Source organism: Aotus nancymaae, unplaced genomic scaffold (genome assembly GCF_030222135.1).
Source record: "Aotus nancymaae isolate 86718 unplaced genomic scaffold, 86718_ANA_hifiasm-v0.15.2.pri h1tg000014l, whole genome shotgun sequence".
Classification (NCBI taxonomy): domain Eukaryota; kingdom Metazoa; phylum Chordata; class Mammalia; order Primates; family Aotidae; genus Aotus; species Aotus nancymaae.
The window spans coordinates 32,007,231-32,151,409 of NW_026988425.1; the positions used below are offsets into that span (position 1 = coordinate 32,007,231).

Below are 144,179 nucleotides of genomic sequence, written 5' to 3' on the forward strand. Positions count from 1 at the left end.
CTGATGAGAAGACAGAGTGAGTTCCTTGGAAAGGCCTCATATATTCACACGTAGGGGAGTGTTACAGGTTCAATAGAGGAGAAGAATTACATTCACTTGAGAGATAAATTCAATAGAGAATTTTGAAATCAGCGAACTATCCTTTTTATGATACATCATGCTTTGCAATTTACTAGTCAAATGCTTTTAAAATAAATAAATATATAATCCCATAGGTTTAGTCCTGTGTTGGAAAAGAAGCAGCTGTCTGATCCATGACACAGATGGATTTGCTGATGAAGTACAGACACTGAGTCTGAAAGGATGTCCACAAAGCAGCTGGAGCTTTTTGGGTGGTCCTGAGACAGGAATAATACAGGATGGTCACAGGAGAGCAAAAATTCCAGACAGCAGTTTCACATGACTAAAGGCTATGGGCTGATAAAACTTTGAAAAACCATGGTGTTGGCAGGCGCGGTGGCTCATGCCTGTAATCCTAGCACTTTCAGAGGCTGAGGTGGGTGAACCACGAGGTCAGGAGTTCAAGACCAGCCTGACCAACATAGTGAAACCCTGTCTCTACTAAAAATACAAAAATTAGCGGGGCATGGTGGCACATGCCTGTAGTCCCAGCTACTTGGAAGGCTGATGCAGGAGAGTTGCTTGAACCCAGGAGGTGGAGGTTGTAGTGAGCCGAGATCTCGCCACTGCACTCCAGGTTGGGCAATAGAATGAGACTTTGTCTCAGCAAAAAAAAAAAAAAAAAAAAAAGAAAAGAAAAGAAAAGGGGAGCCTCAGCTTAAAGTGCAGACATGGCCAAGTCCAAGAACCAAACCACGCACAACCAGTCCTGTAAAAATGGCACAGAAATGGTATCAAGAAACCCCGATTACAAAGATCCAAATCTCTTAAGGGGGTGGACCCCGAGTTCCTGAGGAACACGCTCTTTGCTAAGAAGCACAACAAGAAGGGCCTGAAGAAGATGCTGGCCAGCAAGGCCAAGGCCGTGAGTGCAGGTGCCGAGGCCGCCAAGGCCCTCGTAAAGCCCAGGGAGGTTAAGCCCAAGATCCCACAGGGTGTCAGCCGCAAGCTTGATCCACTTGCCTACATTGCCCACTCCAAGCTTGGGAAGCGTGCTCGTGCCCACATTGCCAAGGGGCTCAGGCTGTGCTGGCCAAAGGCCAAGTCTAAGGATCAAACCAAGGCCCAGGCTGCAGCTCCAGCTTCAGTTCCAGCTCAGGCTCCCAAAGGTGCCCAGACCCCTACAAAGCCTTCAGAGTAGAATCTCTGTCTGCCAACGTGAGGACAGAAGGACTGGTGCAACCCCCTCACCCCCTACTGCCCGGGCTGCCATCTGTGTGGGGCTAGGGTCCTCCTGTACTATTTGTACAAATAAACCAGAGGCAGGGAAACAAAAAAAAAAAAAAAGAAAAACCATGGTGTGGGCCAACCTGGCTAAGATAGGCTGGATCCAACATGGCGCTGGATCTGACCTAGGTTCCTCCTAGACCTCATTTATGCACTCATTAGCATACTCAACACCACCCCCACACAGTGCCACGACAGTTCCGGGAGCACCTGTATTTGGTGTAAAAATAGGTAGCACCACAGTTCTGAGAAATCACCACCTTTCCCAGCACTTTCGGAGGCGGAGGTGGGCGGATCACGAGGTATGCCCTTCATAAATGTTCCAATCCTTGGTTAAGAAATCCATAAATATAGAAACCCCAAATTCCACTGCACCACTGTCTCGAGGATCCATGCAGTCTTTCTTCTTGAGTGTGTACTTTTCCCTTTGCAATAAATCTCTGCACTTTCACAATTTTCTGACTTGTCCTTGAATTTGTTCTCACGATGCCATCAAGAGCCTGGACACCAGCTGGGGTTGAGGTCCCACCGGCATTTGGAGACCTTCCCTGGCCCATCAGTATCAGTCTCTCTGCCCTAGTTTATCAGCTTCCCTCTCGGTTTTTTCCTCTGGTGTGGAAAACCTCAGTTTAGAACTGTTTGAGCCAGATTGTCTCTTCTTCCTTTGCTATCCACCTTTTTTATTTTATTATTTCACAAACTGCTGGTAAAAGCTATGGGGAGGAAGGGACTAAGTTCTTGATTTGGTCACTGATTTTAAAGACTATCTCCCTATACAGCTGGCATCATCTTCTACTTACAGATGTAAAATACACAGGCCCCTTGAAAGATTGCAAGCAAACATCTTGCCTTCCCCTTCTCTCCCTCTTGGATTTCTGATCTCTACCTCTTTACATGGCTCTGCCTTCTCTTAACCCCTTGTCCTCTTCCTCAATTTAAATGGTCAGTCCCTCAGCTTCATCCTGTTCTTTCCTGGATAGATTCAGGCTTTGAGCCAGGAGAGTGCTGGAAAAAGAGGGCCTGCCCTCAGGGAGTCGCAGAGGGAGGGATCCAAACATTGGACACTTCCCAGCGTCACACATTTTTAGGTTATTATGTTAAGAAGCCTGTCTGCCTCATTTTGCTTTTCTAGTCTATTTCGCATTCAACCCCAGGAGGAAGAAGGGTAAAGGAGAAAAAAATCCTTCCTGCCACGAATAACATGTAGCAGATGTTGGCTGATGATTACAAAAAGGCAGTAAAGCAGGCCAAGAAACCATGGGAGGGAGGGGGTGGACCACAGCAGAGGGCGGGGGAGGGAGTGGGTGTTCATGGAGCTGAATGTTCAGGGCAGATGCTCTGGAGGATTAAATTACACGAGAGTGAGGCTGCTGGTGCCGTCCCTCAGCCCTGCTCTGTAGCACTGGGAGCTATTTCAAGCCTGTGAGAGAGTCTGCACTGTTCGTTCTTAGGAGGCACTTTATTTTCTTCCCTGTCTTGGAAAACGATACCTAGCTATGTATGAATGTGGGTGCCTTTTTTTAATGAAGTGCTACTTAAGGACCTGAAAGAAAGAACAGTGGTAGACGGGGCATCTGTGGGCTTTGCCTCTTCTGCGGCCATTCCCGCCTCCTCTGGTAACAACACTATGATTTGGCGGCGGTGGGGCTGGGGGATACACCTTTTTCACCATAAGTCCCTGTGGTTTAGGTGAGACTGATCCCATCCTACCCAATACCCCTGCTCCAAGCAGGGCACTTATGCCAGCCTAGGCCATTGATTACCCTGGAATGTTCATGTGACTTAAGTGAGGATGAGGAGAGTCAGCTCCAGAACTTTTGCTGACTCTGTTGTGAGAGGGACTTTCTGCTGCGAATGCCAAGTGGATGGTATGTAAGTCTGGAGCTGCTCCTGGCTTGTTTTGTGAAAGCTTATGGGAGAACGAAGCCATCTAGAAGAGATCCATTTGAGCAATGAAGAAGTTTCCTGAGGACGTTGAGCATCTGGATCCAGCTGCAGCTGAAACTGACACTACCCTAGGACTTTGCAGGTATACATGCCTGTAAGTCTTCCCCTATCTCTCTGTTCTCACCACTTTGCATTTGGGTTTCTGTCCTTCGCACCTAATACAAGTGCCTTCAGAAAGCCCAGGAGGCTTGTCCAGGTCACTGAGCTGGGGAGAACAAAATGAGGGCAGCTATCTGCCATTGTCTCGATGCTGCTCTTGCTGTGAATGAAGCCTGGAGGCTTATTTCCAGGTCGTGTTGACTCTGAGTACACAGCTGCCTCTGAGAAAGATTGCCAGTCGGGAATCAGCAGCCAGAACTCAGCTAACAATCGTGTTCAGCTCTGTGTTATTGTACAGCAGTGCTCTCCAAGGACACTCTTGAACAGAAATGAATGCACATAAAGGTCCAACATGCATTCAGAAAGCCAGAGTCTCCACTTGTGCCCATATGCAAATGAATAATTGTTCTCAGACCCCCTGGTAGAGACAGCTCTTGGCTCACTGACATGAACTGATGTGAAAATGTTCTTTAAGTGGAAAGCAGCAGGAAGCAGCTGTTAAGGGGGCGGGCAATTAGAAAGGAGAGCCCACTTTACCATTTATCCATTTGTCCAGCATACACTGATTGAGCGCCTTCTATTGTGCTAGAAACAGAAATGCTAATAAAAGACAAAGTTTGTGCTCTCAGGAAGCAAATAGTTGAGTCAGGGAGTCAGCAAGAAAATCAACTGGTAAAGAAATGTAATTGTCATTATTGAAATGGAAATAATAGGAGAGTGCCATCCACCCAACAGCATCACTCTCTTTTTCCTTAGTTTATAGACTCTGGATTTTTTCTAAAAGGCAGGATGCTCGGGTCCCTACCCCAGGCCCAGGGTTAACTATGATACAACTAAGCCAGTGATTCCAGATTTTGGCTTGCATGAGTCACCTGGAGGGCTTGTGAAAACCCAGAATCCTGGCTCCATCCCCAGAGTTTCTGATTCAGTAGGTCTAGGTGAAGCCTAAGAATTTTCTTTTTTTTCTTTTTTTTTTTTTTTGACGCAGAATCTTACTCTGTGATCTCAGCTCACTGCAACCCCTGCCTCCTGGGTTCAAGCAGTTCTCCTGCCTCAGCCTCCCAAGTAGCTGGGACTACAGGCATGCTTCACCATGCCCAGCCAACGTTTGTATTTTTAGTAGAGACGGGATTTCACCATGTTGGCTAGGGCTGGTCTTGAACTCCTGGCCTCAAATGATCTGCCTGCCTCAGCCTCCCACAGTGCTGGGATTACTGGTGAGCCACCGTGCCTGGCCCAAGAATTTGCATTTCTAACAAGTTCCCAAGTGCTGCTGCTGCTGCTGGCCTGAAGATCACTGATCACAATCAAGCATGTCATCTGGTTTACCGGTTCTAGTAATTGGTTTCGGGTTAGGCACATGACCAAATTCTGGCTGATTAAACGAAAGGAAAAGTCAATGGAGTTTTAGGATAGCTTTTTGCTTTGTGGCAAAATGTGAGATGGAAAGGAGGCCTATCTTTTCATCCCACCTGTGTTGCAGAACTTCATCCTTAGTTCAGCTAAAACGGGCTCTTGACAACTAGGAAAGATTAGGCTCCTGGACACATAGAAGGGTGAGGAAATGGAATTTATTGGGCAAAAAGGAAAAAGAAAGAAAAACTCTCAGCAAAGTGAGAGGGATCTTGCCAACAACCTCCCGCCTCACAGACTGAATCTCAGGTTACCACCCAGGCACTGAAGAGGCCAGATTCCTCCCTGCTACAAACGGTGTGAACTTCCCAAGGCTCCTCCTCATCCACCCAGTGCGCAGGTGGGCGTTATGCAGAATCAGTTGGGAAAGAGCAGGCTTCATCTGAGACCAGCAGACTGGTTTTTCAGCCTTCAGGCTGTTTTAGGCTTGAAGGCAGGGTTTCCCTCGGGACCCTTGGCTGTCTTCTGTCTCTATCACCTGAAATGAAGTTATGTGGGGAGCTGCTGTTTAGAGCTACTGATATCATGTGATGCATGTGATGATGTGCACTTGGCCAAGAGACTTGCAAAAGTCCTGATCCAGACCCCTGACATTGTCGAGGAGCTGAGCAAACCCTGGAACCACCCACCTCAGACTCTGTTGTGCAGAGAGTAAATGTGGTTTTTCCCGTTTTCCATCAGAGCTGGAAGTATCCCAACTGAGTCAGAGGGCTACCAATCTGAGGCTGAGTAGGATGGAGTATCAGGCAAGGCTTCCAAGAGGAAGCAGTCTCTCTCTTCTCCAGCTCTTTAGTGAGAACGATTCCCATTTGTGCTTTGGCAAAATGACAAATGATGACACCCCACAGACTCATTTTGTAGGGTAACTTTTGAATTGCCTAAGGTAGGAATTTTAAATTTATGAATGCCAAGGGTTTATTTCATGTGGAAATAACTGTGTTGGAACAAAGAATGAGAAAATCATTTATTTTATCTGTGGGGAAGTCCAGGAAAAAATTTGTGAAGAAGGACTGGGCACAGTGGCTCACACCTCTAATCCCAGCACTTTGGGAGGCCGAGGTGGGCAGATCACTTGAGTTCAGGAGCTTGAGACCAACCTGGCTGACATGGTGAAACTTCATCTCTATTAAAAGTACAAGAATTAGTGGTGTGTGGTGATGCCTGCCTGCAATCCCAGCTACTCGGGAGGCTGAAGCAGGGGAATTGCTTGAATCTGGGTGGAGGAGGTTGCAGTGAGCCAAGATCGTACCACTGTGCTCCAGCCTAAGTGAGAGAGCAAGACTTTGTCTCAAAAAAAAAAGTTTGTGAGGGAGACGACATTGGGCCAGGCTACTAAGAGCTGATGGCACAGGCTGGGGAGTAACGTATGTAGTGCTAGAATCTAGCAAAGTGTGTGGTGTATAAGAAATACTCATATGTTTCCAGGGCTTATCTAACCTTAAGAATATATCACCTAAGAAATTAGCCATGGTGGCATGCACCTGTAGTCCCAGCTACTCAGGAGGCTGAGTCAGAAGAATTGCTTGAACCTGGGAGGCAGAGGTTGCAGTGAGCCGAAGTCATGCCACTGCATTCCAGCCTGAGCAACAGAGTGAGACTCTGTCTCAAAAGAAAAAAGAAAAGTTTTGGCCAGGCGCAGTGGCTCATGCCTGTAATCCCAGCACTTTGGGAGGCCGAGGCAGGCGGATCACCTGAGGTTGGGAGTTTGAGACCAGCCTGACCAACATGGAGAAACCCCCTGTCTCTACTAAAAATACAAAAAATTAGCCAAGTGTGGTGGCACATGCCTGTAATCCCAGCTACTTGGGAGGCTGAGGCAGGAGAATCACTTGAACCTGGGAGGCAGAGGTTGCAGTGAGCTGAGATGGCGCCATTGCACTCCAGCCTGGGCAACAAGAGCAAAACTCTGTCTCAAAAAGAAAAAAAAAGAAGAAGAAGAAGAAGAAAAAAGAATATATCGTCCAGAGGAAATGGCATGGACAGGAGCCCAAAGGCATGACAGTTTGGTGTCTCTGGGTTTGAGTACACAGCTTGGTATCGTGACCTAGAGGTAGTATGGGTTAGGCTGAGCCATGCTATGAAGAAAGTGGGGAAACACTGGATTAGATTAAATTGGAAAGCAAAATCGGGGTCTCAGTTAGGTTAACAACAACAGCAGCAAATCCCAATCCTCAAAGACTTCTGAAACTCAAAAGTTGAGTTTCAAGAGGGTTGCCTCAAGAAGAACCCTTGCCCAGGCTGGGTGCGGTGGTCTGTAATCCCAGCACTTTGGGAGGCCAAGGAGGGCAGATCACTTGAGGTAAGGAGTTCAAGACCAGCCTTGCCGACATGGTGAAACCTGGTTTCTACTAAAAATATAAAAATTAGCTGGGCAAGGTGGCAGATGCCTGTAATCCCTGCTACTCGGGAGGCTGAGGCATGAGAATCACTTAAACCTGGGAGGTGGAAGTTGCAGTGAGCCAAGATCCCACAGCACTCCCACCTGGGCAACAGAGTGAGACTCAGTCTCAAAAAACAAAAAAACAAAAACAAAACAAAACAAAACAAAAATAACCCTTGCCCAACAAAGGGCCTCTTTGTTGGGCCTCTCCTCTGCCCAAAGAGGCAGTCCCTCCCTTGGAATAGGAATTGCTACATGACCTACTTCTCATTTTGCTATGCCAGTAACCCAAATCCAAATACCACATGGCCTGGGGTGGAGCACGGAGGGATTGAGCAGGATGGGAAATGAGCCAGGAAATGATAATAGAAAATGACTTTGTGCAGCACACTGGGTTAAAGATGAGACTGCTTAGAGTTGGGAGTGGCCAGCCCAAGGCTCCATTCACCCAGAACATAACCACAACAATGAGAACATATCGCTACATATCTGTAACCTGTTGCTTATTTGCATTTTCAAAAGCCCCGATGATATGTCTAAAAATGAATTTTGAGGAGATATAAACAAGACTCGTAGAGTATAATTTTAGTTTGGGCTAGATTTATTGATGTGGGTATAGTTACATGCTAGAGAAGACAGGAAGACCATTTCTCTTTGTAAAAAAGATTTCAAAATACTTTTTTTTTTTTTTGAGACAGAGTCTCACACTGTTGCCCAGGCTGTAGTGCAGTGGCGCAATCTCAGCTCACTGCAACCTCTGCCTCCTGGGTTCAAGCAATTCTCCTGCCTCAGCCTCCTGAGTAGCTGGGACTACAGGCATGCGCCACCACACTCAGCTAATTTTTTTGTGTTTTTAGTAGAGATGGGGTTTCACCTTGTTGGCCAGGATGGTCTTGATCTCCTGACCTTGTGATCCGCCTACCTTGGCCAAAATAATTTTAAACAATATTCATTAAAACAATTCAGAAAAGTATAAGAAAGAAAATTAAATCACCTGAAATCTCATTACATTGATAATAGCTTAATAATTGTTCTAAGTTTGCTGGAGTTGGCTGATGTAGCCCTGGATCCACTGGTGGCCCATTCAGGATCATAGGGAAAGGCCAGAAACAGCTTGGCATGACAGAGAGCAGTGGATCTCAGGCTGGGCTCAGTGGCTTATGCCTGTAATCCCAGCACTTTGGGAGGCTAAGTCAGGCAGATCACTTGCAGCCAGGAGTTCAAGACCAGCCTGGGCAATATGGTGAAACCCCCATCTCTTCAAAAAAATACAAAAAATTTCTCAGGTAACCTCTGTGAACAACAACAACAAAAAAAATTAGGATTACAGGCACAGTAATCCTAGCTACTCAGGAGGCTGAGGCAGGAGAATCGCTTGAGCCCAGGAGGTGGAGATTGCAGTGAGCCGTGATTGCACTGCTGCACTCCAGCCTGGTGACAGAGCAAGACACTGTCTCAGAGAAAATGTTTAAAAAGGGAGCAGTAGATCTCAAAGCTGGCTGCACATTGAAATCATCTGGGTGAGTTTAAAAAGCACTGGTGTCTGAGCAATTCAGTAATAATCTCTAGAAGTATAGGGCATATAGGCATAAGTGTGGTGTTTGTGTGTGTGTTAGAGAGACAGGGTCTCACTCTGTTCCCCAGACTGGAGTGCAGTGGTGTGATCTTGGCTCACTGCATCCTCTGGCCCCCTGTGCTCAAAGTGATCCTCACACCTTAGCCTCCTGAGTAGCAGGGACCACAGGTGCACACCACTACGCCAGCTATTTTTTTTTGTGTGTGTGTTTTTAGTAGAGATGAGGTCTTGCCATGTCACCATGTTGCCCAGGTTGGTCTTGAACTCCTGAGCTCAAGCAATCCTCCCACTTTGGCCTCCCAAAGGGCTGGGAATACAGGCGTGAGCCACTGTGCCTAGCTGGCATCAGTGTTTTTTAAGCTTCTAGGTGATTCTCATTGGCAGCCTGAGTTGTGAACCCAACTGATGTAAAGAGAGGAATTCAAAAATGTTAGGAGACAGTTCTGGATTGGCTCTTTCAAGCCTGTTGTGTCAATCAGGAGTCTAGTAAAAAAAAGCAACAACAAAAAAACCAGAAAACAAACAAAAAAAAAACCATAAACCATTCTAGATATTTCAAGCAGAAAGGGATTGAATGCAGGGGACTGGTTACAAAGGTTTTGTAAGAGCTGGAGTTGCAAAATGGAGACATGGGTTTATCTAGAGATCAGGGACCTGCTACCACTTGGGGCTGACACCTGTGAGTTCACACTCACTGCTAAGCTGCTCCAGAGGACAAGTGGCCTGAGTAGGATCTGTCACTGCTGCTGTGATTGGAACTGGCATTCTGCTGCAGCCCATTTGGTGTCTGCAATTGGCTGCTTCTGCCAGAGGCAGTGCAGGCTAGGGGTCATCGTCTTCCTACCTTCTATCTCCCTTCAGTGGCAGAACCTATCTATCCAATACCCAGCTGGTGAGGGAGTTTGGGACATATAATATTCCAATGGCTCCAAAAAATACACAGAAGGATATGGAAAGAGGGATATAAGGACTGAATGTCAATCAATCAATATCTGAATGCCATTCAATATCTGGCATGCATTTCTTGCCCACTTACTCCCAGGCTGCACTTCCTTCACAGAGCTTGGAAGACTCTTACGTCACTGGGCTTTGAAATTGAAGAACCCATCTTTACCAAATGCTGAAATATTTGGGTACCATGGCAGGAGATAAAGACGGGACATCCGGGCCACAGGTGGTTTGTTGAGGGCTGGCGTGTCTTAGGTGTTCTGTTTCATCACTATTACGTCACTGTATAAAATTGTCCTCATTTTTCAGATGAGGAAACTGGGGCTCAGATGGACAAAAGACAAGGTCCCATAGTTCAGAAGGGGCAGGGTGTAATTGGCACTGTTTGCCTGACTACAAATTTGGTTCTTACACCATTGCACCACACTGCCTGCCAGGGTCCCAACCCCAGAGGGTGAGGCCACCAGCACCAGACCTCCTCAGGGAGCAGCTTTATGGAATGGGTATGGGAAAGGAGGCCTGTGGGCAGGGACCCTGCCTGTCACTGCTCTCACAGTCTCCTAAGCTCTTCTTGCCTGTGGGTGCCAGGACTGACACCAGGAATCCTCTGTGGCCTTCCTGTCTCCTTTGCAGAGGGTCATAGGCATACATCCTGTCTCATCACCCCTACCCCTTCTGGCCTGGCCCACGTGCCCCCTGCTTCCTGGAGAGACATGGCAGTCTGGATGTCAATGTGGGCAGAGCTTGAGGACACTGTAGGTGCTGCTGATTTGGCCAGCTTGGCCGGCAGCCGAGGTGAGAGGGCTGGGAGGATGTCCCTGCTTCTCACAATTCCCGGGGAGAGAACAGAGCAGGAGGGCAGGCTTTGGGTGAGGTCCCACCATGGTGCACTTGGCTGAGCCAGCAGGCTGCTGCCTGCCTCTCCTCCCACAATGGCCTCATTGTTCCCAGCAGCCAGGCACTTTGGAGGAGGTCCCTTGGCCCCTCTTAACCCCCTAATAGGGGCCAGCTTATCAGAAACATATAAGAAGCCTGCAGGCTAGAATTGCTGGTAGGAAAATGCCGAAGTTGAAACTTGTTTTCTATTATCAGCAGATATCTGGGAGTGAGCTGCTGCAGAGTACAAGTGATGTCAATTATTTAACTACTGGAGGCAACGTGGGCGTGGTTGCATTAGGCTCTAGGGCAGGCTTGGGAAAAATGTTTGACAAGGGTCTGATCCTCCAAGATCTATACTATGGCATCCGTGGTAATGAGATCAACAGATGACCTGTGCAAGTTTTCTGTGATGTGAATAACCCAAACCAAACAAAGCTTCAGCTTTGAGCCCAGGAGTGGCCGCAATTGCGTCACTGCACTCCAGCCTGGTGACAGAGCAAGACGCCGTCTCAGAGAAAATGGAGGCCTGATTTGAAACACCGTGGTAGACAAAGCTCCTCTTCCAATTCATAGGCCTTAGATTGGTAACAGAACCAGATGCACAGAATGGAGAGAACATCAAATGCCTGCAAGGAAGGACCCATGTAACACCTCAATTGCCTACTTGAAACCTCCTGCTTGCCTTTCTCAAAGGAACTATTTACCTGGATAACTGTGTATAGGGGCAAGGGAGAGACGTAAACCTCTCAGGGAGTAGTGAATATTGGCTCTGAACTTACATGAAAGACATGAATCTGCTGTAGTTCCTGCCTGCAGTGGGTCTAATGGTCATGATGTGGTAAGTAGGATTTTAACCTGGGTCTATTTATAAAAACCCCAGTAATTATTTCTCCAGATCCGGAATTCAGCACCGAGTTGGACTGGTAGGTCCCCACAGTGGCTCTCCGACACATACAGTAAGAATGACTGTGGTTGGAAGAGCCAAGCGGGAACCATTGAGGTTTCTTCTCCCTACCAGAATAATAAATCAAAGCCAATACCACAGCTCTAGGGGAATCAATCAAAGCCAATACCACAACTCTAGGGGAGTCACAAACATCAGTCCCATAGTCAAAGATTTTGAAGCTACAGCTAAGTTCCTCAGAATGGCCACTATGAAGATGGATGGATTCTGGAAACAACAGTGGATTATGTAAGCCTAATTAGTTGATAACTGTTCCTGCAGTGACTGGCCAAGACATAGTCTCCCTTCTGGAGCATATGAACAAAGTCCCTGGCACCAGCAACTGATCTAACAAGTGTATTTTCTTCCCCATTCTGATAAAGGGTATTCCGGAAATAGTTAGCTTTCACCTTGTAGAAACATATACCTTTACCACGCTGCCTCAGGGATATGTTGAGTCCGATAGGGATCTTGACCATCTCGCCATCCCATAAGACATAAGGCTGGTCTGCATTGAATATAGCACACATATGATGAGGCCTGGGGAGTAGAAAGAACCGGTATCACAGATGTTAATCTAGATATCTTCTAAATAAATCCTATGGAAATACAAGGACATGCTACCTTAGTTAATCTTCCGGGGGAGGGTTGGGCTCCATGGCTCATGCCTGTAATCCCAGGGTTTGAGGAGGCCAAAGTGGGAGAGTCACTCGAAACTACAAATTTGAGACTAGCCTCGGCAACTTAGCGAGACCCCATCTCCACAAAAAATGTAAATATTGGCTGGGTGTGGTGATGCACACCTGTACTTCTAGCTCCTCAGGAGGACTGAGGTGGGAGGGTCACTAGATCCTGAGAATTCAAGCTTATAGTGAGCAGTGACTGCACCACTGCACTCCAGGCTGGGTGACAGAACAAGACCCTGTCTCTAAAAACAGAAAGAAAAATAAATTCTAGGAGAGCACCTAGTGGACTGAAACACTGATAGAGAATCCTCTCCAATTGATAGGGCTCCTTGCATGTTAGAGGTAACAGAGAGCCCATTTGGTTGCCCCGCTTCAACCCATTTACCTGGTGAACCCAGATCTGCCAGTCTTACTTGAGTACAGAACAAGAGAAGTCTCTCTAGCTCATCCAGACTGCAGAAGAAGAGGAGGTACCAATTGGTCTGTATGACCCAGCAGATACAATAATAGACCAAGTGTCTGAGGGAGATAAGTCTTCAGTTAAGGAACTCGCTTCAGAAAAAAAGTAGAAAGACAATGAGGTACCGTGCTAGCAGTTAACTAGTTTTATCGTGTACTTAGTAACTTGAAGCATCTGCTACCTAGAAGGAAATACAGGTAGAGGATTTGGCAGTGGTGCCTTTCAAAGTTTTACCTATTACTGAATTATAAAATATTTGCTTCCTGTGATGCAACTCTGGGCTTTCCTGTCTTGGTGGTCTTACTCTCTTATTTATTTATTTTATTTTATCTTTTATTTATTTATTTATTTATTTTTTCGATACGGAGTTTCACTCTTGTTACCCAGGCTGGAGTGCAATGGCACGATCTCGGCTCACCGCAACCTCTGCCTCCTGGGTTCAGGCAATTCTCCTGCCTCAGCCTCCTGAGTAGCTGGGATTACAGGCACACGCCACCACGCCCAGCTAATTTTTTGTATTTTTAGTAGAGACGGGGTTTCACCATGTTGACCAGGATGGTCTTGATCTCTTGACCTCGTGATCCACCCGCCTCGGCCTCCCAAAGTGCTGGGATTACAGGCTTGAGCCACCGCGCCCGGCCTTATCTTTTATTTTTTAAGATGGAGTCTCGCTCTGTCACCCAAGCTGGATTGCAGTGGCGCAATCTTGGCTCCTTGCAACCTCCACCTCCAAGGTTCAAGTGATTCTCCTGCTTTAGCCTCCTGAGTAGCTGGGATTACAGGCGTGTGCCACCATGCCTGGCCTATTTATTTATTTTTGATTTTTAAAAACTTTTGTTAGAAAATAAAGATGTAGTCTCACTGTGTTGCCCAGACTGCTCTCCAACTCCTGGGCTCAACAGATCCTCCCACCTTGGCCTCTCAAAGTGCTGGGATTACAGGGGTGAGCCACCATGCTCAGCTGGTGGTCTTACTCTCTAAGGGAGAAATACTTCTCATAGGGGACACAATAATGATTTCTTTCCTAGCCATGAACAGGCAAAAAAGGGTAATGGTGTCGGCTGGGGTGAATGACACTGTGAAAAGGGAAATGAGGTTGCTGCCACATGATGAGAGTAGGGATGCACACAAGAAACCCAGCAATTCTTCCGAGTGCAGTGGCTCACGCCTGTAATCCCAGCACTTTGGGAGGCTGAAGCAGGTGGATCACAAGGTCAGCAGTTCAAGACCAGCCTGGCCAAGATGGTGAAACCCTGTCTCTACTAAAAATACAAAAATTACCCGGGTGTGGTGGCAGGCGCCTGTAATCCCAGCTACTTGGGAGGCTGAGGCAGAGAATCGCTTGAATCCAGGAGGCAGAGGTTGTGGTGAACCGAGATCATGCCACTACACTCCTGTCTGGGTGCAGAGTGAGACTCTGTCTCAGGACAAAGAAAAAAGAAAAGAAAAGAAAAAAAGAAACCAAGAAATCCAGCAATTCATCAGGAATTGCTCCTTGTTTTGTTATTTATGTCCATGCCCAGCAGTTATGGTCAGTGGAAGACTATTTCAACCTTTCATTGGCCGGTGCGCCAAAACTGCGACCATTTAGAAACGCAGATTTGGGTAGAGAAATTGCCATTTAGGTCGGGCGCGGTGGCTCACGCTTGTAATCCCAGCACTTTGGGAGCCTGAGGTGGGTGGATCACCTGAGGTCAGCAGTTCCAGACCGACCTGGCCAACATGGTGAAACCCTGTCTCAATTTATTAAAAACAAGACAAAACAAAAAGAAATTGCCATCTATCTGAGGTGCTGGCCAGCATTCAGGGGGACGAGGAATTGGATAACGGAGGAGAGAACTCTTAAATATCAGTGGTGGTCTAGTGACCACATAGAGTGTTTCCTTCTAAGTGTCTACTCCTTCAATAAGTTGATGTATAAATATCACACACATACACACATGTGTATGTATATTCCTGAATAATAAAGTGGTGTTGTGTTTTTTTCTCCTTTGATCACCTTGTTCAGACCAGGGAACATGGGCATACCATGAGTCTCAGGAGAAAGCCAGAAATGGACGGAGTAGACTCAGCTTCCAACTCCAGAGCTGAGAGTTTCACCTAAGATGGAAAACTTGAAAGGATTTGCAAATGGCAGGAATTCTTTTTTCCTGAGTCTTTCTCTCCCCAACTACAAAAAAAAAATCCTTCAAGTCAAGAAGAATAAAGCAGTTAAAGAGTTAGGAAGAGTGTAATGGTCATATACTACGCCCTCAACCCTTACTGTCAGTGGGCCTCGGGGATAAGAACCACCTTTATGTCTGCAGATCTAAGAGCAACATGGACGTCTGCTTTGCTTGTCATCTAGAATTTTAAGAAGGTGGCAGATTGGCAGATGTGACCCATGACCACATGAGAACAGAAGAGATGGTGGCATCATGAGACTAGTTAGAGACAGTCAGGAAATATCCCTTAAGTTTCCTGTGGCTCCCAAGTGGTGAAGGAGAGCTGAAGGTTCCTGTGGACCATGAGACAGGGAAGGAGCATGGCTGAGAGGAATTGGTTATGGTGCATGAATTTATACTGGGAGAATTGGGAGTGCTTAGGTTTATTTTATTGTTTAGACGGTCAATGTGAAAATATTCTTGCTATATAGAGTTTTGATACTTTTTATTTTTTAGGACACTGTATTTTTGAAAGTAGGGTTTGAAGAGAATTTCATTATAGGTAACTCCACTGATAAAATGAAGTCAACCCATCAGTTAATAAAGAAAAATTCCCATCATATTATTTTTATTATTTTAGTACCTTTTTTCTTTGTTTTCTCTATCTTCCTTCCTTCCTTCTTTTCTTCCTTTCTTTCTTTTTTCTTTTTTCTTTTTTTCTGTTTTCTTTTCTTTCTCTTTCTTTATAATCCTTCTTTCATTCCTTTTTCTTTCTTTCTATCTTTCTTTTCTTTTGATGGAGTTTCACTCTTGTTGCCAGGCTGGAGTGCGGTGGCACGATCTTGGCTCACTGCAACCTCCACCGCCCGGGTTCAAGCAGTTCTCCTGCCTCAGCCTCCTGAGTAGCTGGGATTACAGGCATGCACAGCCATGCCTTGCTAATTTTTTGTATTTTTAGTAGAGATGGGGTTTCACAATGTTGGCCAGGCTGGTCTCGAACTCCTGACTTCAGGTGATCCACTCATCTCTGCCTCCCAAAGTGCTGGGATTACAGGCATTAGCCACTGAGCCTGGCCCATACCTCCTTTCATTCAAAAGTGTTCTGGTTTGGATGATAAATTAGTCACTCTAACTATGTAGGACCTGGAAAGGTAGCAGATGAAACTATTTGTGTTATTCTTGTCCCTTCATCCACCTCAAAGTCATAAAATATTGAGTTGAAGATCAAAATGTCTGGAAATGATGGCTGAGTATGGTGGCTCAAGGCCAAGGTGGGAGGATTGCCTCAGCCCAGGAGTTCAAGATGAGCCTGGGCAACATGGTGAGACCCTGCCTCTACAAAAATTAACAGAGCATGCTGGGGCAAGCCTGTGATCCCAGCTATTCAGGAGACTGAGGTGGAAAGATTGCTTGAGTCTGGGAGGTTGAGGCTGCTGTGAGCCAAGATCGTACCACTGCACTCCAGTCTGGGTGACAGAGAGCAAGACCCTGTCTTAAAAAAAAAAAAAAAAAAAAGATTGGAGAGGAAGGATTTCTTTGGAGAGACTGGTTAATGTGCCATACTTGCAAGAGAACTACCTAAAAAGCTTGACAAAGGTCCCCTGTCCTAGCCTACCATAGTTTGAAAAATCCCCAGGGGCAAGACCACAGTTGGTGATGCCTCTCAGCTGGCTTTAGAAAGGAGGCTAGGATCCAGAAGATATAAAGAATTCTAACAATTCAACAAAGCACAAAAAACCCAGTTTAAAAATGGGCAAAAGGGGATAGCCAAAGCAATCCTAAACAAAAATAACAAAGGTAGAGGCATCACACTACCCAAATTCAAACTGTAAGGCTACAGAAGCTAAAACAGCATGGTACTGGCACAAAAACAGATGCATTGACCAAAGGATAGTGAACCCGGGAATAAGCCACGCATCTACAACCATATGATCTTCAACAAAGTTGACAATAACAAGCAATGTGAAAGGTACTCCCTATTCAATAAATGGTGCTGGGCTAACTGGCATTTGCAGAAGAATGAAACTGGACCCCTGCTTTCACCATATAAAAGAATTAACTCATGATGGATTGAAGTCTTAAACATAAGACATAAAACTCACAAATTCTAGAAGAAAACCTAGGAAATACTATTCTGGACATTGGCCTTGACAAAGAGTTTATAATGAAGTACCCAAAAGCAATTGCAACCAAAAAAATTGACAAGTGGAACCTAATTAAAATAAAGAATCTCTGCATAGCAACAAACAAACAAACAACAACAACAACAACAACAAAAACCCCAAAACTATAAACAGACTAAACAGCCAACCGATGGAATGGGAGAAAATATTTGCAAACTGTGCATCCAATAAAAGTCTGAGATTCAGAATCTATAAGGAAACTTAATTCAACAAGCAAAAAACAAGCAACCTCATTAAAAAATGGTCAAAGGACATGAACAGACACTTCTCAAAAGAAGATACACATGCAACCAACAAATACATGAAAAAATGCTGAACATCACTAATCACTGAAGAAATACAAATCAAAACCACAATTAGATACCATCTCACATCACTCAGAGTGACTGTTAAAATGTCAAAAAATAACAGATGTTGCTGAGGTTGCATAGAAAAGGGAATGCTTATATACTGTTTGTGGGAATGTAAATTACTTCAGTCCCCATGGAAAGCAGTTGGGAGATTTCTCAACTTAAAACAGGACTACCATTCAATCCAGCAAGCCTATTACTGGGTATTTACCCAAAGGAAAGTAAATCATTCTACCAAAAAGATATGTGCACTCATGTATTTATCACAGCACTATTCACCATATTAAAGACAAGGAATCAACTTAGGTGCCAATGAACAGTAGACTAGATAAAGAAAATGTGGTACATATACACCATGGAATACTATACAGCCATAAGAAAGAATGAAATAATATCCTTTGCAGTAACATGGATGCAGGTGGAGGCCATTATCCTAAGTGAATTCATGCAGGAACAGAAAACCAAACCACATGTTCTTTTTTGAGACAGAGTCTCGCTCTGTCACCCAGGCTGGAGTGCAGTGGCACGATCTCCAGTCACTGCAACCTCTGCCTCCTGGGTTCAAGTGATTCTCCTGCCTCAGCCTCCCGAGTAGCTGGGACTACAGGTGCGTGCCACCACACCAGGCTAATTTTTTGAATTTTTAGTAGAGATGTGGTTTCACTATGTTGGCCAGGATGGTCTTGATCTCCTGACCTCGTGATCTGCCTGCCTCAGCCTCCCAAAGTGCTGGGATTACAGGCATGAGCCATTGTGCCCGGCCACATGTTCTAACTTATAAGTGCAGCTAAATATTGAGTACACAGGATATAAGACGGGAACAATAACACTGGGGATGAGGTCACATTTTCATACTTGCATTGTCCTGCCCCCTAGCACTCATCTGCTGATTGTAAAAACTGGTCTCTCACTTCCAAATTCTTCTTCCCACCCCATCTGAATTATCTCTGGGAATCCTCACATGGGCCCTTATGTATATCCACAAACAAAAATATGATCTGGGTAACAAGGGTAACAGAATGTCTTTGCTCAAACCAGGAATATGCAAGTCATAGGGGAAAAAAATCTAGGGCCTTGATAACAATCATCATCTTTTTTATTTTTGGGGTTTTATTTTTGGGGCAGAGTCAACCTCTGTTACTCAAGCTGGAGTGCAGTGGCGTGATCTCGGCTCACTGAAGCCTCAACCTCCAGGTCTCAAGTAATCCTCCTAACTCAGTCTCCTGAGTAGCTGGGACTATAGGCATGTGCCACCACACCTGGCTAAATAATTTTTTTTTTTTTGGTAGAGATGGAGTCTCACTATGTTGCCCTTAAGAATTTGAGAATATGCTGTTCTCAAATTCTCGGGGACAAACTGTCCTCCTTTGCTGGACTCCCAAATTGCTGGGATTAAAGGCATGAGCCTCCTTGCCCACTGACACGGGGGGCTACTAGAGGAGGGAGGATGGAAGAAGGGCGAGGGTTGAAAAACTACCTATTGGGTACTATGCTCACTACCCGGGTGATGAGATCATTTGTTTGTTACCCGTGTAACAAGCCTGGACATGTACCCCCTGAACAAAAATAGAAGCTGAAAAAAAAGATGGGCAAAAGATTTGAATAGACTTTCTCTAGAGAAGATATACAAAGGGCTAATAAGTACATGAAAAGCTGCTTACATCATCAGGTATTAGGAAAATACAAATCAAAGCCTCAGTGAAATACTACTTCATGCCCACTAGATGGGTAAAATAGCAAAGAGACAAATCAGGAAGCGCCAGCCAGGATATGGAGAAATTAGAAACGCTCAACATTGCTGATGGAATTGTAAAATGGTGCAGCCATTTTGGAAAACAGTTTGGCAGTTCCTCAAAAATTTAAACAGAGTCACCATATGACCAGGCAATTGTATTCCTATGTATACACCCAAGAGAAATGAAAACGTATGTCCATACAAAAACTTGCACATGAATGTTCATAGCAGCATTATTCATAATAGCCAACAAGTGGAAACAACCCAAATGTCCATCAATAAACATAAATAAACAAAATGTAGTATACCCAAACAATGGAATATTTTCAGTCATAAAAAGGAATGAGGCACTGATGCATGCTAAAACTTGGATGAACCTTGAAAACATAATGCTAAGTTAAAGAAGGCAGACACAGCCGGGCATGGTGGCTCATGCCTGTAATCCCAGCACTTTGGGAGGCCGAGGTGGGCAGATCACGAGTTCAAGAGATCGAGACCATCCTGGCCAACATGGTGAAACCCCGTCTCTACTAAAAAATATATAAAAATCAGCTGGGCGTGGTGGCGTGAGCCTGTAGTCTCAGCTACTCGGGAGGCTGAGGCAGGAGAATTGCTTGAACCTGGGAGGAGGAGGTTGCAGTGAGCCAAGATTGTGCCATTGCACTCCAGCCTGGTGACAGAGCAAGACTCCGTCTAAAAAAAAAAAAGAAAGCAGACACAAAAGATCACATCTTGTACAGTTTCATTTATCTGAAATGTCCAGAATAAGAAAATTCACAGAAACAGGAAGAAGATTGGTGGTTCCAGAGGTTGGAAGAAGGAGGGAATGCAGAATGATTGCTAATGGGTCATGGGTTTCTTTTTGGAATGATGAAAATACTTGAAATTAGAGAGAGGGGATGGTTACACAACCTTGTAAATATGTTAAAACCCATGGAAAGTGCTTCAGTGGTGAATTTTATGATATGCGCATTATATCTCAATAAAGTTGTCACTAAAAAAAGAAGGTTGAGAGGCTGCCTTAGAAGCAGCTACACTCCCCAAGCAATGAGTCTAAGGTGCTTATTTTCTGGGCCTAGAGGTGAAACCTGATGTATGAATTTTGACCTGACATCATTTAAAAAGAGATTTTTGCCTGGCACTATGGTGACTATTGTCCCAGCTACTTGGGAGGCTGAGGTGGGAGGATTGCTTGAGCCCAGGAGTTGGAGGCTGCAGTGAGCTGTGATTGCACCTGTGAATAGCCACTGCACTCCAGCTTAGGCAACATAGCAAGACCCTGTCTTTTTATTTTTTATATTTTTTTGAGACAGAGTCTCGCTCTGTCACCCAGGCTGGAGTGTGGTGGCATGATCTTGGCTCACTGCAACCTCCGCCTCCTGGATTCAAGCAATTCTCCTACCTCAGCCTCCTGAGTAGCTGGGATTACAGGTGGCTGCCACCATATCTGGCTAATTTTTGTATTTCTAATAGATATGGGATTTCACCATGTTGGCCAGGCTGGTCTGGAACCCCTGGCTTCAAGTGATCCGCCCACCTTGGCAGGGATTACAGGCATGAGCCACCGTGACCAACAAGACCCTGTCTTTAAAAAAAGAGAAAGAGATCTTGCCCGAGAGGGCTGCCTGAGAGTATGATGGGAACCAACAGAGAGAGTCCGTGTGGAGATGGCCACACCATGCTATGGTTGCCAGGGGTGATGAGTGACCAGCTGAAGCAGAGGACATCCCCCACCACCAAGTAAAGAGGCACAGTCAGAGAGCTTCCTGGCCAGCTCGTCGGAGTAACTAGGAGAGAAGCATCATCTCAAATCATTTAACATGTTCAGAGAAACGCCAAGCCTGGAGGGTCAGAAGTCCCAGAAAGCACAGGCTGTGGAGGAGAGGCTGCCAGAGGAAAAACAGAAGCACACCATCACCCTTTCCTTGACTGCCTGCTTCTGCCTTGAGCAGGCCAAGCTGAGGCAAGGAAGGTGCTCTAAGTTGACATAAAGTCAAGAGTTCCAATTGTTACACTGCAAGAGACATATTCATCTCTAACATTAGTTTTTCTTGTGGCTGAAAGTAATTGGCATATTTTTTTACCTCTTAGAATGAATGACAAACTATGACACTTGTCTAGGTTTATACAGACATGGGTAAGAACTAGTGCCACAGGGCATCTGGTGCCTATTCCTCAACACAGATGTGTCTCGAATAGATCTCTCCAGAGAGCGGTAAGTGCTATGATGAAATCATAGTTCAGATGAGAGATGAAGATGTGAAATCAAGTATACGGGGAAAACATAGGTTTAAAAATTGACAAATTTGGCCAGGCATGGTGGCTTATGGGAGTTTGAAGCCAGCCTGGGCACACGGCGAAACATCGTCTCTACAAAAAATACAAAAAGTAGCCAGTTGTGGTGGCACTCACCTGTAGTCCCAGCTACTTGGGAGGCTGAGGTGGGAGGACTGCTTGAGTCTGGGAGGTTGAGGTTGCAGTGAGCTGAGATTGCCCCACTGCACTCCGGCCTAGGCAGCAGAGTGAGATCCTGTCTCAAACAAAAAAACAAACAAATCGACAAATTTGAGCAGCAGATTAGATGTGGGAAATAACAAAGAAGGGGACATCAAAGATGACTCTAAGTGCTCTAATTTGGGAGATTAGGTAATTGACTGTCATAACTGCTGAAGGAAGGAGGGAGGAGTAGATATTGGTGGAGGAAAGGAAGATACAAAGTTTTGTTTTTGACAAGCTGAGTTTGAGGAGCATGTGTCATAGAAAGGTCTGAGGCCAGGAGACAGTTGGAATTGCAGTCTAGAGTGCAACTGGCAATTCAGGTGGAATGGATTTTTAAATTTTCAGGACATTGCCTGGGCATGGTGGCTCAGGCCTGTAATCTCAGCACTTTGGGAGGTTGAGGTGGGTGGATCACCTGAGGTCAGGAGTTTGAAAACAGTCTGGCTAACATGGCGAACCCCTGTCTCTACTAAATATACAAAAATCAGCTGGGCGCAGTGGCAGGCCTCTGTAATTCCAGCTATTCAGGAGGCTGAGGCCGGAGAATGGCTTGAACCTGGGAGGTGGAGGTTGCGGTGAGTGAAGACTGTGCCATTGCACTCCAGCCTGGGCAACAGAGCAAGACTCTGTCTCAAGAAAAATAAATAAATAAATAATTTTTCAGGACATGGCTAGCAAGGGAAGCACAAGGCTAGATAAAATCACATATGGAGAAAGAGCATAGGGCAAGAAAAAAGCTTGAGATTGAATCAATCTTTAATGGTTAGTGGAATATGCTAAAGCAAATATAAAGGAGAAGGTAGAAAGATTTAGAGAAAAAGAGAATATGTAGTCACACAATCAGTATGAGAAATGAGTGAGGATATCTGAGCCACACAACCACTCATTTCAGTAGTACAAACAAAGTAAGTAGTGGTGATGGCCAATCTGATAGCAATAAGGTACTGTTTATTAGCTAACACTCTTCTTTTTTTTTTTTTTTTTTTTTGAGACAGAGTTTCGCTCTTGTTACGCAGGCTGGAGTGCAATGGTGTAATCTTGGCTCACCGCAACCTCCGCCTCCTGGGTCAGGCAATTCTCCTGCCTCAGCCTCCTGAGTAGCTGGGATTACAGGCACGTGCCACCATGCCCAGCTAATTTTTTGTATTTTTAGTAGAGACGGGATTTCACCATGTTGACCAGGATGGTCTTGATCTCTTGACCTCGTGATCCACCCGCCTCGGCCTCCCAAAGTGCTGGGATTACAGGTGTGAGCCACTGCGCCCGGACCTAGCTAACACTCTTGACCAACTGATAAGGAATGTTGCCTGAGCAAATGGTGAACTTGCAACTTAACCTTTGCCTGGTGATTCCTTGAAATGTGTGACTTGAACTTGCAAGGTAATTGAATAGGGAATAGGGTTGGACTTTGGACCATGATTGAGAATGAAGTGAATTGTTGACTTCTGGATCATTTATAAGATCCCAAATACTTTAACATGGTGCAGAAAGCCCTTCCTGCTCTGACCCCTGACTCTTCTAATCTTATTTCTCAGTTTCCCTTGTTCATCCTACCCTTCAAACAATCCAGTTACCTGAATGTGCCAAGTGCTCCCTCATGCCTTCATGCCTTTCACTCTGCTCTGCTGTTTCTTCAGCTTGGAATACCAGTCTCTGGTCTAAAATCCTTTGCCAACTTCCCCTAGTCTTGGAATCAATTCAAATCTAATTGTGTGTAACACTATCTTTACCTACTGATGAAAGAAAACAACCCTACTGTAAAGCTGGTTGCGTCGGAGCTTGGACACATCCCCTCCCCTCGCGGGGAGCTCGGACACAATCCCTCCCCTCGCGGGGAGCTCGGACAAACCCCCTCCCCTCGCGGGGAGCTCGGACACACCCCCTCCCCTCACGGGGAGCTCGGACACACCGCCTCCCCTCGCGGGGAATTCGGACATACCCCCTCCCCTCTCCGGGAGCTCGGACACACCTCCTTCCCTTGCTGGGAGCTTGGGCACACCCCCCCCACGAGCCTGGGAAAAAAAGCCCCACCAGGATGTGCCTGATAACATTTTGTCCAATCCAGGCCCCACTCCCTGCCTGCCATTTTGTCTTCCTGCCTACCATTTTGTACTATCTGGGCCCCACTCCCTGCCATTTTGTTTCATCTGGTCCCCACTCCCCGCCATTTTGTCCCACTCACCTTGGGCACAACCAATCAAGCGCCTCCACTTCCTATAAAACCCTACGTCTAAGAGGAGTCCGCGCAACTTCTCTGGCCCTTCCTGTTGGCCCACAGAACCTCACCCGGGAGCCCAAATAAAACCCTTCGCATGGAATTATTTTCATGCTGGCCTCAGTTTCTTCATCCAAGGACAGACCTTACAGATGGTGCTGAAACCCGGGAGGAGTTGTAAGACCCCTCCTGGGGGAAACTGACTCTTCCACACAGTGCCGGACCGGGAAGCTGCCATTTCACCACGAGGTAAGACTTCTGTTACCCACTACCCCACCTGCTGCTTTCAGGGAGTCCCTATCCGAAAACCGCTGCACAGCATCAGGGATTCCCACCACCACGGGGTCTGTGACCCCCAGCTTCCCTGCTGCAGGGTCTGTGACCCCCGGCTTCCTTCCCCATGGGTCCGTGACCCTGGGAGGCCTCCCACCGCAAGTCCGTGACTCCAGCTTCCTTCCCCATGAGTCCGTGACTCCAGTTTAGGACCTGAGTGTAAGAGGAGACGTCCCTACACTCTTGTTCTCTCCCTGTGAGGGGTTTTTTAGGGTCAGGAATTTGAGGGAGACGTCCCCACTTTCCTCAACCCTCACCAGCAACCGAGGTGTGGGTACTCAGAAGCCCTGTTTAAGCAGCCCTGCCTCACAGCAGAGTCAAACCCTCTGGCTTACACCAAATTCTTTAATTCAAACTGGTCCATTTGGCATAAAGGCTCCCGTTAGAAACTGAAAATACAGTTTCCTTCTAATCTGTTTTTCTTTTTCAGTTTCTCTTTCTTTCTCTTTCTGTTTTTCTCTCTTTCTCTCTCTTGTCTCTCTACCTCTCTTCTAAAATGGCGGCCATACAGCACCCTTAAGATGGCGGCTGCTTTCTACCTTTAACTCTATCCTTCTCTCCTTTCCTAACTCCGATGCGAGTGAGTGAGTGAGTTTATGTGTAGTCCCATGGCCTAACAGCTACGGGGCTTGTGTGGGCCTCCACCCGCAGTTCCACAGGGATGTCATAAGGCATAACGGTGATTCAACTGAGCTGTCCTACTTGGACTTCCATCCTGGGGTGACCAGGCCCGGGGATTGTGCGGGTACACCTTAGCCAAGATGCCCCTGAAATATCCCTTCGGGGACATGGCCGGGAAGGCATCACACTGGTCTCCCATCTGGGGGGCACCCACACTTTGTCCGTCAGTCTTGTCTGTCTTTATTGTAACCTCTAATTTTGCCATGTGGCAGACAGTCCTAGCCTGGTCTCTCTTTGTTTTCCTCCTTATGATCATCATTGCATATGTGGTGTTGGCTTTTTTGTACCCTCTAATTTACCCATGTGGCAGACAGCCCTAGTCCTGTCTCCACTGCCCAGGTGCTCCTAGCCCTGTCTCCACTGCCCAGGTGCTCCTAGTCACCCACTTTATCTCTCAGTCAGCGGCTGATATAAGGAAACTTAAAAAAGCTGAGGAGGGCCCCCAGACTCCCATGCAAGACCTGGTAAACATGGCATTTAAAGTTTTTAACGGCTGAGAGGATAAGGCTGAGGCCACCCCACAGGCCCACTTACAGCAGAAGGCAGGCCTCCAAACCCAAGCTCTTGTAGCAGCCCTGAGGCCAGCAGCCCACCGAACATCTGGTGAGGGAGGTCCATCGAAACCCTTCCGAAATGTTTTAAGGGCCCCGCCTGGGTCATGTTATAGATGTGGGCAAGAAGGACATTGGGCCCGGGAGTGCCCCTGTCCTTGACCACCCCCTGGACCTTGCCCAAATTGCAAACGAACTGGACACTGGAAGGTTGATTGCCCATCCCAGACCAAAGGCCCACTCCCCGCACCTCTATGTGGGGAGCAGGCCAGTCTGCAGGAGGCAGTCCCTTCACCTGAATTTCTTGGCCTTCTGGATAACTGATGCAGCCCAGACTCGAGGACCCCCATCACCCTTGCCAAGCACAGGGTAATACTGCAGGTAGCAGGTAAGTCCATTTCCTTCTTAGTGAACACGGGGGCTACCTACTCTGTATTACCTTCCTACACAGGGCCTAGCATACCTTCCCAGGTCTCGGTCATGGGAGTTAATGGAAGGCTTTCCTATCCCAACCAAACCCCTCCCCTAGCCTGTCTCCTCGAGGGACACCCCTTCTCTCACTCCTTTTTAATCATACCCTCATGCCCAGTTCCCTTGCTAGGAAGAGATATTCTCCAGACTGTGGGGGCCACTCTCCAACTCACTAATCTCACATACTCAAATTCAAACCCCTCACATACACACCTCCTACTGTCTCTCCTAATGGAGGCTACACCCTGTCCTAACCCTATGTCCCAACTCCCTATCCCTCCGGATGTAGTTAATCCCATGGTGTGGGATACATCTAAGCCTGTAGTGGCGAGACATCACACACCAGTTAAAATACTTCTCAAAAATTCTACTCGCTTTCCCTCACATCCTCAGTTTCCTATTTCAAAGACCCACCGTCAGGGCCTGAAGCCTATCATCACTTGACTCCTAGCCCAGGGACTCCTTATACCCACCAGTTCCCCTTGTAACACTCCTATATTGCCAGTCCAAAAGCCATCCAGCGACTATCACTTGGTTCAGGACCTAAACCTTATCAACGAGGCGGTAGTACCCCTGCACCCGGTGGTCCCCAACCCATATACCTTGTTATCTAACATTCCCTCCAATATCTCCCACTTCACAGTTCTGGACCTCTAGGATGCCTTCTTTACCATCCCTCTACACCCTGAGTTGTACTTTCTCTTTGCCTTCACTTGGACTGATCCAAACACCAATTTGGCACAACAGCTTACCTGGACAGTTTTGCCTCAGGGCTTTAGAGACAGTTCCCATATTTTTGGGCAGGCCTTAGCAGCTAATTTCAGCTCCTGCCCTCTCCAACCCAGTCTCCTCCTCCAATATGTGGACGACCTTTTACTCTGTAGTCCCTCCCTCTCCTTGTCTCAACAGCCATACTGCCACTCTTCTTAACTTTTTGGGATCCAAAGGATACCGAGTATCTCCATCCAAGACACAGTTGTGAGTCACCTCAATAGTTTACTTAGTCGCTTCACCCCTACAACTAAGAGCCTGACGACAGACCATAAAAAGGCACTCCTTTCGCTACAGCCTCCAGAGATAGCAGACCAAATTCTCTCCTTTTTAGGGTTCATAGGATTTTTCTGCCATTGGATACCTAATTTTGCCTCCCTGGCTAAACCTCTGTATGTGGCGGCTAAAGACACACCCACGGGACCCCTCTCCCACCCTGGGGTAGTAAAACAGGCTTTTTAAACCCTACAAACTGCCTTGTCCATGGCACCTCCACTCCAATTACCCGATCTCAACCGCCCCTTCCATTTGTTCACTGATGAAAAACAGGGAATTGCGGTTGGAGTCTTAACCCAGCCCCTAGGCCCTGTGTATTGTCAGGTAGCCTATTTATCAAAGCAACTTGACCCCACAGTCAGGGGGCGGCAGCCTTGCCTGCAGTCCTTGGGAGTGGCAACAGAACTCACTAAGGAATCCCTAAAACTTACCTTAGGCCAGCTCATCTTGGTATTTTCTCCCCATTGGCTCACTGACCTTCTCTCTCATAAGTCTCTAGCACACCTAGGACCTTCCCGGTTGTAAGAGTTTCATCTACTCTTCATTGAAAATCCTTCAGTCAGTCTTCATCCCTCTTCTCCACTCAACCCGGCTACTTTACTTTCCCTTCCATCCCACTCCCCTTCCCCAATTCATTCCTGTCCTGAACTAATAGAGGCATTTGCTAAACCACAAGAGGGTCTGTCTAGCCTTCCACTCTCCAGCCCAGGCCTTACCTTGTATGTAGATGGGAGTTCAGTAATAACAGCCGAGGGATGGTGAAAAGCGGCCTATGCTGTAGTCACAGATTCAGCCACCCTCAAGGCACGCCAACTCCCTGATGGGACGACATCCCAAAAGGCAGAGCTCATCGCCTTAATCCGAGCTCTTGCACTAACAAAAGGGAAATGAGCAAATATCTATACAGACTCCAAGTATGCTTTCCTTATTACCCATTGTCACTCTGCCCTCTGGAAAGAGCGAGGATTCCTTACCATAAAGGGAAACCCCATAGTCAATGCCACCCAAATCTCTAACCTCTTGCAAGCTCTGTTACTGACCAAAGAGGTTGCTGTTATCCACTGCCGAAGGCACCAGGCCCAGCAGGATGCCATTTCTCGGGGCAATGCAAGGGCAGATGTGGTAGCAAAGGCTCTAACCAGTACCAGGCCAGTTCCCGCTCCGGTCCTGTTCCTTACCACAGCCACGTCGCCAGTGTACACACCATCAGAAAGACAGGACCTTATGTTAAGGGGTGGAACTGAGTCTGACCAGGGCTGGATCTTCCTAAATAATAAAATCGCCCTTCCATGGGAACAGGCTCCTAAAATTATTGCCAAAATCCACCAATCCTTACATATAGGGCCCAAAGCATTACACTGCTTTGTGAAACCCCTCTTTTATTCACCAGGTTTGCAACAGACAATTGAACAAGTACACAAAACATGTGTTACTTGCTCTAAGGTCTCATCTCAGGGAAGCTTCAGGTTACAGTTTCCCACCCACCAAATGCATGGCAACCTCCCTGCTCAGGGTTGGCAAATTTATTTCACCCATATGACCACTCACAAAAAACTTCCCTACCTCCTAACCTTTGTAAATACCTTTTCAGGTTGGATTGAAGCCTTCCCTACCTCTCGTGAAACAGCAGACATGGTAGCCTCCATTCTTATTCAAGAGATCATCCCCCGCTTCGGCCTACCTGCCACCATCCAGTCAGATAACAGTCCAGCATTCATAGCCCAGGTAGTCCAGCTGGTCATCAAGTCTCTCAACATCTCCTGGAAACTACACATCCCCTACCACCCTCAGTCATCGCGTAAGGTCGAACAGGCCCACGGCATTCTCAAAGACCATTTGGCCAAACTGACCATTGAAGTAAAACTTTCTTGGCCTACTCTCCTACCTCTTGCTCTAGCCAGGATCCAAGCCACCCCACGGGAACCAACGGGCCTTAGTCCCTTTGAGTTGCTGTATGGCCGACCCTTCCTGATCTCTTATAATTTCCCAGTACAACCACCTCCCCTAGCCTCATACCTTCCCTATCTATCTCTCCTTCGCTAGTTACTCAGGGAGCATGCAGATCATGCTCTCCCCATCGTTCCAGGGCTTGGAGACTCGCACTCAGCAGCACCCCTACAGCCAGGTGACAGTGTTCTCCTCTGGGAGCTCCAGCCAGGATCTCTGTAGCCCAGGTGGTCAGGACCCCACATCATTATCCTGACCACCCCCATGGCTGCCAAGCTCCTGGGTCACACCCCGTGGTAACATGTGTCCCGCCTTAAAGTGGCACCGCAAAATGACCAGTGGAAATCCAAATCCCTAGTCCCCACTCACCTTCACCTCACCTGTGGCCCCTGCCCGTCAACTCCTGATCCTTCCAATTCTCCTCCTAACATTTCTTTTAATGTCTCCCCTTAAAGCCAGCCCCTACTATGCCTGGCGATTCTACTTGCAGGAATCCTGGAAACAAGGCCCCACCACTAGAACCCAATACATTGCTACAAGCTCATATGCGAGAAATTGGATGAGTGGCTGTCAACCAAATGCTGTTTCATCCCTTCATCTGACTCTCAGTCGAGGCACCAGCCAACTGACCTGTCCCCCTTACTTCGCCCCTATTCAGCAGGAAGTAGTCAGAAAGAGCGGCGCTCTCTATCTATCATCAAAAGGTCGGAATGTAAGGCTGGTTGTGTTGGAGTTCGGACACACCCCCTCCCCTCGTGGGGAGCTCGGACATCCCCCCACCCAGAGACTGGGGAAAAAAGCCCTGCCAGGATGTACCTGATACCATTTTGTCCAATCCAGGCCCCACTCCCTGCCTGCCATTTTGTCTTCCTGCCTATCATTTTGTTCCATCCGGGCCCCACTCCCTGCCATTTTGTCCCACTCACCTTGGGCACAACCAATCAAGCACCTCCACTTCCTATAAAACCCCACATCTAAGAGGAGTCCACGCGACTTCTCCGGCCCTTCCTGTTGGACCACAGAACCTCACCCGGGAGCCCAAATAAAACCCTTCACATTGAATTATTTTCATGCTGGCTTCAGTTTCTTCATCTTACACTCAGCAAGAACAGACCTTACACCTACAATAGAGCTTCATACTACTTAAACTCCCTATGAGAGAAAGAGTTAAAATCTTAGTGAAACTCCAGCTTTTTAAGCTTTTGCTAGACATTGTGTCCCATTTTTGATATGCATGCTATTAGCTTTTCTGACGGAAGCCAGATTTTTTTTTTTTTTTTGAGACAGAGTTTCATTCTGTCACCCAGGTTGGAGTGCAATGGCACAATCATGGCTCACTGCAACCTCCACCTCCCGGGTTCAAGTGATTCTTCTGCCTCAGCCTCCTGAGTAACTGGGATTACAGGCACGCACCACTACTCCTAGCTGAATTTTTGTATTTTTAGTAGAGACTGGGTTTTGCCATGTTGCCCAGGCTGGTCTTGAACTCCTGACCTCAGGTGATCCACCCACCTCTGCCTCCAAAGTGCTGGGATTACAGGCATGAGCCACTGTGCCCAGCCAGAAGCCAGACTTTTGAATGTACTCACTTATAATCATGTTTCTCCTTCTTTGTGAAATAACATGAAATCCTTCTCCTCTACCTCAGTTTCATGAACCTTCTCCTTCCTCACCTGAATATCACAAAATCCCTCCTTGCCTGACTGTCACAAGACAGTTCTCAGCCAGGATTTTTTTTTTTTTTTTTTTGGTCAGCCAAGAACAACAACAACAAAGTAAAAGAATGCTTGTCATGTGACCTCTGTTGTTTCTTCCCCCAAATTCAGAACCTGTCTAATCATGAAAAAACATCAGACAAATCCCAATTGAGAAATAGTCTACAAAATACCTGGCAGTCTTCAAGAGTGCCACGGTCAAGAAAAACAAGGAAAGGCTGTGAAACTGTCACAGATTAGAGGGGGCTAAGGAGATATGATAAATGATGCAATGTGGTATCCTGGAACAGAAAAAATAATATAGTGGAAAAACTGGAGAAATTGAAATAATCTGAGTTTAATAGAACAGTTAACAGTATTGTACCATGATCAATCTTTTATTTTTGAGAAATGTATTGTACCATGGTATGTACGATGTTAATATTAAGAAAGCTAAAAGAAAGCCAATAATCTGATGTATGAAAATAACTAAGGTGTGGCCCAGCACGGTGGCTCATGCCTGTATTCCTAGCACTTTGGGAAGCCAAGATGGGTGAATCGCTTGAGCCTAGGAGTTCAAGACCAGCCTGGGTAAAATGGTAAAATCCCAACTCTACAAAAAATACAAAAAATTAGCCAGGCTTGGTGGTGCATGTCTGTAGTTCCAGATACCCAGGAGGCTGAGGTGGGAGGATCACCTGTGTCCAGGAGGTCAAGGATGCAGTGAGCTGTGTTTGAGCCACTGCACTCCAGCCTGGGTGACAGAGGGAGACCCTGTCTCAAAAATAGTACAATATAATATAATATAATAATTAAGATATAAAGGCCACCTGGCTTCTAGGTGGAGATCAGTCCTCTTTTCCTTCTTTAGTCCTTAGTAAATGAAATCCTGACATTAAAAGGCTAACTTCCTTGGCTGGGCATGATGGCTCATGCCTGTAATCCCAGTACATTGGGATGCCAAGGTGGGCAGATCATGAGGTCAAGAGTTCAATACCAGCCTGGCCAATATGGTGAAACCCCGTCTCTACTAAAAATACAAAAATTAACCAGGCGTGTTGGTGATTGCCTGTAATTCCAGCTATTCTGGAGGCTGAGGCAGGAGAATCGCTTGAACCCAGGAGGTGGAAGTTGCAGTGAGCCAAGATCGTGCCATTGCATTCCAGCCTGGGCAATAGAGTGGGACTCCATCTCCAAATAAATAAATAAATACAAGTCTAACTTCCACACTACCTCTTTGACTATATCTCAGGCCATCTTTCCTTTGATGGATCCCACCCTAGTCATCTGGCCTTCTAGTTCCCAGGACACTCTGAAGCTGGCCCCACTGCAGGGTCCTTGCCCTTGTTGTGTCCCTCTTCTTGGAACCTTTCCCCACTCCCTCTTTGCAGAACTGGCTTCTGTCTTTCAAGTCTCAGCTTCATGTCACCTTCTCAGAGAGGCCTGCTGGGACTGCCTATCTCAATAATCTAGGTCACAGAACTTTATGTATTTTTCTTCATTGCCCTAATCATAGACTGCAATTTATTGTTGTATTTGCAATCTTTCTCCCTTCAGAATGTTTGCTCTATGAGGGCAAAGACCGTGTCTGTCTTATTCTATGTAATATCTCCTGCCCCTGTGTTTTCCCAATTTTTTTTTTTGAGACAGGGTGACAAACTGAGACCCTTTACAGTGGTGCCTCACTGCAGCCTCGACCTCTGGGGCTCAAGTGATCCTCCCTGCCTCAGCCCCTGCCCCAAGTAGCTAGGACTACAGATGGGTGCCACTATACTAGGCTAATTTTTGTGTGTGTGCATATATATATATATATATATATATATTTTTTTTTTTTTGTAGAGATGAGGTTTTGCCATTGTTGCCCAGGCTTCCCTTAAAATTTATATGTTGAACTCCTAACCCCTAGTATGATGATATTAGGAGATGTGAATCTTTGGGAATTGATTAGGTCTTGAGGATAGTACATTCATAAATAGAATTAGTGCCCTTATAAAAGAAGCTCCAGAGAGTTCCTTTGCCCCTTTTGCCTTGTGAGGCCATCTGTGAACTAGTCAGTAGGCTCTCACCAGATACCAAATATGCCAGTGTTGTAATACTGAACTTCCCAACCACCAGAACTGTTAGAAATAAATTTCTCTTGTTTATAAGCCACCCAGTCTATGGTATTCTGTTCTAGTAGCCTAAAAATACTAAGATGCCTATAATAGTTGTTCAATAGGCCAGGCCCGGTGGCTCATGCTTGTAATTCCAGCACTTTGGGAGGCTGAGGCAGGTGGATCACCTGAGGTCAGAAGTTCGTGACCAGCCTGGCCAACATGGTGAAACCCCATCTGTACTAAAAATACAAAAATTAGCTGGGTGTCGTGGCACACACCTATAATCCCAGCTATTTGGGAGGCTGAGGCAGAATTGCGTGAACCCAGGAGGCAGAGGTTGCAGTGAGCCGAGATTGCACTACTGCACTCCAGCCTGGGCGACAGAACGAGATTTATCTCAAAAAAAAAAAAGTTGTTAAATACATATTTGTTAAATGAATGCCAAAAGATAACTTTCTAAGAGTTAAAAACATGCTGTCATCAAATATATAGTAAGCATGTGTCAAATATTAATCTAACTCATTTAATGAAGGGACCAGAAAGATGATAAAGCTGGTTGAAGGAGAATTCAAGGAACAGAGGTTTATACAGCAGAAAAGACATGCTGAAATAAGTTAGCTAGGTTAAAGGGAAATCTAGTTTATGTCCTACAGGTTTATGTCCTAAACTACAATCTTTAGGGTTGTCTTTTCTACAGAATAGGAATCATTTGCATCTCTAACAGACAAAAACCTACAAGTTAAGAGGTAACTTCATAGAATCTGGACCTTAACAATTAACAAGTCAAACAAAGGTGTATTCTCTAGATGAATAACACTTGGATGGACCTGTCAGACAATGCTCCAGCATGACAGTGAAAGGACATACAATTATCTTTTGGCCTTAATCTTTCTTTCTTTCTTTCTTTCTTTCTTTCTTTCTTTCTTTCTTTCTTTCTTTCTTTCTTTCTTTTTCTTTCTTTCTTTCTTTCTTCTTTCTGATACTGAGTCTTGCTCTGTCATGCAGGCTGGAGTGCAATGGCAAGATCTCAGCTCACTGCAAGCTCTGCCTCCCAGGTTCAAGCGATTCTCTTGCCTCACCTCCCAAGTAGCTGGGACTATAGGCGTGTGCCCAGCTAATTTTTTGTATTTTTAGTAGAGATGGGGTTTCACTATGCTAGCCAGGAAGATCTTGATCTCCTGACCTTGTGATCTGCCCACCTCGGCCTCCCAAAGTGCTGGGATTACAAGTGTGAGTCACTGCAACTGGTCCTTTTTGCCTTAATTCTGAGATTAGGACATTTTTTAAAAATAGAAGACTAAAAAATACAGAATAAATGAACAAATGCTCCAACTGAATTTTGGAGTGGGGAGGCTCAGTCAGTTGGAGGGCTAGGTACGGGGCATCTGCTTCATCAGGTCTTCCCCAAAAGACATCGTCATTGGCTCCAGCATTCGTTCTTTGAGAGCCAGCCAATGTTTCATCTTCTCTGTGGAGACTGTCTAGATTTTCCTCTCACTCCTGATCAGGCAAACTAAGGTGGACAAACCTTGTAATCACGGTTATTGTGGCCTGGCACAGTGGCTCACACCTGTAATCCCAGCACTTTGGGAGGCTGAGGCGGGAGGATTGCTTGAGCCCAGGAGTTCGAGACCACCCTGGGCAACGTAGTAAGATCCTGTCTCTACAAAAATACAAAAGGTTTGGGCCAGGCACGGTGGCTCATGTCTGTAATCTCAGCACTTTGGGAGGCCGAGGTGGGCAGATCACCTGAGGTCAGGAGTTCAAGACCAGCCTGACTAACATAACGAACCCCCACCCCCATCCTCCATCTCCACTAAAAAAACAAAAATTAGCTGGGCTTGGTGGGGCATACCTATAGTCTCAGCTACTAGGGAGGCTGAGGCACAAGAATCACTTGAACCTGGGAGATGGAGGTTGGAGTGAGCCAAGATTGCACCGCTGTAGTTCAGTCTAGGCAATAGAGTGAGACTCTGTCTCAAAACAAAAAAACAACAGCAACAACAATGAAAATTCACGAGGCATGGCGGCACGTGCCTGTGGTCCTAGCTACTTGGGAGGCTGAGGTGGAAGGATGGCTTGAGTCCAGGAGGCTGAGGCTGCAGTAAGCTGAAATTGCACCATTGCACTCCAGCCTGGGTGATGAGGGAGACCCTGTCTCAAAAATAAAAAAGGTGATGATTGTTTTCAGGGCCCTAGATTTTTTTCGCTGTGACTTGCATATCCCTGGTTTGAGCCAAGACACTCTACGACCCTTGCAACCCTTATTTCCCAGACCATATTTTTGTTTGTGGATATACAGAAGAGCCCATGTAAGGATTCCCAGAAATGACTGAGATGACGTGGGAAGGAGAATTTGAAAGTGAGAGCCCAGTTTTGTTGTTGTTGTTATTGTTGTTGTTTTTGAGATGGAGTCTCGTTCTATCACCCAGGCTGGAGTGCAGCGGCGCGATCTCGGCTCACTGCAACCTCCGCCTCCTGGGTTCAAGCAATTATTCTGTCTCAGCCTATCTGGTACTAAAGATGTGCGCCACCACGCCTGGCTAATTTTTGTATTTTTAGTAGAGATGGGATTTCACTATATTGGCCAGGCTGGTCTTGAACTCCTTATCTCATGAGCTGCCCACCTCGCCTTCCCAAAGTGCTGGGATTACAGGTATGAGCCACCGTGCCCAGCAAGAGCCCAGTTTTTACAATCAGCAGATGAGTGCTAGAGGGCAGGACAATGCAAGTATGAAAATGTGACCTTATCTGCATTCCAGCTAATGAGACAAGCTGCATGTTGGTTAGACAAGCATCAGAACTGCTTTGTCCCTTGGTCCCATGAGATGCTACTCTATAAAACATGTCCAAGTGCCAGCCTCACATGTATGTCTTTCTCTATTTATTTTTGAGACACAGGGTCGCTCTGTTGCCTAGCCATTGCATGCCGGCTCACTGCAGCCTCAACCTCCTGGGCTCAAGTGATGTAGTTGGGACTATAGGCACATGCCACCTCGTCTAGCTAATTTTTGTGTTTTTAGTAGAGACAGGTCTCGCTATGTTGCCAAGGCTGGTCTTGAACAGCTGAGCTCAGGTGATCCTCCCGCCTTAGCATCCCAAAGTGTCTGGTTTCAGCACTTACTTTATTTAGAGGTGTAGCTATCTTTGGGACCAAAAACTGTGATCACTGAACCAGTGACTAGCTTGAGAAGAAAGCATTTCCAAGGCAAATAATGACTCAATCCAAGCTGAAAACAGTCCTCTTAGTGCACCAGAAGGGACCTTTCGGCAAGTGGCATCTTGCCAGAAAATTAACTCAAAACAAATCCCTAACAGCTCAGAGATGGTGGAGGGGAATTTCAGACACAGTCAGCAGGGCAGGACCATGCAACTGTTTACAGGAACTGCCTCACTCACACTTTGATGTTGATTCTCTGCAGCGCTTCTGCTGCTTCAAAACAGCGTGCGGGAATCGGAGACATTACATCAGGAAGATACTACAGAGAGATTCAGCTCCATCTCATTCATTGTACAGGTGAGGAATCCAAGGGTCAGAGATTTTAAAGAATTTGCCCAAAGCCACAGAGTGGAGAACTGTGAGTAGAACCCAGATTTTTTGTTGCCTAATTTGGGTGTTTTCAATCTCAGTACCTTATAAATAAGCTAGGAAGGCTTGGCACCCACATGGATTTGCTTTCTGGTTGATACATCTCTGTTCCTAGTGCAGAGCTCAGGCATCAGTCAGTAAACAGGAGGAAGAGAGAGATGTGGCTCCATCTATCTAGTGTATGAGAGCAGCATGTGACATTGTGATGAGATGTGTTAGCACAGGCACAATTTAAAGCAGTGCCATGGCAACCGGCATTCACTCTGGCTCCAGATAGCACCGTGATTTACAGGGTGTAGTTGAAAATGGCTTCTCACCTAGTGAGTGGAATATTGCAGCCTCTATTTCCCTGCAGTGAGTGACTCTAAAATATACCAAACAATGCAGCAACAAGACTGGTCCAACTTCTTTACCAAGGGTTGGGGGTTTTCAACATAACTCACGGGAGAAATAAACTCAGCAGCCTTGGGAATCCCCAAAGCAATCTGCAAAGCAGCATGGTTTTGCTTCCTCTTAGACCAATGCATTGTTTCAGCGTCTTCCTGGAGCACTAATGTTTCAAAGAGGTCCCCTAGGCATGAGGGGAAGGCAATGGGGTAGGGCACCACCATTTGTTTCTTTCTTATATATTGCAGAATCTGCTGCTACCCTCCCCACAAATTCTTTTTTTTTTTTTTTTGAGACAGGTCTCATTCCATCACCCAGGCTGGAGTACAGTGGAATGATCATGACTCACTGCCACTGCAGCCTTTACCTCCTGGGTTTGAGTGATGCTCCCACCTCAGGCTCTCGAGTAGCTGGAACTACAGGTGCATGCCACCACACCCAGCTAATTTTTGTATTTTTAGTAGGGATGGGATTTTGCCACATTGCCCAGGCTAGTCTTGAACTCCTGGCTCAAGCAATCCACTCACCTCGGCCTTGCGAAGTGCTGGGATTACAGGCTTGAACTGCCACAGTCGGCCCCCACAGATTCTTAAACCATGGCAGTAGACCAGAGGAGGTCTGGAATGAGTTAAGTTTCATCAGTAGGATTGAGTATTAAGTCATTTGTCCTGAGATGCTAAAGCCTCCTTGATTTTAACTTAAATGCTCATATAATCTTTCCTGAAACAGAACTGAAACAGAGACCACTTATGGTCTCCAATATGTACATGGTCTTTTATTTTTATTTCTGTGTTTCTAATTGTGCACATTCGACTAAAGACTTCCAGCTTCCCCAACAAGTAGGTGTAGCCAGATGACCAAGTTCTGACCATCACACTATAAATGCAAGTGGTGCAGCTTTCTGGGGTGTTCCCTGTCTCTGGGGCTCCCCCACTTTTCTTGGGCTAGCTTGCAGTTGTATTTGTGGCAACTCATCTTGAACCACGGGAACAACCCCCCAGGAATGCCATAGGGACAACCCCCCAGGAATGCCATGGGGACAACCCCCCAGGAATGGCAGAGCAATAAGACATACTCTTACATAATTTAAAAATATTGCTACTTATTTTATCACTACTAAAGAAAAGAAAACAGGAGGTAGCCAATATGCTAAAGAAGGCTACTTCTGAGCCAAACTCTTGAAGCAGAGCTGCACTACCAGTCCTCCTTTAAAAAAAGGAAAAAAAAGGGATCAGACATGGTGGCTCATGCCTGTAATCCCAGCAGTTTGGGAGGCCGAGGTGGATGGATCATCTGCGATTAGGAGTTCAAGACCAGCCTGGCCAACATGGTGAAACTCCATCTCTACAAAAATTAGCTAGACGTGATGGTGGGTGTCTGTAATCCCAGTTACTTAGGAGGCTGAGGCGGGAGAATCACTTGAACTTGGAAGGCAGAGGTTGCAGTGAGCAGAGACTGTGGCATTGCACTCCAGCCTGGGTGACAAGGAGACTCAGTCTCAAAAAAAAAAAAAGCTTCTTCCTGTGTTAGCAGCTGAACCAATATCCTAACTAATAGCTCCACTAAAACTGCCATCATTCATGCTAAAAGTGTGACTTAGGGTGCTTGGGACTACAAGTAACAAACAACAAGCCTTGCTAAAAGTAGCTTTCAAAATTAGGAGTTTAAAAATGATTTTACAAGCAATCAAGGAGAAGCGTGTTGCCTGGGTTGATTCGGTTTCAGGTTGTTGTATTAATTTCCTGCTGCTACTACGATAAATTACCACGAACTTGGCTTAAAGCAACACAACTTTATTCTTTTACAGTTCTGGAAGCCAGAGTCTAAAATCAGTTTCACTGGACTAAACTCAGCTGGCAGGGCTGTTTTTTCTGGGAGTTCTAGGGAAGATCTGTTTTCTTGCATTTTTTTAGTTTCTGGAGGCTGTCTGCATTCCTTGGCTCGTGACTCCTTCCTCAAATCCCTCCAACCCCGGCTTCCATCGTCTCCTCCCCTACTTCTGTTGTCAAATCTCCCTTTGCTTCCCACTCATAAGGACATTTGGGATTATGTTTAGGGTCCATCCAGATAATTCAGGATAATCTCATCTCAAGATCCTTAACTTTATCACATCTGTAAGGTAAGATTGATAGGTTCTAGGGCTTAGCCTATGGATATCAGCCTACCAACATTGATAAAAAGCTTTTCATTTCCCTGCTCTGCCATTCTAATGTTTTGGTATCATCTCCCTTCATGGTTTTAAAATCACTTTGGACCAAGGTGGGAGGATCATCTGAGGTCAGGGGATTGAGACCAGCCTGGCCAACGTGGTGAAATCCCACCTCTACTAAAAATGCAAAAATTAGCTGGGCATGATGGTGGGTGCCTGTAATCCCAGCTACTTGGGAGGCTGAGACAGGAGAATTGCTTGAACCCAGGAGGTGGAGGTTGCAGTGAGCCGAGATTGTGCCACTGCACTCCAGCCTGGGTGACAGAGCAAAACTCTGTCTCAAAAAAAAAAAAATCACTTTGGATCTCCCAAGCATCACATCCTCCACATCCTCACTAGGCCATGTCCAGAGCAGGAAGGGAGGGGTGTTCCCATCCTGTATCTTTTAGTTATTAACGGGGATGTGCTCTCCCAGCAGAAGCCACATCAGGTCCCATTAGCTAAGACTGAGTCACCTGCCTGTGCTCTGGCTGCCCACTGGACTGAGAATTTGCATATCTGGCATTTTTAACCTCTGCATCACAATGTCAGTGCTCCCACCAAGAGGCTGAGTGACTGCTAGGGAGGAAACAACTCAGTTTTTTTTTTTTTTGTAGAGACAGGGGTCTTGCCATGTTGCCCAGGCTGGTCTTGAACTCCTGAGCTCAAGCACTCTGCCTGCCGCAGCCTCCCAAAGTGCACGGATTACAGGCATGAACCACTGTGCCCAGCCTAACAACTCTCTTTTGAAAGTCCTGCAGGAGATTTCACAGGCACGAATGACTCCAAAGAGCCCTTGTTTTCTAGCAACCATAAAAAGCATGTGTGAGGCCGGGTGGGGTGGCTCATGCCTGTAATTCCAGCACTTTGGGAGGCTGAAGCGGGCAGATCACCTGAGGTCAGGAGTTTGAGACCAGCCTGACCAACATGGAGAAACCCCATCTCTACTAAAAATATAATATTAGTTGGGCATGGTGGCGTGCACCTGTAATCCCAGCTACTCAGGGGGCTGAGGAAGGAGAATCACTTGAACCTGGGAGGTAGAGGTTGCAGTGAGCTGAGATCGCGTCATGGCACTCCAGCCTGGGCAACAAGAGTGAAACTCCATCTCAAAAAAAAAAAAAAAAAGCATGTTTGATGAGAAGCCCTGGGGCCTAGGGTGGTGGTAGTATAGTAGTGGGGTGATTAGGAAAATCTTTTGATTGGAGATCTAGAATTCAAACTAAGCCAGGAACACATTTTCTTCTATAGCACTTCCCAGGGCATCCATGTGACAGTTTGAATTGTGTTCCCCTCAGAATGAATATGTTGAAGTCCTAATCCCCAGTACCTCAGAATGTGATCTTTGCAGAGGTAATCAGATCAAAATGAGGTCATTAGGGTAGGCCTTTGTCCCACATGCCTGGTGTCCTTCTAAAAAGGGAAAATTTGGGCCAGGTGCAGCAGCTCACGCCTTTAATCCCAGCACTTTGGGAGGCCAATGTGGGAGGTCAAGAGGTTGAGACCATCCTGGCCAACGTGGTGAAACCCCGTCTCTACAAAAAATGCAAAAATTAGCTGGGGGTGGTGGCAGGCTGAGGCAGGAGAATCACTTGAATTCGGGAGGCGGAGGTTGCAGTGAGTCGAGATCTCACCACTGCACTCCAGCCTGGGCGACAGAGCAAGACTGTCTCAAAAAAAAGTGGCGGAGGGGGAAATTTGGAGACAGACATGTACACAGGGAGAATGTCATGTGAACATGCAGATGGCCATCTACAAGCTGAGGAGAGAGATCTGGGGCAGATCTTTGCCTCATAGCCCTCAGATGGAACTAACACTCCCAATATCTTGATTTGGGACTTCTAACCTCCCGAACTATGAAACAAGAAGTTCTGGGCTGGGCACAGTGGCTCACACCTGTAATCCCGGCACTTTAGTTAGCTGAGGTGGGCGGATCACCTGAGGTCAGGAGTTCGAGACCAGCTTTGCCAACAGTGAAACCCCACCCCTGCTAAAAATACAAAAAATTAGCCAGGCTTGGTGATGGGTGACCGTAACCCCAGCTACTCAGGAGGCTGATGCAGGAGAATCTTTTGAATCCAGTAGGCAGAGGTTGCAGTAAGCCAAGATCGTGCCATCACACTCCAGCCTGGGCAATAAGAGTGAAACTCCGTCTCAAAAAAATAAAAATAAAAATAAGTTCCTTTAGTTTAGGCCAGGGGCCCTCACCCCCAGGGCCATAGACCAGTAGCAGTCTGTGGCCTTTTAGGAACTGGACTGCACAGCAGGAGGTGAGCAGTGGGTGAGTGAGCATTATGGCCTGAACTCTGCCTCCTGTCAGATCAGAGGTGGCCTTAGATTCTCATAAAAGCACAAACCCTATTGTGAGCTGCACATGCGAGGGATCTAGGTTGTGCGCTCCTTATGAGAATCTAATGCCTGATGATCTGTCACTGTCTCCCATCACCCCCAGATGGGACTGTCTAGTTGCAGGAAAACAAGCTCAGGGCTGCCATGGAGTCTATATGATGGTGAGTTGTATAATTGTTTCATTATATATTACCATAAAGTGCACAGTCAATGTAATGTGCTTGAATCATCCTGAAACCATCCGCCCTTCCCTGCTGCCCCCACCCCAGGTCCATGGAAAAACTGTCCCCCACAAAACTGGTCCCTGGTGCCAAAAAGGTTGGGGACCACTGTTTTAGGCCACCCAGTTTGCAGTACTTTGTTACAGTGGTGCTCACAAACTTAAAAATCCTGACTTTCTCACTTCCCTTGCATCCTCCAAGGTTGCACGAGTCCCATGCTGCTAGCCAGTATGCACCCAGCTCTCCTGTGTTTCCTGATCTCCAGGTGGTCTCTTTGCAGTGTTTTGAAAGCTCTTTAGATGGTACCTCTTTCTTGTCATGAAGACTCCTGGATTCCACAGAGAAAATGTGCTGTTGTGTCTGGGCAGGAAACTCCCACAATTATTAAATCCATCCCTACAACATTATATGGGATTTTATAAGTCATTCACAAACATACAGTATGTTTATTCTGCTCCTATATGTTTTATATAGTCATGTTTATTTACAAAAGAGTATTCTATTTAGCTGTCAACTCATGGATGGCAGAAAAGACATTTCATATTTGTGTGTGTGTGAGTGTAAGGCACCAAACGTGATATCCAACAAGTTTTGTTATGACACAAAGTTCTTTCAGGATAATATGTGGTAATCAAGTTGTCCTTTTATTTATTCACCTGACATTTGAATCACTTTCTCTGTGCCTAACTGTTCCACCCTTAGGCTGTCGTTATAAATCTGAATTTAAAGAGGTCCCTTGTATCAAGGAGATCCCAGCTCATTGTGAGAGAGGCAGACAGTGTAAGTGAAGAATAGTGCAGCTAAGATGGAGAACGGGAGATGGTGGGATGACTCACAGTGATGCTTTATGAAACCCAAGGGCCACCAAGCTTCAGGAAGTAGAGAAGCAGGAAATGAACTACCAGGATCCAGACTTGTTGCTCATCCCTCATTTTCCCATTTCACAATTTTTTTTTCTTTTTTTGAGACAGACTCTCACTCTGTCACCCAGGCTGGAGTGCAGTGGCGTGATCTTGGCTCACTGCAACCTCCACCTCCTAGGTTCAAGTGATTCTCCTGCCTCAGCCTCCTGAGTAGCTGGGATTACAGGTGCGCACCACCACATCCAGCTAATTTTTGTATTTTTAGTAGAGATGGAGTGTTACCGTGTTGGCCAGGCTGGTCTCGAACTCCTGACCTCAAGTGATCCTCCCACCTCTGCCTCCCAAAGTGTTGGGATTACAGGCATGAGCCACCATGCCTGGCCCCATTTGACACCTTCTTCCCTCTGTGCCTTCTCTCTATTTCTAGGGAGAAATATGACCGATGTCAGCTGCCCTAGAATCAACAGACTCCCCTTCAGTTGGCGTCCCACCATAAAGTGGTCACATCATATGTTCATACATATGGCTACAGCCAAAGTGGGAGGCTTGTCAATGCAGGAGGCACCCACAGGTACCTCTCAGAGGTGGCAAAAGGAAAGAGGAAGTGGGGGCAAGCAGAGGCAGTGGTTGTAATTTGAGTCACTTCTGTTAATGGTACCCACTTTCAGATAGCTCAATCCGCTTTGACTCTGGAAAAGTGTGAACAGAAACCTTGCTGGGTTTAGAGGAGAGAGAGCCTCCCCACTGCTCTTCCGAGGGGCGTCCTGGAACAGGCCGCTGCAGAGGCTCAGGGCAGGTCTGGGCAAGGCCAGACCCTGCTGTGTTTTGGACGGACTAGGAAAAGTTCCTGTACAGAAGTAACAGAGACTGGAGATGATGGGTAGGAATTACTCTACTCTTATCCTGAGTATGCCTGGACTTCAGTCCTGGTGCTCTTCAGGAAAGAGGAGGATGGGGTTGCCATTGCTCTAGCAGACCGTTGTTACTCCCAGAAGCTCACTTAAAGGTTCCATTTCCATAACCAATTACAGAGCAAATGCTTTTTCATAGGAACTGGTCTTTCTGGGGTTGACATTTCAGGTCGCAAAGACCCTGAAGCTTTAGGCAAACTTTGCCATTGAGAAGGTTAGCAGGGTAGAAATTGCAACACTATCCTAGCTGCAATTAGCTGGTGTTTCTGCCAAATGCTAACACATATTTTCCCTTGACTCTTAATGAAAAATGGCATTGGTACGAAAATTTCGAGAGTAGCTGTGAAAGTTCATCTGGTGTTAATAGGGAAACATTGTCCTTTTCTCTGCTGATGGGAAAGCATGTCAGGCATGAGGCCGGGCTCATCCCGGAGAGACTTACAAGGTTCATTCTCTCTCCAGGAATGGTAGGGGAAGCAATGGTTTTTTTTTTTTTTTTTTTTTTGAGACGAGTTTTCGCTCTTGTTACCCAGGCTGGAGTGCAATGGCACGATCTCGGCTCACCGCAACCTCCGCCTCCTGGGTTCAGGCAATTCTCCTGCCTCAGCCTCCTGAGTAGCTGGGATTACAGGCACGCGCCACCATGCCCAGCTAATTTTTTGTATTAGTAGAGACGGGGTTTCACCATGTTGACCAGGATGGTCTCGATCTCTTGACCTCGTGATCCACCCGCCTCGGCCTCCCAAAGTGCTAGGATTACAGGCTTGAGCCACCAAGCCCGGCCGCAATGGGTTTTAAAACATTGGGTTTTCCCTGGCCTGGGAGAAAATGGATCAAAGGAATCGAGGTTTTCTTTGCTGTTGTTTGGGTTCTCTAGTTTGAAAGAGCCATGGTGGTGTTTCCTGATGGGCCATTAAAGGCAACGTTGAGGAGAATAGAGAAAATACACAAAGGTAGAATAAGGAAAATCAGACATTTGGTAGAAAAGCCCAGGATTGTCTGGAGAAAAGTTGAAGGTAGTTCCGAGAGAGTCTGCTGCACCAGAGGTCCCCGCCGGGGGCCCCACCAGAGGACTCTTTAGAAAATGTTCTGGAGCGAAAATCCTGCCGAACTTCCCATGTAACTGGTGCGATTTTCACTCCATATTCTCCCTTCTTTATTTTCTCCCACAACTGAATTCTGAGTTCCTAACCCACTGGGACTCGTACTTAACAGCCTGTCCGTCTCCTGGCATTTGTTTGTGTTGCAAACAATGCATCTGAGGGCTTGTGATGACCAAGGCGTGATGATGGGGGTGGCAAAGGCCCATCTGATCTCAAGTTATGTCCAGGTAGGTGCTGGCTGAGACTGCCTGCAGGATGCCGATTGAGAGAGGTTGCTTCTCCAAGTCACCTGGTCTTTCCTGAGCTCCATGTTCTTCTTGGGGGAATAGGAATCCTTCTGAGGCAGCCACTCCTCTCTGTGACAATCATGAACAATTTAGATAATTTAGAGGTCTAAAGTAGAGGTCTAGGGAAAGACCTAGGGAGGTCTAAAGTAGAGGCCCAGTCTGCAGGCCTCAGTGACATCTGTCTTTTTGCCGTTCTTCTTTCATCTTGCATGAAGCAATTTTTTTTTTCCGGTGTGGAAAAGCCCTCCCGTCTCCAATCCCACTTCCAACCAACTTCTTTTTTTTGATATGGAGTCTCACACTGTTGCCTGGGCTGGAGTGCAGTGGCATGATCTCGAATCACTGCAACCTCTGCCTCTCAGGTTCAAGCAATTCTCCTGCCTCAGCCTCCCAAGTAGCTGGGATTACAGGCACCTGCCATCATGCCCAGCTAATTTTTTGTATTTTAATAGAGATGGGGTTTCTTTTTTCTTTTTTTTTTTTTTTTTTCTTAGAGACAGGGTTTCACCATGTTGACCAGGCTGGTCTCAAACACCTGATCTCGTGATTCGCCTGCCCTGGCCTCCCAAAGTGCTGGGATTACGGGTGTGAGCCACTGCACCCGGCCCCATCCAACTCCTTTAGTACAACAAAGGGGCCAGGCGCAGTGGCTCACACCTGTAATCCTAGCACTTTAGGAGATCAAGATGGGAGGATTGCTTGAGGCCATGAGTCTCACCACGGTCAACATAGTGAGACTCCGTCTCTATGTTTTCTAAATGAAAAAATTATTAATAAAAATTTAAAATATAAAAAACATTTAAAGTACAACCAATGGCTTTCAGCTTTTGGGAGCCACAGTCAGGAAGAAGTCTGTCTGTCTGTACCTCTGTTCTTTTTTTTTTTTTTTTTTTTTAAAGAGAAAGAGAGAGAGAGAATGGGGAGGAGGAAAAAGGAAGAGAAAGAGAGAGAGAGAATGGGGAGGAGGAAAAAGGAAAAGAAAGAGGGAGAGAGAATGGGAGTATTGCTTTCTTGCCCAGGCTAGAATGCAATTTAGTAATGGGTATTGAAAACCTCTTGTATACTGATAATTATACTTAATAATGTAGTCAGGAAGGAATAAGGGAAGAAGATAACAAACAAACAGCCAACCAATATTTCATTTAAACCTATGAAATGCTATGCGATTACTGAGGAGTGATTTACTTCCAATTATATAGTCACTTTTGGAATAGGTGTGAGGTGGTAATGTATGTTTTGTGTATTTGAAGTGGAGAGTTCTATAAATGTTTATTAAGTTTACTTGTTTCGGGTCTGAGTTCAAGTCCTGAATATCCTTGTTAATTTTCTGTCTCGTTGATCTATAGAATCGTTAGCTATTCTTGTTACATTGATCCTTTTACCATTATGTAATGTCCTTCTTTGCCTCTTTTGATCTTTGTTGCTTTAAAGTCTACTTTATCAGAGGCGAGAATTGCATCTCCTGCTTTTTGTTTATTTGTTTATTTTTACTCTCTGGTTGGTAAATCTTCCTCCTTCTCTTTGAGTCTTTGTGTATTGTTGCATGTAAGATGGGTCTGGATGCAGCATACCGATGGGTTTTGGCTTTTTATCCAATTGAAATATATATAAGTTTAATACTGGCGTTTGATGCTAGCTGGCTGTTTTGCCCATTAGTTGATGTAAATTTTTCATTGTATTAATGTTCTTTGCTTTTTAATATATTTTTGGAAAGGCTGATATTGGTTGTTCCTTTATATGTATAGTGCTTCTTTCAGAAGCTTTTGTAAAGCAGGCCTGGTGGTGGTGAACTCTCTAAGTACTTGTTTGTTCGCAAAAGATTTAATTTTTCCTTCGTTCATAAAGCTTAGTTTGGCTGGATAGGAAATTCTGGGTTGAAAGTTCTTTTCTTTAAGAATGTTAAATATTGGTCCCCACTCTTTTCTGGCTTGTAGGGTTTCTGCTGAGAGATCTGCTGTGAGTCTGATAGATTTCCCTTTGTGGGTAACCTGACTTTTCTCTCTGGCTGCCCTTAGTATTTTCTCCTTCATTTCAACCCTAATAAATCTGGCAATTATGTGCCTTGGGGTTGGTCTTCTTGAAGAATATCTTTGTGGTGTTCTCTGTATTACCTGGAGTTGAATATTACCTTGCCTTGCTAAGTTGGGAAAGTTTTCCTGAATGATATCCTGAAGAGTATTTTCCAACTTGGATTCATTCTCTTCATCACATTCAGGTACACCTATCAAACGTAGATTAGGTCTTTTCACATAGTCCCATATTTCCTGGAGACTTTGCTCATTCCTTTTTATCCTTTTTTCTCCAATCTTGTCTTCTCGTTTCATTTCACTGAGCTGGTCCTCGACTTCTGATATCCTTTCTTCTGCTTGATCAATTCGACTGTTTAAGCTTGTGCATGCTTCGCGAAGTTCTCGTGTTGTGCTTTTCAGCTCCATCAATTCACTTATATTCCTCTCTAAATTGTCCATTCACATTAGCATTTCGTCAAACCTTTTTTTAAGGTTCTTAGTTTCTTTGCACTGGGTTAGAACAAGTTCTTTTAATTCACAGAAGTTTCTCATCACCCACATTTTGAAACATGCTTCTGTTATTGGAACACACTCATTCTCCATTAAGTCTTGTTCCGTTACTGATGAGGAATTGCGATCCCCTGTAGAGGGAGAGGCATTCTGATTTTGAGTATTCTCTGCCTTTTTAGGCTGGTTTCTTCCCTTCATTACATATGTATCCGTCTGTTGTCTTTGTAATTACCGACTTTCTAACTAGGTCTCTGAGCGGACGTCCAACTTTTTGATTCCCAGCGCCGAAATCTGAGCAATCCACTGCACCGGCCAAAACAGCAGTGTTAAGATTGATGGTGCCTTTCTGCCCGGGAATCTCTGGACTCTGCACCAAGAACTGCCGCTTTAAGGCGCCAGCAAAACCGCCGCGCCGGCCACAAGAGTCGCTCTGGCGACCCGTGGAGCTCCTCCGCTGGGAATCTCCTGGTCCGTGAGCTACAAATATTCGTCTGAAAGTGTGGCGTCCTCTCGTTCTCTGCGCTTTCACCGGGAGCTACGTGCCTGAGCTGCTAGTGGTCAGCCATCTTGGATCTCTCTCTCTTGAAACCCCCTGTACCTCTGTTCTTTAGCCTTCAGTCTTCTTACACCCTTTCCAAATGGCAACAGGCACAAAATGGCCTATCTGCTGGAAATGGGCAATGAGCAAAGGAGACACATACATGGAAAACATGAGTTAAGAATGTAAAATATTATTCTGCACACACGTAAGTGAGAACTTCATGTCCTCTGTTCAGAAGTAAAGCAGTTGGAACCTCTGGAATCAGAATCATCTGTGCATTTGCTAAAAATACAGATTCTTATGCCCCACCCAAATTCTGCACCTGAAAATTCTGATTCTGCCTGAATGAGAATCTTTCCAGGTAATTCTTACGTGCATCAAAGCTTGAGAGTTGCCTAGATGCAGCCTCAGCTGGGTCTAAAACCATCTCCTGTGTTTTAATACTGAGTTGTGCTTGTTCTCAAGCTGGTTCAGAGCACTTTAATGTGCACTTAAATCATGCTGAGGTCTTGTTAAGTTAGGTGGTGGGACATGAGATTCTGCATGTCTAACAAATGCTTGGGTGATGCTGCCACTGTTGGCTGGAGGACTGCCCTTTGGGTGGCAAAGTGCTAGAGAGACTATTTTTTTTTTTTTTTTTTTGAGATGGAGTCTCTCTCAGCTCACTGCAACCTCTGCCTCCCAGGTTCAAGCGATTCTCCTGCCTCCGCCTCCTGAGTAGCTGGGACTATAGGCGCGTGCTGCCATGCCCAGCTAATTTTTGTATTTTTAGTAGAGACAGGGTTTCACCGTGTTGGCCAGGATGGTCTTGATTTTCTGACCTCGTGATCCACCCGCCTTGGCCTCACAAAGTGTTGGGATTACGGGCGTGATCCACTGCACCCGGCCAGAGACTATTTTTATTTTCTTTGCACTCCTGTGAGGCCATCTTGAGGCTTCTTAATTCCCTGGAGCCAGTGATTTGCTTGCACTGTGACTAGAGATAGCTGCACCCTCATGGGTACTGTGCTTTGTTGACTGAGCTCTACCTCATGCTCATCCAGACTTGCCCTGCCTTCCTGCTTTCCCTTCCATCTCCTCAGCCAACACCCCTATTCCCACTTTGCTACCCCCACTCTGCCTAAGGGGCAGCCCTGCTGCCCTAGCCTGGTCTTCCTCACACTGTGGGTCTACTCTGAGTCTAGATACGTAATTGAATCTCTTGAAAGAATCTTCAGATTTGCTAGTATGATAAAGTCCTTCTTCTTCTTAGGAGAGAAGGGGAAGTGGGACTGGAAGCAAGCAGGTAATAGTGAGTCACGAGTCCTTTTTTCTCTTCAGGGTCATCATCAGTGGGTGGCCCCAGGGTAATGGAATGGGGTGGAAAATGCTACTATTTCCTACACTGTCCTTGACCTTGAAAGAAGAACTGAATCCGAGGGAACTACTGCCCCTTTCTATAGGTGAAGGGGAATGGGGAACTCCCCTGGATGGCATCAGCTTATCCCTCAAGTCCTCGGTAAACCAGGGGTGGGGGGTAAGGGGGAAAAATTACAGGATATTAGAAGCAGTAAGATTCTTTTCTCCAGTCATGGAGAACTTCTGATGTTCAACTTAGCATGGCTTTAACCGGTCTTAGTTAATAATAACAAAGGAGGTCTAAAGTAGAGGCCTAGGGAAAGACTGGCCAGTAGTGCTCTTCGGGCGTGCAGTCACACTGAAAGGTCTGATAATGGTCAGAGTGAAGCCAGCCGGAGCCAGTGGACTGTAATGACAATAGATCTCCTGACTGTACAGTTGTTGACTGTGGCTCTGGGCCAGAGTAAGATCTCTTAGGCCTGGGAAAGTAACCAGAGATGTCACTGGCCCTGAGGCCAAACAGAGCCAGTACCTCTCACAGCAGTGGCTTGCAAACCAGGGTCTGCAGAAAGCTCTGGCAGCACCACCTGGGGAGATTCGTAGCAGTAATGCCAACAGCCACTCTAGAGAGTCTGAGTCATCAGGGCCTCATGAGCTATATTTTAAAAATATATTCTCTGGGCAATTTGACAGTACTCTATGAGCAAGTTCTGACTTTGTCAGGTTTAGGAAGCACTACCTTAGCACAATGGTTTCCCAAATTTTTAGCAGAGAAAAATTTATTCACTAGAAAAATACTTATTGAACAATTACTATGTGCCATGTAACTTGAGGTTAGGTATTTGAGACCAACCTGGCCAACATGGTGAAACCCTTGTCTCTACTAAAAATACAAAATTAGCTGGGCGTGGTGGTGGGCACCTGTAGTCCCAGCTACTCCGGAGGCTGACGCATGAGAATCGCTTGAACCCTGGAGGCAAAGGTTGCAGTGAGCCAAGACTGCGGCCCTGCTCTCCAGCCTGGGTGAGAGAGCAACACTCTGTCTCAGGAAAAAAAAAAGAAAAGAAAAGAAAAGAAAAGACTCACAAGGTTTCCATTTGAACTCTAAAATAGATAAAAATGAGGAGTGGATATTTCAGGAATGTTGAAGACTCTCATTGTTTGGCAGAAAATGCTGTTTATTGTTGAACCCCTGAAGTACCCTCGGGTTCTGTGGTGCACAGTTTAAGAACCACTTTCTTGGGAAGGAGCTGGGAGCAATAAAACTAGAAGACAGCGGAAGGGATATCCAACACGGCGGGGTTCAAATGACAAACCTGGAAGGCTTTTCCACTTCCTTGTTGATAAAGTGGGGACAATGACATCTACCTAGAGTCTTATTGTGAGTAAGAAAAGCACTGAACACATACGTCATGGAGCTCAATGCTGGGTGTGCAGACGGACCTTACTGCATTTTTGTTCTCTTTTGTCTCTCTTTGCTTGGGAGCAGGTTACTTCACTTTGATTGGGAGTAAGTTGGAGGAGAAAACAAGACATTCCTGGGAGTGTGTTGCCACTTGAGGCTCAGGTAGGATAATGAGGAGCACAAAAGGCAGAAGCAAGAAGAGGCCCTTCCACGCTGCAGCAAAAAGCAACCACAGATGTAAAATGGCGCAGTGGGTCTATCAGTTCCTCAAACCACTAAACACAGAGTCACCATATGACTCAACAGTTCCACTCCTATGTACATACCCAAGAGAACTGAAAACTTATGTCTGCACAAAAATCTGTACATGAAAGTCCACAAAAGCATTATTCATAATAGCTGGAAGTGGAAACAACCCAAATCTCCCTTAACTAATGAATGGATACACAAAATATGGTATAACCATACAGTGTAATATCATTCAGCCAAAAAAAAGGAATGGAGTCCTGACACATGCAGCAGCACGGATGAACCTGGAAAACATTATGCTAAGAAAGGGGCCAGACACAAAAGACCACATTTTATGTAATTCTTTTATAGGAAATGTCCACAATGAGAAAATCTATAGAAACAGAAATTAGACTGGGTGCAGTGGCTCACACCTGCAATCCCAGTACTTTGGGAGGCTGAGGCAGGTGGATCACCTGAGGTCAGGAGTTCAACACCAGCCTGGCCAACAGGGTGAAAACCCATCTCTACTAAAAATATGAAAATTAGCCGGGCATGGAGGCGTACATCTGTAGTCCCAGTGACTCGGTGGCCCAGGAGGCTGAGGCAGGAGAATCGCTTGAACCCAAAGGCGGAGGTTGCAGTGAGCCAAGACTGTGCCACTCCACTCCAGTCCGGGCAACAGAGCGAGTCTCTGTCACAAAACAAAATAAACAAACAAACAAAACCCACAACAACAACAAAGAAAGAAAAGAAACAGAAATGAGATTAGTGGTATCAAGGGACTAGGAGAAGGAGGAAATGGGATGACTGCTAATGCACATGGAATTTCTTTTTGAGGTGATGAAAATGTTCTGCAATTAGATAGTGGTGATAGCTGTACAATCTTGTGAATATGCTAAGAGTCACTGAATTGGACACTTTAAAAGGGTGAATTTTATGGTATATAGACTCTCTCTCTCTCTCTTTCTTTTTTTTCTTTTTTTTTTTTTGAGACAGAGTCTCCCTCTGCTGCCCAGGCTGGAGTGCAGTGGTGTGATCTTAGCTCATTGCAACCTCTACCTCCTGGGTTCAAGGGATTCTCATACCTCAGCCTCCTGAGTAGCTGGGATTACAGGCACCTGCCACCAAGCCTGGCTAATTTTTCTATTTTTAGTAGAGACAGGGTTTCATCATGTTGGTCAGGCCGGTCTTGAACTCCTGACCTCAAGTGATCAGCCTACCTCAGCCTCCGAGGTGCTGGGATTACCGGCGTGAGCTACCACACCTGGCCCATATCTCAATTTTTAAAAAGAAGAGAAAGAAGCAACCACAGAGAATAAAGCCAAACAGTGATCTGTAGATAAGCACCAAGAAAATGCTCGAAGCCTGTCATGCCTCAGATGGAACCCACAGGAGAGGGCAGAAAGAATATCCAATACAGTGGGGCTCAGATGACAAACCTGGTCAGGTTCAAGAATCTGCCTTTCCCTGCTGGGGGTTGAAGAATTTACCAATTTCTCAGAAAAGACAGGCAATGAACAAAATTCTGCCTGATATGCTTCTAATCATCATTATTTCCAGTGCTACATGAATTGTTTACAGATGCTTATATTTCCGCTATAATCATGGTTTGGTAAGTTTCTTTTCCTTTTTCTTTTTTTTTTTTGAGTCAGGGTCTCACTTTGTCACCCAGACTAGAGTGTGGTGGCACCATCATAGCTCACTTCGGCCTCAACCTCCTGGGCTCAAGTGATCCTCTCATCTCAGCCTTCTGAGTAGCTTGGACTACAGGTATGTGTGTGTGCCACCACACCCCGCTAATTTTTAAAAAATTTTTTGCAGAGCTGAGGTCTCACTATGATGCCCAGGCTGGTCTCAAACTCCTGGGCTCAAGTGAGCCTCCTGCCTTGGCTTTCCAAAGTTCTGGGATTACAGGCATGAGCCACCATGCTTGGCCAGGTAAGTTTCAAATATTTCAATTTTTTCCCCCAAGACTCAGTTCTAGAAGCTCTATTTAGGCTATTCACAATATAGCTCCAGGTCCTTGTGCAATGAGGGCTGGTGGTCTTGGGGGACTAGGCATGCCCTGCACGTTAGCCCCCAGACAACCAGCACAGGGACCTTGACTGGGCAGAGCTTCTTGAACAAGTCTTATAGGCTCCTGTAGGGTGGGTTAGAGAAGTATTTTTGGGAGAAGCCACTTGAAATTTACATGCTGTGCAAAAATGTGTTATGGGGACAGAAGGTGTTTTTAAGCATGAAAAGTTTGGCTCATGGGTGGGAATAAAGGCCTGCCAGTGAATTGTAGTTCCACTTTCAGCCTCATCACTGCCTTCGGATTTTCTCCTGTGAACGGTTCTGACAATGTGCCATTTTACAGAACGTGTCTCTGTTGCTTCCGAGCTGCCACATATGCTCTGCTGCACATTTGGGACTACCACATCAGGTTTTAAAAACTGATTAAAAAAACCCTAAACTTCTGAAGTTTGCCTTTAGCATTTTGCAAGGAGGATGCTCACCAGCTGTTTGTTTATATTCTCTAGTTATTGTTTCTGCACATTATCCAGGAGTAGCATGCAATTATGTCATTATAATGGCAAGTAGTAAACTGAATTTCCTGTAGGGCATTTCTAGGGGAAGAGATGTACTACTTCTAGCCGTAATGCCCTACAGAGACTGTATAGTTAGATAATCCTGTGGCTCCAGACAGGTGTGAGTCCTGTGGCAAGTTGCAAAAGCCTAGGGCTTCTTGCAGTGCTTGGCAGGTGTTTAGCAGCAAATCTCAAAATTTCGTGGTCACTCAGGACAACCCCCTTTCTGCTGAGATTGACACTGAATTAAAACAACCCCAATGATCTGGTTATAATTTAGAACTTCATTTGTTCATTTTTTTTTTTTTGAGACTCTTCATTTGCTCTATTTTTTTTGAGTGCAGTGGCACAATCTCCGTTAACTGCAACCTCTGCCTCCCAGGTTCAAGAGATTCTTGTGCCTCAGCTTCCCAAGTAGCTGGGATTACAGGTGTGAGCCACCATACCTGGCTAATTTTTGTATGTTTTAGTAGAGATGGGGTTTCACCATGTTGACCAGGCTGGTCTCGAACCCCTGACCTCAGGTGATCCACCTGCCTCAGCCTCCCAAAGTGCTGGGATTGCAGATGTGAGCCACTGCACTCAGCTTTTGTTCATTTTCTATGGCAGCTTTATTGAGATAAAAGTTACCCCCTCACACCCTTTTTTTTTTGAGACAGAGTATCACTCCCGTCACCCAGGGTGGATGCAGTGGTACAATCATAGCTCACTGCAGCCTTGACTTCCCAGGCTCAGGTGATCCTCCTACCTCAGTCTCCTGAGTAGCTGGGACTACAGGAGAGCACCAATACATGCAGGTATTTTTTTTTAATATTTTTTGTACAGACACGGTTTTGCCTTGTTGCCCAGGCTGGTCTTGGACTCCTGGGCTCAAGCGATCTGCCTGCCTTGGCCTCCCAAAAGTGCTGGGATTACAGATGTGAGCCACTATTCCCAGCCAGAAGTTAACCTTTTAAATTATAGGCATACTTCTTTTTACTGTGCTGTGCAGATACTATGTTTTCTACAAACTGAAGGTGTGTGGCAACAAACCTTGGAGCAAGTCTATCAATGCCATTTTTCTAAACGATTTTTTTTGAGCTATTGCACTCGGCCAGAGTGAGACTGAGTCTGCCACCAGGCTGGAGTGCAGTGGTGTGATGCAGAGGTTGCTAACTGAAGCCTCTGCCTTCCAGTTGCAAGTGAACCTTCCACTTCAGCCTTCTGAGTAGCTGAGACCACAGACAATTATCCGCACCACCATCCTTGGACAATGTTTTGTATTTTTTGTAGAGATGGGATTTTGCCATGTTACTCAGGCTGGTCTCAAATTTCTGATCTCAAGATATCCAGCCTTTTGGGCCTCTCAGAGTGCTGAGATTATAGGCATGAGCCACTGTGCTCAGCCCTGGCTAATTAAAAAAAATTTTTTGTAGAGATGTTATCTAGATGCTATGTTGTCTAGACTGGTCTTGAGCTCCTGGCCTCAAGTAACCCTTCTGCCTCATCCTCCTAAAGTGCTGGCATTATAGGTGTGAGCTATTGCACTCGGCCAATAAATTTTCAATGTAGATGAAACAGCCTTATATTGGAATAAGATGCCACCTAGGACTTTCATAGCGAGAGAGAAGTCAATGTCTGGCCTCAAAGCTTCCAAGGACATGGTGGCCCTCTTGTTAGGGGCTAATGCGGCTGCTGATTTAAAGATGAAGCCAGTGCTCATTCATCATTCCAAAAATCTCAACGTCTTTAAGAATTATGCTATATTAACTCTGCCTGTGGACTATAAATAAGACAAAGTCTGAGTGACAGAATATTTGTTTACAGCATAGTTTACTGAATATTTTAAGCCCATTGTTGAGACCTAATGTTCAGGCAAAACAATTCCTTTCAAAATATTATTGCTAATTGACAATGTGCCTGGTCACTCAAAAGTTCTGATGGAGAAGTACAAGGAGATTAATGTTTTCATGCCTGCTAACAAAACATCCATTCTGTAGGCCATGGATCAAGGAATAATTTCAACTTTTAAGTCTCATTATAAGAAACATATTTTGTAAGGCTATAAATGCCATAGGTGGTGATTCCCCTGATGGATCTGGACAAAGTAAATTGAAAACTTTCTGAAAAGGATTCACCATTCTAGATGCTATTGAGAATGTAACAGTTATCTTAGCTACCATATAGAGATTAAGATTAGAAAAAGAACCTTCTGGCTGGGCACAGTGGCTCACACCTGTAATATTAGCACTTTGGGCGGCTGAGGTGGGAGGATCACTTGAGCTCAGACTGGGTGACATCGTGAGACCTCATCTCTACTAGAAATTGAAATGATTAGCTGGACATGGTGGTGCATGTCTGTAGTCCCAGCTACTTAGGAGGCTGAGATGGGAGAATCGCTTGAGCCTGGGAGGTAGAGGCTTCAGTGAACCATGATTGTGCCATTGAACTCTAGCCTGGGCAATAGAGTGAGACCCTGTCTTAAAAAAAAAAAATTCATGATTCATGAGAGGAGGTCAAAATAGCAAAACTAAGTGTGGAAGAAGGTGATTCCAATCCAAATGGATGATGTTGAAGGGTTCAATACTTCAGTGGAGAAAGTCACTACAGATGTGGTAGAAACGGCGAGAGCCTGAAGATGTGACTGAACTGCTGCAATCTTATGATAAAATTTGAACAGATGAGGAGTTTCTTCTTCTTCTTTTTCTCTTCTTCTTCTTCTTTTTCTCTTCTTCTCCTTCTTCTTCTTCTCCTCTTCTCTCTTATTCTCCCTTCTTCTCATGAGCCACTGCACAAGACCTGGAGTTGCTTCTTATAAATGTGCAAAGACAGTGGTTTCTTGCAATGGCATCTACTCTTGATAAAGATGCTGTGAACATGGTTGAAATCACAATAAAGAATTTAGAGCACTACAGAAATTTAGTTGATAAAGTAGCAGCCAGGCTTGAGTGACTCCAATTTTGAAGGAAGTTCTACTTCCTTTAAAATCAAACAGCATCACATGCTACAGAGAAATCTTCCATGAAGGGACTAATCGATGTGGCAAACTTCATATTGTTGTACTTAAAAAAATTGCCACAGCCACCACAACCATCAGGGATCACCACCCTGATCAGTCAGAAGCCGTCAAGGCAGGACCCTCCACCTGCAAAAAGATTACGACTTGCTGAAGGCTCAGATGATTGTTAGCATTTTTAGCAATAAATTATTATTATTATTATTTTGAGATGGAGTCTCACTCTGTTGCAGAGGCTGGAGTGCGGTGGTGCGATCTTGGCTCACTGCAACCTCTGCCTCCCAGGTATAAGCAATTCTCCCGTCTTAGCCTCACAAATAGCTGGGATTACAGGCATGTGCCACCATAAATGGGTAGTTTTTGTATTTTTAGTAGAAACGGGATTTCATCATGTTGGCCAGGCTGATCTCGAACTCCTGCCCTCAGGCAATCTGCCTGCCTTGGCCCCCCAAAGTGCTGGGATTACAAGCATGAGCCACCATGCCCAGCCAACAATAAATTATTTTTAAATTAAGGTATGATTTAGATATGTATATTGTTTTTAAAGACATAATGCTATTCTTGAGTCTCTGTCACCTAGGCTGGAGTGCAATGATGTCATCTGGGCTCACTGCAACCTCCACCACCTGGGTTCAAGCGATTCTCCTGCCTCAGCCTCCCAAATAGCTGAGACTACAGGCACGTGCCACCACGCTCAGCTAATTTTTTGTATTTTTAGTAGAGATGGGGTTTCACTGTGTTATCCAGGATAATCTTGATCTTCTGATCTTGTGATCTGCCTGCCTTGGCCTCCCAAAGTGCCGGGATTCCAGGCGTGAGCCACCGCGCCCGGCAACATAATGCCATTCTATACTTAACAGACTACAGTATAGTATAAACATAAATTTTATGAGCAGTGGAAAATAATTTTTTTTTGAGACAGAGTCTCACTCTGTCGCCCAGGCTGAAGTGCAGTGGCATGATCTTGGCTCACTGCAACCTCCAGCTACTGGATTCAGGCTCCCACTTCAGCCTTGAGTATAGCTGGGATTGCAGGCATGTGCTACTATGCCCAAACTAATTTTTGTATTTTCAGTAGAGGCAGGGTTTCACCACATTGGCTAGGCTGGTCTCAAACTCTTGACCTGAGGTGATCCGCCCACCTTGGCCTCCCAAAGGGCTGGGATTACAGGCAAGAGTTATATGACTTGTTTTATTGCAGTGCTCACTTTACTGCAGTGGTCTGCTACTGAACATGAAATATTTCTGGGGTATGCTTTTATACAATTCAGTGATATTTATATACTCATAGAATTGCCATCATTGCTATCTAATTTTAGAATATTTTCATTGCCCCAAGAAGATACTTTGTACCTATTAGCAGTCACCCCTCTTTCCTCCTTCCTCCTTCTTCTCAACTCCTGGCAACTACTCAACTACTTTCTGTTTCTATGGGTTTGCCTATTCTGGACATTTCATGTAAATAGAAGAATACAGTAGTGGTCTTTTTCACTTAATCTAGTGTTCTCTTTTCTTTTCTTTTTTTTATCTTTTTTTGAGACAGAGTCTCACTCTGTCACCAGGCACCAGGCTGGAGTGCAATGGTGCGATCTTGGCTCACTGCAACCTCTGCCTCCTGGGTTCAAGCAATTCTCCTGTCTCCGCCTCCCGAGTAGCTGGGACTACAGGCGCACACCACCACGCCCAGCTAATTTTTGTCTTTTTAGTAGAGATGAGGTTTCACCATTTTGGCCAGAATGGTCTCCATCTCTTGACCTTGTGATCTGCCCACCTTGCCTCCCAAAGTGTTGGGATTACAGGCGTGAGCCACCGCGCCTGGCCAATCTAATGTTTTCAAGGTTTATTTATGGTATAGCATATGTCAACAAATTCAGTCATTCCTCTTTATTAAAAAAATTTTAATTGTGGTAAATACACATAACACACAATGTACCATCTTATCCATTTTTAAGTGTACACTTCAGTAGGGTTAAGTACGTTCACATTGTTGTTCAACCAATCTCCAGAACTCTTTTCATCTTGCAAAATTGACACTCCGTACCTAGTAAATAACTCCTCATTCCTCCTTTCCCCCAGTGCCTGTCAACTGTGATTCTACTGTCTCAATGATTTATTCTAGGTCCTCGTATAAGTGGAACCATACACGTTTGTCTTTCTGTGACTGGCTTATTTCACTTAGCATAATCTCCTTTAGGTTCCTCCATGTCGTAGCATGTGTTAGAATTTCCTTCCTTTTTAAGGGTAAGTAATACTTCATTGTATGCATATCTATTCATCCACCAGTGGACATTCAGATTGCTTCCATCTTTTGGCTGCAGAAAATAATGCTGCTATGCACAAGGGTATACAAATATCTGTTCAAGCCCCTCCTTTCAATTCTTGTTTTATTTTATTTTTTGAGACAGAATCTCACTGTGTCACCCAGGCTGGAGTACAGTGGCACGATCTCGGCTTACTGCAACCTCCACCTCCCAGGTTCAAGTAATCCTCTCACCTCAGCCTCCCAAGTAGCTGGGACCACTGGCATGCACCACCACATTTGGCTAATCTTTTTTGTATTTTTGGTACAGATGGGATTTTGCCATGTTGACCAGGCTGGTGACCTGACCTCGAGTGATCTGCCTGTCTCGCCTCCCAAAGTGCTGGGATTACAGGCATAAGTCACCATGCCCAGCTTCTGTTTTCAATTCTTTTAGGTATATACCCAAAAGTGGAATTGCTGGATCATATGGTAGTTCTAGTTTTAACTTTTTGAGGAACTTCCATACTGTTTTCTATAGCAGCTGCACCATTTTGCATTCACATCAACACAAAGGGTCCAATTTCTTCTAAATGTCAGAACACTTGTTCCTGTCTCCCCTCCCCTGCCCTGCCCTCCCCTCCCTTCCCTCCTCTACCCTTCCCTCCCCTCCTCTCCTTTCCTCTTCTCTTCTTTTCTTTTCTTTTGGATAATAGCCATCCTAATGAGTGTAGATGGGATTCATTCATTCTTTTTTTTTTTCTTGTGACAGGGTCTCACTCTGTCACCAAGACTGGAGTGCAGTGGTGCAATCACAGATCACTGAAGCCTTGGCCTCCTGGGCTTAAGCAATCCTCTCACCTCAACCTCTCGGGTAACTGGGACTACATGTGTGTGCCACCACACCTGGCTAATTTTTGTATTTTTAAAAATAGAGATGGAGTTTCACCATGTTGTCCAGGTTGACCTTGAACTCCTGAACTCAAGCGATCCAGCCACCTCAGCCTCCCAAAGTGCTGGGATTACAGGCATGAGCCACCACACCCAGCTTGGCATTCACTCATTCTTGATTGACATCTGACATACTGCTCCAGGTGGGCAAGAGGGTGGGCTATAAGAAAAAGAAATGTGTGAACAAGATATTGTTCATAGTCCTTGCCTCAGTCTTACAATTCATTTACATCATAATTTGAACTTCAACATTTATTAAGCAATTATTATCTTGTGCCAGGCACTGTGCTAAGTACTGACTTAACTTGTTTCCTTTCGTTCAGTCCTTTCAACAGCCCTTTGAGTTAGATAGATTGTCATACCATCTTCCAGAGGAGGAAAGTGGAACACCTCAGTGATTTGCCAAATGTCTTCAGGCCAGAGTTGGAAGCCTGGCTGCATATCTTTTCACTCTGAAGCCTGTGTTCTCACTTTCAACAGAGGATGAGATTAGCCTGATTTTGTTAGCCTGACTTGCAGGGCTGGAGTAGCTGGCCTTGGCCTTCATAAATCAGGACAGGGCTTGCCAGGGCCCACATTTGGAATGGTGGTCATCTGCTGTAATACACTTTTACCCCACTAATAGAGCTAGAATAAAATTCATAAGTTGAAGAGACGAATACTCACCTGATGCCCTCCATTCTCTCTATTGCTAGTTTTACGGAGGAAGGAACAAGGCTCCCAAGCCCCCAGCCTGTGTCTTAACCAATGTCGTATAGATAGATGCGAGAGAGGTGGGAGACCGGGAGCAGAACGCTGGCCTGTGGATAAGTCTGGTTATTGTTTATTCTAGGATTGCATTGTTGTTTAACGCTTAAACCGATTATATGTTGTAAAATAGAAATCAAAATGGAGGCTGGGGCTGACCTTTGCCTCTGAGCCAATGGCCCACAACCAGTTCAGCAAAACTCATTAAGCCCCATTTCCTGAAATACTCACTTAAATTGCAATGAACTCTTGAAATTTATTTCCTCCTTCAGCATGAATCAACATATTGTAGCCAATCAGTTACATCCTAAGTAAGCTGCTTTCCCCAAAAGGAAAAGATACTTTAAAATAACCAATGAAAATTTTCCTGCATTCAAGGCCAAAAAAAAAAAAAGTAGAAAATGAAGCTCTATGAACTTCCTCTTTTACTCTTTATAAACCTTACTCTAACCTCTACGAGAGGGCCATTCTTACCTCTTGGTGTTGAAGTGCTTGTGTGTGAACAGTTTGTTTCTTCCTCAATAAAATGTTCATATCAGCCAGTTACAATGGCTCGTACCTGTAATCATAGCATTTTGGGAGACTGAGGCAGGATTGTTTAAGGCCAGGAGTTTGAGTCCAGCCTGGGCAACCCATAGCGAGATCTGTCTTTACAAAAATGAAAAAACAGGCTGGGCACGGTAGCTCACGCCTGTAATCCCAGCACTTTGGGAGGCTGAGGTGGGTGGATCGTTTGAGGCCAAGAGTTCAAGACCAGCCTGGCCAACACAGTGAAACCCTGTCTCTACCAAAAATACAAAAATTAGCTGGGTGTGGTGGCACATGCCTGTAGTCCCAGCTATTTGGGAGGCTGAGGCAGGACAATCGCTTGAACTGAGGAGGCAGAGGTTGCAGTGAGCCAAGATTGTGCCACCGCACTCTAACCTGAGCAACAGAGCGAGACCCTGTCTCAATAAAACAAAACAAACAACAAACAAAAACAAAAACAAAAAACAAAGAACAAAAACCAAACAAACAAAAACAAAAACACCCAGCAAAAAAATGTTCATGTCAAGCTGAATGAAACCAGAATATGCCACTTCAAAGTATGTCTTTTTGACATAAAAATCATTTCTGATCTAAAGACAATTAGGAGACAGCAAAAAAAGGAAAACTCTGTATCCTTCCCCTTCTCTGCCTAAAGACAGGATATAAATTCTCCTTTACTGGAGATAGTTCTAGACTTAACAGCCCAGGGATCCACAGAGGAGTCTGCAGACAAACCTCACTCCGTTAATTTCCTCTCATCTGCTTACCTTCCCACAGCTCCCCGCTGCTGGAAGCCTAGAACTGCTTTCTTTTGTCCTATCACTTTCCCACAATTGTATTGTTTTTTGTTAAAGATGCTATATAAGCCAGAGTTCTAAGCCACTGCTTTGAGATATGTTTCCTTGACGTTTCTTCTGTTTGATGTGTGTCATGGACATTCATAAACTTGTTTATTTTTCTCTTGCTAATCTGTCTTTTGTTATAGGCATCCCAGCTAAAAATTATGTTTGATTGAGGGAAAAATTGTTTTTTTCTCCCTAGAAAAGTAAAGCTCTCTGAATCTCCCTGTAACTATGTATATATAACAGAAAAAAAAATACAGTTTACACACGCATACACAATTCTCACTGTGAGTATATGTATATAAACTGCTGCATTTTCTTTTGACTATATATATAGAAAAGAAATATATGTGTATGTATATACTGCCTGTGAATATATGAACTTTCATTTGAATGTATATATGTGTATGTATATACATATGTATATTATATATATATATATTTCTTTTTCTCCCTGTGAGCCATTTTCTTCCTTTTTTGGTCAGCAAACACGGAGGCACCCAGAGATAAATCATGATGGGAATGCCATTGCCCATCATCAGGATTAGCCTAAGATAGGGGGTGTGACCCAACTCCAGATGATAACATTAAAGGGAAGTCTGTTGTGCACTTGGAATTTTTTTTTTTTCCCTGAAGAAAAACAATAGAGCCTATCAGGCAAAAGCTTCCTTCCTTATGCCTCTACCTTCCTTCTAGGCACTAGTGTGAAGGCAGAGAGCTTGGTGTGGTAGCAGCCATGGTGTGTAGGCCTAAGGACTCACTGCTGAGAGGCTGTCAGAGAGAGTCCGGGTCTTTGATGGTATCACTGAGCACCTGATACAGTCCTGGAGCTGCCAACCTCCAGGCTTAAAACAAACAAACAAACAAAAAACCCAAAATATGATATTTTAGAGCAGTTTTCGATTCACAGCAAAGTCGAGAGGACAGTACAGAGGTTTCCCGTATACCTCCTGCTTCCAAACATGTTGGCAAGTCAGAGCCACCTCCAACCCTCCTTAAGCTCTAATGTGGGCTCTTCAGCTGGATCTAGAAGCCAAATTGACACAAAGCATATTAACTAGAGAAAAACATACACATTTCATTCATTTTACTCTTCCATGGGATCTTCACAAGAGAGTAAAGTTCAAAGAAGTAGCCAAAGAGGCCAGGCACGGTGGCTTATGCCTGTAATTCCAGCACTTGGGGGGCCGAGGCGGGTGGATCGCCTGAGGTTGGGAGTTTGAGACCAGTCTGACCAACATAGAGAAACCCTGTCTCTACTGAAAATACAAAATCAGCCAGGCCTGGTGGTGTATGCCTGTAATCTCAGTTACTTGGGAGGCTGAGGCAGGAGAAATGCTTGAACCCTGGAGGCGGAGGTTAGAGTGAGCCAAGATCACGCCATTGTACTTCAGCCTAGGTGACAAGAGTGAAACTTTGTCTCAAAAAAAAAAAAAAAACCGTAGCCAAAGAAAAATGCTTTATCGTAAGTGGCACGAGGTCAGAGATAACCAGGTCTATGGACATTTCTGTCTTTCTACACGGTCAGACTTTTATGGACACTGTCTCAATCATAAGAGCCATGAGCTACATGGAGTTCCCAAGGAGGCAATTCTCTTTAGTACTTTCATTCACTCAGTAGTTAGAGCTGCATGCACGCAGGCTTAAGCCACTCCACCCATCAATCAATACTGCAAACCATACATTATGTTACACTTAATCAGTATATAAATGTTACAGTTTAAACATTCTACAACAAAGTAACATTTTCCATCAAGAGAAGAGGGATAGGAAAAGGTTTAACAAACCAGCCCAAAGACAGCCATATAGACAAAAAGAATATCTTGGTCTGGCCTAAGAGGTCCATAGACTTAGTATATAAATGTTACAGATTAAACATTCCACAACAATGGCCTGGGAGGTAGGTCCTGCAAGGGAGAGACTTTGAAGTGGGCAGAGCCTTTGGCTGGCAGAGGCTGGGTGTTTATCACAAGTGACAGCAAGATGGTGTTCTTTTTTTTTTTTTTTTTTTGAGACAGAGTCTCACACTGTCACCCAGGCTGGAGTGCAGTGGCATGATCTTGGGTCACTGTAACCTCCACCTCCTGGGTTCAAGCAATTCTCCTGCCTCAGCCTCCCAAGTATCCCGTGCAGCTGGGATTATAGGCACCTGGCATCATGCCCTGCTAATTTTTATATCTTTAGTAGAGATGGGGTTTCACTGTGTTGGTCAGGCTAGTCTTGAACTCTTGACTCAAGTGATGTGCCCGTCTCAGTCTCCTAAAGTGCTAGGATTGCAGGCATAAACCACCATGTCCTGCCAAGATGATGTCTATTAAGATGGCCATTTCAAGCTGCTGAAGTCCTGCTCTTTTCCTGGACACAGAGTCCCCTAGTAAGGACTGATAGTAGAAGAGCATGCTTGGTTATGTCCACATCTGGATGGATACAGTCTTTATCGACTAGGCAAAACATCTGGTCCCTTTTGGCAAAGTGCCTTATGAAATGTAAGACGGAGGCTGGGCGTGGTGGCTCATGCCTGCAATCCCCACACTTTGGGAGGCTGAGGTGGGCAGATCAGAGGCCAGAAGATCAAGACTACCCTGGCCATGGTGAAACCCCATCTCTACTAAAATACAAAAAATTGGTGGAGTATGGTGGCATGCTCCTGTAGTCCCAGGTACTCAGGAGGCTGAGGCAGGGGAATCGCTTGAACCTGGGACAGGTTGCAGTGAGCTGAGATCGCACCACTGCACTCCAGCCTGGTGACAGAGCAAGACTCCGTCTAAAAAACAAAAACAACAAGAAAAGAAATGTAAGATGGAATCTTTTTCTAAGATGGAGTTACTTATGTCAAGGGTGGTCTATACAACTTTGCAGACACAGAACAATAAGTTTGAGAAGAAATAACGGCAAAGAAAATCAGAAAATCTGGCTGGGGCAGTAAATTTTCTAGGGAAGTCACTAGGAGATGTATTGGGAGGGTGTAAAAATAGTGGAAGCTAAAAGTTACTTCATTTAGTACACACACACACATACATTTAGGGTCTCACTGTGTCATGCAGGCTGGAGTACAGTGGTGCCATCATAGCTCATTGCATCCTCAGTCCTGGGCTCAAGGGATCCTCCTGCCTAGACCTCCCAAAATGCTGGGATTACAGGCATGGGCCACTGTTCTCAGTCCCTATCAAGTATATTTATTCAGGTCCATTGCAGCCTCCAGTGCCCAGTCTCTAGTGATAAGGCATATCTTCTTGCCCTAGTGTGGTGAGGGTACTCCTCACAGAAGAGTCTATGGCTTGCTGTATGCAGGAAGAGAAAGGTCAGCTAGGCTTTTCAGAAACTACAATTCCTCCAATGTTTTCAACTTGACATAATCAATATACCAATCCAGCATATTTTGGGATGGCATGTCCTTCAGTTCTTCACACGTGTAGCTCCCAGTTATGGACATTCCTTACCAGAGCGGAACATTTGTTATAACTGACGAACCTACCTTGACACACCATAATTACCCAAAGTCCTCAGCTGACATTAGGGCTCACTCTGGTGTTGTGCAGTTTATGGGTTTGGACAAACATATAATGTCATGTATCCACCATTACAGTGTCATACAGAGTAGCTCCACTGGCTTAAAAATCCTCTGTGCTCTGCCTATTTGTCCCTCTCTTCCCCGTAACCCCTGGCAACCACTAATCTTCACTGTCTCCTTAGTTTCTCTGTTTCCAGAATGGCCACACTTTTTATTGCAGATAAATAAAGGTCTACAAGACTTAAGCCATTGTTGGTCAGGAATTCTGTTATTTGCAGCCAAACACATCTTAACTGAATTATTTCCCAATTAGATTTTAAGTTCCTTTAGGCAGAGATACTGTATTTAATTTATTTGTATTTCTCATAATACTAGGGAAGACTTTCTTACATAGGGTAGGCACAAGTTTAATAAGTGAATGGATAAAAGGATAAATAATAGCAATCCAGTCTGGGCATAGTGGTTCATGCCTGTAATCCCAGCACGCTGCGGGGCTGGGTGGGAGGATCACTTGAAGCCAGGAGTTCAGAGGCTGCAGTGAGCTCTGATTGTGCTACTGCACTCCAGCCTGGGCAACAGAGCAAGACTCCATCCCTCTCTCTCTCTTTTTTTTTTTTTTGAGATGGAATTTCACTCTTGTTGCCCAGGCTGGAGTGCAATGGCGTGATCTTGGATCACTGCAACCTCTGCCTCCCGGGTTCAAGTGATTCTCCTGCCTCAGCCTCCCGAGTAGCTGCGATTATAGGCATGCGACACCACACCCAGCTAATTTTTGTATTTTTAGTAGAGACAACACATATATATGAACTTTTTAGGTATATCCTATTGGTTCTGTTTGTTTTTCGGAGAGCCCTAACTAACAAAATTACCCTAAAGTCTAAAGATGTATGGCCATTGTACTCCTTATCAGCTGTTAAGGTAGATATTTACAATTGGTGGGGATGGCTTAGCCCTCAGACTCTGTCTCATTGGAGTCCAACAGAAAGCATGGGAAGAAATACAATGCACCTTGACGGCCCTTAACAGCACCTGGAATCTTCAGCAGACTGCCCTTAAAGAACCTTTTTTAAAATGGAGTTTTATTTCTCCATTGTAGCTTTCCGTCTATTCTATTCATCCTTCTGCTGTGGTTTGATTTTCTCACTCTTATGGGGAATCTGCAAAACAGCTGCCTCCCCGACACCCTAGACTTCTTCATAGGGAGACAGCCAAGGAAATAATGACATGCCTTGGGAATTAATGGTCCATCTCTGTTCTTTCCCAGAGCTAATCACTGAGCCAGCTGTATAGGAGGCAGCAGGGGAGGTGCTTTAAAAATGCTCAGAGACCTGGCTTGAAGCAATGAAAAATTCATGTTACTGAGAGGGGAGAACTGCAGAGCAGCCACTGCAGGCAGAAGTAGCATGGGAGGGGATGGGGCTGGAGGAAGGGGAGAAAGTGGGGATAGGCCTGGGCCTCCTTATAAATAGCAACTCGAATACCTTGACAGCCTTGAGACAGGACATAGGGGCTGCAGAGAGGGATGGTCCTGACTGGCAGTTTCTCTCCATGCAATGTGCAATCTACACCACACTGCACTTCCTCGTTGGTGCCAGATGTAGTTAAAGGCCTGTGATCTATGTGACTACCATGGACACCAGATGCATAAGAAATGACACTAATCACTTCCCCACCTTGTGAGTATCCATGGAGAGGATGTGTGTTGAAGCACTTGAAGCTGCACCAACATCCATTTTGCTTTTATCTTTGGTACCTAGAAAAAACGAACTCCTTTTTTTCTCTATTAATTATCCAGCCTTAGATATTCTGTTATAACAACACTAAATAGCCTAAGTGTCAAAGTCTAAACAGGAATTTTTTTCTTCTTATGATTAAAAAACATGTAACTTCTCCTGATAAGGCCGTCCCAGAGAAAAAAGAAAGCAGTCTGAAAATACAGGAGGAAGAATGAATCCAGGGATATTTGGTAATCACATTTTAAGCTCAGGCTTCTTACAAGGGTTGGGAAGAGGGGCCAGTTTATATTACTGTATGCAATACTATATACAATAAAATCATATTACTATATACAATTAATTTATATGTATATTGCATATATTGCTATATACAAGAAAATTATATAGTGTACATATAATTTCATATATAAATAATATGTATAATTTCATTTTTATAGCACATATATATGAACTTTTTAGGTATATGTCAAGTTCAACACGTTAAAAAAATTGTCACCTATCTAATGATCTCCACTGAGATTCCCTGAACTGTAAATTTAAAAAGATGTAGCTGTTGGCATGATTTTCAGATAAGAAGGTATAGGATAAGGGAACGTCTGCAGGTGAGTTTTTGTGGATGGAGAGGCATATGGTGTTTTAGAAGTCTCTGTCAGGGGCACAGCGAGCCCCCTGTGTCTGCCCTCTTCCACTAAATTAAGGCTTCCATATAATATATAAAAATCCATTTGTAATCTATTTTTGGTTATTATTCTAGGGTAACTGGGATGATGAGTTACTGTTCTGTGACAGTTCATTTTGAAGAATACTATTGCCTTTCTTCTCATTCAGAGTTAACAGGAAGTCTATGATGGGAAAGTTACTTTGATGAATTCAGCTGAAGCACTGACAACTCCTCAGAGCTGTGGTTCTCAGTCAGAGACTATTTTTGTTCCCAGGGAATATATTGGGACCTCTTTTTGGTTGTCACAGTTGGGGCAGAGGTATCACTGGCATGCAGTGGGCTGAGGCCGAGAGCCCTGCCAAACGTCCTACCGTGCAGAGCAGAGTCCTCTCTGCCAAAGACTTATCTGACCCCAAATGTAATATTGTCAGGGTAGAGGAACCCTGTACAAGAACAAATCATGTCTTTCAAACCAGCCCCTCTTCCCAACCCTTGTAGGGAACATGAGCTTAAAGTGTAATTATCAAACCTCCCTGGATTCATTTTTTCTCCTGCATTTTCAGATTGTTTTCTTTTTTTTTTTTTTTCCTCTGGGACAGCCTCATCAAGAGAAGTTAAATGTTTCTTAATCATAATAAGAAAAAACATTCCTATTTAGACTTTGATGGTTAGTCCATTTACTGTTGCCATAACAGAATACTTAAGGCTGGGTAATTAATTGGTAGAGAAAAAAAAAAGGTTGATTTGGTTCATGATTCTGATGGCTGGAAAGTCCAAGATTGGGCATCTGTATCTCGGAAGGGCTTCAGGCTGCCTCCACTCATGGTGGAAGGCGAAAGGGAGCTGCTGTTTGCAAAGATCACATGGCGAGAAAGGAAGTGATGGGGAGAGGGTGATATGGGTTGTATGTGTATTCCTGCCCAAATCTCATATTGAAACATGATCCCTAGTGTTGGAGGTGGGGCCTGGTGGGAGGTGCTTGGATCATGGGATGGATTTCTCATGAATGATTTAGCACCATCGCCCTTGGTACTTTCCATGTGATAGCGAGTGAACTCTTATGAGAGCAGGGCATTTAAAAGTGTGTAGCACCTTCCCTGCTCTCTCTCTTCTGTGCTGGCCATGTGATGTGCCGGCTCCACTTTCACCTTCTGCCATGAATGTAAGTTTCCTGAAGCCTCCACAGAAGCCAAGCAGATGCCAGCACCATGCTTCCTGTACAGCTTGCAGAACCATGAGCCAATTAAACCTCTTTTCCTTATGAATTACCCAGTCTCAGGTATTTTTTTATAGCAATGTGAGAACAGACTAATACAAGGTGGAACGTGCCAAGTTCTCTTTAACAACTGGTTGTCTCCCAAGAAGTAATAGAGCTAGAGTGTAACTCACTCTCCCCTGAGCGAGGGCATTAATCTGTTCTTTTTTAAATGTTTTTATTTTTTTGAGATGAAGTTTTGCTCTTGTTGCCCAGGCTGGAGGGCAATGGCACAATCTTGGCCCACTGAAACCTCTACCTCCCAGATTCAAACAATTCTCTTGCTTCAGCCTTCCAGGTAGCTGGGATTACAGGCATACCCCATCATGCCAGGCTAATTTTGTATTTTTAATAGAGATGGGGTTTCTCCATGTTGGTCAGGCTGGTCTCAAACTCCCGACCTCAGGTGATCCGCCTGCCTTGGCCTCCCAAAGTGGTGGGATTACAGGTGTAAGCCACCATACCTGGCCTCATTAATCTTTTCATGATGGATTCACCCCCATAACCCAAATTCCTACAACTAGGCCTGACATCACCATATTGGGGATAAAATTCAACATGAGTCTTGAGGGACAGAAATAAGCCATATCTAAACCATAGCAGATACTTTTAATCCTTATTTCTTTTTCACCTTTTGCTTTGTTTTATCACCAAACTATCAAAAGAGCCGTGCACAGGCAGTCTACAGAATCCAGGTCACACAGGGGTATGAACAGTGAGGCCTCCCAGGTGCCTACTGTGGTCCTCACAGAGACCTTCTTGAGGACCCTGCAGGCCTGTTGCAGGGAAGAATCCCCTGGGGTGGGGCCTCCTTTTTAAGGCACTTGAACTTTGATGACTTGAAAATTAACCTAAAGAGGCCATGTGCAGTGGCTCAAGCCTGTAATCCCAGCACTTTGAGAGGCCAAGGCGAACAGATCACCTGAGTTCAGGAGTTTGAGACCAACCTTGCCAACATGGTGAAACCCTGTCTCTATTAAAAAATACAAAAAATTAGCTGGTTGTGGTGGTGGGTGCCTGTAATCCCAGCTACTGGGGAGGCTGAGGCAAGAGAATCGCTTGAACCTGGGAGGCAGAGGTTGCAGTGAGCCAAGATTGTGCCACTGCACTCCAGCCTGGGTGACAGAGCGAAACTCCATCTCAAAAAAGAAAAAAAAAGTTAACCAAAAGCAAATAGTAGGAGACATTCAGTTTTTGCTTGAGTGCTCCCTTGGGTGAAGGGATACCTTGCTTCATCAAAATTGTCTAGACTCAGAAATTAAAATGTCTTCAAGGGCTCATAATAGGAGGAAGGCTGGTAAATTATATAAATTAAAATGTCTTTCTTCACATTGTTCAGGGCTTGGCATACTCCTCAAGACCTCAAAGCCTTGCTTACCTATAAGCTCTCCAGAGCTGGTGCTGGGGTGAGAGAAAGTGAGGGGCCTAGTGTGCCAAATTTAAGAAGTAAGGAGGCACTTACTCAGGGTGATGCAAGTCCAGGGTCAGTGTGGGCACCAACTTGAAAGTGCCCCAGGCACCTCTCTTGCTTCATCTGAGTCCTGATTTTGAGGCTCTCCAAACTTTAGGAGGGGCCAGAGCTGCCTTCTATTACTGGAAAGGACACAGGAGGGTATAAAAGGCTTAGAAGACATTTCCAGGGGGCCATGAGTCATCTTTTTTTTTTTTTTTTTTAAGACCTAGTCTCACTCTGTTGCCCAGGCTGAAGTACAGAGGCTTGATCTTGGCTCATTGCAACCTACGCCTCCAGGGTTCAAGTGATTCTCAAGCCTCAGCCTCCTAAGTAGCTGGGATTACAGGCATGCGCCACCACACCAGGCTAATTTGTGTGTGTGTGTGTGTTTTTAGTAGAGGTGGGGTTTTACCGTGTTGGCCAGGCTAGTTTTGAACTCCTGATCTCAGGTGATTTGCCCACCTTAGCCTCCCAAAGTGCTGGGATTACAGGCATGAGTTACTGCACCCAGCCGCCATGAGTAATCTTAAATCACCTTTTGTCTAGCTTTGGAGATAAACCCTAATCAGGTCTGTTGGTCTCAAAGTCTCCCCCACAGCTCTGATGCAGCCTGTTTGTAGTCTAGGGTTCTTTCACTTGTTCCCCATGATGTCTGTATTATCTTTCCATTTCCAGACTGTTTATACTCTTCTTTTGGACTCTCCAAGTAGTATTTCCCTTTTGTCCTTCTGAATCCTTATGTTTCTCAGTTTGCTCCTTATTCAAGGCAATTGCCAATGTGGTCAGCCTTTTTTTTTTTTTTCTCCTTGCACTTAATAATTTCTAACTTACTATTTGTGGTAGACTGAATAATATGACCATCAAAGGTATCCATGTCCTGATCCCTGGAACTTGTGGATTTTACCTTATAGAGCAAAAGGATTTTTTGCAGATAGGATTAGGTCAAGAATCTTGAGATGGAGAGATTACTTTAAATTATCTGGATGGGCCCTAAATGTAATCACAAGTGTCCTTATAAAAAGGAGGACGAGGTAGATTTCATTATGAAAGTAGGAGATGGGACACAGAAGCAAGAGCTTGGAGTGATTAAAGAAAGGGACATGAATCAAGGAATGCAGGCAGCCTTCAGAAGTTAGAAGAAGGGAAGGAAATGGATTCTCTTCTAGAGCCTCTAGAAGAAACCAGCCCACCAACATCTTGACTTTAGCCCAGTGAAACTGATTTTGGACTTCTGACCTCTGGAAATGTAAGACCCTAAATTATTGTTATTTGAAGCTACCAAATGTGTGGTAATATGCTACACCAAAAATAGGAAACTAATATAGTATCTTTATGTCACAGTAAGTAGTGCAAATGCATTTCTAGACTATATACTCCATGAAGGAGTCAGCATCACCTGGGTTAACAGTATTGGCTCTGGAGCCATCAAACCTGGGTATAAATCCTGGCTGATCCCTGTAGTAAATATTTGCTTGTCTTTGTCTACCCAGGCTTTTGAACTTTCTTCCTGTATGACACAGAATGTGTTAGTTGCCTTCTTACTGTTCATTTTCCATTACTAACAGCATCCTAATTTGTACAGGGAGATACATTTCACCATCTTAGAAATAATCAAATTTCATTCTGGGTGTGGTGGCTCATGCCTGTAATCCCAGCACTTTGGGAGGCCAAGGTGGGAGGCTGGCTTGAGCTCAGGAGTTCAAGACCAGCCTGGGCAACACAGAGAGACTCTTGTCTCAAAAAAATATATTTTTTAAATAAAAAATAAAAAAAATCATATTTTACAGTCTTCCTTAAAGCCACAAGCAGCCACTGACATAGTTCCTGCCAAGTGATCATTTCTGGGAGAGACTTCAGAGGGGGGTTAAAAGGGGGTTAATTTGACTGGCATGCACCCTTGTCCTTTGACTTATCCTTCCTTCCCAGAATGCCACACACTAAGGATGGTGGCATGGAAAGAAAGATATATCTTGGGTCACTAATGGAATTGTGAGATGGTCTTCTAGCTCTGGACTGTATCCTCAGGCTTCTTGCTTTGTGAAAAGAATAGGGCCCTAGTTTGGTTAAGCCACTGTTTTTTGTGTTCTCTGTTATATTCACCTTATAATTCGTTATTTATTCCACTTTTGTGGATCTTACCAATTTCTGTTTTCGATTCTAGTATTCTAGTACATTGTACATGTATCTGTCAACAGATTCTAAACCCCCTGAAGGAGACAAATTGCCAGTGGATAAAAATACAACTTCTGGAGTCCAACAGACCTGGTGTATTCGTTAGGGTAAAGTGGAGCTAGGTGCTACAGGTGATAAAACTCAAATTCTTTGTGACTTCACACAATAGAACCTTATTTCTTCACTCATATGAAGTCGTTTTGAGTACACATTGCCATCTATGGACACAGGCTCTTACTTTCTCATGGTTCTTTGCTACTTAATCTGGCTAGAGTGTTTTGTGATGTACGGAGTTAAGAACTCAGAGAGACAGAGCTACTTACAAGATTGATCTATAAGAAACTGATGACATTTGAACATAAATACTGTCTACAAAATGGCAGTTTCACATGATTAAACCTAACTTCACATGTGTGATTTTGAGCAAGGGACTCTCTAAATTCATTTCTGCTGAGACCAGCTCAGCTGTGAGACCCCAACCCAGGCGGCGCTGAAGGAATTAAGAAACAGACACAGAGATAGAAAGCAAAAGGTGGGCGATCAGAGTGAGGCATCAGGGGTATCCCAGCATATCCAGCTGAGAGCCCAGAGCAGACTCTCACCTACGTATTTATTCTTTACTTTCCCGTGACAAGTTTTACAAGCGGATGCTCTGTGTTCTTTCATTGGTTTAAGGTAAACTAACCAGGCAGCTAGTGTATATTTACTATAGGTTAAACACAAACTAGAAAGCACTCTTTAGAGAGAACAAAAGAAAGAGTCACATATCCTGTGTTCAAGGAACTAATTCATCTAGTGTGAGACATATTCATATTGGTTACTGTTTTATCACGCTTTGAGCGGCTTTCCACTTTGGGGGGCTGACTAGGTTTTCCTTGCCGCCGCTTTCAGCAAACAATGTGATTTCTACACGTCAGAATTTGCTCTCAACAATTTCCTTAGCTATAAAATGGAGTACCAATACTTATTCCCTCCAAGGAGTTTATAAAGATCAAATATGAGGATGTATGCAAAGAACTTCGCATGCAGGCTGACACAGAGTCAGTGACTCAAACAGGTTAGCTATGATTTGCCCAACGCCTAGCACAGACTGTCTGGTACATACTAGCTATTCTTTTTTTTTTTTTTTTTTTTAGCTATTCTTTAATTTTATATATGCGTGTATGTATGTATAAATCGAGATAGAATTCACATACCATAAAATTCACCTTTTTAAAGTGTACAATTCAGTGATTTTTAGTATATTCACAAAGTTACATAGTCATCATCACATTTTCATCACCATAATCAGAAACCTCATACCTGGCTGGGTGTGGTGGCTCACGCCTTTGGGAGGCTGAGACAGGTGGATCACCTGAGGTCAGAAGTTGAGGTCAGGAGTTCGAGATCATCCTGGCCAACATGATGAAATCCCGTCTCTACTAAAAATACAAAAAACTTATCTAGGAGTGGTGGCTTATGCCTGTAGTCCCAGCTACTCAGGAGGTCAAGGCGGGGGAATCACTTGAACCCAGGAGGCGGAGGTTGCAGTGAGCCAAGATCACACCATTGCACTTCAGCCTGGGTGACAGAACAAGACTCCATCTCACAATTAAAAAAAAATAAAGAAACCTCATACCTGATAGCAAGACCCTGTCTCTATTAAAAAAGGAAAAAAAGAAAAGAAAAAAGAAAAAAGAAACCTCATGCCCATTAGCAGTCACTTTACCTTTCGAATGAATTACCTTTGTTTCAAAATGGCTGGCATAGTACCTTGCTCATCGAATTCACTCCGTATTTATTGATTTTATTGGCATCTCCTGTAGAGCTGACAAAACGTTTCTTGTTTATTCAACAACAATGGATAGTATGTCATTTAATTTGTCATTTAATATATATATGTGCACACGAGTGCACACACACACACACACACCCCACATTTATGCTCAGGGAATCAGATTTTCCCACACCAAAATAATAAAATGACAAAAAAAAAATATTGTTGATAACAATTCTGGTTGTGCATTTAAAAGGACACAAGGAGGCTACTGTGATATGAGGCCATGGGGCTGTCCGCCTCTGAGAGGCTTCACAAGGAGATTGGAAGGAAGAGCTCCAGTTTCCACGTTCTTACATGCAATCACCTTCTTTCTCTCCCTGTTGGCAGTCACTGCAGCTCAGGTTGCTGAAAGAGAAGAAACTGAGCCAGTGTCTCAGAGGGTGCCTCGAAGTTCCTCGATTGTATCAATCTTTTGATTTCAGAACTTTTATAAATAGCACTTTTTTGAACACACACCAAGAAGGGCAAGTCAAAGTGAAAATAGCCCAGTTCTTCTTAGCTAATAATGCCTACTTTCTATACCTATTAGATTGGACAGGATGTGTCATTTGATTCTGTTTAGAGTCACAGCTGTAAAAGCAGATGCATTTTTTTGCCTATTTGACATTCTTAAAGAAAAGTCATCCTGGAAAACAGCCCAATTTAGTATTTATGTTACTCTGCGTGGTTGATGGTTTAAAAAGATTAATGTTTATTTTTGTAACGGTTCATGGTTTTTGTCTTTGAAACAGCCAATTTCTCTTTTGCACCTGCTGTGGCTACAAGAGCACTGTGCTGGTTTGGGTCCTTCATTAAAAGTGTGAGCTGCTGTCAAGAAGAAATACTGCGTACTTCACTGAAATATATTTTCTTTTCTTTTCTTTTTTGTGACAGGGTCTCACTCTGTTGCTCAGGCTGGCCAGTAGAGCAATTACAGCTCACTGCAGCCTTGACCTTCCTGAATCAAGTGATCCTCCCACCTCAGCCTCCCGAGTAGTGGGGACTACGGGTGCATGCCACCATGCCCGGCTAAGTTTTGTAGAGATGGGGCTTCATCTTGTTGCCCAGGCTGGTCTCAAACTCCTAGGCTCAGTGATTCACCCTCCTCAGCCTCCCAAAGTGCTGGGATTACAGACATGAGCCCTATTTTAATGATTTTAACTTCTAATGAATGAAAATGAATAGATACAAGAAGAAACACTTAATGGGGATGTAACTAATCCAATGGCAAAACATTAAAAGAGTAAATGATTAAAATAAAATTTACTGACCAAACAAAGAAACAAAATAGAAATGAAAATGGTTCACTGTTGGGTTCACTGCACGTTATTCCAGTGACAGGTACACTAAAAGCCCAGACTTCACCACTATACAGTTCATCCATGTAGCCAAAAACCACTGAACCCTTAAAGCTATTGACAAGTTTTAAAAAAATATCGGGTGGGCCAGCCAACTGGTTACACAGTCATCTGGGATCCCATGGAATATTTAACCTGACCTCTGATGGGAACAGGAAATGGAGACCCAGGGAGGCAAAATGACTTGCCCTACCCCGTTATGGTCAATATCACTGTGAGTCTCTGGATCCAGCTCTTTAGCAACCTTTCCATGCCTCTGTGCAGCTCCCCATGTATTAATTCTCTGAGAGAATACAGTTTGGGCATCTGTAACTCTTAGCTTGAATTCAGCCAGCTTACTACTTCTACTTGGCTCCTGATGTCTAGGACAGCCTTGAATAGGTTCAGAAATCATGCAGCAACAAAATCCCCTGTTGATATCATGGTATATGGGTTATGTTCGGTATTTGCATAGCAAACAACTGGTATCAAACTCCAGCACTGCTACTTACCTGCTGTGTGACACTGGTGTCTTTGTGTCCTAGGACTGTAATAAATTGTCACAAGCTTTGTAGTTTACATCAACAGAAATTTGTCCAGGCATGGTGGCTCATGTCTGTAATTCAAGCACTTTGGGAGGCCGAGGTGGGTGGATCACTTGAGGTCAGGAGTTCGAGACCAGCCTGGCCAACATGGTGAAACCCTGTCTCTACTAAAAATATAAAACTTAGCTAGGTGTGGTGGCAGCTGCCTGTAATCCCAGCTACTTGGGAGGCTGAGACAGGAGAATTGCTTGAAACTGGGAGGCGAAGGTTGCAGTGAGGCAAGATTGTGCCACTGCACTCCAGCCTGGGTGACAAGAACAAGACTCTGTCTCAAAAAATCTGTCGACAGAAATTTATTATCTTAAAGTTCTGGAGGGTAGAAGTCAAAAATCAAGGCAGTGGAAGGGCCATGCTCCCCCTGAAAGCTTTAGGGAAGAGTCCTCCCTTGCCTCTGCCTAGTTTCTGGTGCCTGCCTACAATCCTTGGTGTTCCTCGGCTTGTAAGATGCATCCTCCAGTCTCTGTCTCTGTCCTCACGTGACATTCTCCTTTGTGTCTCTGTATCCAAATTTCCTTCTGCTTTCTCTGGTAAAGACACCAGTCTTGTATTTGAAGCCCATCCTAATTCAGTACGACGTCATAATGTGATTCCATCTGCAAAGACCCTATATTCAAATGTAGTCACAATCACAGGTACTAGGGTTAGGACTTCAGTGGATTCTTGGGGGCTTACAATTCAACCCACTAACTCAGGTAACTCCCTTCACCATTCTAAGTATGGTTTCTTCCTTTCTGTAATGGAATAAAACATCTCTCTTCCGGGCTTAATGTGAACACGATGAGATAACATGCATAATTCCTGGCACATAGGAGGTGCTCTGCAGATGCCGCCAACTCCCCTTCACACGTCTTTGTTCCTAAAGTCAAGTTCAATGATTGCACATAGTAGCTATTCAATAAGTTTGGCAGTTGATTGATTTTCTGAATCAGAAGGGTTAATGCCCAGTGGACTTTGCACCAGAGGACCCAGAGATCTGGCTATGCATTCTCTAAGTGTCTCTTCACAAGGCAAGACTCTCTCGTCCCTCTGGGAGAATTCCTTTTGAGACACATTTACTAGTTCTACTTGCTTTCTCCTTAAACCACCATGGAGAGCAGCATCCTTTCTGCACATCTAGGATTCTGCTTGGATTTAGCAGCCACTCCTTCTTGATAACATGTTATGAGGACAAAATCTCTGCTTTCTATGCGGAATTGACACAAAAACGTTTACACTATTGAATTAAGGCTTCTAATTTGGATTTATAGGTGAGCCCCTGGTCAGAATATTGAAGAATTAATAAAAATTGCATAAATGACCTAAAGAAATGTGAATTTGTATAGATTATTTAAAATGGGCAAGTTTTATTAGAAAACTATCCTATTCAGCAGCATCCCTGGTAAATAAGAAAACAAACAAACAAACAAAATGGCTGGGCGCGGTGGCTCACACCTGTAATCCCAGCACTTTGGAGGCTGAGGCAGGTGGATCACCGGAGGTCAGGAGTTCGGGACCAGCCTGGCCAGCATGGTGAAACCCTGTCTCTACTAAAAAAAAAAAAAAAAAATTAGCCATGCATGGTGGCAGGTGCCTGTAATCCCAGGTACTTGGGAGGCTGAGGCAGGAAAATCACTTGAACTGGGGAGGTAGATGTTGCAGTGAGCCAAGATCATACTACTGCATGCACTCCAGCCTGGGCGACAGAGAAAGACTCAGTCTAAAAAAACAAAGAACAAACAAAAACAAAACACCAAACAAACAAAACAAAATAAAATAAAACAAAAACCAAGAAGTAGAAGAGAGAGAAAAGAAAAGTATCCTGCAGAAGAACTATTCAAATTCGTAGAGGAAATATCTAATTTGAAAAAGAAGATTCAGGTCTTTAGAGAAAAGAAATCAGTAATCTGATACTATAATTCAGCAGAATCTAATGTGATAGGTGTCTCTAGAAGTTTCTTTAAAGGCAAATTTAGAGCAAGGGTTAAAAACAAGAAAGAACAGAAAACACCACCAGCAGGGCCTAAGAAAGGAGAATTGTGGAGGAATTTGCTTGACAATTAGAACAGTTGAAGTTCTTTTAGCGAATAAATTAAAAAGTCGTTGGAGAGAAATTATTTACTGATTTTTTTTACCTTGCTACTTTTTTCTGTGTGTAGATCTGAGTTTTTCTTGTTGGGAGCTATGCCCCAGAGGGACTTAGTTGGATATACTTCGGCATGAGTTTCCATTTTCAGTATTGTCCTATCCAGGGATATAAAGTCAACTATGCCCTAGGTTCTGCCATGGAAGAATACACTATTTAACTATTGTAGTCTAGGCCTTGACAATCTAGCAGAAGTCACAGAGGAACAAGAATGGCCATCTAAGGGGTTACTAAAATGTAGACCTCTTTCTTTGACAACTGAGATACCAGAATCGGCACATCTGTCCTGGTTTGTTAATCATAGTTAAAATTTTGAAACAGAAAGCAATATGCTGATCTTTTGAACAACGAATACATGAACTGAAGATACAATGTTGTGAAAAGACCACTGTGAAGTACCAGTGGTATGAAAAGTTCAGGATGTGATTGAGTAGCATTGAAATCTTGACCCTGGGCTGCTGGTTTCTCTGACGGTTCAGAGGTGAACATTCTGCATATCTATCCTAAACTGTAGTACGCTGAAGGTATTGCCAATTAAATAATTTGGGCTTCTCAATGCAGGCATCACACTCTCCTGTGATCTCTGGCTAAGAGGCTTTGCATGCCTGCTGGGAGATTAAGGTCTTGTTTCAGTCAAGACCATGATGATATTTGATATTTGATCTATTCAGTCACTATACCTAACCCATTGGCTGATAGATCTCATGCTATGCTTCCTGCTTGGGGCATGATGATCAACCAGCAAGCCTAGTGCTGGGCCCCAGCTAAGAGGGGAATGCTTGGATTTGATTTTTCAAAAATTTTTTATTGACTATCACAGCATAGCAACATAGTATGCATGTTAAGTACTGAGCAATCCAGAAAACTTAACACTTAAATAGACTGTCTTTGTAACATGTAACACATAACATGTTAAACCAGAACATGTAAACGAACTATCCTCCACAGTAGTCTTCTTGGGTTTACATATTTGTTCAAACGGTGATCCCACATTTGCACTCAACATTTTTCTTTTTTGGAATTGCTACCGGGACCAATTAGTAATCCATAAAATGATATCGTTTTATGAATTTCTTAATTCCTCATGTTACTAATCATGGAGCTTAGAAGCTTTTTCGCTCTTTACAAATATAAACTGACTGCGAAAGCTAGAGATTTCTTGTTGCTAGAAGCCTATAAAAGACTAGGCCTCATGCTCTGACAGCCATTTTCGAAGAGGAATTCTAAAAGTTAACTTTGGCCAATGTCAGAGTCATTACAATGATTGTGCAGCCTCCAATAAGATGACTTTTGAAGGAGAAAACACTCATTTGAATGTAAGTTACAGCATATTTACTAGAAACTAATTACACTATTTTATAGCACATTAAATAAGTCAGGTATAGCTAGCAAGAGGAGTTATGCTATGCACCTACTAAAAATGGCGTACATCTCTTTGCCATTACAAAATGCATTCTTCTATAAAAGGTGACACTGCATTTCTAATGAAAGTTGGACCTAAGAATAGCTCTAGTACCAAGTTCAGAAAAGTCACCCTAGGGGAGACATGCTTAGCAGTTTGTATTTAAATAGCTTCCTTAAATATATTGCTGTTACTCATTGCATATGACCTTACATGTAATTCATGTTTATTTATAATTGAGTGAGAAGGAATATTAAACTGTTGGAACTACATATTCTTAGCTGTTTTAATATTGTACTGTGAAGGTTAATTTCTGACAGTAGATAAAATACAAGGGTCTGTAGCAGCTTGTTTGGTGGAAGAAAATTTTAGCGTGTGGGTCATAGCGCTGCTATGAGGAGCATGTTCAGTCCTTTCTTTTCTCCTCTGGTCCGTATCAAATTGTCCACTTTGGTCTCCAGATGACCAGCATTAGCACTGTAACTGCTGACGGAGGAATTCTGCTCTCTTTGTTTTTGACTGCCGTTGTTGGCACTCTGATCTGGGATTATGTCACATTGAAGCCAAGCCTACATAACACCAGGTGAACACATTTGCTGGTTTCTTCCTCTCTGTCTCTAGGCCTAACACTCTAGGGCTCAGCAGGGCAGGAAAGGGAGAAAGAAAATTATTTTTTCCCAGCTTGTGAAGCAAGGCCTTTTTTTTTTTTTTTTCTTTTTTTTGAGACAGAGTCTTGCTCTGTCACCCAGGCTAGAGTGCAGTGGTGTGATCTCAGCTCACTGGAACTTCACCCTCTGGTGTTCAGGGGATTCTCCTGCCTCAGCCTCCCAAGTAGCTGGGATTACAGGCATGTGCCACCATGCCCAGCTAATTTTTGTATTTTTCTTTTTCTTTTTTTTTTTTTGAGATGGAGTGTCTCTCTATTGCCCAGACTGGAGTGCACAGTGGCACGATCTTGGCTCACTGCAATCTCCGCCTCATGGGTTCAAGTGATTCTCCTGTCTCAGTCTCCCAAGTAGCCGGGACTACAGGCATGCACCATCACACCCGGCTAATTTTTTGTATTTTTAGTAGAGATGGGGTTTCACCGTGTTAGCCAGGATGGTCTTGATCTCCTCACCTTGTGATCCACTCGCCTCAGCCTCTCAACGTGCTAGGATCCCAGGTGTGAGCAACCACACCCGGCCTAATTTTTGTATTTTTCAGTAGAGATGGGGTTTTGCTGTGTTGGCCAGGCTGGTCTTGAATTCCTGGCCTCAAGTGATTCGCCTGTCTCAGCCTCCCAAAGTGCTGGGATAATGGGCGTTAGCCACTGAGTCCCGCCCACAAGGCTTTTTTTGCCTTAACTTTTTCTCACATCACTGCATCTGAGGGATATAACTCACACCTTACAAAGAGTAGATGCTCCCTGTGTCTCCTCTTGGGATGAGGGTATATTGCCCCTGTCTTATCTGCTGTAATAGAACTACCATAGACTTGGTGGCTTAAACAACAAACACTTATTTTGTCCAATTGTGGAGGCTGAGAATTCCAAGATGAAGGTGCCTGCATATTTAGTGAAGGCCCACTTCCTGGTTTGCAGATGACCATCATCTTGTTGTATCCTTACATGGCAGAGAACAGAGAGAGAAGAATCAAGCTCTCTCTTGTCTCTTCTCATAGGAGCATGAATCCATTCATGAGGGCCCAACCCTCACGACTAAGTATGCCCCAAAGTCCCCACCTCTAATACCATTCCACTGGGATTGAGGGTTCAACATATGAATCTGGGAAAAACACAAGCATTCAGTCCATAATAACCCTCTTACCTTGTGCCGTCTGCCTTCCCAGTTCTTAAGAATCGCTAACTTCGAAAATGCCCAGGTTTTTGTTTTATTTGTTTTCTCTTTTGCATGTATGATCTACAGGGCCCTTTCCTGGGTCTTCCTAAAACCTCTAGACATCCAGAGCCACCATATTCTTTAATATCCAATTTGAATGGTTGGCGCTACCATTTCATGTGCTGTGGGACCTCCAGAATTCTCCTTAAGTCTTCCCAAAATATCCTGGAAGGAGTTGTGTTCTCCTAGTCATTCATGCTGTGATCTGCTTTCCTGCTTTAGCTTGGATGTTAAACCAGAGGTGGCTGACCTCCCTCTGTGCCCACCACATTGCTGGCACATAACCCTGTTCCTCTCCCTTTCTTTCTTGTTTCCTCTTCTTTGTATGTTACTGGTATGTCTCTTCTGCTACAAACTCAGGCTGTCAGGAAATGCGACTTTCTTGATTTTCTCATGATTGTGTTTAATGATCACCATTTCACCTAGTGGCAAAAGCTTAATCTTAGCCAATTTCACGTGAAACTCATAATTTCTCCCTTTCCCTTCTTCTCTCCTAAATTCTGGACAGAGGTGGGGTAGGATTATATGGTGTCAGAGCACTAGAGGTGGTGGTAGAGCTGGAAGATGCCCAGGTTTTTGTTTTATTTTCCCCATCTGCCCATGCCGGCCACATTAGTCTGTTCTCGCATTGCTATAAAGATCTACTGAGACTGGGTAATTTATAAAGAAAAGAAGTTTAATTAGCTCATGATTCCACAAGGCTGTGCAGGAAACATGGCTGGGGAGGCCTCAGGAAACTTACAATCATGGTTCAAGGTAAAGGGGAAGCAGGTGCATCCTACATGGCTGGAGCAGGAGGAAGAGAGAGAAGGGGGAGGTGCTACACACTTTTAAACAAGCAGATCTTGTGAGAATTCACTCACTATCACGAGAACAGCAAGGGGGAGATCTGCCCCCGTGATCCGATCACCTCCCCCAGGCCTTTCCTCCCACATTGGGGATTACAATTGGACACGAGATTTAGGCGGGACACAGACAGAAACCATATCATTGGCCTTTGCTTAAGAGTTCACCTTGTCTGGTTCTTGGTCATTGGCCTTTGCTTAAGAGTTCATCTTGTCTGATTCTTGGTCATTGGCCTTTGCTTAAGAGTTCACCTTGTCTGGTTCTTGGTCCTTCTCACTTCTTCACACTGGTATTTCCTGAGATGTTCTTTGTCACACCACTCTATGTAAGTCAAGGCTGGTGAGATTTCCTTGTCCTGACTGCAAGGCCTCCCCAGGTCTGCTGGCTGCCAGTGACACATCTGTGCCACTCTTGGCCAAAGAGAAAGACATTCCACTGATCGCTGCAGTACCCTGGGGCATCCCTGAACTTGGCGAGGATGCCTGAGGTCTGCCATCCTGACACACCACATGGACATCTCTACCCCAACTCTGTGGTGGAGGGAGGGGCAGGTGGGTTTCAGAGGACCTTGGAGAGCTTGGCCGCCTGGAAAGCAAGGCATTAGTTTGCGCTCTCTCAGATCCCCAAGCCCTCTGGGGATTTGATGCTTCCTTCCTTCCCCAGGGCTGGTGTGGGGACAGAGGACAGAACTACTTTTCTACTCCTCAGACACTGAAGAGGAGCCTCATCTCCTTTCTTTTCTGACTCTTCCCGTTCAGTTGCCATAATATCTACAGGCGAGTGGAGTGAGCTAAAAGGAAGTGTTTTTTGTTTGTTTTTGAGACGGGGTCTCACTCTGTCACCCAGGCTGGAATGAATGCAGTGGTGCAATCATGGTTCACTGCAGCCTCGATCTCCCAGGCTCAAAGTATCCTCCTGCCTCAGCCTCCTGAGTAGCTGGGACCACAGGGGCACACCACTATGCCCAGCTAATTTTTTTGTATTTCCTGTAGAGACAGGGTCTCACTATGTTGTCCAGACTGGTCTTGAACTCCTGGGCTCCAGTGATCTGCTCACCTCAGCCTCCCAAATTGCTGGAATAAGAGGCAGGAACCACGGCACCCATCCAGAAAAAATTTTAAACTAATCGCTTAGTATCTTAAATCTATAATTTATGCCTGGAATCCTGATAGTTTAAAAAAGTCAAAAGCCAAGAATCTGCCCTATGTGTTCTGCTCTAACATCCTTCTTCTGCTGTAGCTGAGAAAATGGGGGTGGGGGTGAGGTGGGAGGTGTGGGGGTGTGGGGGGGAGGGGGAGGGGGAAGAGTCAAGGTCAGAAAACAGGAAGTGCTAGTAACAAGAACCACACTGGATAACATTTCAAAATAATATCCTGATACTTGAATACGTCTTCTTCCGAAGCTCTGAAAGAACAGAGGGTGTTGACAGCATAAGACCTTGGAGGGAACCACATTAACAGTCCCCAGCCATACTCTAGGCCTCCAGGAATTTCTTCCTGGCAGTCTCCTCCTCAAGCCCTGTCCCTTTCATAGTTTGTAAGCTATTTCCCTTCTCAGTCCTACTCCCCAGTCTACCTCCCTTTCTGGGACACCTACAGACTCTCCAAATTCAGCACATTTATTTAGCTTCCTTTTTGTGCCACACACTTCTTCCAGACCAAGGCTTGGAGTAGGGAGTGGGAGTTCTTTCACTTTTAAAGCTGCCCTCTAGGAAATTGCCTATAAAAGGAGCTATTCCCTACCCCACAATGCACAAATGCGGGTGAATTACACCTCCTTCCCATTCCATTATTTGAAAGCAAACGCTGTCCTTTTTTTTTTTTTTTTTGAGACAGTTTTGCTCTTGTTGCCCAGGCTGTAGTGCAAGGGCACTATCTCAGCTCACTGCAACCTCTGCCTCCTGGGTTCAAGCAATTCTCTTGCCTCAGCCTCCCAAGTAGCTGGGATTACAGGCGCCTGCCACCACGGCCCACTAATTTTTTGTATTTTTAGTAGAGATAGAGTTTCACCATGTCAACAGGCTGGTCTCGAACTCCTAATTTCAGGTGATCCACCCGCCTCGGCCTCACAAAGTGCTGGGATTACAGGCGTGAGCCACCCACCATGCCTGGCCCCTATTTTGTTTAAAATAAAAAAAATTTCCTTCCTCTTTCACCTATGTAAAAAATTATTTTTATTTATTTTCTTGAATTATGGTTACTTTTAAAAATGGACAATGCTGGATCAAGGATTTTCAATTAGTTACAAAGTACCATACCCAAGAAAAATGAGCCAACGAATTTGCATGCAAAGCTTCAGGTCTCCTTACTTCTAAAAATGCATAACTCCTTAACAGCGCTCCACCTCCAATGCTTAGAGAACCGAAACCCAAACCTACAGCAGGCACACTGCCCAGTTCCCTCAGTGACACAGAAACTGAATGAAAACTTATTAAAGCAGGAGGGGTTAGAGATGCAGGGGAAGTTTAAGTGCACACGTGGTTTACCTTGAATATTAAGTGCATGTGGTCTACCTTGAATATTAAGCATGATTTCTTTACAAAGGCGTGGAGCTTCGCAGTGTTCCATGACTGTGCATAATGTCAGTGTTTCTTTTCTTTCTTTCTTTTTGTTTTGAGACAGAGTCTCACTCTGTCGCCCAGGCTGGAGTGCAGTGGTACAATCTTGACCGACTGCAACCTCCACTTCTCAGGTTCAAATGATTCTTCCGTCTCACCTTCCTGAGTAGCTGGGATTACAGGCGCACGCCACCATGTCCAGCTAATTTTTGTATTTTTAGTAGAGACAGGGTTTCACTATATTGGTCAGGCTGGTCTGGAACTCCTGACCTCAGGTGATCCATCTGCCTCGGCCTCTCAAAGTGCTGAGATTACAGGCGTGAGCCATTGCACCTAGCGTCAGTGTTTATTTTCATGGCTGCTTTTATTTCATTATGATCAAGAGTTTCACAACAAACTATTTTAGGGAATTAATTTGCATTTTTGTCTGCATTTAATCCTTTAAAAGTCAAGTAATTCTAGAAAGGGATGTGTGGGGGATGCTTTCACGTTTAGTGTTCAGACTTCGATTCTATCCGATGTATTCTTTGCCTCTCAACCCCATTACACAGTTCACCCCCGTTTTAATTTTTCCAGGGAATATATAACTCTCTTCTCCTATAAGGGTGGGATAGGTGGGAACCATAGGTCTAATTGTTTCGCATGTAGAGTCAAACACTCCTCCCATTCTGCAACCCACTGCCCTTCCTCAGCCTCTGTGGCATCACTGGTGTGCAATTCTGAGCTTTGGCAGGATTCCATCTCTACTTTGCAAAATCCCGTACCATTCCTCTACCTGAGGCAGGAAAATAGGATTTAAGAAAATAGGAGGGAGGGAACCTAAGGCCAATTCACGCTTCAGCTGTAACAGGAAATACCCTCTCCATAGGGTGTTAACGTTGGTTTCCTCATCTATAAAATGGAGAGAATAGTCATTCCTACTTTGCAATGTGCTTGTTAGGATGAGTAAATTGCTTCATGCAGTGTCTGACACGTAGTGGGTGCTTGATAAATCTTTGTTAACAGATATACCTTTGTATTGATTATTAGCTGTAGGAGGCATTCATTCAAATACATATTCAAATAATCTTTTAGCTATATTGCTGCTTGTATATGGATTTCTCTTGCCTTCTGTGAACTCCCTTACATCTCCACGACCTCAATACAGGAATAAGTCATACTCCAAAGATTTCTTGCACTTTCTAGAAGTAAACGCTGTGAATTTAGCTTCCTTCCTTTGGACTTTAGGAGGCAGAGTCATGTACTGAGGTGGGTAAAGTGGGGTAGGAAGATCATTTCTGGGAAAATGGACCAGAGTATTGGTTTTTTTCATTATCACCCCTCCACTTCATTAAATCATTTATTGAGCAAGTGAAATGCTTGGTGCTTATCACTCATGTTTTATTAGCGTTTTATTTATTTTTTTAAGCTATCTCCTACAGGAAGGATATTAGTTCTTTCATTCTCTCACGGGTCAGATGTAATCTTCCAATATCTGACTTTAGCGTCATCCATTTGGGAAAAGAGACGGTCCCTTTAAGGCCCTGGAAAGGGTCTAAGTGTTGGTTTCGGTGGGGAGGCCACGCCCCATCACGTGGCCGCAGGCCCAACGGGGCGGGGTCTGCGTCTCCTGGCTGCCGTCACTTCCGGTTCTCTGTCAGTCGCGAGCGAGCGAGCAGGAGTGTGTGGGACTGCTGGAGCCGAGCGGAGCGTGAGTGCGCGGGACCCTCTCAGCCTACTCTTCGGGGCCTCCATCCAGCCGACCCCACCCTCCCAGCCGGGCAGTGAGCTGCCTTCGGCCCTCTGCTCCCCTAGCCGGCAACAGCCGCGGGAAATGGCGGCTCTGCCTTACCTCCCCCTTCCCCGCCTCGGCGTCTCCAGGCCCCCTCCTCCGTCCGACTCCGTGCCTGACGCTCTGTGGACCCTTCCGCGCTGGACTCCCGTCTCCGGGAGCCGATTCTAGGCGGCAGGCGCTGCGGCCTGGGGCGGCGGATTGAGGCCGTGTGGGGGGCGAGGAGCCGCGGGGAGGGGGTCGCAGCGTCCCCGGGACAATGCGGAGGCGGCGAGCCGAGGTGGGGCGCGTGTGGTACCTGCTCTTCCCCCGGCCCTCGCCCTGAGGGGGCGCTCTGGAGACTGGGAGAGCGGATGCGGGCGGGAGTGGGCGGCAGGAGGAGGCCAGGGGAAGAAGGGCTGCTGTGCGGGGGGAGGGAACGCTTCGAGAGAAGAAAATGGCGCTTGGTGCAAGTCCCGCCTCTTCCCACGCCGTCTCCTCCGCACTTCGCCGCCTCCCACGCCCCCTCTGACCAACCTGTCTCCCCTCGCCTGAGCGGCTGCTAACCACCGGGTGCTAGCGGCTTATTGGGGCCGTACGACCCCTTCCCTGGTCTTGTGCTTGGCATCTTCCTGTTATGCCGAAGGCGTGTGCCCTTAAGTCCTGGTTCATTTTCACCTCGTTTTTTTCTGATCTTCCCCTCAATCAGCAAAGGCCGGAGATTTCGTTTCTCTTTTTAAAGTTGCGTTTTGCATAAATTCTACAATAGCGGTTTCAGTATCAATTACTTGAATTACAAGCTGCTTCTCCCCCCTCCCCCACATTGGAATAGGCTCGTTAAGATAAAAATGTATTTGTTGAAAGTTTAGAGGCTGGCTTTAGTTACCGTTACTTTTCTTCTCCAGTGGACTTCCTTGGGTTGCATACCAGGTGGTTCTTTGAGAAATTCTTGGGCCCCCAGGCAGTTTTTAATAACAGACGTAGTTATGCTCGACTTTTTCAAAGTGAAAAATAAATTACATTCAATTTAATTACCTTTTTTAAAAAGATCTTTTTTTATTTGTATTAGCATTAAAAAGTGAACTAAATTGATTTTGGAGATTAGGTTGCAAAATGGAGCAGAAACAGGAAAAATGGATAACACGTGGTCATGAACGTTGCTTTTCCCTTCTGAATTTACTCTTCAAGACATCACCAGTTAAAATCAGCATGTCTGGGTTGGGCATGGTTTGAGCTCTTTGAATTGAGTGGCCAGGATTGGGATGGCCCATTTTTTTTACCTTGACCTGCTATTTAGGAACACATGCAACGTCAGTGCTGATGCAGGTTTCATCTGGAGAGCTAGATCATTTATGATTTTTTGTTTTTCAGGAGGAATTTAAGTCTTTTTTTCTTGTACTCAACAAATATAGTGTGTACTGTGTTTATTAGGCCTTTTAAGGCATAAAGAAATTACCAATTTATGCCTAGTGTTCCATTATTGGAACGCTAAGCATGCTCAAGGTCGTCGCCAAGGTCTGATTGCAAAAATTCAAAAAATTGGAACTACCGGTATAAGTGGGTTAACAGGACATAATCTCTTCTGAAAAGGGGAAAGCAAAGATATTTTGATAATTAGCGCTTGCGATCTGGTATTAAAAGTGCCTTGAAAAGAGGTATCCACATGTCTTGGAATTCCTTGAAATTTGGGTCTTAGGCTTACTGATAGTTTGCTCTCTGCAAACTTGCACTCAATAAACATCCACTTGTAAGCAAGGCACTAAGCTATGTATATATCTCTGGAGGGATCGAGGGAGCTACCAGCAGGGTAGGAATTTGAGGGAAGGTTTTGCCCTTCACAAAAATAGGCTGTTCAAATTTTAATTGTGTTCCAGAGTAGAAAAATCAGTGTAAGATGTAATGAATTGCTGTGAATGGCGTGTGACCTTGGCTCACTGCAACCTCCGCCTCCCAGGTTCAAGTGATTCTCCTGCGTCAGCCTCCTGAGTAGCTGGGACTACAGGCTTGCTACCACTCCTGGCTAATTTTTGTATTTTTAGTAGAGATGGGGTTTCACCATGTTGACCAGGCTGGTCTCGAACTCCTGAGCTCAAGTGATCTGCCTGCCTTGGCCTCCCAAAGTACTGGAATTGCAGGCGTGACCCATACTGCCTGGCCTGAATTGTGTATAATTTTGTGTACTTTGAATTAGTACCTGTTATTTTGATAATACGTCCAAACAGTCAAAATTAACATACAGAATATGAATAAATATATGGAAAAATTAATTAGATGTCACATTTGCATAGTACAGCTAGTTCCCTGTTGTGTAAATTTTGGGGTCCATTCCTACAGTGAATAACTTTACATTAGTTCTGATCTCATTGGTGAGAAGTCTAAAGCGGTGATAGTAGAATTACATTTATTTTCTGGTTTTAGCAGTAATTGTCTGCTGCCTTCTTGCAGTCTACCCTACCCGTAGTGTGTCATGCCACTAAAACAAAGTATAGAAAGATCCATTGGCTTGGAGAAAGGTTAGAGGTGTAGAGTGTATGACATTTAGTTCATTGTTCTTACTGGGTTCACCCTGCATGTTATTTGCAACTTAGAAGAGTATAGATCAAAACTTGTGCTCATAACAACTCCAGTTACACAAAAATGGTAGAATGAACTATGTAACTTGTCCTTGATTTTTTTCTTTGATTTGAAAGTAATAGAGTACCTTGTTAATTATTTATGTGATGCATTTTTTTTTTTCAGGATGCCTAAATCAAAGGAACTTGTTTCTTCAAGCTCTTCTGGCAGTGATTCTGACAGTGAGGTTGACAAAAAGGTGACGATTACTGCACCAAGTCGTTTTTGTGATATTCAGCAATATTGTCCATGTCCCATTCTGACAGATAGTAAAAGGCATATTAACATCTTAAAAGGATCTAGCTGGGTGGGGTAGCGTATACTTGTAATCCTAGTACTTTGACATGCCAAAGGTGGGAGGATTGCTTGATCCCAAGAGTTCAAGACCAACCAGGCTAACATAGCAAGACCTCGTCTCTTTAAATGAAAAAAAAAAAAAAAAAAAAAAGGAAAATGAGAATGTGAATGGGTATTTCTGGAGGTGTGGTTGGCCTCTGGACCACTTGACTAGAAGTGTGTAGGATGCTTCTTGCACATTCATACTCATAGGCCCTAAATCAGACTTAAGTCTTCTGTTGAAAACCATTAGGATCCCTAAAGTTGCAGAACCACTGCCTTAGACCCTAGGGGCATAAAATTTTAAGTAGGCCAAAGTCACTATTTGCCATTATTTAGAAATTTACCTGATTTTTTTGGTAAAATGCCAATTTTTTTTTCTTTTTTAAGACAGAGTCTTGCTCTCTTGCCCAGGCTGGAGTGTGGTGACACCATCATGGGTCACTGCAGCCTCGACCTCCTGATCTCAAGCAATCCTCCCACCTGTGCCTTCAGAGTAGCTGGGATTACAGGCATCATGCCTGGTTAATTAAAAAGTGTTTTCATAGGGACGAGGTCTTGCTATGTTGTTAAGGTTGGTCTTGAACTCCTGGCCTCATGCAATTCTGCCTTAGCCTTCCAAAGTGCTGGGATTACAGGCATGAGCCACTGTGACCATAAAATGTTAATTTTGACAGCTCTTCCAGTTACTGGTGTTTATTCTGCACATAAGGATTTCTGAATTTTAGACTTGATACATTAAGTTCGAATGTACCAAGTTTGTGCTCTGGTCCCTTCCTTTTCGTTAAATCGGCACCCAGGAAAGCTAACTTGAAACCCATTTTGACAAGATAGGCTTTTTCTGCATTAGATGACAGCTGCATGGTAATTCATGCATTTCGCTAAATTGAGCATCTCAGTGGAGCAGAACCGATCATCTCACTCTGCGGTCAAGTCTTCCTTCCTGCAGTACTGTCCTTTATCTCATAGAACTTTACATATCTGAATATATATTTATATCCTAGAAATAGAATAAGTTGGTTGTGTTTTTCCTAATTAGCGTATATCCTTTGTAAAATAAATAATGACTAGCATTAGTAGACCTGTGGTTTCTCTAAAAGTTTATTCAAAAGCAGGCTCCCCATCTTTTTTTTTTCCTCCTGAAGCTTAGTTAGCAATTTTATCTGAAAGAAAAGGGGAGAGTGTGTGGGAGATTGGAGAAGTTGCAACCTTAAAGTATAAATACAGAATATAACAAGACTTGGAAGAGTAAAATAAGGCTTCAAAGACTACATAGCTATGCTTGAGTAAATTTCTTAATTTTAAAATTTGCATCTTATATAGTATTTGAATACGTTCATGTAACGAATGTGTATTGAACTTTTATTTGCCAGACATGCACTAGTCCACTGGGAATACTTGGAGCCTCATTTATAGAATAATTGCTTTCTGCATATTGAACTGAGTTAACTTTTTGTTTGTCCCAAATAGTAATATTAATCTTGTGGACATTTACCTTATATACCATGTTTTTCATTTCACGTTTTACGTGTATAAGTTTTTCCTAGCTTCACCTAATTTGGTAACATTCAATTAATTTAGTAACATTAAAATATTAATACTATTCTATCAAGAAGGAACATGACTGCCCTCTACTGTTTGGGTTGAGAATTCTAGTGGTTTTTGTGGGCTGTTAGCTCTTTTTGAGAATGAAACTTTATAAGCTTTTAAAATAATGCTGTTTTTAAAACACTGTTGTGATTTTTGAAAGCTAGTTTAACACATACCTGTCTATCTTCAGTGATTTTCTTTTTTTTTGTGATGAGATGAGGAAGTTCATGTTGTTGGTGCTCAGTGCCCAGTGCAAAATAGCTCTCTTCAGATTTGCCTAATCATAAATTCCGTTTTTTTTTTTGAGACGAAGTTTTGCTCTTGTTGTCCAGGCTGGAGTTGAGGCTGGAGGGCAGTGGTGTGATCTTGGCTCACTGCAACCTTCACCTCCTGGGTTCAGTCGATTGTCCTGACTCACCCTCCTGAGTAGCTGGGATCACAGGCGTGTGGCACCACGCCTGGGTATTTTTTTTGTGTGTGTTTTTAGTGGAGACGGGGGTTTTACCATGTTGGCCAGGCTGGTCTCAAACTCCTGACCTCAAGTGATCCTCTCACCTTGGACTCCCAAAGTGCCGCGCGTGACCTATAAATTCCTTAAGCCAGCTTAAATCTCTTTTGGAATAGGCAGGACATTAAGAAACATTCATATCCTGGAAATGGAATAAGCTGGTTGTATTCTTTTAATTAGTATATCTGCTTTGTAAAATAAGTAACTGACTAGCTTTAATAGACCTTTAGTTCCCAGTTTTATTCAGAAGCAGCAAGGTCCTTCTATCTTTTTTTTTCTACCAAAGAAATCTCGTGGGATCCCAAACCACAAAAATGACTGTTCCTGTGGTTAATACTACTGTAATGCCTGAAGTGTCTTTTAGGATCCTGAGAACAGAATTTGAAAACATTACTAAGTATAAGGATTGGTTAGATTCATAGTTTTGTTTTTGAGTGAAACTTGCTTTTGTATACATTTATGATATTTTGGATGTAGTCTTTTGATTGATTAAATCTTAAAAAGTAATGGAATCTTTTGACACTGAGATGTGTTTTATTCTTATATATGTAAATTTTAACCATATTCTTGCTTTTCTTTTTTAGTTAAAGAGGAAAAAGCAAGTTGCTCCAGAAAAACCTGTAAAGAAGCAAAAGACAGGTGAAACTTCGAGAGCTCTGTCATCTTCTAAACAGAGCAGCAGCAGCAGAGATGATAACATGTTTCAGGTAAAGTTGGCTTTTTTTTTTTGAGACAGAGTCTCCCTCTGTTGCCCAGGCTGGAGTGCAGTGGCACAATCTTGGCTCACTGCAGTCTCTCCGCCTCCTGGGTTCAAGTAGTTCTCTGCGTCAGTCTCCTGAGTAGCTGGGATTATAGGTGCTTGCCACCACACCTGGCTAATTTTTATATTTTAGTATGTGTGCTGCCAAGGCAAACACTAATTTTTATATTTTTAGTAGAGACGTGGTTTCACCATCTTGGCCAGGCTGGTCTTGAACTCTTGACCTTGTGATCCACCTGCCTTGGCCTCCCAAAGTGCTGGGATTACAGGTGTGAGACACCACCTCCAGCCAAAGTTGGCTATTTCTTTCGATTCAGAGGAATTATTATCTGGCTTGGTCTGAAGAATGTTAAAAGTACTGTAATCTGATATTGCATAATATGTGTGTTACAATCCTCTTAGCTAGGAACATTTATTAAAATAGAACAAACTAGTAAAAGTAATACAATGCTGGGTTATTGTTAAAGTCTCTAAAAGTCTAGTTTTGCTGTATTTAAACCAATGCAAATTTAAATTTTACAGAAATCCAAAAAATGAGATTAAGAACTGCACATTTAGAAAGCTTGGAGGAGGCAGGTCAAGTGTTGGACAGTAAGGTATGAATAGATTATTACCAGAGAGGAAGCAGCAATATGACCTACCTAATTTTGACCTGATGAGCAACAGAAAAGGGGAATGGGTTGAATAGGTCGAGTGAAGAAAATTCTTTAGAGGGACTTGATGAAATCACCTGGAAGGACTCGTATAGCTTCTCTTGGGTTTCCTATCTTGTTTTAGGGAGACTTGATACTGGCATCTTTGTACAAGAAGGATTTGTGAGGAAGGGGTGTTGGGGATAAATGGATGCAGATGAGATTGCTTAGGTAATTGTAGGCTTTAATCTGTATGTGAGGTGATAAGGGCTTAGTTTTTTCCTAAAGAAGAAATTGTGGCAATTACAAGATACAGATTAGGAAGAATGGACCAGAGGAAATAGGCAGTCACTAAAGATGTGTACCTGATTGTGGATGTGATTTAAAAAAAAAATAGAGTTGCTTCTGTAACACCTGGAGGGCTTAGTTGGGAAATGTTCTGTGGGGTTATCAGCATGGTTGGCTAAAGCTGCCTACTGAAGTGTTAAACCAGAGGAGGAACAGGAGGCAGATGAGGGTGTTTCTTGGGTTGTATTCAGATAGAGAATGGAAGGAAAAAGAGGATGTAGATTAAGAGAGAGGGTAAAGGAAAATTAGAAGAGAACAGTAATGGGATCAAGAAAGGATGAGTGTGCGCAGGAGCCAAAAGTATTTACAGGAGCCGTAAGTATTAGTTGAAACCAAAAGGTTGGGCAGGATGAGACTACAACCTTTTTTTTCTTTTTTTAAAAAGATGCGATCTCTGCTCTGTCACCCAGACTGGAGTGCAGCAGTGTGATCTCTGCTCACTGCAACCTCCGCTTCCTGGGCTCAAACGATCCTCTTTGCCTCAGCCTCCTGAGTAGGTGGGACTACAGGCATGCTCCATGATGCCTGGCTAATTTTTTTTTTTTTTTTTTTTTTTTTTTTTTGTAGTAACGGTGTTTCACTGTGTTGCCCAGGCTGGTCTTGAACTCCTGAGCTCAAATGATCCGCCCACCTTGGCTTCTCAAACTGCTGGGATTACAAGCATGAGCCACCGTGCCTGGCCAAGACTGTAAACATTTATAATGACTAGAAAGCGAAGCTAACATACATGTATTTTTTGACCTGTTGATAGCTTTGAAAGATGAAGTGCCAAGATTAAGGTGAGAATGGGAAAATTTAAGTTTTTTTCTAATGCTTATTTTTGCCTTGTTACACTTCTCGATAAAGAAAATAGACAAAGTACAGATGATAAACCATTAGTTCAGAACACACATTTTAGAGATTCTATTCTGTTAGAGTAGTTTTCTGAAAACTAGATCTATTTTTAGGAGTTTTCTTGCCAGAAAAATGGAGCTTCATTTCTTTTTTTTTTTTTTCTGAGACAAAGTCTCACTTTGTCATCACCAGGCTCCAGGCTGGAGTGCAGTGGCACAATCTCGGCTCACTGCAACCTCTGCCTCCCGGGTTCAAGCAATTCTCCTACCTCAGCCTCCTGAGTAGCTGGGACTACAGGCGCACACCCACTACGCCCAGCTAATTTTTGTATTTTTAGTAGAGATGGGGTTTCACCATTTTGGCCAGGATGGTCTCAATCTCTTGACCTCGTGATCTGCCCGCTTCAGCCTCCTGAAGTGCTGGGATTACAGGAATAAGCCACTTCACCTGCCCTCATTTCTTAAACCCTCATCTGGAAAGCTTCTCAAGCCTCTTAAGGCTGACACTTCACCTTTTGAAAGTCTGCCTCTAGGAGGAACATAGGCCTTATTTTCAGAGTGGCTTTCACAGATCTGGTAGTATAGGCACTATAAGAGATAATATGATACTTAATTTCTCTTTTTTTATTTTTTTGAGATGGAGTTTCGCTCTTGTTGCCCAGGCTGGAGTGCAGTGGTGCCATCTCGGCTCACTGCAACCTCTGCCTCCCAGGTTCAAGCGATTCTCATGCCTCAGCCTCCCAAGTAGCTGGGATTACAGGCACATGCCACTACACCTGGCTAATTTTTGTATTTTTAGTAGAGACGGTTTCACCAATGTTGGTAATGCTGGTCTCGAACTCCTGACCTCAGGATCCGCCTGCCTCGGCCTCCCAAAGTGCTGGGATTACAGACGTGAGCCACCGTACCCAGCTGATACTTAATTTCATTGCCATTACACCTTGATGTACATTAAACATCAATACATAAGCAGTTCTTTAAATGTATTAAAGAGTTGTACCAAAGGAAAATCAATACACTACTCTTTTAATGTCTGAAATAATTTGGGCAGAATCCTGACTCGAGAGAAGATACTAGAGATACTTGCTTTCTGGTTCCTTCAGCTGTGATTTTGAGGAAGTTTCCTCCATAGGGACATAACCTACCAGGGGTCAGCTCTGTGATAATAAAGAGACTGGAGAATTATCTCATACTCAGTACCTGTGTCGTGAAATGGAATAGTTGAGGCAGGAAACGATCCATATTTTTCTTCTGAGTTAGCCACAAAGGGTCAGTAATACTGGCTTAGTTGATTTGATGATTTAAGGATACTTGATACTTTTAAATTATTTAATTTAAAATGATCTTAACTGGTCATTTTAATCTGGGACAGGAGTCCATAGAATTGTTTTTTAATTTGAATTTTATTTTTTGTATTTGAAGGGATTATTTATAGCCTTTATCACAGGGGTCCCTCCTGCACAGGAGGTGAGTGTCGCGTGAGTGGGCATTAACTGGCTGAGCTCTGTCTCCTGTCGGATCAGCAGTGGCATTAGATTCTCATAGGAGTGTGAACCCTGTTGTGAACTGCGCATGTGAGGGATATAGGTGTGCGTTCCTTATGAGAATCTAATGCCTGATGGTGGAAGAGTTTTCATCTTGAAACCATCACATTTCCCCTTCCCTGCCGCCACCCCTCCCCTGCTGCCGTGGAAAAATTGTCTTCCACAAAACTGATGAGAAAAGGTTGGGAACTGCTGCTTTATCAGATCTTCAAAGGGGACAGGGAATCAAATTCATGTAAGAATCACAGTTCTGTATGATGTACATGCTAATTTTTGCTGCTAATCTCCAGATTTTATGGATATAAAATAGTCTGTCATCTGATTTTATTTTCTTCCAATAAAATGTGATTTCAGTAATCTTCAGTTTTCTACCTTTAAGTAATATATCCCTATACTCCCATCTCGTCATCACTTACTTAATTTTTGCTGAGAAGAATTTGTCAGTTTTACGTTTTTTTTCCAAGGGAGAGGCAACTATTGGGCAGATTCCTTTTAAAAAAAAAAAAGTTTTTGAGGTATAATTTATGTACAATAACATGCACACATTTAAAAGCGTACTTTTCTGTCCAAGACATATTTTGTCTACCATGGCCACAAAAATTTTTGCCATTGTTTTTCCTAGTTTTATAGTTTGTGTTTTCACGTTTAGGTCTATGATTCATGTATAACTAATTTCTCTGTGTATGGTTTAAGATAGGGATTTAGATTGTTCCCCACCCCCAATGCAGATACCCTGTTGTTTCAACAGCATTTGTTAAAAAGACTATTCTTACTCCTTTGAATTACCTTGGATTTTACAAAAAAAAAAAATCAGTGAATATATAAAATGCCTGTGCATTTTTTGACTCCGTTCTGTTCCATTAACCTCTGTGTCTGTCTTTATTCCAGTACTACATTGTTTTCCCTTAGTATATTATAGTGAGTCTTGGAAAGTGCTAGGAGACACTTTGTTGAGGAAAGCCTCTTGTTTTTTTCTGGAAGTTTTAATTTGTGATAATCAGATACACAAGATTTTTGAAAAATAATTTTCTGTGAACATTTTTAAGTTCTCTATCTGACTGTGAATGAGGTGCATTAAAGATGTTATTTGAAGTTAACATCAAAAGGAAAAACTGTTGTTATTGACTACAACTCTGGATTCATATATTCAGAATGGTTGCTGAAGCAGTGTAGCTAGTTGCATCCGTGGATTCCTATTAATTGTAATTTGTACTGCAAGATTTTGCTTCCTAATGATTTTTTTGTGTGGTAAAAACCATGAAAGTATATTCACATTGTTGTGAAACAGATCTCCGGAACTATTTCATCTTGCAAAACTGAAACTCTGTAGCCATTAAACAACAATTCCCTTTCTCCCAGCCCTGCGTAACCACCATTCTACTTTTTTTTTTTCCTGTGAACTTGACATCTTCTAAGTGGAATCATAAAGTATTTACCATTTTCCTTTTTATGACTGGCTTATGTCATTGACGTTGAAGTGTGTGACGGGATTTCTTTTTTTAAAAGCTTTATGATATTCCATTGTGTGTCTGTTCGACACCACTCCCCTCATTTTGTTTATCCATTCATCTCTGGGTAGACATTTGTGGTGTTTCCACTTCTTGGCTCTTGTGAATAATGCTGTGAATAATGCTGCTATGAACATGGGTATGCAGATGTCTCTTGGAGTCTGTGCTTTCAATCCTTTTGGATAAATACCTAGAAGTAGGATTGCTGGATCATATGATAGTTTAACAGTAATTTCCTTTGGTTGCAGTTTTGATATTGAGAGTAGTACAGTTGACTCTTGAATAATGCAGGATCAGAATGCAGGGCACCAACCAGTTGAAAAATCTGGTTTTAACTTTTGACTTTGCCAAAAAAAACTAAATATAGCCTACTGTTGACTGGAAGCCTCACCAGTAACAATAACAGTTGACAAATATTTTGTATATTATACGTACTATATATTTTATTCTTACAATAAGGTAAGCTAGAGAAAAGAAATTGCTAAGAAAATATAAGGGAGAAAAAATACATTTACTGTACTGTATGATATCAATAACATTAGCTTATGTTGTCTGTTTCTAAGATATGTCATCTGTTAGAAATTGTAGGCAACCACAGCTGCAGATTTCAGTCTATGGTACATATCAAGTAATTCAACTTTTTAATATTTTGTTGTTGTTGTTCTTTTTAAGATTAAAGGCAGGATCTTGCTGTGTTGAATCTTGCCCAGGATTCAAGTTCCTGGGCTCAAGTGATCTTCCTGCCTCAGCCTCCTGAGTAGCTGGGATCATAGGCATGCACCACTGCTTCTGGTGTTTTTTTTTCCCTTGTGATGTCATGCCTTCTAGCTCTGCTTCTTGGGAGCACTTCCAGCATCACTAGGGGCTCTTTGTATGGAACTCAAGAGTGTTATTTAATAAGGTTTATGATATTGCACTAATCATGATGAAAACGTGAAAACTGTGAGAGATCACTTTTTACTGCAATATGCAGTGTTGGAGACATGAACTGCTCAGCAGAGGTGATTAGCATCACATGATGTTTTACACTAGGTGTTTTAAGCAGATATTTGTAACATTTGAGCATGCTGAGGTAGCAACAGGAAGTGGTTATGAAACTATTACACAAGTACACTATGTACTTCAGTTAATTTTATGCAGTTATGATTTAATATTCCATCTTTATGTTCACATTTTTCTCTACTGTGTCCCTGCATAAGTTTTGATAAATTTTAACTTCATATGATAGGTTTGTATGTTTTATGGTAGTAAATGATAAAATCTAGTATCTATGTATATTTTATGCATTCATGAAATACCTAAGTTTTTCTTAATGTTTTTGTTATTTCTAGGCTATGCATTTGGTCTGTGAATTTTTTCAAATTGTCAAGTCTGCAAAAAATTTTCCAGTGTATTTATTGAAAAAAATATACATATAAGTGGGACCTGCACAGTTGAGAGTCATGTTGTTCAAGGGTCAGCAGTAGTCATTTTCATGATTAGATGTAGAGTGAGTGTGCAGCAAGTTGTGAATATGAATACGATTGAAACAGATACCACTGTTGAAAGGAGCACCTCTTTTTATGTTTGTTTCTTTTGCAGATTGGGAAAATGAGGTATGTTAGCGTTCGAGATTTTAAAGGGAAAGTGCTAATTGATATTAGAGAATATTGGATGGATCCAGAAGGTGAAATGAAACCAGGAAGAAAAGGTGAGGTCTAATTACTTGAATTTTGTTATGGTGTTGGGACTAAACTAAAACATTTCTTAATTTTCTTTTTTTTTTTTTTTTTTTTTTTTTTGAGACAGAGTCTTGCACTGTCGCCTGGGCTAGAGTACAATGGCGTGATCTTGGCTCACTGCAACTTCCACCTCCAGGGTTCAGGCAATTCTCCTGCCTCAGCCTCCCGAGTAGCTGGGATTACGGGTGCCCACCACCACACCCAGCTAATTTTTTGTGTTTTTAGTAGAGACGGGGTTTCACTATGTTGGCCAGGCTGGTCTTGAACTCCTGACCTTGTCATCTGCTTGCCTCGGCCTCCCAAAGTGGTGGGATTACAGGCGTGAGCCACTGTGCCTGAACAACTAAAACTTTTCTAAGTAGCTTACCTTAACTTGAAACATTGGCAGGACACACAGGGCAAAGAAGAATCTTACTCAGTTGATTATCTTCTGTAATCATTTTGGACATGATACTTAACATTTTTTTAATGAGATGTTTTAATACAGTTTTTTGGAATGAAGCTCAAAAAATTAACACCCTTAATATCACCTCAGTTGGCTGCTAATTTACTTGAACATTTTTTAAAAGGTTTACAGCAATTCTGAAGCAGATTAGTCACTCTCTGGGAATTTGTAAAATCAGGAATGGAAAATCTTGGTTTACAATGCTTCCTTTTGATTCACCTCCTAAAAGGTATGCTTTAGGGCATTGTTAAGGTGATGGATCTCTGCTTTCCTTCCATTTGTGCTTCATCCAGTCCCAAACCTCTTAGCATTGTAGAAACCATATTTTATATCATTCACCAAACAGCTAGAGAACATTGGTGAACCAGCCTAAATTTGTATATTTGGATTGCTGCTCTAGGTTGATCCTCAGCTAAAGAAAAATGCTTCCTTATTAATTTTACTCTACTTGCCTGTTAGTTTGAAAGGTACCACTTGTTTGCTTCTTGCAGTTTTTTTGTTAAACTCAGCCTCTGTATGTGTTTATACGCTTTCATATTTTCTTCAAGTCACTTCTGGATTGGTCATTCACATACCAATGTGGTCGATGCCATATTTCTTGTTTCTACAAACATTTTCTGAAACAATTTAATTAGCTTTTAAGCCTTTCCTAGGTGTTGCCCCAGTTTATTCTTTTTTTCAATTTCGTGGCCTTCCGACAGTTTTCTGGTAATACCTTTTGCCAGTTCTTGTTTACTTCTCTGTTTATATGCATCATCTAGTATTAGAATACTAGAACGTTAAAGTACAAAATAAGGAAAAGATAAAATTTCTATACATACTTTTTTATCTTAAATGGGAATGACGTGTCATCATTTCACGTTTTTTTAACTGTTTATTTGTTGGGTGATATGCCAAGTTCATTATTCATGTTACTTATTTACAACAACTCTTTGGGGTGTAGATACCATTTTACTGGAGAGAACACTAAGGGCTTACAAGGTAATGTTCTTTTTTAAAGGTCATACACTTAGGGATAGTGAGGCTGGAATTTTAACCCCAACAGGATGACTCTAGAATGCACAGTTACCCAGTATATACTTTCTGAGGGGTCCTGTATGAATCATGACCTGGGAATTTTTCCAAAGTGAAATAAATGCTTCTGGAAGAACTCAGCACAATTACTCAGCTTGAATTTCTATGGAAATTTTGGGCAAATGTTGGAACCAACCAAAAGTGTAGTAAGGGGGTGTCACATGTCAAATCTGGACCTGACCATTTTAGCCTCATAATTTGTGCAGGTATTAGTAAGATAGATCTTCAAACCCTCATTCATTCTCATTGGTTATAATAGATACTATGCAGGATGTAGTGTCTAAAGTAAGACTGGATGTGAGATCTGCTTAGTAAATTGTGATGGTCTGTAATTAACAAATGTAAGAGATCTGACTCTCAGTATTGTAGCATTGTGTCAAAGTGGCAATTTTTTTTTTTTTTTTTTTCTGAGACAGAGTCTTGCTCTGTTGCCTAGGCTGGAGTGCAGTGGCACCATCTTGGCTCACTGCAACTTCTACCTCCCAGGTTTGAGCAGTTCTGTCTCAGCCTCCCAAGTAGCTGGGATTACAGGTGCCTGCCACCAGGCCCAGCTAACTTTTGTATTTTTAGTAGAGACAAGTTTCACCATGTTGGCCAGGCTGGTGTTGGACTCCTGACCTGACCTCAAGTGATCTGCCCATCTCTGCCCCGCAAAGTGCTGGGATTACAGGTGTGAGCCACCACACACGGCTTGAAGTGGCAGTTTTAATAAAACAGTATTCTAGTTGAAAGTATGAAAGAAAAATAAAAGAAAATATGAAAATCCTCAATGCTTAAATAGATTTTCACCTTTGAATTTTTAAACTTTGTTTTAGGTATTTCTTTAAATCCAGAACAATGGAGCCAACTGAAGGAACAGATTTCTGACATTGATGATGCAGTAAGAAAACTGTAAAATCCGAGCCATATAAAACCTGTACTGTTCTAGTTGTTTTAATCTGTCTTTTTACATTGGCTTTTGTTTTCTAAACATTGTTCTCCAAGCTATTGTATGTTTGGATTGCAGAAGAATTTGTAAAATGAATCCTTTTTTTTAATGTGCATTATTAAAAATGTTGAGTGAAGCTAATTGTCAGCTTTATTAAGGAGGATTGCTTTGTGTCCACCACCTAGTGTAAAATAAAATCAAGTAATACAATCTTAACTGTTGTGGCCTTTTTTGATCATAAGCGTTGGTACTTAACCGTTTAAGGCCAAAGGTAACAGTTTTTATAGATCTTTTAGTTTCATCTCGGCTTTTACAATAAAAAGGATTTGTATTGCATTGAGTTTATAAACTTTTGGTTTGTGCAATCCATATTTTATCTGTTCTCTTCCAATCCACCCCAGTGATTTTTTTCACTCTTTATTTTGTTTACTTCATTTTCCTTTAATAACTTAATCTCTTCATATTCAGTTTTTACTTCACTCTTTATTTTCTTTGAGTATGTTATGCTTATTTGGAAAGTCAGTGAAACTGTCAAAATGTTGTCTCAATAATGTACTTAGATGAGAACTACAATCACCAAATCTACTGTATTCAATATTAGCAGATCTAGTTTGATAAGCAACATGGCTTGTGTGAAAACTGAGCAGGTGTTTGTCGTTACCCATAGTGTTCTGTGTAGTTATTGCTTAGTCTGCAGAAAATAATGACTTAGATGAGATGTCTGACTTGCTTTCACTTATTAAACATGTTCATGGGATGATGTCTGTAACATCAGATATTGTTAAACAAGACTAGGATTTAATAAAAATTGTGCAAGCTTACTGGCCTAACACTTTATTTTATAATGTTGAATATGAATTATATATAGCCAGAGATGTCATTAAGCTTTACTGTTACAGTAGGTAATATGGTTAGTTTGTAGGGAAAAGAGCATACTAGCACATGCTTGTGTGTTTTGGCCTTTGCCCCAGTAGAACAGACAATAGCATTCTAGACTTGATGTTGCTAAGTTTTAGCAGACACTAGTAAGTGGTTTGTATTTAACCACTCTGATAAAACAGACAGATTGAGGCACAGATTTTAGTGGCTTCATGGCAATAAATAGGGCATGGTGTGCCTTAGGAAAAGAGTGTTTATAAAGGGAATTATAACTGAAATTAAAGGAGGTGGCAGTGAAGAGGAAATAATTCTCTTATTTAAATGATACACACATGGTATTTTGAGATTTTTCTAACAGCAGTGGAACACAATTCTAGGTAGAGTAGAAAAAGGAAAGATTTAAAGACATAAAAGATTCTTGTTGAAAAATTATTTTTGGTAGCAAATCTCAAATGGTTACCTGCTATTAAGGGCTGCCATATCAGAGTTTTGCACTATTTTGCTACCAAGTTTGATTCGCACATCTAAAATATTTTGTAGTTAATTTTCAAGGACCTCATTTCAAAATAATTTGCCAGGCCACATAGTTACCAGTTTTTTTTTTTTTTTTTTCTGGCAGCTATTTTGTTGTATTTTTAAAACACTTTTTAGATGACTTTTTAAAGTATATTTAGCAGAAATCTTAAGAGGTGCAAATTGGTAAAATCTCTTGTAATTTAGCCTTCATCACATAATAAGTGCCAATGTATTAAAAATATGTATTTATTTTTGCAGCCCTTTGAACTAGAGTAGGTTCAGAGAAACTCCCAAAATTTGTATTTTAGACACATCATGCTTGATTAGGAACTTCCTCTTTTAGGGGGACATATTTGTGTCCTATTAATTGGATAGATTTTTAAGTATTCCTTATTTTTGGCACATAGAAAGGGTAGTTAGAATACAGAACTTAGGTTTTTGGGGTAGATGCAGAGGGAATGATGGGTAAATTTTCTAGGTTTATATGAATTTGGGGGGTGTATGCATTTTGAAACAAGTCTACTAACAGATGGTGCTGAAATCTATTACCTACATGTTTTCTAGCTGTTTAGCATTATGTTAATAAAGCCTCCTTATAAGGAGTGTTTCTCTGGCACTTAGTATATTGACTGCTAACTTCATTTAAATGTGTTACTGGATATGCAGTATACTGAAATTACTAACCTTTTTTTTGTGTATAGCAAAAGAGAACCGGGTTAAAAGAAGTAAATTAACTTGTTCTGAAAATAAAGTATAGATTAATTTTGTTTTCTGTTTAAATTTTATCTTGATATTTTTTTCTTAGGCAGAAAGCTTGGCATTTTTAGGCATAGATACCTTACCTTACAATGCCAAAATGAGTTTAATTCCAGTACTCAGGTTTTGCCCTTTAACAGACTCTCTGTGTATCAGGGCTTTCTAATGGGGTTTTCCTCTTCGTTTTTAAAATATGAGCAGCATTTGACCAATTGCCAGTGCTTTTAGCATTTTACTTAAAGAACAACCACTAAAAAAGAAAAACTTTGTAATTTGATGTCTTTTGCTTTGCTTTATCAATGCCTAAGAACTTAAGAATACTCCTACCTCATTAGCTAGTCAAGATGCTGTGATGATCAAATCTATTCTACATAATGTGTTTAGAAACAGACTTGGGGAGGGGGAATGAAATAAGTATATTCTGACTTGGCTATTGAGGGGAAAAAAGAAAGAATTCAGTATTAAGTGTTTCTCACAGAGAGATGTTAGCAGAATACTATAAAAGTTTGAAATTTTTAAAAAGTACTAATATTTAGCTATCTCTCCTGAAGTTCTTTGCAGTTCATTTTTTATGGAAATTAATCCAGTGAAACACTAAAGTTTTTTTTTTTTTAACATGTTTTTCCAGATAAACTCTAGGGTAAAACATTCACATAATCACAAATATGTAATTCTGTAATTGTGGAATGCCTGTATGTTTTGTTTTCGTACATCTTCCATGGAGATGTCTGAATATAATACTCCATCTGTGAATATTTTAAATGTTGAAATAAAAGTAAGAAATGTGCCGTTTGTGTTATCCCAGTTTTACAAACCTGAAGGTAAATAGATAATTTATCTGTTGAATGGGTTTTATTAATAGAATGCCTTTCCGTGTGAATGCTTTGGAATGTGGATTAGCTTTGGGTCTGTCCTTTTCATCTACCTGATCCAAATGGAAAAATGCAAACACTAAGGTGTACACAGGCTCTTTTTTTCCTTTCTCTCTATAAGTTCTTTGCAGTCTAACGATTCCTTCGTATACTTGGCTGTGTCAGGAACTCCTTTGAGTATTTCAAACTTATATTTTCATTTATGAAGTCTCTGTTTTGCCCTTTATTAGTGTTTTTGCTTAAGATGGTATGTTGAGGCCTTTCTTTTTTTTTTTTTTTTTTTTGAGACTTGAGTTTTGCTCTTGTTACCCAGGCTGGAGTGCAATGGCGCAATCTCGGCTCACCTCAACCTCCGTCTCCTGGGTTCAGGCAATTCTCCTGCCTCAGCCTCCTGAGTAGCTGGGATTACAGGCACGCGCCACCATGCCCAGCTAATTTTTTGTATTTTTAGTAGAGACGGGGTTTCACCATGTTGACCAGGATGATCTCGATCTCTTGATCTCGTGATCCACCTGCCTCGGCCTCCCAAAGTGTTGGGATTACAGGCGTGAGCCACCGCATCCAGCCCAGAGGCCTTTCAGTTTCTTCAGCAATAGAAAGATCCATGGTATATTCACTTAAATCAACTGTAAATTTTCTTTTAGTAAAACATACTGACTCAGTCCTGCCAGAAGAAGGAAAAAAATACTACTTAGAGTTTACACAATTAATCACTGACTTGATAGTTTTGTAGTATGGCTCAAAGGCAGTTATGGGGATAGGAAAGGTATTTGAAAAGTACTAAACATTTGAAAAATTATATGGAATTATTTGCTGTATAACAGTTAACCCAACAGTAGTATGTCCATTTTAAAAGAAACTGCTACAGCCCGGCTGTGGTGGCTCACACTTGTAATCCCAGCACTTTGGGAGGCCAAGGCAGACAGATCACTTGAGGTCAGGAGTTTGAGACCAGCCTGGCCAACATAGTGAAACCCCATCTCTACTAAAATACAAAAATTATCTGGTCATAGTTGTGAACACCTGCAATTTCAGCTACTAGGGAGGCTAAGGCAGGAGATTTACTTGAACCCAGGAGGTGGAGGTTGCAGTGAGCTGAGATTGTGCCACTGCGCTCCAGCCTGGGCAACAGAGTGAGACTATCTTAAAAAAAAGATCTTGCTACATGCACAGGACTTTTTTCCACCACTTGCTTCATTCACATAGCCCGTTACAGAGTTCAGACCCTCCCAGACCTGCTTTTATAGATCCAGTCCTGGGTTAATAGTGACCCACTGTTTATAAGGGAAATGCTTCTCTTCACTGTATGTTCTTGATAGAGAGTTTAAATGGTTTATCCTTCTGCTGGATAACTTACTGTAGTTAGGGGATAAGATTTATGCCACTTGTGTTACTCTGCTCCTGAATTTCAACTCATTTCAATAGTTTGATAATATAACCTTCATGGGAAACAGACTGTATATAAAGCTCAGAAATGAGCTGAAATTGTCTATGTAGTAACTCACGTTATCTTGAAAAGTGATGTGAAGTTCCAGTTTTGCCCTCCTAAATAAGCTAAGCCTGTGTCTTTTAAAATTTTATTTATTTATTTATTTTTTGGAGAGACGGGTCTTTGTGTTGCCCAGGCTGGAGTACAGTGGCTGTGGCTATTTGCAGATGTGATCCTAGCGCACCATGGCCTTAAACTTTTGGGCTCAGGTGATCCTCCTGCCTCAGCCTTCCTAGCACCTGTACACTACAGGTGTACACCACTGTGTCTGGCAAGCCCAAATCATAATAGCTCCTGTTCTGAAGGCTTTGTTTTTCAAGTACGTACTTGTTGCAAGAATGGTACAGAAAACTCCCATGTATTCCTCCACTCAGACTGCATTCAGATTTTGTGAGTTTCACTATCTTTTAGCAAAAGCATCTCAGGATCATATGTCTGATTTGATTATCTCTTCAGTCTCCTTCGGTCTGACAGTTCCTTAGTTTTTCCTTGACTTTTACAATTTAATGTTTCTGAAGAATTGGTAATGTGAAGGCCATTGGTGGTGTTGACGGGTGGGGAGGGCAGAGGCTGGTTGAGTGAGGAGTGGAAACAGGGTGTGTAGACAACTCATTTGAGCAGCTTGGTTGTGAAGGATAAAGAAAAATGGAATGGGCCGGGCTCAGTGGCTCACGCTTGTAATCCCAGCACTTTAGGAAGCCGAGGCAGGTGGATTGCCTGAGGTCAAGAGTTGGAGACCAGCCTGGCCAACATGGCAAAACCCTTTCTTTACTAAAAATGCAAAAATTAGCTGAGGCTGGTGGCGGGCACCTGTAATCCCGGCTACTTGGGAGACTGAAGTAGGAGAATTGCTTGAACCTGGGAGGCAGAGGTTGCAGTGAGCTGAGGTTGGGCCACTGCACTCTAGCCTGGGTGACAGAATGAGTCTCAAAAAAGAAAAATGGGATGGTGACTGTAGAAGGGTGTGGGATCCAGGGCAGAGTGTGGTTGAAATTAAGGTGTGCAGCATCTGAGGGAGGGTGCTTAGGTTCATAACTTCCTTCAGTATGAATTTAAGTTGGCCTTTGGTGTCAGCAACGGTTTCAGTCACTTACCACTTTTTTTTTTTTTTTTTGCTGACTAAGTGCCATCTGAACCATGAGTACTTCTAGTAATTTTAAAGAAAGATATGAATTACTTTATTTTGACATGAATCTGATCACTTGGTTCTTAGCCCCTCATCTCCACAGCCAAACTCCCCAAATCCAAACCATGGCCTAGTCAAACCTTGGGTTTTGGCATCTGGGACCAGTCATGCCTACCCATGAGCCATTCTCATTTATTGTCTTTAAGGCACATCAGATCTCAATTCCTTGTTGGAGTCACAGGGCCTGCTCTGGATGGGGAGCCTATAAATGAAGGAAGTAAGTTTAAGGCCTCTTTAATCTATTGGAGGAGCCTAGGGAATGGCTCCTAGGACACAGGGGCACAGATGGAAATGGCCCCTCTAACTCAAAGAATGTTTGCTTCTGATTTCATTGACCTTGGACATGATTCCACCCCCTGTATTTTATCTTTACTTTTTTGAGAGATTCTTGCTCTGTCGCCCAGGGTGGAGTGCAGTGGTGCAACCTTGGCTCACTACAACCTCCGTCTCCCAAGTTCAAGCGATTCTCCTGCCACAGCCTCCCTAGTAGCTGGGATTACAGGCACCCGCCACCATGCCCAGCTAATTTTTTGCATTTTTAGTAGAGAAGGGGTCTCACCATGTTGGCCAGGCTGGTCTCAAACTCCTGGCCTCAAGCTGTCTGCCTGCTTCGGCCTCCCATAGTACTGGGATTACAGGCGTGAGCCACTGTGCCTGGCCCTCAACGTATTTTATTTTGAAAAATTTCAGACCCACAGAAAAGTTGAATGAATAGTACAAGGAACACACATACCCTTCACCTACTGTTTTGCAACATTCTGTCTCCTTTTTTGGTGAACTGTGTGAAAGAAAATTGTAGAAAGCTACATACACATAGGCTGAGCTGTTTTTACTTCTGAGACCCTGTAGTGGTGAGAAGTGGTGCTGGAAAAAACACACCAAGTGCATGTGTTTTTTCCAACACTTACTCCATTTGGGTGTCCTACAATTCAATCTGATACCATCTACCTGGAGTTAGTGTCAGATCCCACAAGTTAAGGGCTCAGTCCAAGACTGCCCCCACTTCAGATGCCAGTTGTAAGTCTATGGTTGTCACTGGTACTTCTGACCAGTAAATTCAGAGGGTTTCCATTTTCCCCTTCTCATATTTGATAATTGACTGGAACCATTCACAGAACTCCAGAAAGCACTTTATTCACGATTACAGGTTTATTATAAAGGATATAACTCAGGAACAGCCAGATGGGAGAAATGCACAGGGAAGGCCTGAGGAAGGGATATGGAGCTCCGTGCCTTCTCTGGGAGCACCACTCTCCCAGCACCTTAATATGTCACCAACTTAAGTCTCTGAGCCCCATCCTTTAGGGTGTTTTTATAGAGATCCCATTGCCTTTGATTGATTAAATACATCTTTAGCCATTGGTGATTAATGCACTCCTTACTTCTCACTCATTCCTAGAGGTTGGGAGGTGGAGCTGAAAATTCTAAGCTTCTAATCAAAGTTTTGTCTTTATAGCAACCAGTCCCCATCCTGAAGCTATCTAGGGGCCCTGCCAAGAGTTCCTCTTTTGAACAAAAGATGCTCCTACCACTTCTAACTCAAGAAATTGGGTTTCAGGAGCTCTGTGCCAGGGACAAAGACCAAATATCTATGATGCCACTTATACATACATGTTTACACACATATATACATGTGTATACATACATCTGTACAATTCTTTTGGATGAATATTTCAAAGTAAACTATAGACATCATATTTCATTTTAAGTACTTCAGTTTGTATTTCCTAGGAATGGAAAGACTAACATTTTTTAATTGAAAATATTTTACAAAAAAAATTATGAGTGACATTATTTTACATGTTACCAATCTAACAGAAGTGGCTGGGTTCTCCTGTTTGCTTCTGCAGTTAGTCTTTTGTTTGGGTTGAGGCATGTGAAGATAATGTGGCCTCACAGAGATGTGTAGTTGGAAAAGGTAGGAATACTTTATTTTTATCTCTAGAGGGAGTTTTGCTCTTGTCACCCAGGCTGGAGTGCAGTGGCACCATCTGGGCTCACTGCAACCTCTGCCTCCCAGGTTCAAGCTATTCTCCTGCCTCAGCCTACAAAGTAGCTGGGATTACAGGCGTCTGCCACCATGTCTGGCTAGTTTTTGTATTTTTAGTAGAGACAGGGTTTCACCATGTTGGCCAGACTTGTCTCGAACTCCTGAGCTCAAATGATCTGCCTGCCTCAGTCTCCCAAAATATTGGAATTACAGGCGTGAGCCACCATACCCGGCAGAGGAATACTTTAATAGCCTTTCCAGGTAATTGTGGGTATCCTTTGATAACAACCACAAAACCTGACAAGTGATAGTTTCTTAAAAGTTGTAATACGTAATTTTCCCTTGAAAACTTGAATTTCATCATTGACAACACATGCCGTCAGTTGTTTTCCTTGAAGTGATAGGATCAGTTCGTTTTTGAGAAATTGTCTGCCATATCCACAAGTCTGAACAATGACAGTTTGTCAATCTTGTGAGTTAAATGGTGCTCCATGCAAAGTGCCACTAGTTCAGGTACACTCCAGACAGTTGGGCCGGTGCTTTTCCTCGAGACAGACTTGGAACCTCAGTGTGCATTTCCCGAGAGTAAAGACGTTCGACCTAGCCTCAATATTATCACAACTTAAAGCATCAGTAATTTCATTAACTATTCCGTCCACATGTACGTTTCCTCAGTTCCCAAAAATGTTCTTCTCCCAATGCACTGCCTTGATCAAAATTCATGCACTTAATTTGATTATTAGTCTCTTAATCTAGAATAATTCCCTACTATTTTGTTTTCCATGACATAGACCGTTTTTAAGAGTCAGCCATTTGCAGTATGTCCCGTATTCTAGATTTGGCTGTTTCCTCATGGCTCAGTTCAGGTTAAATGTCTTTTGCAAGAACGCTACGTAGGAGTTGCTGTGGTTACTGCACCACACCAGAAGGTACATCGGGCCAGGTTGCTTCACAGCTGCTCATGTGAATTTTGATCACTAAGTTATTTAGGGTGATGATTGCCCGATCTGTTTATTATTATATTTAGTTTTTTGAGACAGAGTCTCACTCTGTCACCCAGGCTGGAGTGCAATAGTGTGATCTCAGCTAACCGTACCATCTGCCTCCTGGGTTCAAGCAAGTCGTGCCTCAGCCTCCTGAGTAGCTGGGATGACAGGCGTGCGCCACCACCCCTGGCTAAATTTTGGCATTTGTAGTAGAGATGGGGTTTTGCCATGTTGACCAGGCTGGTCTTGAACTCCTGGCCTCAAGTCATCCACCTGCCTTGGCCTCCCAAAGTGCTGGGATTACAGGCATGAGCCACCATGCCTCCGGCCATAAATAAAAAGTTTTTGCTCAAGGAGCATTCAATCTAATTCCTTGAAAAGCGTGTAAGTTTTGGGAACCGAGTGTGGAAGGGAGTGATGGTTCCAGCACATTGGTAGTGGAGACTGCCTTTTGGTCATCTTGGACTTCTCATGCCGTTGGATTAATAGGCAAAGGAGGAGGGGATTGTGTTGTATGAGTTCATTGATCTTGATTGTCTCAGGGAAGTTGGACTGCTTGTTGCTACACAATGGTGGCAAGGAGAGTGACGTTTGGAAACCAGGGGCTTTACTGGTGACTCTGCCCTCTTAACCAATTGTCGTGAAGGAAAAACTTCAACAACCCATAAATAGAAGACCTCCAAAGTCTCTGACACTGTAAGAATGAAGGTTTTGTATTTCTCATCTGGTAAAGAACCCTGGCCCAGTAAAGGTGCTGGGGGAGGCTAAGGGGAACACAAAAGGACAGAGGACAAAGGCAGCTAAGATGACCAGTAGAAACCTCACAGAAGTCAAGACTGTCACAACAGCGTTGGATGTCGTTTAATTGTTTCTCCCTCCCTTTTCTCTAAAATAAGTTAAATGAGTAACACTAATGTTGGCTGAAGTTTTAGGCTTCATGTGGGAGCATGAGAACAACTTGTATTGAAGTAGTAGTTGGAACATTGTTCCTGCCCTGTGTTGGGCACTCAGTCTTTCCACCAGGTGAAGGATAAGAGACGATGCTGAAGGCTAAAGGCTCGGATGGTGCCATATATGTATGTATTTTATGTGTTCCCCTAGATACTCCATCTATTCCCCTAGATCCAGTCTTACCCCACTCTCTGTCCTGGGAAGCTGGGATGTTTGGTTGGGTTTGGTTCATGGTGAAAGGAGAGTTTGGTGGAGTAGACTCACCTCAGGTTGGCTGTGTTTCTTATCACCACTCCTCAAAGTGAATTCCTCTATGTGAGTTTCTTATGGGTTCCAGTAACTACTTGGTCCCTACAACTTTGAACTGTGGGATGTTTGGTTCCTCTGTTACAGGCGTCTGCCACCGCGTCCAGCTAATTTTTGTATTTTTAGTAGAGACAGGGTTTCACCATGTTGGCCAGGCTGGTCTCAGGGTTACCCTTTTGTTTTCCTAAGCCTTCACTCACACCTTTGTAAATATGTTTTAATAAATCTTACTCCTTGAATTGGCGTAATTTGAGTGTGTCTTTTTAGGTTGGGAGCTTGATTAATAACGGGCAAGTAAGATGAGCAGAGACAACTATTATGGATCAGGATTAAAATCCTCTGTTACCTAGTTCTCTAAAGTCAGAGGCAAATGAATGTCTTCAAATTTTGTGCAAAAGAAGTTCACTTGGTTATTTTTAATGTGTTTGGTCTTTCTTGCCCTGTGAGGCCTCTGGTCATGGTAATGACCAGAAACAACTGTTAAAATCATCAACTAGCAAACAAATCCAAGAAAGAAGGGATCTTCAGGGTTTGACCCCCCTGCCCCAATTTAATAGGCAAACGTATCTATTCCAAGACTACATAATCTCTTTGTATTGACTCAGTAGCAAAGATAATCAAGAGTATCAGTAGGAACATGAGATTATTGGCAATAACTAGGGCTACTGCCTATTCCACACAGGATGATTCCCAGTGGCTGCTGTTCCGCTGCATTCTTCCCTGATAGAGTGGGTATTCATTCCCAGCATGTCCAACCCCAAGCAAAACAAGGTCAGAGCTGGATGGAGAGATTTACAACTGTTTGAGGACTTGGGTTGACAAACTTGAAGAATGGCCAGAGCAAACCCTCGAGGCAGGTACACAAGTTGGAAAACAGACTTCTAGTCACAAGTGGCAGGCCTGGAAACCTTGACGACTCATCTCGAGGAATGCTGTTGACCTTGGCCATAGACATGTCTGCATTCTTTTTTTTTCATTTGGAGACGGAGTCTTGCTCTGTCATCAGGGTGGAATGCAGTGGCACGATCTCAGCTCACTGCAACCTCCACCTCCTGGGTACAAGTGATTCTCCTGCCTCAGCCTCCTGAGTAGCTGGAACCATAGGCATGCACCACCACACCCAACTAATTTATGTGTTTTTAGTAGAGACGGGGTTTCACCATGTTGGCCAGGATGGTCTCGATCTCTCGACCTCATGATCCACCTGCCTCAACCTCCCAAAGTGCTGGAATTACAGGCGTGAGCCACCACACCCGGCCAACATGTCTTCATTCTTGCAGTCTGCCCTTGGCCATAGACAGGTCTGCATTCTTCTTGCTGTCTGCCCTAGTGGTGCTAAAGTCTTAAAGGGGAAGAATGTATTGAAAGCTAAAGGCTTTGGCAATGTATGTGTTGGTGATAAACTAGTCTTTGTTAACAGCGTTCTAGTGAGGCTGAAGGAATAAATTTCTCTGCTGAACTTTCACATAGGTTGTAGCTGTGGCAGGGCTCATCAGGGTTGGATTTTCAGATCTCTGAATAGAAAGCTCTGATACATTTCTGTGTGTTTTTTAATAGCATTCAACATATGTTTAAATAGGAGTGTCCCGTGAGTGGCTCCCCAGGGAGCAGCGGGAATGTTGTACTGGGCTGTCTGTTGCATGTGGGAGAGTCTGTTGGCTGTGGACCTCATTTTTATTATGAGGACTGCGTGCAAGGATTGCCTCTCGAGGTCTGGTTTGTAGATTGATATCAGCCAGATATTTTTCAGAATTCGGTTTTGCCATTCCACTGCCCTCCTGATTCTGGGAGATATGGGCATTGGAAAGACTTTGTAGATTTACTTTATAATTTGGCCTGGATATGGTTGGCTCCTGTCACTATTATTGAATAAAGGCTCTCAAATAGTCTTCTTGGTATAACAATAATTATAACGGCTTGGTGTTTAGAGATGCTTCTATTCATCTGGGAAACCTCCCAACAATTGGCAAAACATTTGAAAATGTGTCTTCATTCGTGTAAGTCAGCTTCAATATTTATCGATGTGCCCTACAAAGGAGAGTGAGTTGCCTTCTCTGTGGACTTGATAGATAGGAAAGGCCTGACAGTTCTGCCCGTTTACACTGGAAACGTTTGTAGCTTGCCAAGTGCCTTATCTAGAGCACGCCATTGCAAGGATCACGCAACCAACCAGGTAGAAGATGCTTGGGCACCACCTAGTGGCCATGTAGGGAATCTCAAAGGCAACTGCCGTGCTTCTCAAATTGTGGTTATTTCCAATTGTGATTATTACCAATAGTTTTGTTAAGTACAAATAAATTATTAGAAAACATATAAAAGTACAAAACACAAGTCTTAATCTTTTGTTATTAGATTTATCAAAGAATAATGTTTTAATAAATATAATCAACAAAGAAAAAGTAGTAACTACAATGTTCGTTGCAAGTATAAAGAAAACTAAACAAAGAATAAAATGGTGGAAATTGCCATTGAAATACCCACATTAAATACCTAGACATAGTTTTGAACAACATGATATATACCAAATATTTAGTTTTTAATGTGATAAATGAACTTGTTTCTTGTTAAAACTTATCTAGATTGAGTTGATGACAGTCACGGGGGTAATGTATATCTAATGTTACAATGTTTTATTTAATAACATATGTAGTAAATAAACCAGCCCACAGGGAAATATTAGGAGGCATGGTGGAAGATATTTTGTTTTATTTTATTTTTTGAAACAAGGTCTCGCTCTGTCACCCAGGCTGGAGTGCAGTGGCTTGATTGTAGCTCACTATAGCCTTCAACTTCTGGGCTCAAGTGATTCTCCCACCTCAGCCTCCAAAGTAGCTGGGACTACAGATGCATGCCACCATGCCTAATTTTTTTACTTTTTGTAGAGACGGGGTCTTGCTGTGTCACCTGGACTGGTTTTGAGCTCCTGGGCTCAAGACTTGGCCTCGAAAAGCATTAGGATTACAGGTGTGAGCCACCATGCTCAGCCAGGATATTAATTTTTAACTATTTTTTTTTTTTTGAGATGGAGTCTCACTCTGTCACTCAGGCTGGAGTGCAATGGGTTGCACTCAGTTCACTGCAACCTCCAGCTCCCAGGTTCAAGCAATTCTCCTGCCTCAGCCTCCTAAGTAGCTGGGATTACAGGCGCCACCATTACACCTGGCTAATGTTTTGTATCATTAGTAGAGACGGGGTTTTGCCATTTTGGCCAGATTGGTCTCAAACACCTGGACTCAAGCAATCCACCTGTCTCGGCCTCCCAAAATGCTGGGATTACAGGCGTGAGTCACCACGCCTGGCCAAGTTCCGTTTGTTTTGAAATAACTTCAGACTTTAAAGAACAGTGTAGAAACAGCACAAAGCATTTCTGTAAGTACTTCACTCAAATTCTTACCATGTTAATATATAACCACAGTACAATGATCAAATGCAGGAAACTAATACAGTTATCTAATGGTACAGATTTTACAACTGTCCCACTAGTATCCTCATTTTTGGTCTCAGATCCAATCCAGAATCTCCCATTGCATTTTTTTTTTGGTCATGTCTCTGTTTCCTCTTAAATTGAAGTACTTAATCTTTCTTGAACTTGACATTTTAGAAACATACTTGTCATTTATTTTGTAGCATGTCTCTCAGTTTGGGTTGTCTGATGTATGCTGATGATTAAATTTAGCTTATGCATTTTTGGCAGAGATACCACAGAAGCCATGTAGGCTTCTTTTTTTTTTTTGAGATGGAGTCTCGCTTTGTCGCCCAGGCTGGAGTGCAGTGGCGTGATCTCGGCTCATTGCAACCTCCACCTCCCAGGTTTGAGCAATTCTCCTGCCCCAGCCTCCTGAATAGTTGGGATTACAGGTGCTCGCCACCATGCCTGGCTACTTTTTTTTGTATTTTTAGTAGAGACAGGGTTTCACCATATTGGCCAGGCTGGTCTTGAACTCCTAACCTTGTGATCCGCCTGCCTTGGCCTCCCAAAGTGCTGGGGTCACAGGTGTGAGCCACCGCACCTGGCCCTAATGTAGGCTTCTCAGTACAGCTTATCAGGGGGTATGTGATGTTTATTTGTCCTGTTACTGGTGATGACTTTGATAGTTTTGCTAAGGTGGTGTCTGCAAGATTTCTCTGGTGTAGTTTTTCAAGGGGAAAGGAGGAACACTGATGACGAGCACAAGTTGGTAGAAGGAGAACTTCTGCCCTGGCTCTGGTGTTCAAGGTCCATGGCAAATGAAGAAAAAACACCAGCCTCAATGAAGGCTGCAGGATCCATGTCCTCAGGGGAGTAAGTTTCAGTTAAAGCAGGAAAGTAAAGGGAACATTCAGAGAAGAAGTTGAGAGTACTAGGCAATTTGCCTGTGCAGACTCTGATGAAAGAGGGCACAGTGGAAAAAGTGGGAGATTGGGTCAGTTAGTGGGTATCCAGGGTAGTGCGAGGGGTAAGAGACCAAATGACAGACGCCCCAGGGGCTTGGAGCACTGGTGGTGACTGAGGTGAAAGGGGTTGTGGGGCTTGATTTGATTAGGCCATTGGCCTAATCAAATCAAGTATTCCTTAAAAGTATTTAAGGAATACTTTTATTCCTTAAAGTATAAGAGCAGCGGCATCTACCTTATCTGGGAGCTCATTAGAAACGTGGGATTAAGGCCCTACCTCAGACTTGATTTTAACAAGATGCCCAAGTAATTTGTAGGCATTTTAAAGTTTGAAAAGCACTGTCATAAGAAAACTGTGAGCAAACAGTTTAAGAAGTAACTGCAACTGGCACGTCGCTGATGTCAACAGCCTATGCGCCGGTGCTGTGGGTATAGCACCACAAGCAGTCTGTGGCAGCTTTCCTCCCCTCCCCTCCCCTCCCCTCCCCTCCCCTCCCCTCCCCTCCCCTCCCCTCCCCTCCCCTTCTTTCTTTCTTCAGGGTCTCACTCTGTTGTCCAGGCTGGTGTATAGTGGCACGATCTCAGCTCACTGCAACCTCTGCCTCCCGGGTTCGAGTGATTTTCCTGCCTCAGCCTTCCTAGTAGCTGGGACTACAGGCATGCACCACCATGCCTGGCTAATTTTTGTATTTTTAGTAGAGACGGTTTCACAATGTTGACCAGGCTGGTCTCGAACTCCTGACCTTAGGTGATCTGCCCACCCTGGCCTCCCAAAGTGTTGTGATTACAGGCGTGAGCCACTGCGCCCGGCCTGCAGAAGCTTTCTGATTCTGTGCACTTGGCTAACAGGAGCAGTAGCTGTCTGATTGAGCATTTCCTGTTGATGAGAGGTAGCAGCTTCCTTGTTGGTTCAGTTGAACAGTGTGGCTTGGCACTCGTTCTTGGAAGCTCAGTCTTCCTTTTGGCCCTTGCTAACTCTATGTACCCACTAACAAATCTCTTTCTACTTTAACCAACTGGATTGGATTCTGTTGTCTGCAACTAAGAACTTTGACCAGAGTGGGTAAGTCACAGCAATATCCCACAGTTAGATGAAGGTGGAAGCAACCTTGGGATATGCCCTGGTTCATTGTGGGGTCACTAACGGGACCTCAAACAAAGCAGTTTTGAGAGACAGGATCTAGCAAATTCATGGGGGGAGACCACTGGACTCCACTGATGAACTGCTGTCACTACCCCCACAAATGTGTGTCTGAGGAGTGATTGCTGCACAATGAGGCCTTTTTTTTTAAATTGCATTTTAGGTTTTGGGGTACATGTGAAGAACATGCAAGATTGTTGCATAGGTACACACATGGCAGTGTGATTTGCTGCCTTCCTCCCCTTCTCCTATATCTGGCATTTCTTCCCATGCTATCTCTCCCCAACTCCCCACCCCCCCCCCCGCTGTCCGTTCCCTATTTCCCCGTGGCCTTTTTTTATAGTGAGTGACTTGTGGATAGCATACCATATTGTATTATTTTCAATGTGTAAAGATTTTGTTACAGAATTGATATGCACCAAGAATTTAAAAAAATAAGGAATGTCAATAAGAAGGCAATTAGAAGCTTGGGTAAAATTGTCAGGCGTTGGGAGAGATGTTAATGTGCTGTTCACTAGAGGCAGACGTGCCGTGCTCACATCTTCCCCCTACAGGAGGAGTCAGGATTCTGACTCCTCACAGCACGATATCTAAATAGGATTTTTAGGATGTGTCCTTTTGCACTGGGCTTCTTTCATTCAGCATTTTGTCTGTGAGGTCCATCCATGCTGTTGTACGTGGTTATAGATTGCTCACATTTATTGCTTTAGTATTCCATTGTACCATTTCTCTGTATATTATGTTTAATGTGGGCAATTCTGTCCAAGCCTAGTTCCTCTTTTATAGTGTGGGCAAATTCTCCTGGACATTTTCCCCATCTTGTTTAGGACCCGTTAGTCTTAACTCTGAATGATGGTTGGACGGGTGGTTATTGCTTTTCCTTCATTTTCTGTATACCCACACTGCATGTTCTTTGTGGAGAGGAGGGTGTAGTAGGCAGGATCAGCTCTTTGGGGATCAAGTGCAGCCATTGGTGGGGGTCCTGAGCTTTTATTTCCTTCTGAGCCGTCGACATGTCCTGCTGGGACTCACTCCACCCAGCCATTGCTGGATGCTAGCCACCCCATGGGCTTCACCTGTTCCCTCAACTTAACCCCGTCCCCTGGAGGAGACTAGGCAACCTTTGGTCTCCTGCCTCTGGCAAGGCTGTGACGGGGGGCGAGGGAGGATCGCTGAGGGTTTTCCTGAAAATTTTTCCTCTGGCCAGGCATAGGGCTCATGCCTGTAATCCCAGCACTTTGGGAGGCTAAGGTGGGAGGGATCGCTTGAAGCTAGGAGTTTGAGACCAGCCTGGGCAACATGGTGAAACCCCATCTCTACAAAGAAACAAAAATTTTCCTTCTGAATTTTTTGCTTTTTTTTCCCCCCTCTGGCTGCCATTTTGTTTTAGTTGCCAATGGTTGAATACTGAGTATTAAAAACATTTAAAAATTTTAATTTCTTCAGGTATTAGAGAATAGAGATTCTGTGATCTTGTTCTCCTCTGCTATCTTTGCCTTTTAATAGCTTCTGCTTTTAACTGCAGTAGGATGCAAATGAAAGCAGTTTATAACATGAAATAAACAAAACTGTGGAAACTCATTCTAGCCAAGATCCTAAGATGTTCATTATTTTGCCAGAAGGTGGTAGCAAAGTTACAATCAGACCTTGAGTACAAATTTTCAGTCTCAACACCCAATATAAACAAACCAAACCCAATGAAAACAAAAAACAAGAACAAACCAGGAAAACAGTGAAATGTCACCTGTTTATTTAATATATGATTTTTATCTTTTAATTTCTCTTTTTAGAATCAGTATTATTTACAGAAAAAAGCTATAAATTAAATATGACCTCTGAAGTTTGATAAAAATGAATGATTATTAAAAAATTCTTTAGGAGTCAGAGGCTCTATAATCAAACTAAATTTCTACCATGTCAGTAGCACTCCTTGTTGGAATTGGAAATGAAATTAATGGCAAACCAAAAAATTCACAACATTCTATAAATTTTCACAGTGGTATTCCGTTTGTCAAATTATGTTATTCAACACATTCTCCAAAAGGAGAATACTGGGAAAGACACTATGGTCTAATATTTACAATGTTCTCTTGAGGCTATCATGATTACATTATAAAATATTAGAGTAAAGAGATGAAGAGAAGAACCTCAACAGATGTTTTATTTTCTTGCTTCCATTTCCACTCCTGTTCAGGTTGTTTGCAGCATTCCCTCCCTTCCTTTCCCAGTGTTGTCCACCCAATGCACCCTTCAGTTAATTCATTCAGTTCATTCATTCATTACTTACCCTTTATTGAGGCTACTGTATGCCAGTCACTGTTCTGGATGCCAGAGAAATAGCAGTGACCAAGACAAACGAGGAGCCTGCTTTAATGGAGCTTGGATTCCAACAGGACGTTCTGACAGTGATGGTTGTACTGTGCTGTCCAATGCAGTAGCCACTGCCGTGTGCAGCTGCGGAACACTTGGAATGTGGTCGGTGGCCTTTCTCCTGGACAGATGAGTTTTCGTGGATGACAAAGACAGCAGGCTACTAAACAAATACATCAGAGAATTTTGGAAAATGATAAGTGGTTCAAAGACTAGGAGTGGAATTGTTGGGTCATTGCTGGTTGTGGTAACTCCATGCATAATATTTTGAGGAACTGTCAAACTGTTTTCTAAGTAGCTGTACCATTTTACATCCATATCAGCAGTGTATGTACGTGAATTCCAAATTTTCTATGTCCTCACTTTGAGATTTTCAGAGGTTTATCACATTTTCTTTTTTTTTTTTGAGATAGAGTTTTGCTCTTGTTGCCCAGGCTGGAGTATAATGGCGTGATCTCGGCTCACTGCAACTTCTGCCTCCCAGGTTCAAGTGGTTCTCCTGCCTCAGCCTCCGGAGTAGCTGGGATTACAGGTGCACATCACCATGCCCAGCTAATTTTTGTATTTTTAATAGAGACGGGGTTTCGTCATGTTGGCCAGGCTGGTCTTGAACTCCTGACCTCAGGTAATCCACCCGCCTTGGCCTTCCAAAGTGCTGGGAATACAGGCAAGAGCCACTGTGCCAGGCCTCCACATTTTCATTCACGTGATAGTTACATGGGGAGGAAGGCAATGTTAGTTCCAGTGGCCAGGGAAGGAGAACAAATGACAGAAGCCAGTCATGGGATGAAACGGAGGGAAAAACGTTGAGAGAGAGCGGCTGGTGCCAAGATGCTGGATGCAGGAATAAGCTTGCTTTGGAGGAGCAGATAGAAAGGCGGTGTGGTTAGAGTGTGGTAAGGAGAGTTAGGAGTCAGGGCCTTGTGGGCTGTGGCAAGGAATAAGATTTGAAGTATTAGGGGAAGCCATTGGAAGTTTAGCTTTAAATCAAATTTGAGATATAGTTCATCCACCACAAACTACTCTTTTGAAGTGTACAATTCACTGGTTTTTGGTTGATGGTTCTGAAACCATCACCGCTATCTAATACTAAAATATTCTTACCGCCCCGGTAAGAAACCCCCATATCTGTTAGCAGTCACTCCTTATCACCCCTCTTCCCCAGCCATTGGCAACAATTATGTTTGTTTTTTTCTATGGATTTGCTTATTGTGGACATTTTAGAGAAATGAAATCATACAATACGTGAACTTTTGTGTCTGACTTCTTTCACTTAGCATAAGGGGTTCAAGCATCATTTCTGTTTAGTATTTATTAGTACTCCATTCTTTTTGATTGCCAAACAACATCCCTTTGTATGGCTAGATCATATTTGCTTTATCTGTAAGTTGATGGGCATTTGGTTTGTTTTCACTTTTTGGCTGTTGGGAATAATTCTGCTAAGAACATTCGTGTACGGGGCTTTTTGGCACGCGTGCTGTCAGTTTTCTTGGGTATATGCCTAGGAGTGGAATTGTTGGGTCGTTGTTGGTCATGGTAGTTCCCTGCTTAGTGTTCTGATGAACTGTTTTCTAAGTTGCTCCATTGCCGGTGCATTTCTCCCTATATGCTTCTATTATGACAGCTGTCACGGTCTCCTTTGCCTTATGGGGAGTCATATTCCCCTGCTCCCCACCCCAACTTCAGTGTTCCTGCTTATGTCCCCTAATTCCCCATAGCACAGCCAAGACCTGCTACTGTTCGTAAGATTTTGGTAATCACAGTGATTTGCAACCAAGTCTTGTGCTTGCTTTTTGGAGGTCTCAGGCCCATTTGAATCGCACAGGCGTCCAAGGAAAGAAGAGGGCATGTGCAGAGATTTTATTCCAAACCCACTTCTCTTTCAATGTCTGTCTTGCTCCCATCCCCCTCGCAGCTTCTGGCTGAGGTCAGCATAGTGCGATCACTCCAACCAAAGGGAGAGGCCGGTGCTGCAGATTCGGGCCACCGTTTCCTCTTGGGCTTAGGGCCCGTAACAGACCTGGGAGTTCTGGGAGCCTCCTCCCCGTAGGAGACAGCACAGCCTGAGAGAGCGAGTCCTCACCAGCCCACCCACTCCACTTTTTCTCAGTCCCATCGTAGTTACTTTTACATTTATGCTTTCTCTTGATTTGGCAAGGACAAGGTGAAATCCAGTTAGAAAATCCGAGTGTAGTTGCTGTTTCCAAAAGTAAAATAAATAATAAATTGAAAAGATGAAGAAGAGAATTGGGTAAAGAAAATATTTATGAATTTTCTTCTTACACGTGTCTGTTTGGAGTTGAAACCTACAGGCTGGGAAGGGGAAGCATGTTACAGCTACGGCATCTCTCAGCGAGGCTTTGCCTTCAGCCTGCCTTTGGCAGGAGCAGACGTGGAAGATTTCTTCTAGCCTTAAATTTCTATAATTCTGTTTATACAGAACAAAGTTCTACAAACTCCTCTGGCAACAGAGGTTCAATTTCCAAAGTTTCACAAGTCCTAGAGTCAGGACATTTCATGGAAATCCTAGCAAAATCAGCTGTAATCCATGGCACACTTCCAAGCATGTCCACAGGGCAAGCTTCCCTTAGCGGGTGGGATGCGCGTTGTGAGGACAGATAACCAAGTGTTAAAGAACACTTCTCTGCGTCGAGGAACTCAATCAACCTGAATTCTCAGCTCTGCAGTTGGAATGTTTTAAGGGAAAGAGGAAAACCTCTGAAAATGAAATTCAGGAAGCTACATGTGCTTTGCTTCACAGTTGCAGGGACTCCCTGAAGTCAGGAATGAGGAGACAGCCCTCAGGGACTTAGGATGCAGCAGGAGTGCCACTGGCTGGTACAGATGCCAAGACTCCACTCCAGGGGCTCATGTGGACCACACCTGCCTTTCCAGATGCTAGATGCCTTCATTGTGTGCTCCTGGTGTTTGCTTTCAGAAACGACTCCGTTTTTCACAAGAAGATGGCTTTGTTTACTTGTATAGTGTTGCCTTCTTATAACGTCCTGCCTGTGACATAAACATAGGATCTGGAGTCAGGAGACCAGGGTTTAAGTCTTGGCTCTGCCGCTGTTGGCAGTAGGGCCATTGTCAAGTTGCTTAGTTTCTCTGAGCTTCAATTTTCTCATCTGTCGAAAAGGGATGATATTAGTAAGAGTATTATTAAGGAAATAAGTGAAGTGACTGTTTTATCATGTCTGAGCATATATAGAAGATGCTATGTAAGGGATTATTCTTGCTTTTCTCCTTCTCAGTGGGCCTGTGACAATATGGTAAGACAAGTGGCTAATCAAAGAAATTCAGTACGTGGGCTAACTGGCCACATTTCCATATTCACTGGTGTTTAGGAACTCATCCTCCAAGTCCTCATTCGTTGAAATTTGTTTTACAAATCACCCAGAAGGAGTTGAGAGGAGAGGTTTTGGTTGTATTTTGGGAGCAGAAGGTGACAGTAGGGAAAGAGCTTCTGATCCAATCATTTTAATGGACGCATAAGCACCACGCAGCTGCGGGAGACCACAGCTCCTTCTCACGTGGGAGGCCTTTGAGTCTGCCTTTGATCTCTGCTCCTCCCTACGTACTCCACTGTGCCTTTGGAGCTGTTCCCTCTACTGCCGTTGCTCCCTGAGGGTCCCTGTCTTCCACTGGCATTTTAATTGGGCCCCAGTTCTCTCAGGAAAAGCCCCAAGATCAACCCACACACCCCTTCATAGAAATGCCTTTTTTCTCTTTCTCTTAGGTGTTTACCCTGTTTTCTAGGCCGGTCCGTAGAGTACATATCAGCAGTTGAGCCCAACAAGTGAGAAAGGGCCCGTGTATTAGGCGTCTCCCAGGCACCCTCCATGCGTTCGACAGGTGTCCTCCTTGGTCTCCAGTGACTGGAAAGCAGGACGGCAAGCAAGTAGAGAAGGAAGGCTCTGAAGATCGGTTTCTTTGTGTCCTCTTAAATTTCAACATATAAATGATGTCTAGTGATGTCCTGTGCCCTGGGCATTGGGAGTAGAAGAGAGAGGAAGGGAGTTTGGGGAGTTTTGAGTTGTTTGGCCTGATCGACTTCTCTGCTCAGTAAGATACAGAGACTGGTGGTATGCAGGGGCTCCCTAAAGAGTGTCTAGAATGAAAGTGCCCGTTCTGATCCCAAGGAAAATAACAGACCAGCATTTGCATGTGATTAACAAAATCTTTCAGTCTTATAATCTCCCATGGTCTAGACCAGAACTGTTCAATAGAACTTTATGCAATCGTTTTACATTTAAATTAAAAATTCTGTTTTGCTGTCACAATCGCCACATTTCACACACTCAGTGGCCATGCGTGTTTAGCGGGAACCCTGCTGGACACTGCAGGTCCGGACCACAACTGTGTAAATGTGGAATGGGCACTGCTGTGCTCACTTGATCTACTAATCAAGGTCTGGGTGAGGCATGAGGATCGGGTCTGGGGGCAGGAAACATAAGGCCGATTCATGCTGACCGCCTAGAACTAAATCAAATGGAAACACTTCAGCTATGACAGGAAATATCCTCTCCATTTATGTAGGGCATCCACTGAGTAAATGACTTGTAAGTTTACTTCATCTTCTTTATTTACATAGGGCTTACACCAAGTAATGAATGGAAACTTCTAGAGGGTATTTAAACCCCAGAAAATTCTGTAGCGGGGCTCTTGAGCCCCTGTGCTCGGGTCCGCTCACACTTTCATTTACTTTCATTTTCAGTAAATCTCTGCTTTTGTTGCTTCATTCTTTTCTTGCTTTGTTTGTGCATCTTGTCAAATTCTTTGTTCAAGATGCCAAGAACCCAGATACCCTCCACTGGTGGCAATGGTGCAGATAAGAGGTCTTGGGCTCTTTGGCCTCCAGGAAGCAGATGGGGAAAGAAAAGGAACGTAGTGGCTGGGTGAGCTGTAGGAGTGGCCGGGACTGGCTCAAACCGAAGAGGTCATGCTTTGTTTAGTGAGGCAGTTGCTTCTTGGCCATTCGGAAGTGCATGCCCAGGGATGCCAGATCTTTCCTTTCCTTTTCTTCTTTCTTTTGACATTGATAATGAATTTTAAAAATGTTAACATTATATAGGCTAATAAAGAAGAACCAAAAAACTAAAAACCTAACCACACTGGAGCCCTGATATAGCCACTGAAGTTCAGATTCTGCAGATGGACCAAACCATTGCACCTAAAACAGTGTCTGTGGAATCAGCTTCCATGGAGATGAGGGGATTGTAGGATATTGGCTGTTTGAACCTGGGTTTGAGTTTCCAGAAATGGGCAGACCAAGTAGATTGCAGTAGAGGTCAAACAAACGAACAAACAAACCAAAAATCCTTTTTGTTGTTTATTTTAGGAGTCAAAGTCAAGAAGTTTTCAGTCTGCACGCAGGCCGACAGAGAGCAATGGTAGGGATAGGCCCCCAAATATGATGTCAGGTACAGGATTTCCCCAGCGGTCTTACGTTGCAGCGTGTCATCATTTCATGGTGTGCTCTGACTCATCCACAGGTAAGGAAGAGGAAAATTGCTTCTGTGCGCCAGTGCACAGACAGTTGTTAGTTGCTTCTGAAATTTTCACTGTAAGACCCCAAAATCATAGCACAGGAGTCCATCTTGAAATAAAAACACAAACATTTCAATAAAAGGAATGGATGAGGGGGAAATTAGTTAGTTAGTTACAGAGATGTCGATTATCTTCATGAACAACCATCCTTTTGTTAGATGATAAAAGTTATTACATATCCAATCCATTGTTGTGATCTATAAAAGCTAGAGACAGTTTCAGCTTTCAAAAGTAAAGATCATTGTACAGAAAGTATCCGCTTTATTAATTCAACACTGTAAACATTTGCTGTATCTTAAAACTCAAGTGTGTAACATCCTGTGTTTTTTAATTATTATTATTTTGAGACAGAGTCTCATTCTGTTGTCCACGCTGGAGTGCAATGGCACAATCTCAGCTCACTGCAACCTCTGCTTCCCAGGTTCAAGTGATTCTCTGGCCTCAGCCTCCAGAGTAGCTGGAATTACAGGTGCCTGCCACCATGCCCAGCTAATTTTTGTATTTTCAGCAGAGACAGGGTTTCACCATGTTGGCCAGGATGGTCTCAATCTATTGACCTCGTGATCCACCTGCCTTGGCCTCCCAAAGTACTGGGATTATAGGCATGAGCCACCACGCCCAGCCCACGTGTCATCTTTCTATCCGGGCCCTAGGTGATATTCCCTTTCAACATCAGCCCATTTCCTCTTGCATCACTCTTCCCACATGACAGATATCCAGTGCCTCCAATAATGACATCAAAAGGGATGAGGCTGAAAAACAGATCAGAACTTGCTTGGATAACCTATTTTTCCTAATTATGGAACAACACTAGACAACATGAAAATCTATCCTAAAACCCCTATAGGCTTACCTGTAGTTGCAAGCAACAATGAAAGGTCTAAAAATATTTACACTTAGACATTATGAGCATTCAATCTTTGTGACATTTTAAAAAATTCTGTTTTCATACTTGCATTTTTATCTACCAAATAAAAATTGGATAGAAAATGTTTGAGTTCATGAAAGAGAAACTTAGCAATAAAAACCAAGGTTTTATTACTTTTTCTAAACAAACTGAAGCTGTAATGCTCAGCCTCCTGCTGTCACTCTTTACAGCAGCTCCTCAGTCTGAGGTCTGGGGAGACAACGCCACTTTCCAGTCCCGTTCCTGACTCAGTGGTCAGGATCCGCTTTGAACATTCCCTTGAAGAACTCAGACCCGCTCTCTGAAAGACAAAACGACAGAAACATAGAGCCCTGTGTTCTCATTTGAAATGAGGCAAATGTTCAAAAGGAGTTGTTTTTTACAGATGATAGGAAAGGCCAGGAAGACAGACTCAGTTTCTCTTTGAAGGTTTAATTTCCATGCTTCCAGTCTGGTGTATTTGAGCATGATGATAGCTGCGAGCAAAACCTCCTCAATTCACTGATGTCTTGGAATTAAAACAAACCTCTGCATCATTCTTTCACACAGCAAGCATTTGTCAAGGGTCACCTGTGAGCATAGTGCACTAGAGAGGCCCTGAGGGACACAGGAGAGGCAAGCCACACCCTCCTGGCTCCAAAGGGTTTACGGTCAGGACCTCTGCTGGGATGAACAGTTCCTTGAAGGAGCTAAACGGCAGGTGGTTTAGCTTCGTGGCCTTGGTAGGGAGAAGGGCGGCTGTGCGTTAGAGCCATTTGGAATGAATTGGAGTTGTGTGTTCTGCGGGACCTGAGCTGCCGGGTGGTTTACAGCTATATGAAATTGTATGCCAAGGGGAAACATGGCTATGCGGATTCCTGGCTTCTGTAGGAAATAGCCAGAAAGCAAGTTATTTAGATGACTCAATAAAAAGAAGAAATGGAGACCCATACTTCTTGACTAAACGTGGCTTACTCACAGGAGGATGAGGCAAGGAGAGGAGAGAAAGGGGAGAAAAGCGTGTAGGTGCAGGTCAGCGCAAGCACATGAATCTAAGAGGCAGATGGGGCTGCCTGGAAAGGGAAAACCTCAAGGCGAATGCATCAGAGTGGCCTGATGATTACAGAAAAGTTCTAACATGATGCCTGATGAATCTACAGCACCTCTCCTGGAAAGACTCAGAGGACTTTGCGATGTTATAAAATTAATTATTATTTTTTTTTTGAGATGGAGTCTCGCTCTGTAGCCCAGGCTGGAGTGCAGTGGCACGATCTTGGCTCACTGCAACCTCCGCCTCCCGGGTTCTGGTTCAAGCAATTCTCCTACCTCAGCCTCCCAAGTAGCTGGGATTACAGGCATCCGCCACCACGCCTGGCTAATTTTTGTATTTTTTAGTAGAGATGGGGTTTCACCATCAAGACAGTTCAATCTGGTCTTGAACTCCTGACCTCATGATCTACCCACCTCAGCCTCCCAAAGTGCTGGGATTATAGGCATGAGCCACTGCGCCCGGCCAAATTAATTTTTATTAAGTGTGTTTAACACTCTAAAATACATTCCAATCTCAGTGATCTCTCTTCTGCTATTAATTTATTCCAGCTCTTTCTAAACTATCCATGGGAATCCTCCCATCCCCTATTTACCAATCCTTTGAGTCCTCAGGCTTAGCTAATTTTATCTAATCTGCAAGGTGGTAGTGTGTAACGGTCAGTAGATGCCACTGTCTAATAGTGAAGGTGTCCACACAACCAGCTGGTAGGTCAGAAGCTTCAGGTTCCCTGATGGATTAGCTCCCTGCTTGGTCGTCTGTGTAAGGTCTCAGATCTGTGCATAGTATTTACTTAAGTCAGGGATGTAGCCACCTCTCCATTTCAGAGATGACGTTAGAGCTGGGATTTGCCCCAGCCTCTGGCTGCAGCACATTGCCTCATGCACTAAGAAGCCACAGTTGCCCTTCAAGGCTGATTCAATGGCATTTCATGGCATCTAACCCTGGCCCACTGCCCTCTGGACTTAGGTCTGTAAGTTGTGGCCAAAATCTGAGCTTGGAAGATGGAGATGGGATCAGGTACCACATGGTCCTGGGTGCAGGAGCCAGTCTGAGTGTGTCCCGTCACTTGATAGCAGACAGACACTCTTCATCAGCTACTCAGGACTCCAGGCGCCAGGAAGCAAGTTGAGGTCAGGGAGTTTGTTTTATCTACTGATTTGGAAAAATATTTAGCCTCCCTGGAACAGAGATGTGCATTCCGTGTGCCTGAAGCCATGAAATTTGGCAAGTCCCATATCAGATACCTAAAACTGTTATACAACTCAGTCTAATTTACACTGTAAGGCTGCCAGAGGGAACTAGGTCTCTCCCTTGGTCCAAAAGTCCCCTCTGACAATTCTAAGGGCCCAACAATCAATGTCAGTCATCAACAGCAACGATAATAGTAGTAATAATGCTGTCCATTGCCCATGTTTCACCTATTCAAGGCCTGTAGCTTTGGACAATCAGAAGTCAGAATTTGGCTCAGAGGGACATGTGAGTGACTCATGCAATAGTTTGGCCGTCTTACAAATGAAGACAAAGGTGCCTGATAGTGTGAATTAGAATGAAAACATCTCCCAAGCTAGCATTTCTTCCACAAAGGGCTCTTGCTGCCAGAAAAGAAAAGCTATCTTTCATGTCATTTTTCACCAAAGAGGCCATTGCATGTCTGATAATTGTTTTTAAAAATTGTTTCTTTTTACATTTAAATGTTTATTTTTCCTAACCACTAGACCACCGGGGAAAAATTGTTTTTTAAAATCTTAATTCTGCGACTTAATTTTGCATGGGATGTGTGAATCTGCAGGGGCAAGAACTTAAAACTGTGCTCTCTAGGGAAATAACACTTAGAATGGAAAGGCCAACTCAGAATCAGTGTGTGCAGCACTCACCTTTCAAACGATTAATGGTGACTGTGGTGTGTATACGTATATGTGTGCCGATCTGTCAAAGAGCATCCATTTTAGATTAAACAGCTCTGGGTTCCACTTGAGACTCAGCAGATTCTTCAGTTTTCTTATATGGATTTTCTGTTCATCACACCAAAGTTTATTCTGTGAAATGTTAGTTTTGCAGAATAGGAAAAAAAGATCACAAGAAAAAAAAGGAAATCACAATTAAATCAATGAAGTTCAACTGGCTATGGTTAAATGAAGTTTAGTCATAGGGTCACTCAAAGCCTTTAAAATATTAAAATACAATGTGGCTGTCAAAGAAGTAACAACATATAAATTAAAATGCAATGAATACCCAAGAGTTTCCCAAACTTACCTGACTATGAACATTTTTTTTTTCATAGAGCCACTCATGAAATTGATGAATTTAGGGAAATCCTACGTTCCTCTGGACTTCAGGTTGAAAGTAATGAGACCAAACACTAGCTTAGGCAAAAAAGAGAAAATCATTTGCTCCACACCAAATCAAATCAATGGCAGGATGAGGGTGGAGATAGCCTCCTGGGCAACTGGAGCAGCTGATAATAGTTAATATTTATTGTGAAGTGACCATGTGCCAGGCTCTGTTCGGCATGCTTCTCGTGCATTAATTCATTCAATCCTGACAACAGCTCCATGAGTTAAGTACTATTATTATCTTTTACAGAAGAGGAAACTCGGGTTCAAAGAGGTTCAGTTTCCCAAGGTTGCCTAGGCAGTCTGACTCTGAGCCACACTTGGAACCACTGACCTTGTGCTTCTCCAGGGACTTAAATGCTGTCAAAGGTTATTTTTTCTGCATGACTCTTGCGTCTTTGGGTCTATTTAATTCTCTTCAACCAGCTTTCCCCATGAGACAGAGACCTGGCTCCCACCTCTCAGCCTGCCCCCTACCTCCTTCCCGGGAAAGGGCTTCCTCTTCCAATTCCTATTAAAAACATTCTGGCCTGGGCGTGGTGGCTCACGCCTATAATCCCAGCACTTTGGGAGGCCAAGACAGGCAGATCTTTTGAGGTCAGGAGTTAGAGACCAGCCTCTCCTAAAAATACAAAAAAAAAAAAAAAAAAAAAAAAAAAAGGTGGGCATAGTGGCGCACGCCTGTAGTCTTAGCTACTTGGGAGGCTGAGGTAGGACAATTGCTTGATCCTGGAGGCAGAGGTTGCAGTGAAGCTGAGATTGTCATGCCACTGTGCTCCTCCAGCCTGGGCGACAGAGCTAGACTGCATCTCAAAACAACAACTACAACAACAACAACCACAAAACATTCTGGAGAAGAGCTATGATTAGCCCCTGACTTGAGGTCATGTGCCGAACCTTGGGCCATTCACTAGGGTGGAGGGGCGGGTGGGGTGTTCGCATCAGCTCAGCTCACATACCACTATTGTGGCCAGGAGAGCAGTGAACTGTGATGGCCACTTCCACTATATCAGCATGGTCACTACGGGGTGATAGGGAGCAGTTCTTTGAGAGAAAGAAGGTATGTTTTCTAGAGGAGGTGGCCAGAGACACTGATATTCTGAACTGTGAAATACCTGGGGATTTTAGAAACAAATGGGATATGTGTGTGTAGCTGCCAGCATGGTTCCTGGCACTGCAATAGGCTGTTGATTCATCGTGGCTACTTTTCTATTCAGGTTGCAGAAGAGAAAGACTTTCTTTTTAACGTGCAAATGCTTAATTAAGCAGGCGGAAGAACTAGCTAGGAAGGCTGCTTTGTAAAACCAGTCCCATAGTTAAAAAAAGATAGCCAGGTCAAGGTCTAGGTCTGAGAGGTCAGGCCAGGCTGGCAGACAAACAAAACAAGTTCAGGGGATCGTGTGGCAAGATCCAAATTTATCGTAAAGCTCAGACATGTTCATGCAACAGGCCAGGGTCAATCTCAGAGGTCCAATTTGAGTGAGAGGGCGTGGGCAGGGGTCCAGACAGGCAGATGGGCCAGCCCACAGCAAGGTCTGGAGGAACCCAGGATCGGGCTGGAGTGCAGGATCCTACTGGGGTAGAGGTTAGGGAGCCATCCTCAGAGGCAGCAGGGAGACAGAGAATCTCAGATTCCAAGATAAAGCAAGTGTGTACCAAGTGAAGTCAGGGATTTTTTATGGAGCCAAGTGATGCCAGAGAGAATTTCCTCCAAGCCCTAGAAGAGAAAGTCAACATACACCACACATTGAGTTACTTCCACCAGCTATACCCACATATCCCAAAGTCAGCATGGACCTACTTGCAGTAATGGGTTTCTGAATCCCAAAGAGGGGCATGCGTGGGTGCTCGCTGGCCGACAGCTTCAGTTCTGAAGGGCAGCCCTCCTCAGACCTGTCTTGTTTCCTTGCCCTTTCGCTTTGCATTACCCAGCTCCATGTGCAGGATCGGTGAGGAGCGCTGCCTCCTCTTCTGTGATGATCCACGAGGGAGATCCTCACCCACCTTTGCTGTTGTAGCATCTACTACTGCTGCTGTGAAAAATGACCATGAACCTAGTGGCTCAAAGCAATGCACATTTATTATCTAACAGTTCTAGAGATCAGAACTCAAAAATGGGTCTCACTGGGCTCACATTAAGGAGCTGGGAAAGCTGTGTTCCTTCTGGACACCCTTTCCCTGCTCTTTTTTTTTTTTAACCTCCATTTTACAGCAAGCAGTTCAGGTTTTTTTTTTTTTTTTTTTTTTTTTTTTTTTTTTAAGGTAGGGTCTCTCTGTGTTGCCCAGACTTGTCTTGAACTCCTGAGCTCAAGGGATCCTCCTGCCTCAGTTTCCCAAAGTGCTGGAATTACAGGTGTAAGCCACTGTACCCAGACCCTTTTCCTGCTCTTTCCAGCTTCTAGAGGCATCTGCATTCCTTGACTTGTGGTGCCCTCCTCCATCTGTGGCGGCAGCAGCGCAGCCTCTTCCAGTCTCTCTCCGACCTGACTCTCTGCCTCCCTTTTGTAAGGAACCTTATGATTACATTGGACTGTCCCCTCCCCCATAATCCAGGATAATTGCCTCATCTCAAAGTCCTTAACTTGATTGTACCTGCGAAGTCCCTTCTGGCATGTGAGGAAACATATTCACAGGAGTCAAGGATTAGGATGTGGACATCTTTGGGGGTTCATTAATCAGTCCACCAAAGTTGTCATGTTCACCTTTAAACCTCATTTCCCAGTGCACACATCTCCACAATGTTTCCATTGGCCTGTCCCAGGTTTTATAAACACCTGCAGAGGTACCACCGGGATGGGAGCTTGTGTGCCCTGGTGCTAGTTGCTCTTTGTGGAGGAGGATGGGGCTAGAAGGTACGTGCTGTCACTGAGTGAGGTGGGCTTCTGGAAGAGCTGTTGCATTTGGTAAGGCCTCATTACCCAGAGACCCCCACCGTTACATTTTCCTTTACAAAGGCAACAATCTCTTAGCAGCTTCTGTTGAGAACTAGTCCTACGTAGCTATTATATTCAAGCAGATTTTATGGAAAAGCAAATGGGACTGATAGGTCTTTTTGAAAAAACTCTCACACCTGTGCTCCAGGAAATAAGCATGATCACAGTCTTGTTTGTAACGGTGAAAAATCACAGACAACTAAAACTTCCCTCAGTAGTAGAAAGGACAAAGAAACTACTGATAAACCTGTAGTGATCACCATAAATGAATTAGAAATGCGTATGTTAATATGGAAAAATATCAGGAATGGAATGTTAAGTGAAAAACCCCAAGTTATACAATCGTATTGTCTATGGTTATGTACGTAGGAGGTAAAAGTGTAAAAATATGCCTGGGATGGAAAGACCCCCCCCCCACTTCAGAGTAGGGGTCCCACTGGACAGGAGGGACAGAATGGGATTGGAGAAGGCCACATAGAGGACAATAGCCCCATTGGTAAATTTAAATTTCATTTCATTTTTTTTTTGAGATGGAGTCTTGCTCTGTTGCCCATGCTGGAGTGCAGTGGTGTGATCTCAGCTCACTGCAACCTCTACCTCCTGGGTTCAAGTGATTCTTCTGCCTCAGCCTCCTGAGTAGCTGGGATTACAGGCATGCACCACCATGCCCAAATAATTTTTTTTATTTTTAGTAGAGCTGGGGTTTCACTATGTTGGCCAGGCTGGTCTTGAACTCCTGACCTCAGGTGATCCACTCGCCTCGGCCTCCCAAAGTACTGTGGTTACTGGCGTGAGCCACCGCACCTGGCCCATTTCATTTCTTTAACAAAAAACTGAATCGAATATGGAAAAATGGAAATATGTGTTATGGCTAATGGTAGGCATCACGTGTTTGTTACAGCATTCTCTGTATTCTCTGTATAGTTTGAAATATTTAATAATAAAGAAATAACTCATTTAAAATCTAAAAAAAGACATACTGTAGCTATTTGAAGTATTTTTAAAAGCAACACTTAAAAAAATAATAAAATATTAAAAAGGAATTTCAACTACTCCCATTATAGAGTAGACTGCATACAGAGCCAATTAATGATTTATAATTTTTCAACACTGTATTTTGACTTAAAGACGGATTTAACATCCAAAGTTTAAGCTCTTTAATAATTACATAATTAGCAAATTAGTAATTGGTTTGCTTGTCTTTCTAAACAGCACAGTCAGTGAGAATGCATTCTCTCATTTTCTTTCTTTTTCTTTTTTTTTGAGATGAAGTCTTGCTCTGTTGCCCAGGCTGGAGCGCAGTGGTGCAGTCTTGGCTCACTGCAACCTCCGCCTGCCGGGTTCAAGCAATTCTCCTGCCTCAGCCTTCTCAGCATCTGGGATTACAGGCACTTGCCACCACGCCTGACTAATTTTTTGTATTTTAGTAGAGATGGGGTTTCATCATGCTGTTCAGGCTGGTCTCGAACTCCTGACCTCATGACCCACCTGCTTCTTCCTCCCAAAGTGCTGGGATTACAGGTGTGAGCCTCTGCACCCGGCCTCATTTTCTTTTTATGCAAAAATCCACTTGAAAAAGGAGTAGGGATTTTATACTAACTCTAATTCTTACCACAGACCTCTCTAATGTAAGTTCAGCATAAACTTGTTTTAGTAGGATAAAGTTGGCATTTTAGATTTTTTTTTCCTCCAGAGACTTATGCAACAGACATTAATTTTCTCTATGGAACTAGATGGAAAAATATGTTAGTTAAAAATTTTATAATGAATACAGAGTTATATCTCTTCACTATGGCAATACTGAATCAATCAAACTTTATCCAAATAATGATATGAGAATTCAGCTTTACCAGTTCTACATTTCTGCCTTCTACAAAATGTTACAGGCAAATTTAAAAGTAATTGCCATTTAGAAATTTAATCTAATACCCTGCCCCTTCTTTTATAGTCCCCTTGTACTTTGTATACTTACACTGCATGTATCATATTGAATTAATTTTTTAGTCTTCCAAAATTGCAAGGATGAAGTTCCTGACACCTTGTAGAGTAAGATTTTTTTAAAATTTTTAAAATTTTTTTTGAGATGGAATCTGGCTCTTTCGCCCAGGCTGGAAAGCAATGGTGCGATCTTGGCTCACTGCAACCTCTGCTTCCCGAGTTGAAGCAATTCTCCCACCTCAGCCTCCCGAGTAGCTGGGATTATAGGCATCTGCCCCCATTCCTGGCTAATTTTTTGTGTTTTTAGTAGAGATGGGGTTTCACTATGTTTGCCAGGCTGGTCTTGAACTCCTGACCTCGTGTTCCGCCCGCATCAGTCTCCCAAAGTGCTGGGATTACAGGTGTGAGCCACCGTGCCTGGCTACTGAGTAAGAAAATTTGTAGATGAAAAACATGATTTTATGGAGTTGAGGGCGTGCAATTAGAAGTGAACAAATAAAAGTCATACAATTTGTTTTGTTGTTCACAAAGTTAAAGCAATAAAGATAATACATTCGGGGCGGCTGTTAGGCCATACAACTTCTCTGTTTGAAATTTAAAAGGCGCCTCTTTCTCTGGGTGGTTACAGCCCCAACTGGACAGGTGCCCTACTGCAGAGCACAGCCTGCCTGAGCATGCGTGGCTGAGAAGGATTATTCATAATATTTTCAATTCTTAAAAGAGTAATATGAGTATGATATAAACAGTTTAAATTTGCAACCCCTTGCCTGAGACATTGTAGGATTTATCTCCTCTGCACTTGCACTAATATGGATGCAGATTTGTTTGGCTGTAATGAAACAACATATACAGCAAGAGGCATTTTACTTCATCTGGGTCCGTGTGTCTCTTCAAATGGGGTCTGTGAGTCAGGACTGTTGACAGTCATTTCTCATACTTGCCCATGGTTTCAAATATGATGCTTCCAGCCCAACAGAGCCTGAGCAGTGGAGGTGGAAGCAGGTGCCTGCTGGGGCAGTCATCCATAGGGTGCTCAGGCAGCAGGAATACAGAGGTGCAGTGTAGGTTGGTTGTGCAGATAGAAAACAGTCTTGAGTAGAGATAAATAACTTGAGGCTGGGCGTGGTGGCTCAGGCCTGTAATCCCAGCAGTTTGGGAAGACAAGGCAGGAGAATCGCTTGAGCCCAGGAGTTCGAGACTAACCTGGCATCTCTCTCTCTCTCTCTCTTTTTCTCTCCACATACGTGTGTGTGTGTGTGTGTGTGTGTATTTGGAGTCTCACTCCGTCACCCAGGCTGGAGTGCAGTGGTGTAATCTTGGCTCACTGCAACCTCTGCCTCCTGGGTTCAAGTGATTCTCCCACCTCAGCCTCCCGATTAGCTGGGATTACAGACATGTGCCACCATGCCCGGCTAATTTTTTCTATTTTTATTAGAGATGGGGTTTCGCCATGTTGCCCAGGCTGGTCTCAAACTCCTGACCTCAGGTGATCCGTCGCCCTTGGCCTCCCAAAGTGCTGGGATTATAGGCATGAGCCACTGTGCCCAGCCCTGTCTCCTAAATACGTTTGCAGCACCTCCTCATCCAGTCGCATCCAGTCAGTAGCCCCAGGCAACTGGAATTCTGAAACCGAGTGAAGTGAGGCACAGGCAACTTCCTCACAAATGATTTACTTTATTATTTAACATGCCCCCCAATCATTGGCTGGGATTAGAAAAGGCTTTCACACCAATACCTCCAATTCCAATCCGACACCATGGGACTCGTTCATCCTTTCCATATTTGTACCTCTCTTCCGCACGAGATAAACCTGGCTCCCGCTATCTTCACTTCAGTCCTTTGATGGACCCCTCTGCATATAACCAGTCTGCCATGCCTTCCCCTATATAGGTGCCCTTCTTGCTCCGAGGGTACTGACACCCCTTGCTGGGCCCCTCCACAAAGACCTTCCCTTGCCCCAGCGTCCCACCTGGCTCCTCCCCGCAGGGATCCCTCCGCCTCGTGCCCTAACCCCACTGGCCTGCCCCGCGTATGAAAGTTGTTCTTGTTGGACTCAGCTCCCTGTTTTGGGTCATCAGTGTTCTTTTATTTTCTGGTGAAGATGCCTATCTTGTTCTGCTTTGCCTAGTAGTTTTAGGACTGAATGGTTTGAGATGAAAAGAGAAGGGAAGGGGAAGAAGAATTACAAGTACCTTTATTTTTAGAAACAGGGTCTCGGCCAGGTGTGGTGGCTCACTCCTTTAATGCCAGCACTTTGGAAGGCCGAGGAAAGCGGATCGCTGGAGCTCAGGAGTTTGAGACCAGCCTGGTCAACATGGCAAGACCCTGACTGTACAAAAAGTAAATAAATAAATAAAAATTAGCTGGGTGTGGTGGCATGCACCTGTAGTCCCAGCTACTCGGGAGGCTGAGGTGGGAGGATGGTTTGCGCCCGGGAGGCAGAGGTTGTGGTGAGCTGAGATTGAGCGACTGTACTCTAGCCTGGGTGACAGAGCCAGACTCTGTCTCAAAAAAAAAAAAAAAAAAAAAAAAGAGACAAGGAGACAAGGTCTCATTCTGTCACCCAGGCTGGAGTGCAGTGGTGTAACCATGGCTCACTGCAGCCTCCCGGGCTCAAGTGATCCTCACGTCTCAGCCTTCCTAGTAGCAGGGACTGCAGGTTCATTCCTCCACACCCAGCTAATTGTATTTATTTTTATAAAGATGGGCTATCCCTGTGTTTCCCAGTTTGGTCTTGAACTCCTGAGCTCAAACAATCTTCCGGCATCAGCCTCCCAGAGTGCTGGGATTACAGGCATTAGCCACTGTGCCCAACCTATGTGTACTTTTTAATAATATAAACCTTAACCCCACTAAAGAAATGTTGAGCCATTTGAAAAAATAGCGTTAATTTGAAATCTTGCTAAATTGTCCTGCCTGGGGCATCTTTGTGTCACTGCTGAGCCCTGGCTGTTAGACCCTCCTATTTACGTCTCCCTTCCTCCCTTCTGGACAATGCAATCCCCAGGACGTAGGCTTCTCTCAGCTTCCTTCATCTTCCTGGACTTCACTACAGAAGTGCTCTGTGATTCACCTTCTTTTTCTGTTTTCGACTACCCCATTTCTACTATGTTCTTCCTTATCTAAATATGCCTAACAGGAATGACTTGGGTTTACTGGCATCAGAATTCTCAGGCTTGCCAAGGAGATGGACTGCAGTGAAGGTTTATTGCTAGAATTTGTTTATCAGGAACTTGTGAGAGAGTTTTTAGACATGTTTATCCCTGAGTCTGGAGCTTTTTCATAAGTACTTTTTTTTTTTTTTTTTGAGACGGAGCCTTGCTCTGTTGCCCAGGCTGGAGTGCAGTGGTGTGATCTCAGCTCACTGCAACCTCCGCCTCCTTGGTTCGAGTGATTCTCCTACTTCAGCCTCCTGAGTAGCTGGGACTATAGGCACATGCCACCACGCCCAGCTAATTTTTGTATTTTTAGTAGAGATGGGGTTTCACCATGTTAGCCAGGATAGTCTCGATCTTTTGACCTCATGATCCACCTGGCTCGGCCTCCCAAAGTGCTGGGATTACAGGCGTGAGCCTCTGTACCTGGCCAGGAATGTTGAATTGTAACAAGTGATCTTAACCAGTATCATGCCCCACGTTTGAACACCTGCTGAGCTAAAACTGGAAAAAGTGTTGATTCCAGTCTGCTGACTTTTAGTCGATTAAGTAACTTGTCCTTTTGTGTGTGGGAACTAGTCACCGCTGGCCTTATTAATAAAACATGGAGCAAAGACCCTCTTCTGGAATGGACAGGTGTGAGCCAAGCGCCATGTCTGACTGCACACACAGGGGCCGCTGCGGCATGTGTCTGTTTTCTTTAGCAGAGGTTTTTTTAGGTCCAGATCCAGGCCGTGCTGTTCTGTACGTCACTGGACCCTGGAGCAGTGGGCGTCCTTGCTCTCAGGGTAGGAGTGCAGACCTCGAGTCTGGAGACACACGCAGGCCACAATCTTTTCTTTCCTCATGCTGGAGGGCAGACTGGGCCAAGGAATTCTATCTGAAGCAAAGGGATCTGGATGGGATTATGACTGACCATACACGGTGTTATTAAAGACTCAGTAACCCGCTTGGCAAACGTAACGAGCACAGAAATGTGTTCTGATGTCTTTGGGGGCTGAGAACAATTCTACAGTTCTGTGGGCGGAGGGAGGAGTTTTCCCTGAAGGGAGTGGAGAGTCTAACTACCAGTCATCCTGAAAAGAGGCTAGACTTGGAGGAGGAAGTCAGGACATAGGAGGTGGGCCTCAGCCTGAGCTGGAGGACGAACTTTCTCCTTTCTCTGAGGCCTCTGGTTATGTAGGCTGGGCTGCCTTCCAGAAACCTCCTGCTGTGGTGGGTGCCCTGGGCCACGTGACCTTAAGACAGATGGGAACGGACTCAGAACAAGGTGCAGTATTTTAATGTGTTCTCTATGTTGTATTTCTTTTCTGTGATTTCAGAAACACACACACACACACACACACACACACACACACACACACACACACACACAGAGTTTTATTCTAGTCACCTAGAATGGAAAAAAAAAGACCCTGAAGCTGTGGTAGATTTAATCACCTGTAAAATAGGAAAAATAGGACATACTGCGTCAGGTTGCTGTGTGAGTTGGGTGGGATAGCCCATTTAGGCCTCTGTCATCTTGCTTCGAGAACTCCATTCCAATCAAACAAAACCTGTTCTTGACTCCATGTTTCTTTTTTGATAAGCATGCTCATGTACATCTCGCTGCCTCACAGCATTTTATTACTTGGTTCATCCAAAATTGTGGTAAAGAAATGATGACATAAAATAAAATGATGGACTGTCAAAGTGGGCTGGGCACAGTGGCTCACACCTGTAATCCCAGCACTTTGGGAGGCCGAGGTGGGAGGATCATTTAAGCCCAGGAGTTCAAGACCAGTCTGGGCAACATGGGAAGACCTTGTCTCTACAAAAAATGCAAAAATTAGTGGGGCATGGTGGTGCTCACCTGTAATCCCAGTTACTAGGGAGGCTGAGGTGGGAGGCCCAGGAGGCAGAGGTTGCAGTGAGCTGAGATCGCACTACTGCACTCCATCCTGGGCTACAGAGTGAGACCCTCTATCAAAACAAACAAACAAACAAATGAAACCCCCCAAAACCCTAAGAAACTAACATCAAAGTGAAAAGAACTTTAGAGATGCTCTAGTTGAGTTTCCTAATAAGGTTATGTTGGTTTTCCAATGGGACTGTCCTCCCATCACAGGGCATGTAGCAATTCCCAGTTCTCTTAGTGTTTTTGATGACCAAAAACACCCCACACATTTCCAAATGTCCCTGGGAAAAGAGAAAATATTGTTCCTGTTGAGAATCACTAACACCTTCATTTTCACTAGAAGATAGGCAGGCCTGAGAGGTCACATGACTTGCCAAAATGACAGAGTAAATTAAAGAGCTAGAAAAAGAAACCCAGGTCTCCAACTCCTGCAGGTGAGTCTTACTATCCTCCATTGAGTTAGAAAATGAAGACCATGACATACTTGACACTTCCTGTAAGATACTCCCCTCACCCCCAACTTAACACTAACTGAGGGTTAATCCACAGATTTCCTGATATTTCTAAAATTTTCTAATTTGTTTCACCTCAGGTACTATAAAAGGTGAGATTGAAAAGTGAGAGATGATGCAGAAATCTCTAAAAATTTTTGTGTTATTACCCAACTCTTCCCTCACTTTGAACTGTGTGCAAACACTTTAACTTGCCCAACGCTACATTCTTAGAGTATGACCAACTTCATCAGAGGAGTTTTCATACAAAAATATACAATGTTGACAGAACATTTTATCCTAAGTGTATTACTGTTAAAGGCAAATTCTTTGAATATCTGACTGTAGAAGTTAAGGATAATTTCAGTTTGTATAAAATGAAGCTGAACATCGGGAACCACTCTTCATAAACCAAGTACATTAACTAGTTCTTTTAATCTACTTAGTGGGAATCATTTTGACCTGTTGAACTAGCACACACAAGACTGCTTTTTCTTATGGGGGTGACATGAGAACTATTCTCTCCTGAAATATTCTCAGTTCTGTTTGTTCATGTTTCCAATATACTTGTAAACAAGGAATAATTATGAATGAAAGAGATGGACTCTACCAGCAAAAATGAAAATCTCTCTTACTGTAATATACATGGGCACCGAGATAAATCATAACATGCTAATATTAAACTTTTTGAGATTATTTTAGGAAAATACATCCAAAATTTAAACATTCTTTCAGAATTATCCTTATCTCACATGTGAAAGCATTTCTTTTCAACCATCAGTTCTTTTTCCTTTCATTTTAGGTGTCATAATTCTTAATCTAACTCAGCCATAAAATTTAGAATAATTTTTAGAATTTATTTAGAAAGTCAATGCATGTGAAATTTGGTTATGTTGAGTTCATCTTTTTAAATAAATCCAGAATGTCACTTAGCCTTTATGGATCAAAAATGTTTCAAAATGAAGTACTGCATTTTATAATCAGTAGAAAGTAAACTTCTCCATATGTGGCTTTACTTAGAGGAATATCTAGATAATTATTAGCAATTAATTTTATTGTTTATATTTGTAGGATGCATATTTTCTTTTTTAGTGTGAATTATAATTTTTTTTTTCTTTGAGGCAGAGTCTTGCTCTGTCACCAGGCACCAAGGCTGGAGTGCAATGGTGTGATCTTGGCTCACTGCAGCCTCCACCTCCTGGGTTCAAGTGATTCTCCTGCCTCAGCCTCCCAAGTAGCTGGGATTACAGGCACGAGCCACCATGCCCAGCTACTTTTTGCATTTTAGTAGAGACATGGTTTCACCATCTTCACTGGGATGGTCTCAATCTCTTGACCTCATGATCCGCCCGCCTCAGCCTCCTAAAGTGCTGGGATTACAGGTGTGAGCCACCGTGCCCTGCATGAATTATAATTATACTCTGATATATTTATTACAATCATAAAATAACCTGTAGTAAAAAATAATTGTACATTTAAAAATAAAGTATATAATTGCATTGTGTGTAATACAAAGGATAAATGCTTGAGGTGATGAGTAACTCATTTACTCTGACGTGGTTACATATTGTATGCCTGTATCAAAATAACCCATATATAACATATATATGTACATTATGTACACACAAAAACTTTTAAAAAATTTAAGTAAGAATAAAATTGTGACATGGGAACAATATTCTTCAACTTATTTGCTGTTTAAAGCCACTGGAAAAAGAGACCAGAGATGTCATTCAACTCTGTTACCAGACAGTATATTGTTACCATCTTTTACCTACACCCTCGAGTAAGGTGAGATAGGTGAAAGTTGGTGGCGTAATAGCACTTCATTCAAGGCACAATAATTTTAACACATTAACAATTTTTTTTTAAGTAAGTTCACGCATAATCTTAAAAGATAATTTTAAAATTTACTGCATTTTATTACATTTGTTTTCTTACCTAAATGTATAATTGGTAAAACAATTCACTACTAAAATTCAGATTGTTTTCTCTCACTGTAATGCAAAATATTACCTGAACACCTACCTCATGCATATATGATGCATATTTTCTTATTAGAGAAATGGTCTGAATCCCAACATCTACCCTATGAACTCAATTTACATATTTGGATACCATTTGACAATGAAGCTAAGTAAGTTAATGTATTCATAGAAATGAGAGGCTTCACCTACTTAATGGCAATTATCAAGAGGCTGTAAGGTATTTTTCCCTTTAAAATGATAGTATGTAAATAGCTAGGGCATAAGAACTATCAGAATACCTTTGGAAATTTTACACCAAATGTATATATAGGAATTTATAGAAGTGAATGATTGTAATACTCTTTGAAAGGTTCATCTTAGGAGGCCACACGTTCATTCTAAGAATGATGTTAAGTGCTCTGTTTCTCAAACTGAGTGTCATGATCCTTTGGATTCCAAGGATATGGTCTCTGATAACCATGAGTTCTCAATATGAATGTTTAAAATCTATATTTATATTTTTAAAGAAATCTTTAAAAATGTCATATCCGCATGTTATAGATCATCTGGGTGACCATCTCATAACTGAGTACTGGCAAGGATTTTTTTTTTTCTTTTTTAAAGGAGTCCTACTCTGTTGCCTAGGCTGGCGTACAGCGGTGCGATCTCGGCTCACTACAACCTCTGCCTCCTGGGTTCAAGTGATTCTCCTGCCTTAGTCTCCAGAGTAGCTGGGATTACAGGCATGCGCTACCACACCCGGCTAATTTTTGTATTTTTAGTAGAGACAAGGTTTCACCATATTGGTCAGGCTGGTCTCGAACTCCTGACCTAGTAATCCACCCGCCTCAGTCTCCCAAAGTGTTGGGATTACGGGCGTGAGCCACGGCGCCTGGGCCCTTGGCAAGGATTTTTATGCCCCTGTTTGCATTTGTGTTTCCAATTCCCCATCAAATACTACTACGCTATCATGGGCTAATAAGAAAAGACCAGAGATATTTTCACACCAAATGGGAGGCCAAGAAAGGACTTGGCTCTTCTTATCCCAAGGTTTTCTAGTAGATTGAAGGGATAAAGTGGTGGGAGAATTGAGTTATCACAACACATGCAATAGCGTAGCAGTGCTGAACCCCAAAATACTTGCAATGTAGCAGTTGTATTATGTTCACATTGGGAGTAGCAGATCAGTTTCAGAAAAGTATCATCTTTCCAGTTATACAGGTAATTTGAATTATATTGGTTTTGTCATTTCATTTGAATTGCACTAAAAGTTATTGTGGATTTATAATTTTATAAGTGCTATAAATCCAGGGATGATTATCCCTGGTTTTATGTCGGTACACACCTAAGTAATGTGGCAGTAAAAAGTATTTTAAGACAACACTAGATGGTTTGTAAGAGTTTTTCTTTTAAATATTTTTATTTTTTAAATTAAAAGTGGTTCTTTTGATACAACAAAAAGTGATCCTTTTAAGAAACAGTGCTCTGAACATTTTGAACTGTTTCTTTAGAAATTGCCTCTATAGTGCATCTTTCAAAATATTTTTAATAGGATAAATCTTGCTCCTCCAATCATGGATGTGTTAAAGCCACTGCAGCCGACATCTTGTATTTGCCTGCCCAGTGCCCATGAAACCTTTTGCCTTCCGTGTTTCTTTCTGGAATGCAATCTTGGTGGAACTGTCAATCACAGCGCTCCATCCCCCTCATCCCCTATCCCCTGGCCAAGGGCCGGACAGGGGATCCAAATGATGTCAGCCAGACTCTCGCTGGAATTTGAGGCTTGAAGTGGAGTGACACAAGAACTGAAAATAGTTGAAGCTGATTCATCCCAATGGTGGCGGCCCCGAGAGTCTGTCCCGTTAGTTACTGTGACGTTGTTCTCTGGTTTTGACTGGAGTCGGTCTTTCTCAAGACTGGCTGATCAGCAGTTGCTTTACTTCTGTGGCCACTGGTTACCTTTCAACAAATCCTGCTATTTTTGGTTAATTTAGTCAGCGTTGGTTTCTGTTACATGCAGCTCTTGGCAGAGTCGTAAAGAGTAGACATCTGGCAAAAAGGCTTAGTGACAATGCTAGGGTATTTTGTTTGGGGTCACCCAAATATGTGGAACTGAAATCATAAAAATTAAAAAATATGTGTAGCCATTATTGGGGCTACTCAACTGGCTGCATTCTATCAACACTGTTGAAAGAGCTATGGTGTCTACGGCTTTAGGATCAAATAGAGCTGGCTGTCTCACTTACCAGCTGAGTATAACGTTGAGTATGTTACTTGGACTCTCTAAGCCTCAGCTTTGTCATGGTTTCCTCATGAGGATAATAATGGCATTGTTGTGAAGATTAAATGAGATATTATACATAAGGCACATAGCAAACATCAAAAATATAAAGTATTGTTGTTATTACAATTTTGATGTTTGACAGTCACTGAGCTATATGCTGAGGATGCAAAAGTAATAAGAGAAAAGAAATATAAATCACTCATATTTTTCTTGGAAAAACATTGAATTTGTTTGGAAGAAGTATGCTCATATTCTGCTTCAACTGGAACGCAAGATCCCCAAGGGAGTGCTTAATTAACAGCTGAGTTGGAGTAGAAAAAAGAAATTCCTGCTGGCAAAGTAGGAGAAAAGACAGTGTTTGGAAGCCAAAGAATGACAGAGTGGAAATTTTAGGGTGAAAGTTACATAATATGATCCTTTTCATTGACTCCACAATATTTATCAAAGACTACCAAAATTTCGCAAAATGATCATTGTAGTTCGATTTTAAAAATAGAAACTGAGAATGAGTTTTGTACCCTGGTT

The 144,179-nt window shown here is 43.6% G+C and overlaps 1 protein-coding gene across 2 annotated transcripts; it reads left to right on the plus strand.

Moving 5' to 3' along the window:
• Positions 1-36,052: 36,052 nt before the first annotated feature.
• SUB1 (SUB1 regulator of transcription) lies at positions 36,053-101,569 on the plus strand. 2 transcript variants are annotated; one of them, XM_012459939.2, is made up of 5 exons: positions 36,053-36,141; positions 89,253-89,325; positions 92,145-92,267; positions 98,767-98,875; positions 101,241-101,569. In XM_012459939.2, the coding sequence occupies exons 2-5, from the start codon at positions 89,254-89,256 to the stop codon at positions 101,318-101,320; spliced, it is 384 nt and encodes a 127-aa protein (XP_012315362.1). In that variant the 5' UTR covers positions 36,053-36,141; position 89,253; the 3' UTR covers positions 101,321-101,569. The 2 variants fall into 2 exon arrangements, with proteins under 2 accessions (XP_012315362.1, XP_012315361.1); XM_012459938.2 differs by lacking the exon at positions 36,053-36,141 and adding an exon at positions 86,372-86,453.
• Positions 101,570-144,179: the final 42,610 nt, after the last annotated feature.

Bases quoted from the DNA above. Each gene is read 5' to 3' on its own strand.
- SUB1 (XM_012459939.2), top strand. From the start codon at position 89,254: ATGCCTAAATCAAAGGAACTTGTTTCTTCAAGCTCTTCTGGCAGTGAT. The intron at 89,326-92,144 runs GTGACGATTACT...TTTCTTTTTTAG, and splicing joins ACAGTGAGGTTGACAAAAAG to TTAAAGAGGAAAAAGCAAGT. The intron at 98,876-101,240 runs GTGAGGTCTAAT...ACTTTGTTTTAG, and splicing joins AATGAAACCAGGAAGAAAAG to GTATTTCTTTAAATCCAGAA.